Raw genomic sequence first — 105787 nt, 5'->3', positions numbered from 1 at the left:
AAAAAAAATATATTTTTTAAAAAACCACTTTTAAAATATAAAAATAAACATAACATGTGGATACCAGTGGTGGATGGTGCAATGGATCTAAAGCGTGTTTGCCAGTGTGGTAGCGGTTGCTTTTCAAATAATTTTTTCGTGCCGAAATGCATACCAATAATATTTTTTCATTTTTTAAAAATTATTTTTAACATCAACACATAAAAACGATTTAAAAAGTACAAACCACATTAAATTTTAGTAAAAAAATAAATTTTAAATTTGATGGGAACATGATTTGCACCGCGTTCCCAAACGCTTCCTTCTCAACATCACTATGCGTATTCCAAATGATTTGATGAAGACCGCCGTGTATTATTTATGTTACAGCATCTAGCCAGCGGTGGCAGCCATGGTTTGCCAAGTTTCTTTCTCCGTCTATCAGCTTAAGAACTGCTAGCATTCAACCTCCTATTTCTCAACTTAAGAATTGTTTCGCAGTGATGAATTCGATTTTTTTTTTTGGCCTGCTCTTCATGATAGGCTGCTTACAAATGCCCAAATGGTACGGTGGGTAGAGTTTTGAATTTTAATATACACTAACCAATCAAAACTGGTTCGGTTTTAATTTAGTTTTTTGTTTTTATATTTTATAAAATTTTAATTTAATTGTTTTTATAGATAAAAACCTAGCCTACTTGATCCTTCCCTCTTTCCACCATCTACTCCTCTGCAACATCTCTCAAGCCCGTTGCGGCTAATAGAGTGCACTGAGCTTCCTTATTGGCCAACATAGAGCGTCCCAGTAGACTTTGATTTCATGAAGTTTGCCTGCTAGAGATGCGGTTAAGGTTAAGGTTCCTTGAAAGCCCTTCATCGTGTTCTGTATCATCATCTCCTGTTCTATATCATGAGCCTAATGATCACAAGAAGTTTAAGTTCCAGGACCATCAATGGAGTGCAAATCCTGAGCCCTGTCAGATACCCGAGAACTGGTGGTGCTCTTGGTTTGGCTTGCTTGGTTTCTTTCACCATCTATTTTCTTAAGAACCGCTAGCATTTAACCCAGAAACTCATGATGCTTAAGAGATAAACATACAAGATTAAAGAAAATGTCTCATCCGAATCTTTGAAAAATGACAGAAACATATCTCTTTCTCAAAGAATTACTATTTTTTTAATTCCCTCCCCAATGTTTCTATCCTGTATAGTTAGTTATAACTTAAACATAGTAGGATTTCTCACATTCAACCTCCTAATTCTCAACTTGATAATCATAGAAGTATTAGGAGGGATTTCCATTATTAAAAATCAATACTCATCAGCATCATCCTCGTATAACCCAAAAACATTAACAAAAGGGAAGCTCACAATGTTAAGGAATAGCAAAGGATTCAAATTAAAAGCAAAAGCAAAGGCAATCATGTATGATTAATAAGCAAATCATAGCCCTTTATCTTTATGAGCAGCTGCCTTTTTGTTGGCATAGCTCCTACCATGAAAATCAAGAAAAAGAGCCAAGAGTGAAGCATTGAAAACAGCATTGAAGCACCAACCCCAGATTCCAGAGCAACCTGATCCTGTAAAATGGTAGTACAGCATCAAGCCCGATATGGCAAAGCTAAAAACAAACTGCACAATCTGGCAATCAGTGACCAGTCTTTTCCACTTTGGCCTCACGCCCATTGCACTCCACAGGTAGTAGTAGTACATGACCACATGTACCAAAGAATTGGTGATTAAGGCCACTGGAAACAATGACTGTGAAGTCATCAGCCACAAGTAGCACATGACCACCACCGTTGCGTGGTGGTAGACGTGGAGGAATGTGAGGCGTTGGATCGAATTGCTCAAGATGATCAGAAGGGTGTCGACAAATTCAAGAATCTTGGAGAGGTAGAATATGTAGGCCCAGAAAAAGAGAGGCCCGGATTGAGGGGTGTGGGGAGGGAAGCAAATGATGTGGTGGAAGTGTGGGCGGGCGGTGGGGGAGATGGTGGAGAGGGTGCAGCCAAGGGCCATGATGAAGGAGAGAAGGAAGAGGACGAAGCTGTGGAGGGCTGTGATTGGTTTGAGGATGTGGGGTCTTCGGAGGGAAGAAGGGAGAGGGATTCGGGAGAGAAGGAATGTGAGGAAGAGGTAGGCGGCAACTGTGAGGGCGAGGAACTGGTAGGAGGAGCCAAAGGTTTGGCCTGGGGTCCAGGAAAAGTGCAGGATTTTTGGGTGGTTCACTAGCCAGTACTGAAGGGTAGAGAGTATTGGGTTCATATTGAGGATGCTCACGCGCCGCCTGCAGTGGTGTGGGTGGGCGACTGAGATGGGAATGGGAAGAGTCTAGGTTTGTGGAAGTGGAAGGTGCGTAATGGTTGCGGACGAAGGCTTATCTTTTAGATGTTGACAGGCAGGCTAGCCTCCTGTTTTGATGGAGATATTATTATTATTAATAATAAATTAACCACCTGTATTTAAAAAAAAATTGCCATACATTATTTTTTTTTTAATTTATAGGTTTATATCAAGCTTAAATCTCGATAGAAAATCTAATTTAATTTAAAACTTGAATGAAATAGTGTTTGATTTAATTCAGTTAAAAATCTAATCTAAATTCAAAATAATATTAGATTTAATTCAATTCAATCATTAAGATATTATTTGAAAATGCAGTGTAAATTATATTTTTTTAAAAATTATATTTTATTTATTTTATTAAAATTTAAAATTTTTTTAAGTTTTGAATTGTTTTAATACGCTAATTTTAAAAATAATTTTTAAAAATAAAAAAAATTAAAAAAAAATCATTTTAATGCATTTCAGTATAAAAAAATACTTTGAAAAACAACCACAACTATACTCCAGCTTATTTAGAAATATGATTATGATTGTTTTTCAAATTATTTTTTATATCAAAATACATTACAATGATATTTTTTTACTTTTTAAAAATTATTTTTGAAACCAACAAATCAAAACAATCCAAAAATATAAAATATTATTTTTTAATAAAAAAAATTAATTTTTTAAAAACACGAGTTTACGTACATTTCCAAACCAACTCTAAAACTGTGAATGCAAGAACAGCAATGATCAAACTGAAACTATATTTTAGAGATACTATAAGACTGCTAAAAGAAAATGCTCAAAATCAAACTTAAAATTTATTGAAATCACCAGTGCAGACCTACACAGCTTGGTATGCTGTGTTACAAGTGTAAGCTGCGCCATCAAAAACAAAACAATGAGTACAGGAATCTATAACACATCCTTTCCCCCTAAAAATGAATCCTCGCAAAGGTTCTTACGCTGGTGTTATTTGGAAACACCTCTCTGTCTCTCTGCAGTAGCATATGGGAATCATGGTGAAGCTTCTATTGGCTTCTTTTTTACGGCCAAAACCATGCCAGAGTTTCTACTGCCTGAAGGGAGCAAAATTGGAAGGCAACAGTAATTCAATCAAACTGCTTTAGGTTTCACTTGCAGACACCTTCTTCCGAACAACCCTCTTTCTACGGACCTTTGGTGCTGGTGATTCCCCGTTAATGGAATCAGCATTGCCTTGTTTTATGCCAAGGAGCCCGAGCCCGGAAACTAGAGCTTTCTTCGAGATAAACCATTTAGAAGATGACTCGGTAGCATCCCCTGAAGACGACCTGTTGTAAGCCTTCAAAAGGTCATCTGACTGGACCAAAGGATCTGGCTCTAACCCTAGCCAAGCTAGCCTTGATGTCTCTCCTACTTGGGCATTTAAAATCCTGCGGTGGATGCAAAACAAAAGAAAATATCAGCAACTGAACGATTTCACATGTTTTATTTAAGGTTGGTTAGATTGGAACCGAGTGAGTTAGCATGGTGTGGTCAGATAAAAATCACAGCAAATCTCTGATTGACAGAAAAACATAATGCATATAGTTGGAGATCAAGAAATATGTTGTAATTAAAACTTGGTTCCAGACAGAAAGAAGCACGCAGCCAAGGGAATCCTGATGATTGTGAAAATGATCTTAACAAAAGATAAGAGAAACTTCAATGCTTAGAGCCTAAGGGTCAACACTTCAAAAAAAATTTTCTCATTCCACAAATTCTATCCTTTTCTTTCTTTCTTACTTTCTTTCCCCATTTAGTTTGCTGTAAGAGGTTTCTGCATAACATTGATTACCTTTATGTTAGCATTAAGATGACCAAGAGACCTGAGACAATTATGTATATTAATTTGCCAATATTTCAACCCTAAATTAAGAAATGAGTCAAAGATCGTCAGAAAACGAAGCATATGTGCTATCAATACTATTTCAAAAGCATAGAAAATATATAGCAATAAATCTCAAGAATCATGTAGAAAGGTATGAAAAAATCATGGCTTTTTTAAGCAGGAAGAAGCAAACCTCAAAGCTGTGCTGAAAACCAATGCCACTCCAATGACATCAAAATGATTTACCACTGCTCTATCAATTCCACATAATAGCTGGTATCTCAGGTTTGCATAAAGTCCAAGGAAAGCACCATAACCAAGAGCATAGGTACTCACGGGTGGGATTGTCACAGATAACCTGCCAAACAAGAAAAAAGAAAGCCCAGAGTCGTTGTAATTAAACTGATTTACAGATAAGAGTCAGTTTAGCCGCTAAGAGTCAGTTCTTTTTCTATTCTTTATATTAAAAAGGAAAGGCTAAAGTTTTGAGGCATTGTTTACCTATCCTTTTTACGGGCCAAAAGATTTGTCAAGGAACCTTGCATTGTCCCAGCAGTTAATCCAACCATACATAACTCTGCAGCCTTATAGAAGAACGAGTGGATTCTCTTTTGCAAGTCAAATTCTCTAAGAGGGTAACTCTTTTCAAATATATTGTTTGGAAGCTTCTGCAATGTATTTTGCAAATCAAACTGGAATGTGTTTCCATAAGAACGACAAGGAGCAAGCGACCAAACAACAAGGGCATTGCATGCTGTTACTGTTAGCACATTTATAAGAGCCAGATCCCATTCTTGTTTTATCCTGTAATCAGAATAAAGAAAATATTTATCAATTCAATACCAGATGACAAACATAGCTGATCTTTGAATTCCAATATTAGAGTAAGAAACAAATACCTATCCTTGCGATTTTTCAACTCCCACCAAACAGAGCAACCAATTGTAGCAGCCTGCTCCAAAAGAAGCCTGTATAAAAAGGCAGGGTCTGCAATCATCCTGTAAAACAGAAAATCAAATCTTTAAAAATCAGAAAGCATGATGGCTATCTTCCCAACCACATGTTCAAAGGGTGATCTGATATACATATGGAAGGTAATATATTGAGAGAGTCATGCTATATTCACACACACAAAGTATCAAATGGTGCGACGAATAAGAAAAGCAGAAAAAAGATTGATGCAAAATTTATTTTGGCATCAACAGTTAAGATAGAATGTTAATCCACCCATGCTTGACACTCCTATACTATGGCAAGACTGCACCAGCTTTGCAGAGCTTTAAGTTTTCAAGAAATGTTCTCTATCCAATAGAATACAAAGTTGCAGCCTCATGAAGGATGTATAGTATGACATCATTTACAAGAAAAAGTCTAAGCTTATCAACACATGGCTCTGTACCAAACTTCTAATATATTGGGTAAAGGAATAATATATCTTAAGATAGAACAGAAACGAGTGCCTAGCAAATTGAACAGCAGAATCTGCAAACTTAGATTATGAAACAAACCAACAGTATGAAGCAGCCTGATTGGGTGAGATAAATATACAGGAACGCAAAATTTATTGTTTACAACAAATTTTTAATATCAGATGTGCAGAATTTGCAGCCAGCCAAGTGACTGAAAAGTGTAGTACTACTGCCCCCATCTCCCCATTGATCAAATGAAAAGGAAGAACTTGAAGCACCAAAAAGATTTATAAACTAAGTTGTACTGTTAGCAATGGTGAAAACAAGGTCAGGTGAGCACCATATCCAAGTTACCTGCCAATAAATGCCCTAGAAATTGCTTGCGGAAGTGCTCTGGATATAAACCTAGTAGTTGTTGGTCTGGCATTTATTGCTAGGAATTTTACCATTTGAGCTGAGCTGACCAAACCCTGGAAGCAATACTACAGTAAGTACTTAGCCACAAAGCAAGTCAAAAGAAAATAATAAGACAGGGTACTACACCATTTCATAAGCTTGTCGGAACCCGGCAGGCAAATCCATCATTGTTTTGTGCCACTCATTCAACACTGCATCAACAAATTTTCGATCGTAAAGCTGCCAATAGAAAAAAATGGAAATTAAGGTCACGTCAAAGCATTTGCACAGAAAATATTTGCATCATCATGAAAGATGTGTTAATAAGTAGTCTCTTTGACAGCATTCCAACCTCTTCAAGAAATATCCTTCTCCTAAATAATCCTCCCTCATCACCCTCATCACCATCGTCGAAGTCATCAAAGTAATCATCATCATCACCATCATCATCACCTCCATCACCACCACCATGACTGATATGCTTTCCAATGTCTCCACCGCCTCCCCCAAGAGCAACCTGAAATTTTCAAAAAATTTAAGGACCTTGTCATAGACCCTTCAAAGCTTGGCTGATGAATATTCTTAGAAGGCAAATCCAAACCCAATTTGACCGGCACATGGATAATTAATGAGAGGTGAGTGATGCAATTCAAGGAAGAAAGTAAGCTTAATTTTTTTTCTACATGTTGTAGGACAAAGATTGCAAATCCAAAATGATAAGTCATTAAATAAAAAGCATGTACAAGTACAAGTTTTGCCATTGTGCTCTTGGCATAACGAATAAAACATGGTCAATCTGAATTTCTCAGCATGTGCTATTAGTTTAAAAGGAAAATCAACAAAATTTCTTATAAATTTAGAAACCATTACAGGCACTTCACTGCTAAAAGCAAAACAGTCACGCAGGTACGGAAAGCAAGTGGAAATAAATTTACTGAGGGCTGCATGATGGTTCTGTTGTACTAAGGTTTGTCAAGTCCACCAAGTGAAGGGGATTATGCGTGATTGTGCCATGGACCATATTAACAGTACATGTTCTGACGTTAGCTTTATAAAAAAAGGATCTAATGTTGTTGTGAGCCTGATCATGCATCATCTCAGTAATTAAAAATAACGTGTCTTTTGTCATTAAATCTTTTAAATTTCATAATTTCAGCAATCAGAGATTCAACGTAACAATTGTAATTAGCATTACCAGAAACTCAAACATATCTCTCTTAACTGGTTGATCTAGTTTCGTATTTCTAAAACAACAGTCAGACAACCTTTGACCCTCGTTACCTCATAAGAAAATACTGTGAATACCAAGCCCATCCCTTTGTTCATTGGTTACTCAAATAATCTTGAAACCACAAAATACAGCCCAGTCAACAGCTAGAGGCACTACTAGCAGGACAATGCTTCTTTTCTTTTCTATTTTTCATTTCATTTACCTTCACGCATTGTCTAAACTCCAAAGAACTCTCCCTTAATATACCACTGAAAATGTACCGTCTGTATGGTGAGATTCAGTGCTATACAGAATCACGTCCAGTGAAACTTCAGAGGAAGAAGCACAGAGGATCTTAAAGATTTATCACATTTATAAAGATTCAAAACAGTCCTCTGTATTTTAGAAAGAAAAAATAAAGGCATGGGATTAAATAAAGACACTAGAATAACAACACTGTAAGATGTTTTTGAACCCATCTAATACTCCTAGAATATTTTCTATAATGTACTGTCATTCACTAACACTTCCTCTCTACAAAACAATAGCCTTAGCCTTTGAATATAGCTATAACTTCCAACAAAATTTCAAATTTCTAGTATAAGATTTTCCCCCTTATTTTCCCCCTACTCTCCCATCCTCCCTCGCTCGAGTTACATCATGTATAGCACTAAATCAATAGTTCATGGCATTCTTGCTAACAGCTATTCTTGCCCCTACATTTCAAAAGGTCCAACGTGCTTAAGAAGGGCTAGTTTCCGCTAGGGAAAGAACAATATACCTCAGGAGTGGACTGGGATTGTTTCTGGGACATATCAAGTTTGCCTTTCTCCAAAGTAACAGCACCTAAGGAACCGAATTTTCCCTTCATAACCGGACCAAAGTCTCCCACGACGGGGGCAGGCGGGGCTGAAAAGCATCTCTCCAACGCAGCCACGGAATCTCCGACACCATCAATCATCGGACAAGAAGAAGAAGAAGAAGAAGAACACTTTAAGTCAAGATTACGATTACTACGAACCCTCCTCCGCAGGTGACATAACTGAGGAATCGGAAAGGTGGGTTTTAACGACAAGGTTGTTTTGGTGGTGGGAGTAGGGATTTGTGCTGTTTGTAACACAAAGTGAGGCATTGCTCTTCTTACTTTTTTTTATTCCTTGTTTGGATGATAGACAGTTCTTGTTCTTTTAGGGTTTGGTTTGGTTAGTTTAGGAGGAGGTGGTGGTGGTGGACGGGTTTGGTTTCTTTTCTCGACGGAGACGAAGGAAAGAAAGAGAGAAGGGAGGATGGGTGGGTGGATGGATTGGATTAGCCAGCCAGTCGACTATCAGACCCCTTCAAAAACATTTAGGGACCCAAATGAATTGAATGATAGTTTAGAGACTCAATCGAGAGGAGGTTCATAGTTGAAGGACTTCTTTTGAGGTTTGTCATTTTATTGTTATCATTGCACAAGAAGGGATAAGCCTGGTGAATTTATTACTCTATTACATGACATCTTTAAAAAAATATTTTTTTATTTAAAAATATATTAAAATATTTTTTTTAGAATTTATTTATTTTTTATATCAGTAAATTAAAAATCATTAAAAATTATTTTTTTCAAGATAAATATATTTTTAAAATATATCTAAGTAACAACAAAAAACTCACTCTCAAATCTATTGATAAGTTGGTTAAAATTATTTTTTTAAGATTAAATGTGAGTTTCTCATTATAAGATGTGATAAGCTAATGCTTGTTATTTATTTGCAAACATTTAGATCCAACTTAAAAATAGATTTAAGTTATTAAATTATTAATTTAAGAATTAATTATTAACTCAGAGAAATTATTATTTATTAAAACTTTATTTATATTTTTTACTTGATATTAATCTAATTAGATTTGACCAAATAAATAAAATTATACGTCAATCAACATAGTTTTATTAAATTAATGTTATTTTTTTTAAATTTAAATTAAAACCTAAACTTAATTATGATTTGACTAACAAAATTTAATAATCATGAACTACACCATTTATTCACTTTGTATGTTTGATTTATTGAAATTAAATTCTATTTATTTTTGTGTTTTAAAAACACTTTTGAAAAAAAATTAAATTTTTATTTATTTTTTTCTTTACTTCAAATTAATATTTTTTTAGTATTTTTAAATTATTTTTGATGCGCTAATATCAAAATTAATTTTTAAAAAAATAAAAAAATATCATTTTGATGCATTTCTAAATAAAAAATACTTTCAAAACCAATCACAGCATATAAAATTAAAAAAAATAAATAACAAACATAGCAAGATGCTTGAAAATATCACTCTCTACCATACATTGTTTATATAGGCGTCATGTTTGCAGATATCTCTCAAACCAAGTTTTGGGCACAAGTATTGCCACCATTGATTTACAACCCAAACAATACTTAGTACATAAATCTTTATCATAAACAAAATATTCCTTTTGTGATTTGTTATAGCTTAAAATTCATAGCCACAAAGATTATAGAATTTCATTAAGGGGCTCGAGAGATGTATAAAATTGAAGTTTTGTGTTTAAAAACTTGAGAATAAAGTTCAAGTTTTATATATCAAGAAGACATGATTTTATTCAATTTTAAATGCTTTTTAAAGTGTTTCATAGGATATGTTAGAGAAATAAATTGGAAATATTAGGTGTGAGAAAAAAAACCAAAAAATTGATTGAACCAAGAAAACAAAAAAAAAAACTAATTGAAAAAACCAAACAGTAAAAAAAACCGATTAAAATTTTAAAAAAATCATCCGGTTTGGTTTTATAAGCCCAAAATCGAACCTAACTCAAATCGAAAAAAAACCGAGTCGAACTGGTTTGAACTGGTTTTTGTCTTAAAACCAAACCGAACTGAAACCGATCAGTTTGAATCAGTTTCGATTGAGTTTCGGTTTTTTTTTTAAATATAGTTTGATTACTTTTTTTATAAAAATTGAACCGAACCGAAAATAAATAACCCTAAAAAATATTGAGTGGCTAAAAATAGTATAGATGCACAAATATATAAAGCTACCCACTTGCTTTCAACAAAGTTATCATATTTTTCCATTAGAAGAAAAAAAACACTAAAAAATGTTCAAGTTATATGCTAACATATATAAAATCTAAAGTATCATAGTTGATTAATCTTTTCCCTCTTTTTTTCTTATCAACTAGTGAAATTAATTATTAAAGTTTTCATAGTTGTCAAGGCAATTTTTTTAAAAAATTACCTGTTATTGCTCTCTTTTGTCGAAGCAATCTTGTTTTTAGGGTTTTGATAATTTACACTGATGAAATCATTAAGAATTTTTTTTATGGAGGAGGTGAAATAATGGATTCGATACAAGAATGAAAGAGAGAATGATAAATCCAGTTCATAAGATAAAAATAAATTATGTTGTTTTATGGGTTATTAGTTGTAATTTGTATGAGGATATGATGAACAACTCATCAAATTGAAAAAGTTTTATTTACCTAAAGATAGTGTAATTTTTTAAACTATAAAAGTGAAGTGTAATTAATAATAAACATAGGATATTAAATATAATTTTTTAAAAAATAAATAAAATTAAAGCTATGCACAGAGGCTTGGTTTACTATGCTCGAATGAGCTAATTGTTGAGCTTGGCTTTTTTCTCTCTTTTTTTTTTTTGCCTCTTTTTTTTTTTTTTTTTTACACTTTAAGATTATTTTTTTATTGGATTTATTTAGTCTTCAACTTTGATATAGTTCTTTAAGTATTATTATAAATTTTTATTTGAATTTTAATATTTCATTCAATTACTATGTTTTTTATCTTAAAATAATTATACTAATAATAAATTGTTTATAAAAATTGAATTGAGATTATTTATTTAAATAGATTTGAAACATGATTTTATTATATTTATGATTTTCTAGCTTTAAATCATAAAAAAATATTAACATACTATTTTGATATAATTTTTTTTTAATTTGCTTTAATAGTAATAATCTTTTTTTTAATAAGAATTAATGTTTCTAGTTAAAAGCATTGTGTTAGTAAAAATAAACAAGAGTTATATTAATAAAAAATTTTATTTTTATAATTTTTTAAAATAAATAATTTTTTAATTTAATCAAAATATCAAAAAAAAAATTTACATTTGAAAATATTTTTTATATTAAAAAAAAAAATTGATCCCGCAATGTGGAGCACACATGCAAACTAGAGATTGTTTGTTTAGAGTCAGATATTTTTTAACTAATCATCCTCCTTTGGGTGTATTTTCATCTGGTATCTTTTATCCTAAAAGGCAAACCAAACACTGCCTAAGTAACGTGATCCAGTTGGATCAACCCCAGACTAGTCCACTGGCCAGAGAACAGAACATGTGGTTTTCTCCAAGAGCAAGAAGCAGCGAAGGAGGCAATCGGGAAAGACATAGGGAATGATGGGGTCATCACTATCAGCTTCTCCGCCGCCGTTGTGGCGGGTCCCGATACAACCCTTGAATCTCATTACAACCGTCGCTTCTCTCCGCTTTGGCTTCCTTGTGCACTCCTCCTTCAAGGTACCCCCACCATGCCCCCTTCCTTCTATCTCTTTTATGCATTCTTGCATCTGTTATTTGTGGTTTAGACTTTGATTGGTGTCTAGTGAAATGTTATTCTTCCTGGCAAATTCTTGTACAACTTGTACTTAGTGAATTTGGGGTTAACTTTTTGAAGCACTTATTGTTCTGTGAATGATTGGAAAGCTGTTTTATGTTGATATAGACAGATTCTTCTTGGTAGAAAAAGATATGATCCATGCTCGTCCTACACTACTACACATAACATTCATCACCATGCCTCTCTGGGTGATTGTTGCCTTGCCTGAGAGATTGTAACTTTCGCTTTTGATTTTGGTCAATTGAATATGGTTCAAGACTACGTCTTCCATTTTGTTTTTCTTTTATTTGGTCGAAGCTATACAAGTGCTGTGAAATCACAGGTTTCCTAAGCTGCAACAAAAATATTACTGTTGAACATTTTTGGGTACTCGCTTGTTTGTGAACTGGTATGCAAAACATAGCGGTCTTGTCGTTTCCAAAAGTTATTAATGCCATTTGATTTCTCGTTTTGAACAGAATATCTCTCATCTCTATCATGTTCCTAGATTGAAGGATGTGTGGCATGAAAAAGCCTCCCAGTTGCAGGGAATTGACGTTCTTCAATTTTCAAATGATGTCTTTGCATCCACATGTTCATCTTGCTTGTGTTTCTTCAATGGAGGAGGGACTAGAAAGGGGTTTAGAAATGAGGGATCACCAAACTTGGAGACATCCGGGAGAAGTTCATTTAATGGAAGACAATGGACTAATATTCTTCTCGCTATCAATATCTTGCAAGTATTATAACAATATGGACAAATTACATATTTTAATTTTCTTTATTGATCAAGCAACAGCTATTTAGCATTTATTTTTGTGCTCCTTTTCCTCTAATTTTACTAGTTATGTCATGTGTGCAGAGTTTATTTGGCTCAAATTGCTACCCGAGGAAAGCTGTTGTTCTGGGGTGCTAAGGTTAGACAATTAGGAGTGCTAATTTGGCATTGAAACTTCTTCTACACGGGCTCTTTACCTGTGAGATAATTTATAATTCACACAGGTTAACAGTCTAATTGACAAGGGACAGTTCTGGAGGCTTGCCACTTCTTCCGTTCTGCATGCAAATATTGGGCACCTCATGGTCAATTCTACATCTTACTCCTTTGCATCTCATGTGCTGTTGCTGATTTTTCTTTATCTATCTGAAAAGAAATCTGTACTTTCCAGGTTAATTGCTATTCTTTGAATTCTGTTGGTCCTACCATTGAGAATCTTAGTGGCCCAAGGAGATTTATTGCAGTTTACCTCACCTCTGCAATTGCAAGTAACAGCTCATAAACTCACTGCAATATAAATGAAAATGCTTCCTCCCTAGTTTCCATGTTCAATTCTTTCATGAAAATCAGGTTCGGCAATGAGTTACTGGTTCTGCAGAGCACCTGCAGTCGGTGCCTCAGGAGCCATCTTTGGATTAGTAAGTCATCCTGAACTCTGTCCTATAAAAAACTACTGAATTTTTTACATGATCTACTTGAAGGAGAAGAAAATATGATTGCACATGAGATTTTCGTTTCTTTTTCTTGGTGCCTGCATTTCTATCTTGAAAATTCAGGCCAGCAATATGATATTATTATATTTCTCACTGTTAAGCCTAGTCTTTACTCTGAAGTGGGAGCATTAACTGATGGTTCTAGGCTTGTAGAATATCATGGAAGTTTGCAGCTAGAGAGAATTTTAAATCAAATCCAAAACCATCTTCATATCAATTTTGACCTGTTTTATCCATCCTTCCTCCCGATGAAGAAAGAAAAAGGAAAAGCATATAAAAAAGAAAAGAAACAGGAAAAAAAAAATCCCCAGCAGACCTTGCCTTCTTAAATAAAAGAATTTACTGCCTTGTAGCTCTCAAATCTTTAGATCCTTGAATCTATCATGTCACCATTTACAGTCCCTTCAAGCTATTTATGTCCCTCACAACTTGCTATTCTGTATCTGTATGTTCGATTTAGGTTGGATCTCTCGCAGTGTTTGTCATAAGACACAGAAGAATGATCGGAGGTGGCAAAGAAGATCTACAGAACATAGCTAAAGTGATATTCCTCAATATGGTATGTGATCCAAGGTTCCTGAGAAACCAGAGGAGTTGCATAGCAATATAGTTCGAAACACGTTCTATACATCTCAAAATACTGAATAAAGTTCTCTGGTTTCATATAAACTTTTATGTTTAAGTGAATTCAGATGTACCACCTGTTCTTGGTCCATCAATCATTTCAGTGTTGAGTCATTTTAATTCAAAACCGTGGTAACTATTATCCTTTATGCAGATGATCGGTTTGTTAACAAAAGGCATCGATAACTGGGGACATGTGAGTATAGCATTATTTCTGATTTTTTATTTCTTATTATTGCCCACCAACTATTTTCCATTTGATGTCGAAAATTTCAGCTGGGAGGCTTTCTTGGTGGAGTTGCCACATCTTGGTTTGTTGGACCTGCATGGCAGTACGGCCCCCAGTCGCATGATGGTCGAAGAGTTTTCATAGACAAGGCACCAATCAGGTATCTGACCAACAGAAAGACAGAACCGAAGAACTTTGGTTAAATTGTTGATTTTGCTGTGGAGCTCCGGCGGACTGTAAATAAGAAAGGCCTTTTTCAATTGAATTGAATGCAAATTGGCTATGCTTTGCATTATGCTTTTTGTGCAGTGGCTTTAATTTTCTCTGGTGATAGAACTAGTTTTCTGGTGGGATACCATTAAAATCTTTAAAATAGATTAAAAACCAAATATGAAGAGCTGAAAGGGAAACTGGATTTGTATTTTATTCAGAACATATATATATATGTTCTTGCTTAGCAAAATCGCCAGAATCTCATGATTACAGTGCCTTTTTTTGTATTTACAATACTCCCAACGTTATAATTAGTAATGTTGCAATTTAATTGATTATACTCTATAATTGTCAAAGATCACATTCCAAGTCACATATCTTTTTTAAATATACTAAAATAAAAAAAAAATCATAAAACAATTGAGAGTTTATTTTTTATATAGTAGTTTTATCATATTGTAAATGATGTTTTTATTATAATGCTACTGGGATTTATTAGTTTAATGTTTTTTCATGGTATTTTGTATGAAAATATATGCGATTCATGATTTATTTAACAAAAAAATGGGTAGAATATAATGAAAGTGATGTCAATAAAACCAATATTCATGTCACAACTCTTAATATAATATGAGTATGAATTTCATGGTAAAGTGATGAATGCCATTAATCACGTAAAATATTCGTGCGATTATTAATAAATCACAGGATATGCTAGATAACTTGGTGTGAAAGATTTGGAGCAAAACTTGAAAGACAAAGAACGACATTGTCCAAGCCCTTAACATACCAAATTCTTCTCCTTTTTCGAGTAAACTTAATTATAGATCTGCAATAAATCCAGTGTCCTGAATAATAATATTGTTATTGAACGGTTTAATTTGATGGATCAACTTCGTGAATCATTGATACTGTTCTTAACCGGATTAGATTTTAAGGGTATTTAAAAGTATGATAATGATTGCTTTTTAAAATATTTTTATTTAAAAATGTATGAACATCAGCATATCAAAAAGTCTAAAAACATTAAAAAAATATATTAATTTAAAGCAAAAAAAAATAAAAAAAATTATTTTTTTTAAAAATACTTTTAAAATACAAAAACAAAATGAGCCTTCAAAGTAAATCGGGTTGGAAGGCTTCATTTGTGTTTTATGGTTGGAAAATATTTTTTGTAAGAAATTGATTTGTTTTTGCCTCAAATTAATTTTTTTAAGTGTTTTTAGATCATTTTAATATATTAATATTAATAATAATTTTTTTTAAAATAAATAAATTATTATTTCAATGTTTTTTTTAACAAAAAAAATACTTTAAAAATCAATTATTATCACAACATCAAACGGGTTTAAATTGACACGGCATAACTTGATAATACAACCTATTAAAAAAAAACTAAAAGAGATCAGGAAAACACTGTGGATTCTGAGTGGATTCACTGTGGATTCAAACAGTGTTTCTCACAACGAGTTTGCTCAATTTCACGAGAAGTTTTGTTCAATTTCTTCAATTATTTTTATGTGTTATTCGCTGGCGGTTTCTTGGATTTTGGTGGTTTCTTGGATTCAATAGGTGCGGTTTGTGGGGGATGGGACAGTTATCGGGGCTGGGATGGTTAGGTGAGGTTTGCAGGGGATGAGATTGATGTTGGGATTGGGACTACAAAATGGCACAGGAATCTAGAATCAATCAAGAGCCAGCCGAGAACTTGCCTAAAAAAAGAACAAAAACGTGGGCACCAACCCAGAAAATCCGGCATGATTTTGGGAGCCATTTCTTCTAGATTGTATGGGTTCTTATTATGTGCATTAAATGCGATGTCCACTTGATCAGATTTAGTTTTGTATATTACTAAAAAAGCTGGTGGGTTTCTTTGTGTTTTGTTGGGGATTTTACTTTAATTTTTGTTGTTGAGCAATATGTGTACTGTTGTAGCTCTGGAGATTACTGGTTACCGGGCTTGCCTAAATCAAGCTGCATTTCAGTTGAGTTTCAATCTGTCAGATCAATTTGTCATCTTTTGTCTTCTTTATTTTTTTTCTATCTCTGTCACCCTACCCTCTAAAAAACAAAAGTCATAAAGGCTAAAGTTAAAGAATCGATTCTCTCTCTCTCTCTCAAAACTGATTTGCTCAATCTCACTTCCTTTTCGTTCTCACAGACATGGCTTCTTTGCCATAAAATATTCTTCTTTCCTTCCTCCCTATAAGCATCCATTCACTTTGTCTCTGCGTTTAAACAAAAAAAAACAAAACAAACACTCACACACCAGGCTTCTCTCTCTCTCTCTGCCTCTCTCTCTCTCTCCATTCACGAAAAAAAAATTTGATCTCTTTGTTATTTTTTGTTATTTATATTCAATTATTGTAAACTCCTTCCTACATGAAGAATTTTTCATGATTTTAATTGAATTCCCATATGTGCTTGCATATTTATTTATTATTATGTAGAAGTTCTAGAATGGGTTGTTTACCGCCATCGTGAAGTTTGCTCCACATGCATGGCTCGACTTTGTTTCATCTGTGATGATTGTCGTCGTTGTATGTGCAAGACCAAGTCATCTGTCGTTTTTGTCATCAAGGTTAGGCCTGCCTTTTCAAATTCCATCTTTTATTTGTTCGTGTTGAATGCTAATTCATTTGAATTTGATGATGGGCGTGATTAATTGATAATCAAATTTGTTGGTTAGGTTATGCTATTTTCTTTATCTTTGAATAAGCAAGTGCACAATTTGTTGACATCTCTATATTGCTTACCATTGATCTTGATTATTTCCATGTATATTTAACAATCCAAGCTTAAATTGGTTATTCCATCTGCGGTCCCTAACTTGGTTTTTATGAGTAACAGTTTGCCCAGTCAGACCCAGTAATCAGATTGAAGATTTTTGCAGCATAGCTATTGGGTTGGGGTGAAGAAATGAAAGTAGTGGTTGGAAAGTTATATTACATGGAGTTGTGTAAACACATGTATCGTGATCAGCAATTATTTATGATTTTGTCCATATAACTTCATGAATTCGGTTGACAACAATATTGACTTTATTTTGTGGTCTTAAAACTTGGTGTCAAAAGTAAAGAATGAACTATATGTATAGCGTGTGTGGTCTATTACATTACTATCAATCTGTTACAGCTCAAGCTCATTGCAGGAAAGTTATTGTCTTGGACTATTAATTGTGCCTTTCTTTGATGTTATATGCCTAAATGTAATGACAGAGAGGTGTGATTATTCAAGTGATCCAAATCAAAGCTAATCCATATGCATGTCAAAGAGACTTATTACTTTTTTTTCTAACTATGCATAATATATCTTTCTTGGCTTTACTTCTGCCTTCAGGAAACTGCTGCTTGAATTGGGATGTGTTAACGTGAATTCCTCTGTTAAACAGGATGGACCTATTTCTCACGGAGTTTGCAAGGAGGTTATTTTCTAGCTTTATATCCCAATGAACAAAACCCATGTTATGGCAATATTTGATAACTGAAATCGCTTGAGGGATCTATTGCTGCTACCGACTGTTAGCTGAAGAAGAGTGTGAGAGGGAAAGATTGGATTTTTATGGGTTGTTGAGGGTTTTGTGCGTGCATGCGTGTGAAAAAAAGAGAGATCTTTGTTGATTGAGAAGAGAAGGATCTAATGTTTTTTCAACATTTTCTTGCAGGGATCTTTAGACCAACAATATAGTTGTAGGGATCTGCACAAGTTGATCAGAAAGAAAACTTCGTAAGTGGTGTACATCTTTATGTGTAACTAGCAATTTATTACGTGGTTAATCAGATTTTTTCTTTCATTCAGCAATGAGAATGTGATCAATTAATTCTTGGACTTTACAAGATTTTGATGGCTTCCTACTTTTGCCTTTTTTTTTTGTTTCACCATTAAACAAATAATTTACATGATATATTATAGCTTTGGATAGGGGCTGGCAGAACTTGGTGGTTGGTTAGGTTGCAGTCCTAACACAAAATCACTGAGTGTTTACAACACCATCAACAATTAACGCTGGACCACATAGAAGATGTGGTCATTGATGGAAAATAGGTTGTAAAAAAGAGTTTGGCAAGTGCAGTGCTATGTATTATATCTTTTTGTTAAATCAAAGGTGGTGAGTGCATTGTTGCAGGGGTGGGCTTCCAAGATTCTTATAGTTGGTCTTTCTATGATCAACACTATCACAGTCATTTACGGTGGACTTCCAACATGTTACAATGGTCCCGTATGTTGAAGCCATGTAGGAAACAAGTCTGCATGCTCCCATTAACCTGTAATTTCTAACACAGCACAACTATTGAACTTTTTGGTCCAGAAATTTGAAGAGGACATGTAGGTAACATGTATGAATGCTCCTATTAGGTTGTGATTTCTAACACATAACAACCATTGAGCTTTTTGGATTAGAATTTCAATGAAGATCCTAATCATTCATAAGAATGTATATTTACCACTTTGGGCTATACTGCTTGAAAATAGAAAACAAACTAGGTGGTTTATTTTTGGTTTGCCCTTTTTAATTCAAAGATTTCTTTCATTTTTTTCATGTTCCATTACTATTGATACTGGATTAGCCTTATCCTTCACTCCATTTATTTTTGCCCATCTCATTAATGTCCATGAATAACATCACATCCTTTTTACAGGAAAACTGAAGCTCTAGAAAGGCTGCACCACCGCTTCAGAAATTTTTTTATTGATACAGTTGTGGCCTTCACCAACTTTTTCATGGCTGCTATGTATATTTATTAAGAAACATGAAACTCCATACCATGCTAGACTAACGTGCTTAATTGAACAAGACAATTCAAATATGTAATTGCTTTGAAGGGTTTGAAACAACTCATACGACTGCTTTATTGTTTTGCATTACAGCCTTGCACATGTTAAAAAAAAAAATAATGCATTACAGCCTTGACAACTCAAATATGTTTATTGTTTAAACATAGAACTAATGTCTCAACCGCGGCGAAGCACGCCCCGCGGCGAAGCGCGGGCAACAAATCTAGTATAACCTAATTAAAAACCGATTTGATTTAAAAAAATAATAATTAAACCAAATAATATTATTTTATATTAATTCAAGATAATGCTTCCGACCCATTACTCGAGACAAACCAATTTTAACATGTTCGCCTGAAACATTAACACGTGAAATCCCAAAACTTTTGATTGGTAAAGAGGGTATGTCTCCATGAAAAATTGGCAACGGAGAAATTTACAATTTTGGGTCTGTCATTTAGCATTTTATCTGTCTGGATTTCAAAAAATCATTAGCAAGGATCTATGAATAAAACTTAGAAACATAAAGGATTTGGATCATGCAATGGCGTGTAGCTATAACGGTCAAAAAAATTCAAAATTTTGAAAACAAGAAGGGCAATTGTTTTATTTTAATCTTTTTTTTTTTTTTTTATAGTTTAACGTGGGTGTCCGGGCCAGCTTGCGCGGACTTCGACTAAAATTTAAAACCTATTTTTGCATATATGACTGGTAAGCTTTTGCTTGTCAAATTTAAACCTATTTTTCCTATCTAATCCAAAATATAAGATTAAGAGATTTGTTAACATTTTATTTCATATAGTCTGACCAAGATCTTGATTATAGTAGAATAAGAGGCCTCCATTTTGATTTTTTTTTGTTTAGAATTATTTTTTTTATGTTTTTGTATTATTTTGTTATGCTGATATTCAAAATAATTTTTTAAAAGTAAATTATTTTAATATATTTCAAGCAAAATTATTTTAAAAATAAATTATTTCTACACTTTCAAACATCTCTTAAAAATAAAAATCCCATTAATCTTCTTAGTTACTTTCAAAAAATTATATCCAGTATTAGTAGAATCAATCCTAACTTGTCAAGTTGATCCAAGAAATTTAAAATTTAAATTTTAAGTAGGTTAAAAATTTTAGTAGAACCAGAAAATATATTGATTTAATAAAATTTAATTATTCTAATTATATTTTTAATTACGCAGTTAATGTGACTAAACTTGATAGCTGAACACCATGTAAGGAAAAAAAATCAAAATATTAATTTAATAGTAACAAATAATCTGATGATTCATAGATTAATTCAATAATTGAAGCATTATAACTAATAGAACCACTAAATAATAGTTAAGAAAAGAAAAGGAAAAAAAAAGGGGAAGGAGGGAGCAGCACCCCACCATCTACAGGTTTTCAAAATTTGAAAAACCCTCAAATGCCAAAAAGTTTTCATGTACAAGCGCCCTCTTCTCTCTCTCCCTCTCTTTCTCAGTCAGTCTCTCCCTGCTCACACAGATCTCTCTCTGTATCTTCCTCTCTTTCAAATTCCCTCACTCAAAGTAAGCAAGCTCCTAAATCTTCTCCTGTTCCTTTTATAATAATTATTTGAAATCTTTAATGAATGTTCAAAGTTTCACCTGGATTCATCTTGAAATGTTAATTCCTATCTGGGTTTTGAAATTCTTGAGCTCCCTTTTGTGTATTTTCATTTTCTTTTTATTTTTTTTAATTAAATTCATTTCGTTTGAGCATATGCAAATATGGCTAAATGAGAAATTTTTATGTTTAATCTGTGTTGAATTCTAGTGTTTTTCTTTTCTGAAACAGGCTGCTTTGAATGGATTAGCCAAGAATTCAAGTGAAATGAAACGGAGATGTTCTTTATTTATTTAATATCAAACGATGTCTTTGTCCGCTCAAAATTTTAGAATATTAGAATCAGTGAATAATAATACTTTAATTATTAAATTTAATAGCGAATGCGAAGTGGGTGCATGCATCAATGAATATTGTTTCTTTTTGAAATCTCAATGGCTCTGTATTAATTTTGAGTAATATCATCGGTTGCCTAACACATGTTTGATTGAAGTCCTCACAGGATGGAATCTCTCCCGGACGCAGTTGTTCAATACATCTTCTCATTCATGAACAATGCAAGGGATGTTGCCGTCTGTAATTGCGTATCGAAGCGATGGAAGGACTCTTTGCCTTACATCAAGAGCCTCTACTTCCCCAGGAACTCTTTTGACAACCAATCTGGCGTCGACCATCCTGATACCATTGTGTGGAAGATGCTATCATCAGTTGTTAAATTAGAAGAGCTTGTTGTATACAGCCCCTTCTCGAGCATAGGCCTTGCCTCATGGATGCTGCTTGTGGGGTCATCGCTCAAACATCTTGAGCTTAGAATGGACAATCTTGCTGAATACCAGAACTGTATTGAGAGCCCGTCAAAACTGGAATGCATTAGCACTGCAAAGAATTTGGAGTCTTTAAAGCTTTGGGGTGTCCTAATGATGAACTCTCCCAAGTGGGATGCCTTTCCAAAACTTCAAAGCCTTGAGATTGTCGGCGCTAAATTGGAAGATCATGCGTTAACTGCCGCCCTTCAGGCATGCCTGAATTTGAAAAACTTGTTGCTACTCGGGTGTGAAGGGGTTAGGTCAGTTTTGATCGAGTTGCCTAGCTTGGAGCAATGCAAGCTGGACTTTTATGGTGTGGGTAATTATTCACTAACCTTGACTTCACCTAAAATTGAATTCCTCGAGGTTCAAGGCTGTAGTTGGATCAGTGTTCGTGAGACTGCTTGCCTGAGGAGTCTTTCAATTTCAAATAATGCTGGTAATACTTTGATTTTTCAGTTCAGCTACTTGTTAAGAAGTTTGGAAATGCTGTTGCTATCTAATCTTATTTTGCACCTTCAAAACCTCCTGCTTGTAATCTGTTTCAGGGAGAGTTTATATGGTAGATTTTGGAAAACTCGCGGCCCTGGAGTTCCTGTCTATTAGGGGAGTCCAATGGTGTTGGAATGCAATAAGTAAAATGCTTCAGTTGGCAAGTGAGGTGAAGCATCTGTACATGAAGGTTGAATTTACCGGGGACTTTGACAACCTCCAACCCTTTCCAGAGATTGACTTCGTTGATTTTTTTAATAGCCATCCCAAGCTTCAAAAATTCGATATCCATGGAGCAATGTTCGCTGCTCTCTGTCAAAAGAACAGCTTGAAAAATGTGAGTTAGAAAATCCACGATGAATGAACAAGTCTATGCTTTTGCTTCAGTACTGCTGTAATGGAGCTTTAAGATTGCACATGTTAATGGAGCTGCGTTTTTTGGCTTTGCAGGTGCAGTCTGGTTTTGTGATTCCTTGTCTGGAGGAGGTGGTGGTAACAGTCAGATCACCGTTGAATGCCGAGCAGAAGATAAGCACCCTTGAGTCGCTCTTGAAGTACGGGAAGGTTATAAAGTCAATGGCAATAAGGATTCTTCAGATGAGGAGCAGCCATAGCAGTGCAGATGACTTCTTTGATGAGATTTGCAGGTTTCAACGCATGAATCACAAAACTGTTCGAATAGAATAAATACACCTCGTCGAGTCACTCCCTTATTTACACTGATTAGGTTCACATTGATCCTTCGGTTCACTAGTCAACAGTCTTAACTGCTGACATGTTTGAAACTCTAATCATTCTTCAACTGTTAGTTTCAAACATGCTCCAATTTTTAACTTGAATGTTGACAAATTGTTGTATTTCATAATCTTTTTGAATTAATCACGTTAATTTTGCATTTCATGGTTAAATTAGAGCTCTGATGAATGTCTCCCAACTAGAAAACTAGGCATTAGGCATGATCGCACAGAACAGCTGGGTTGTTAGGAGCTACTCAAGATATGATACAAATTTAAAGGCTTTAATAGTGTTTGATATTGTGATCACGATTATTTTTTATTTGAAAATGTATCAAAACAATATTTTTTTTATTTTTTAAAATTTATCTAACATTATCGCATCAAAAAAATCTATAAATACAAAAAATTTCATTAAAAAAAACTACTTTTAAAACACAGATAAACAGGCTGTGACACCACTAATCAAGAAGAACAGCTAGTTTTAACGATGCCACAATTTCTCAGTCGTTTGAGACATTGAATAGTAACAAACCTCAAAGCCTTCATGACCTCTAGCTTGCTACTCGCTGTTGCTTTTAGCTTTGAACCATAAAACTAGTTGTCCGGCCAATCAAGTAAAATGCGAGTCTCTTCTTACTTATCTTTGCAAATGTCAATAAAGGAACCAGGAAGTGTTAGTCTATATCACTTGAAACTACAATTAAAACAAACATTCAACTTAAATGTACAAAAAACAAACAAAAAATCAATGGTGAGACGAGACGGTAAACATTGCTATATTCATGTATTACAATTTTCTTCTACAACATGCAGGGAAAAGAAAGAGTAGCAAACTTTCTTTCACCAAGATACATAAACTTGATTACCAATACTAAATGAGCTTCTTCTTTTGGAAGTAGTGTTTCAAGTGCCACACTTGCAGTGCCGAAACAGCAACGCAGACACCCAATGACATGAGACTAAATAATGCTACTCTGGAATTTGTTGTTTCGCTCACAGACCTCATCTCTGCTTCCCTGTCAGTATTATCCAATAAAAACAATAATAATAATAAAAAGAAACTGTTTAGTTGAATAAAAGAGAAATTGCTAGATAGAAAGAAAAGAATAGATTGCAAAGTAGAGAAGAATATACCTCGTTTTGAGATAGAGTAGATTCTCATGGATGGCCTCCACCGCTCCTTCAAGTTTCCTTAGCTCAAGTTCAACACCCTATGGGTGGACAAAATAAAATATATTCATGCATACGAATATTAAGAAAATCAGAAACAAAACTACACGGCCACGGATGAATTACACGTGTATCTTTGTGGGGGGCTTTTTAATTGCCTAGGTGAAAGCACTATAAGCTTATTCCATAATCAATAATCAATGTCCATTAAATGACAATCTAACATCAGAAGCACTTCCAAGATTATATATAAGATAAGTTCTAGGCCCAGGGTCTGCAACTATGAACTTCACCAATGTCTTATGTTTTCCGGCTAGTTCAAGGAAAGGTAGAGAATCATAAAACACCTTTCTGTTCTCTCTTATTAATACCATGTGCATAATGATCTAAGTTAGAAGAACTCTAGCACAAATCAAACCCAGCACCTGATCTCCACTTTGTCAACACTGCAAAACTTCGGATATATGGTATTGAAACAAGATAAAGAAGTGCGATCCAATTCACAAGTGAATAAAAGCTGTGGAAGCTTTTGACTCACAGAGAAACTCATCACTAGACTACCAGCAGTATCATCTTTAACATGCTCTTACCTCTATCTTCTCTTTTCTAGCAACTGAATCCCAATCCTTAGCAGCAATTCCAGTTTTCCAATCAATGTTAACACTCACATCTCCTTGAACATGACCATCCACCCAAAAACATGCCAGGTAATTGCCAGCCTCATGAGTCGTGAATGCAAATTGACCATGAGTCACATTCTCTGTTTGGTGAAGGGTGTTCCCATATGGTGATGTCACCTAAAGAAGAAACAAACAATTGAGGACAATGCTTAAGCAAACTTAACAAGGGAATAATGGATATTTAGCCATACAAGTTCGAACAATTAAGACCTCCACGAAAGAGAAATTATTAGATATACCAAGAGTTAATTAATACTCTCATACATCACATAAATGCAGCACCTACTGTAAAATTATTCATGGACCTAAATTTTTTTTTTTTTAAAAAAATGTTAGCACAAGTGCAAGTTTAAGTTATAAAACAAGAATTATTAAATACTAACTCCCAAGTAATGCTAAATGTTAAGAAAAACACAGCAAGAAAATACTTCAAAAACACACATAGTCCCACTAACACAACAACCCTACAAGTGAATCCTACTTTAAAATCATAATCCAACAACTCAAGTGTATTCTTAAATTTTTTTATCATACTTTCTTAATATCCAACATCACTCCTCTCTCCCTCACGTAGAGAAAGCACGATCCATATACAGTTAAACCTCTATAAATTAATACCATTGGGGTCATGAAAATTTATTAATTAATAGAGATATTAGTTCATCAATATATTATTTAAAATTTAAATTTAAGTGGGGACGAACAAAAATATTATTTAATCAAAGTTATTATTAGCTTATCGAGGATATGCTGTATGATCATTATCAACCTCATCGAGACTAATGCATGTTTTATTACAATGGGCGAGCGAACGAGTTAGCCATTGTGATGGGCACCACTTTTATACGAGGTTCTACTCCAGTAATACCTACGAATTTCTAAGTATAATACATCTTGCACATAGGGAACAAAAACAAGGGGAAAAATTGATTCTAATAAAATAATTAATTTAAGACTCGTCGTAAGAGATTCATATCAAAGTATATCGATTAAAAAGAAAAAAGAAAAATTGGGTTACCTTAACAGAGATGGTGGGGATATGGGAATGGTTATCGGAAACGACAACGTAATCAGACAAAACGACGACGTTATTGTGGATTTCCTCGGACACGCACTTGGTACCGGTAGGAGGCAGATTCAACCACACCCCTTGGCTAACCGTGAAAAGATTGCTACTACAAATCAATACTCCTAAAATGCAACCCAGCACCATCTTCCCCCGCGCCGCCATCTCTCTCTCTCTGCCTCTCTCAGATTTTACGTTACAGTCTGTCCAAGGAAGGGGAGGGGATCTCTCTCTTTTTCTCCGGTACGGTAAACGTCGCCCAGTTTCGGTTCTCTTTGATTTTGCATTTTTATTTATATATTTATATATTGAATTTATAAATAAATTGATTAATTCTCAGTTGGACTATATTGACATTTCGGTTCATTTAAAGGAGAGCATTTTGGGCTTCGAAAACTTATTTAGCCACGTGCTTGTTATCTATCTCTTTCTAGAGATTGGAATCTGACTAGTCATTTTGTGTGTGTCGGTATCAACGGGGAGATATATATATATATATATATATATATATATATATATATAAAATTTTTGGATTAATTTTTTAAAAATATTTGTTGATCAAGTTCCTTCTGAGTTTTGGCCGATTACTCAAGTTATAGATTAACCCACTTGGATTATTCTAGATTAACCGTGTGAACATTTTAATTGATTCAAAAGCAAACTCGTTTATGATCGGTAGATTACTAGGATGATCAATTAGACCAAGTTGGATTTAATATTTATGGTTGACATTGTTTTGATTTTAAATTACAATTATTTTAAAATGTATTTTTATTTAGTTCTAGTATTTGTTAACATTTTTCCTGTTATAAGATAAAAGTACCTATCATTAAGTGTTTCCTTTATGTAAAAATTTACAAATAAAAATATCATATGAAATTTTTCTCATATAATTGTTTTTATAATATTTGATAAGTGATAATAAGAAAAACATAGTAACTGTGAAATGATAATAACATATTATATTGATAAGATAATAATTTTGATGTTTTACGGTGATAATAATGATAATTATAAGGATAAGGACGATCATTAATTATAAGGGAAAGGGTGGAGGTGAGATGATAACAACCAGGGTAATTATTTTTGGTTTGGTTTGGTTTTGTCTAAAAAAACCAAATCAAATTAAAAAATCAAAACCAAACCAAAACATGTTCAAACTGACCGGTTTCAGTTTGGTTTAGTTCGGTTTTTTAGGACAAAAACCAGTTCAAATCGGTTTGGCTTGATTTTTTTTTCGATTTGGCTTGTTTATTTTTGTTTGGGTTCGGTTCGGTTTTTTCAGTTTCAGGCTTATAAAACCGAACCGGTTAGTTTTTTTCAAAATTTTAATCAATTTAATCGGTTTTTTTCACAGTTTGGTTTTTTCAGTTATTTTTTTTCTCTAGTTTTTTTTTTTAATCAATTTTTTAGTTTTTTTGCTCACCTCTAACAACAACAATAATGGTGAAGTAATAATATGGTAGATATAATAAGAATAATATAATGATGGTGGTAAGATAATAGTGAAGAAAATGATGATGTTGAAATTTATAGTAAAATAAAGAAAGAACCAAGATTAATATTCATTATGGGAGGTTAATGTGGTTACAATATCAAATATAATGAGTTATATTTTACATAAGATATAAATAATTTTAATCCTTAATTAGAAAAAAAAATAAAGAACATGAAATAGGTGGTGATTTTACTATGTATGATCTCACAAATACTGTGAATTTAATAATGTTTTTCCTTTATTTCCTTTTTTTTTTAGCTCATCTCATCTCATCTCATTGAACTTTTTTATTTTAATTTTATCCTTTCAAATTGTATTAGTTGGAGATTAACCTTGATAATTTGTTTCAAATTGATTTTAAGAGGTAATTGTGGTGCCAAAAAATGTTTTGATATCTAATTTTTTAAAAATAAATAAATAAATTTTATTGTTTGTGAAAAAATTAAAAGGAGAGCACCAAAAGTGATATTAAGGCAAAAATTCAAGTATTTTTTTTTTTTTTTATAGTATTCATTCAACATTTTTTTAAAAAAATTTGACTTCAGATTTTTTGCAATGTAATTTTTGGTCCATTTAGTTGATAATTATATATTTTGATTCAAAACTTCATTGTTTTCACATTCCAGTATTTGAGTTTGAGAGATGAGGGAGAAAATGGTCACTTATTAAATTTTCATTAACAAAAAAAACCAAACTGGGTCAATGTATTTCTCTATATGAGAAGAGTGATGTTGAGGTATTTTTGTACTTCTATGTTGTTGAAAACATAGAATAGGGTTGATAAAGTTTTTATTTTTCTAATTTAACTTTATGTTTTTTAACTGACTTAGGAGTATTTTGGACTAATAAATAGGTTGACAAAATAGTTTTTTTGTATAAAAAACATAATTAGCTAATTTTTTGACTACATCTGTTATGGTAACATTATAGAAGAAAAAAAAACCCTGTTATGGTAACATTATAGAAAAGAAAACTATACATCATCTACTCTTTTTTAAAAAAAGAGATCAAAGTCGTGTGCGAAATAGAAGGTCATGTGTGTTTGCATTCTTTTTGTTGGGCAAGACATTTAAGCCTTATATCTTTGGCCTTTTTTCTATTTTTTAAGTTTTTATTTTATTGGAATGCAATATAAAAAAAAATGTTGGATATGATATTTAAATTATTATTCAATTTCCCTTGATTCTTAAATAATATTATAGGTTATGATAAAAAAAATTAAGAACTTCCTTTTTAATTATTATGCACCTAATATGCAAAAATAAGAAATTTCTCATGAATATTCAATGAAAATAAAAATTTTGGGATAATTAAAAAAAAAAAAAAAGAACTCATAAGGTTTGATTGTGTTTTCACTTTCCTGCTGTACATTGAGAAATTACATTTACTTCTTAAAGTTTATACATAAGATAACACTTAATATTATTGCTTTATACATGAGATAACATTTAACATTCTAAAAAAAAGTCAATAAAAAATATTTGATTAGTTAAATGATTGCTATTATTTTTCATTTATTTTATTGACTAAAGAGCCTTAAAATACTAATATTACAACTTTGCCATTAAATAAATATTATAACTTTACATTAAAAAAAAAATTAGTAATTAGTATTTAATCCTTTTTAGGCTTTTTTTTTTTTATCAAACACTTCATTTGAATAATCTAAATTAACCATATTTTACTGGTAGTAATAAGTGCAAGGGGAAAATCACCATATTCTCTAGCTACATAGTTCTTGCAAATTCTAGAATAGTAGAGAGGAGGACGCGGAGGAAAATGAATGCGTTAATCACGTATAGTACTAAAATGATTGCTAATAAAAGCATATAATACCCATGGTGTTTCTTTTTTTCAATTATTGTCTTTTCTCAATACAACCAATTAACAAGCTTGCTTGTGTAATGTATAAACAAAACAAAAGGAGAAAAAAAAAAGAGAAGGAACTACCCTTGCTGGCCAAGGTCAACTAACTAATATATAATGTCAATGGCTTTCTTTCTCTGTAATATGAATGTAATACCATGTACCATTTTCTTCTATGATTTAATACATTGCATGTTCAATTCATGCTAAAAAAAAATTTTGTATTATATTCTCCTGATAAAGTTAGCATTATTTGTTATTATTTAGTATTGCAAATAAGCTCTCCGTTACTTGAGGGAGAAGATTTTATTTTCTGTTGATTTAGTCGTGTACCACGATCCTAGGTCCTGCAATCGTGGGTTGTTATTTCTGTTATTATAAGGCTATTTAACAGCCATAAGCATCAATGAATAATAAAGCATTACTCCCAGCTTTCTAGTGCAAACCGTTACTGTTTAAAGCTCTCTATTATTTCTTGTATTTCAACATTTGGTATCAGAGCTTGTCCACAAAACAAACTCTACAATCACAATATGTTCTACTTTCAGCCGAGAAGACACATACCAGTTGAATCAGGAAATTGTTGAGTTTTTTCAACACTGTTACCAGCGAGAAGAAACAATGGCATCTGAAAGCAGTTTTGTACAACCTGCAATCCCAAGGTTTGATGGACATTATGATCACTGGAGTATGCTGATGGAGAATTTTCTACGTTCCAAAGAGTATTGGAACCTGGTGGAGACAGGGATCATTGCAGCAGCAGAAGGAGTTGATCCCAGCGAAGCTTAACAGAAACAGATTGATGAGCAAAAGTTAAAAGACCTGAAGTGCAAATATTATCTGTTTCAGGCCTTTGATCGATCAATATTAGAAACAATATTGAAGAAGGACACAACTAAGGACATTTGGGATTCCTTGAAACAGAAATATCAAGGCACTGCACGTGTAAAACGTGCTCAATTGCAGGCTCTTCGCAAAGAGTTCGAAACACTGCATATGAAGGCTGCAGAATCAGTCAACGACTATTTTGGAAGAACTCTCATTATTGCTAATAAAATGAGAATTCATGGAGAATGCATGAAGGACGTGGTGATCATTGAGAAGATATTACGATCAATGACTCCGAAATATAACTATGTTGTATGTTCTATAGAAGAATCCAATGATCTGGATATTTTATCCATTGATGAGCTACATAGTAGCTTGTTGGTTCATGAACAGAGGATTAGCCGCCATGTTGTCATCGAAGAACAAGCATTGCAGATGACTTATGGGGCACAACAAGGAGGACAAGATGCTGGTAGAAATAACTATCGTGGGCGAGGACGAGGAAGAGGAAGAGGTAAATTTGGGTTTGACAAAACAGCTATAGACTGTTATAACTGTGGTGAACTAGGACATTTTCAGTGGGAGTGTCAAAGGAAAGCAAGGGATCAAAAGGCAAACTATGCAGAAACAAGAGAAGAGATGTTGTTGATGGCTCATGTTGATTTCCAACAAACTGAAACAAAACATATATGGCTTCTTGATTTTGGATGCAACAACCATATGTGTGGGCAGAGGGACATATTTTTTCAGTTTGATAGCAGCTTCAAAGAATCAGTAAAGATGGGGAATAACTCAAGTCTTAATGTTCAAGGAAAAGGCTAGATTCGGATGAAGGTGAATGGCATTATTCATGTGATTACAGATGAAACATTTTCTTTTTGCATGAAACATAAAATTATACATCTTCAATTGTATTAGTTCGATTGTTTATATGTTACAAGAAAGAAATGAAAGCAAAATCTTGTTGTTTAATTTCTTTGCTAATTGATATTTTAATGATTTTCTTTTGTCCTTGAACCCCGTTTTAATTTAGGATTTTTTTAGCTCAAACCACAAGCTAATGTTACTTCTACTCTCCATTTCACATGTCACAAGCTAATATCTCAGGTGCTTTTTTAGGCATCAAATTATTGAGCTTAGTTCTTTTTTTGACCTAGCTATTTACTGAGAATCATGTAGACCTAAAAGTAATAAGTTTAGTAATGAAGTTTTGATGGTGGATTGCTTCTTTTTCCTCAGCTTTTGGTATACATCAATTTGACCTCAAAAAGCACTAACTATACACCACCTCCCTTTCTAAGTAGAATTGAGAACATGGAACATTGTCCCCCAATCCTTCTTAGTGTACTACTTAGCTTTGTAGAACTGGAACATGATGACTACTTTCTATAATTTTAACTGGTTAAAAATTCTCACTTTCTAAGGATCAAAATTTTTCATGTTTTCAATTAGTTGACATTGTATTAGTTGAGTATTTAAAGAATATTCTCTTTCTTATTTAGTGTTTCCATCTATTTTTTTCTTGTTTTAGGGGTGTTGTAATATCATGCAATAAAGTGGTTAGTGCACTATTTGATAAAAGTTGTCAAACTAACTTAACCATTCTATAGAAGATTGGCATTGCACGATGTTAAATACCTTTAGGGTGCAACACCATATGGAATATTAGAGGAAGCATTGATTGATTGCTAATATTGATAGAAAAATCTTGCCAGTGTGGATATTTGTAGCAGATCTAACTACCCTCCTCAAATCATGACAGCTTTTACTCCTTAATTTATGGCTTGATTTTCTCCCTCGATTCAAGGCTAAAAATAGAGAAGTTTGCCCCCTATTATTCAGCTTAAAAAGGCACTAAGGGAAATGCTATGGAAGTGTGCAAATAAGAAAGAGGAAAAGAGCATATAGAGTGCAAAAAACATGTGCAATGAGTGCAAGTGAGTTGAGAGTGAGAGAAAAAGCATATATGAGAGAAAAAAGCATATCTAACAGAAATACTAAGTGTAAGAGTGAACACTAGGTTTTTGGGTTTTATTAGTTTAAGTTAAGTTTTTGTATCATTTCTCTAATAATATACAATATGATACCTTCATAGAATACCTGATTTGGGGAAACCACGTGAATCTACTAATTTTGTATTTTTTTATGTTTGCTTTCCGTCTAATATGCATAGTAATAGGTATTGATTTTAGCAGTGGTAACGAGCTTGCTTGACTTGTATTCATGAACTACTTCAAGACAATTTTTTAATTTCTTAGGAACCGTCTCATAGTAGTTTGTTAACTTTAGTTTAATAGCTTTTACCATTGAAATCCACCTTTATATTTTGGAGTGTTAAAATTGTATTTTCACCTCTTCTCTTAACATTATTATTGTGGATCTAGTAGTTCTTCCATGCCAATACCTTTTTGTTGAGGCTTGAGGTAAAGAACTTGAGGGTTTCTTTATATTCTATAGGGTTGAGGGGAGAGACTAATGAATTTTGAAAAAGAGGAGTGTAGGTGTGCTCTCTCTCTTCTTATATATTATATATGAAGATAAAGTTATCTTTTGATTCTTTTTAAAAATTTTGTTTAACCCAAGATGTAAGTACAATGAAAAAAATGAGAACACGATCAAGAATTCGATTCTTATAAAAGCGATTATCCCAAAATATTTTGATGCTTTTTTACATGATTTTAGCACATTTGTTAATTTTTTTTCCAAGCACATTCAAAATATTTAGATATTTTTTTTCAAAAACTTCGCTTTTGATATCGCCGGTAGATAAATATTTAGTTCATTTGCATGGAGAACGGTAAATTTGTCTTGATAAAAACTTATTCTTGATGGAAACTTAAATAAACACTAAATTCAAATGAAAGTGAAGAAAAAAAATTACCTTATCATTTAGATACAACTAGCTATGTGATCCGCACTACAGAGAGCGCGGTCAAATATTTGTTTTTTTATATAAAAAAAAATTATTAAAATTTGTTCAATGCAAATTTGAAAGTTAAAAAAAAGCTATAACAAATCAAAAAAAATAAAGGTAGGATGCAAAGTATGTTAAGGGATAAGGAACACCATGCTGTGAGTATTACCAAACTGAATGTTTTCCCTTATAGAAAAGTATGGCCTTTAGTTCTTTAAAGATGCAGATGGGTTACCGTTACTGGGTCCTGGCGGCAGCAGAGCCCATCTTTAATGAATCTTACTTGCTGCTCTAGGCCCACCCGACGTTGGGGGCAAGCCTGCCAACAATAATTCCTAGCAGTCGTGGGTCCTGCTGGCAAGTGAACTCGTCGCTGCTAGGTCTTAGTTGTAGCAAAGCTCAAACTTTCATGGGGTTCTGCATGCAAGATCTAGGCCCACCATTGGCCTGTGTTGTGGACATAATATTGTAAAAATCTCATATATAATCCCCAATTGTATGTGTTATGGGCCGCCATTTGGATCAAATGATCAGAAATGAAAGGAAAATGTTGCAATTCCTCTTTTTATCAAAATGCATTGAAAAAATCTTTTTATAAAAAAATAAATATTCAACCTATATCATAGCGCGAGTCCTGACGCAGGACACATTAGCATTGAGTCCTGCCACCAGACCCAAGAAAAGTGGGTCCTGATGCATGACCCAGTAGCCTTGGATCCTGAAACAGGACCCATTGCTCTTGGATCCTCCGCAGGACCCAAAAGAAGAATAATAATAATATTTTTAATTTCAACAATAATATTGGATCCAGGTACCAAAATCAGACCCAATAGTTCTAATGTCACTTCTACCCTAGAAATTCAAGCGGCAGGTGTCCGTTGCATCTCTCTCATATGGCAAAAGTCAAATGAGTCATCCCAACTGTAATTTTTTACTAAAAATACAGGAAAGGAACGTCCTTCAAATTACCACAATATCGTCTACAGTTAATTATATCCCGGTCCGTAGTGCATGTATATACAACAAGTTTACAATAAATTGTCTCTCATTTCACAATACATTTATCTGCAGTAAAAATCTCACCAATTTTAGACTTTTGTTAATAATCTTTTAAGTAATATTTTTGGTTGGAAAAGAGGATCTCTGTCTTGCAGCTTTTTTAATCTGCTGTCTTCATTTGCATTCCATCCTTCCATAATTTAGAAAAGTTAAAACGCAAAAAATAATTTTTATTTAAAAATATATTAAAATATTTTTTTATTTTTAATGTCAATATATTAAAATAATAATAAAAATATTAATTTAATATTTTTTTCAAAAAAGAAATTCAAAATTTTTAAAAACCATAAAGACAATTTGTTACTTCCTTACATTTACGCCATATGATTACTAATATTAATTACTAATTAGTATTAGTTATAGTGTTATTAAATCCCATGCAGTGGCTTAGAAACCTAAAATGGACTGGATTCTTGGACGAATTTTCTAAGACTTAGCCCTTCTAAACCAATTAGATCTGTTTGGAATTCACGCAGCAGCAGCCACCACCGTGACAGGCCAGCACTGCAGCGTCCATGTCTCTCACCTAACCAACGCACCAGCCAAGCCACTGCCCCTCCTCTCTTTCCGACCTGCTAGCAGCTCCTCGCAAATAGCAGCTCCACCATCATCAACATTACCGCTAAAAAATACCAGAAGCCTCAGCCACCAAAACATCACCAAGCAACCTTCCTTCTCCACCAAACTCAGCCTCCAGTCATCATAGACCACTCATAGATCCACTATTAGAGAATAATACAAATCATATATTGAACCTCATTCAATAGCTTAAGTTTTTTAGGTGAGGTTGGAGGATATAATTTATATTATTCTTTAATACACCCTCCAAGTAAAAGTTTTTTGGGCTCGAAACTTGTACGTACTTATTTTACCTTGTACTTAATTTTTATCGAATAAATAAGGACAATGAGATTCAAACTCGTAATTGTTTGGTCATCAAAGCTCTGATATCATGTCAAAGAACCATATCAACCTAATAGCTTAAGATATTAGATAAGATCCCATAATATAATTTATATTATTCTATAATACACTCGCTCAAATGAAAACTTTTTGAACTTGAAACTTGTACAGACTCACATTACTTCGTGCTTAGTTTTTATCAAATAAATAAGATGGTAAGATTCGAACTTGTAACCACTTGGTCATGAAAGCTCTGATACCACATAAAAAATCATATTATTCTTTAATACCTACTAAACATATGACAAGAGTTGGAAATATTGGAAAAAATATGGATGGTCTTTACCTTGTTTCGGTGTCATAGCATAATGATTCGATGTGTTTTTAGTGTGATGGAGCAACGGGAGAATAATCTTCCACCGGATTTGTTAATGGAAATTGAAAAGCGTCTGATCTTGTACGTGGACAAAGTTTGAATTTCTTGTGTTTGCAGGTCATGGAGATACGCCCTGCCAAAGCTGCAAGACCACAAACAAATCCAACTTGCTCCTCTGCTGTTACTACTATGCAGTCAATCAGCATACGCATTGTTGAACATGTATACTAGACAGCAAGACTTGTCGCCATGAATTACACTAGACTCAAGTTGTGAATATATTCACAAAATCACGGAAATATAATATTTTTATCAAAGATGAAAATATGCCAGGAATTATAAATAAATCAAGTTTAAGAGAGTTATTGAAAAGTAAAACTAGATTTCGGTTCGAAAAGACACAGTAATTAGCTACCGATTGAGAACTAAATGACTTGCTGGAATAAGTTGAATTGATTGACCAGTTTAGTCAGCAAAATACAATTTATGTTCAAATTAAGATTTTCTTGTGTTATTTTAACTCCTTAATTATCTAAGACTTTATATTTATGAAAAAAACTTGTAATTCAACATTATAAAACAACACAAAAGAAAGAGAATGAGTCAGAAAACTTAGAGAAAAATACATAATAAAAACATATATATTTCTCTCAATCTTCTTCTTGTTTTAAAGTTTTTAACTTTACATTACTATTTTTAAGATTCTACCACACTCATCCTTCTTCCAAGAGAGAGATCAAATATAATCATTTGAGTAAAATCATATGGATTGCTGTTAGGGCGCGCCGTAGGATTCACGTGATCTATAATAAACTTACAAAAACTGAGTTTCTTCACATTGTATTGGGTGGGAAGTGAGCGGGTGATGAGTGCTGATGGGTGTCCTTTTTCATTGCTCGGTTGTGATAGTAGCTTCTTCATGTGATAAAAGATGGAGCACACCATGGTGTAAGAGGTAACTGTATATGCATGATAGTCGAATTTTGCTCACTAATCATGTTTCTGTATCATACAGAGAAGTAGCTCCACTTCTCCTCGCTGGCACACGAGTCGTTCTCTAACTCCAAGACGTCGTAAAAGTCATTCTCTTCAACTCCAAGGTGTTATAAGAGGCAGAGAATTAGGAGTTCCTCAGTGTCTCCTACTCGTAAACCTTCTAGTCCAAGTCTAGGGTTAGTGGAGTGCAGAATTCTTAGTGAAAAAATGAGAGAGGAGGAGGAGGAGAGGTGTATCGATTATCATGCATCTTGGTTCTGTCTATCATCAAGTTTCTATTACCATTCCTAAATTTCAGCACTCTAAACTTATCATTTGAACTTTTGGCATATTCATGCAAGTTTCTATTGATTGCATATACGTTGTTAGATTGATCTGGAGATAGAAAATGTTGGTCTATTAGGCATATACGTGTTGCTTAATGAATCAGAGAAGTTGTACCGTATCCACGAGGCCAAATTGTAACTTAATGCCATCTAATTGAGAGATTCCAGCTCTGTGCAGCCTGGTCCATGGAAGTCAAAGAAAATGACCGGGAGATATCTTAGCCAGTGGTCTGCATGAAACATGAAATTCTACATCTTCAATTGCATTAGTCCGATTGTCTGTGTTACAGGAAAGAAATGAAAACAAATTACCAACATGAAATTCTTTGGATTTTCCTTTATTGTGTGATAAAGAAATTGATATTAATTTTTTTTTCACAGATAAAAAATAATGATTGCACAGATGCCAAACGAACAATTTATTTGTGAAAAACATAGAAACAAATGTGCTGCCAGTGGTAGAAGCAGTGAACAAAAGGAAAAAGAAATTCTAGCTTAATTCTGTGCGCTCCTACCTGCATAACTCCACAAATAATATGATTTCTGCAATGAAGCAAGCATTCACCGAAATAAGTGCATAAAAAAGAGTGAATAAATAAAATAGGAAAGGGAAACCTTTGCCAGAAGATCTATGGTAATTAATAAACAGGAGGAACGCAAGACCAAGCTCTTGGCAATTTCATGGTTGCTGAGGGAAAACTTTGTGCAAGAAATTGATGAAACGTTTTGCGTACAATTTGGGCTCAACAACAGAAATCGACTGAGGGTCAAATTTTAATGATTTGCATGCATGCTCAACTTTCTTTTTCACTTTGTATTCCTGTAGTATATCAATTACGCCCATGTAGAGAACAACATCATAAACCTCGAAAAGTTCAATCTCTGCAGAATCAACCTCGTCCTGTATAAGCTTTTGGCTAGCCTGCGCTGGCATGTTCACTCCGAGCTGCACCCGCAACCTAATCATATGGCAGTTGATCAACAGTTACCTTAAGTAATGTTTGATATGTAAGTGAATGTAGCAACTCACAGCATCTGGAAATGTCATAACTAAGCACAGCTGAAATTTTCATGTTGAGATCGCTAGAATATAAATTTACAGGAGTTTAAATAGATCTACGAGGGCTTCCTTGGATTCTTTCCTAGGGGTTGGGGACCATATCAAAGAAAGTTGATGCCCTTGATTTGAAAGACAAGCCAAACTGGTCATGGTTTAATAAAAAAATGAAATAAGTCAAAGAGGAAGAATGTGGGTTTGAGAAAGGGAGGAAGGAGGAACGATATGCAGAGTTAAATGGTGAAACCAAATATCAGCAGTCCAACTTCAGAATCAGAGTAGTTCAAATACTGTTTGGCATGAACTGATAGAAATAAAAAGGGGGGATGCTCAACAAAAACATGTTTTATGGGCATAAATCAGCAGTCCAACCTCATTCTTTTGCTGAAAATGACTTCAAAATTCAGCTTAATTTTCAAGTTAATTACTTATATATGGTGTGATAACATCTAACACTGAGATTTCCCAGCCAAATCTGTTTGGGAAATTCTCAGAGGATTTTGCTTATGTTGGTGCTGGTTATATTAGATTCTATATGGATATTGACTTGTAGGATCCCCTTCATAATACCAGGCACGTTCAGCCAGGTGGTATTAGCAATTGTCACCCTTAGCATCAGAAAACCTCCTTCTAGTGGCATTAAAAAGTTGTAATAAGAAAAGGTACCTTCCAGTGCCAGGCAGCAAGAGATCCACCTCCTTCTCACCATGAGAATTTGCTTTCAATGTATTTCCTCTGCTGTGAGGTCCTGGTGCAGTGCTCACTGAGCTAGGTTCATGGGGTACTAGGAGAAGGCCTTTCGGAGGAATCACGAGCGGCCCTTGTGAGTTTATACCTGGTGGATGCAAAAATGAGGTGCCATATACTGAATAAACATGACCACATGCGCAGACACTGTAAGAAAGAAGATAGGTGACATTCCTCCTAACTAGAATATGCATAGTTTGTTGCCACAGTGATGTTGGTATGAAATTGTTGTTAATCGATTTCAAATCTTGAAACTACCCCTAATCTAATTTAAAATGATATAAAGGATACACACCAAGGCTACATGAATTGATTAACTGGAACTGATATATTTATCTGATAGAGCATTTTTAAAAGGCATACCCAAATTCACCATCCCTAAAGACACCGCTAAAAGTTCACTTTCCAATCCATGTAGAGGAGTCAACAAGAGGATGAAGGCCTGGCTAACCAGGGTAACCCTTGTGAAATTTCTCACTTACGGACCTATTATCCAAATCTGAACACTCATGCTTGCTCTTCCAAACTAACTGCGATCAGCTTGGTTTACTGGAAGCATTTTTGCCACCACTAATCAAAGCAGCTTAACTGCAAAATATAACCCAGCAAGTTTTGATCCATGTCACCCCTCGAAAAGTATAACCTCAAAACTTTAGCAATATCCACTCCTCTCTGAACGAGTTTCAGTGTAAGAACCAAAGCATAAACTTTAGAATTCATGTCAAGATCATTTTTCTCATCCTCACTTTCTAGTTATTGCAGATCCCTAAACCATCTTGCATAAACTTTTTTGGAGTCTCCCAATACTTTCCACAACATATGCTGGCTGCAGATGACTCTGTTTTTTTACTTTATTATGGTGAAACTGTACAGTTAAAGTTATCGTAAATTCAGAAATACATCTAGCAAAGGAGATCTGACACTCACTGCACAATTTAACTGTTAAACGAGCCATTAGAAACTACTGAAAAAATCAAGAGGTGATTAGAACCTAAAATTCAGTTGGGTACCTAACTAAAAAAAGATGTTTGTGTTGGGAGGATACCTACCATCAAAAGTAGCCAAAGTAGCATGATTCCGCATTGTAGCAGGAGGTTCTAACATCGCTCTCAACTGTTCAGGTGCTCTAAAATGTATTCCCAATAGAAGACTATAATCAATTATCTGTTGAGATTCTAAAAAACTGCAGTCCAAAGAGAGTTGCCTGCACAGGAGGAAAATATTTCTACGAACAATTAGAAGGTAGGAGACTTGATCAGACAATCAAGAACTACTAAAGAATGATATTCTTATGGATTCTTTCTGAAGGAGATACAGCCTGTAGTACAAACAAATATTTTCTGAAGAGAACTAATATTCACACAAAATCACCGAACTTCATGGTGAGAATGAACTTCATGATGAGAATGCCACAAAAAATGAATACATGAAGAAGCATACTTCTTCCATGTTTATCTCAATCTAAATATAGCAATTGACTCGGTGAAAAAGAAAGATTGTGATGGGGAATATCCTTCCACTTAGGTTGCAGTTGGGATCATGCTGTTCCCCATATTTGGTGCTTGGTCTGGGTACACTACAAAATCCTACAGTAAGCAAATCAATGTGGAGAAAGGCAAGAACAGAAAGCAGTGTTGTGGATGCTTGACTCTGGACATCTATCTTTGAAGGCAAGAAAATGCTTTTCAACGACTTCCAGTGATATTTGTAGCAATTATGTCATTAACTAGGAGACACGAGGACATCTCCGTGTCTGATAAAAAAAGTGTGCCATACTGTAATGGAGTTTAATGTCCAAATAGTGTAGATTCGACAACACTTTCTGACCTTGAATTATGCAGCTCAAATATTTCAAAATCTACACATGAAAGATGAGGAGAATAATGAAGATTTTTTAAGTTTTTTTTTCCCGCAAACATTCTTTACGTTACTCAATCTTATTTTTCCAGTAACTTGTTTTTTTCTTTTTTATGAAAATATTTTAAAGAAAAAATTAGTTCTGCAGGTGAAAGGACAAAAAAAAAAAGCAAAAGCAAATGATTGCACTGTATTGAACAATCAATGGAAAAGGAAAGCAAATTTAACAGCAAAGAGTTCACGTAGTGCAACATCTTAACCCAAAGGTAGAGATAAGAATACAAATGATGTCATGGACAGTTGTGTTCCTAAACAAAAAGCCACTGATTAATTAACAAAACAACCTCATCAATTTAGTTACTAAACCTCGGCCACTACAGGATATTATAATCTGATTCTACGCATACAACAGAGCATAAACTAGATCCTTTGAAATCTACCATCTGGGTGTGATACCATTAGACTGTTACAGGTTGCATATGGATAATAGAAAATCAAAAGGACTTACTTGAAAAGAGATTCGCGCAACAACTTATCCATATGAAACTCGTATGCTAGATCAAGATCTTTTAATGTGGTATTTTCTCCAACCTTTTCTTTATCTGTGTATCTACCTTGAGTTGACCCCTTCAGGTCATAGCGACGATGAATTCTTAATTCTGTGCAAAACATATTTCCCATGACTACAAAGCGTACCTGTAAAGAATAGGAAACCCAAAATCCTCACTAAACACAAGTGACATGAATGGAAGAAAGCAACATATGGGTGTATGAAAGCTGCAAATACCTTTTTCCCACCTCTCAATGTTATTCGGTGGACCCCAAAAATTTTTGTGATGAGAGTATTTTCATGCTTCCCTACATGAATGTAATATTTTGGAAGCATCTTAAGAACGGTCTGCACAGACGAAGAAGAACATACACTCATTTACAACGCTGTGTTGATTAAAAGAAAATTACAGTTTTCCATTTCAAAAAAACACCTAGAGAAGTTGTTACGCAGTCAATCAACTACCTATAAAGAATGCAATAGTGACTTGTACATGTATAAGAAGTGAATAGACCCTACATGATGATGTATGAATCCATCCACGTCCTATGCCTTTACAAGCCTGGTCTACAGGAAAGTTGGCAAGTCTACCTAACAATTTCTCCCTCACAAGTAATTATAGACAAACAATAGTTCTCCCCTTAAATCATAACATCTGAAAACAAAGCCATATATAACTCTCTAATGGTGAAACTATTGATAGTAAAACATAGACATACTAACAAAGCTTTCCTATCTTCTTTTCTAGCTTACATCGCTGTTATTTGCTCAAATGCATTTATTTACTAGTGGAGTCCATTTTGAACTTGTTGCTTATCCATGTGAAAAACTCTTAGCTTCAATAGGAAACTGGACTCTACTCTCTAATAGAAGAAAGCACGTGGTGAGAACCAGCAACAGTCATGTGCACCTAATCCTCTGAAAAACCTCACATCAAATTGGATCAAAGCCATATGAATTATCCAGTACTACTAATATATGAATCAAAACCATGAAAGCATCTCCAGAGACATCATTCATTTTCCTCTCTACTTCTATTATGCTGCCACAAAGAGAACATACCCTCTTCAGGCCCTCAATAACTACAAGCAACTCCATGCAATTGGGTTTCTTTGACAAATGGACTTCTAACTAAGATGGTCATAACATACTCTTCACCATCTGCACAAAGACCTCTCATTCCAATTTAAAAAGACTATAAAGGGAGAAACCTTGAGACCCAAACTTCATTAAAGTAAATATCAAACAAACATGTCAATAGCCAACCTCCACATTTCAACTTCCAGCCCCAGGAAAGAGATTAAAAAAAATTAGTTTAAGAATCATGCTGAAATGAGTGGCATCTACGCAAGAAAAATCTTTAAGCATGATTGTGAATAAAATCTCAAAATCTAAATGGATATTTCATGCTTTATTCCATATTTTAAACCCTTTTAAAGCATGATTTATGACATCTATCTAGCAGGAGGATTTTCCTTCAAAGGCATGGCAAATACCAGTGACAATTGCTTGAAAGGTGCCGCAGAATCAAATAGGATTTGTTTGGCATCTCCATTTCCTAGGTGGGTTTCAATGTGAACAATCAATTTAAAACCTCAACAATAAAGGATTTACAGATCCATTATGAAATAAAAAATTTAAAAGGAAACAAAAAGAAAAGCAAAAATAGAAGCGTGCACATATTCAATCCTACTAAAATAATAGCAATAAGATACCTAAGGCCATGTCATGAAAGGGTATAGTTTCATGGATTTTAGATTTAAATAGACAAGTTGCCAAAGAAACACTGGGAAGTTTGAGTATGCTAAGAATCAGATTATAGTCAGAATGAATGTTTATCTGGATTCAAACCTTGAGTTCGAACTTTTTTAATGTCTTAATCACAAATCTATCATCATGTGAAAGAAAGAAGATACTGCCGCTTTTTCCAGAGGAAGGAAGCTCCGTTAGACCATCATCACCACAGATGGACATCATGTACTCAGCTGCATCGAGCTTAAACATCTCCCTTAAATTCCTGAAATAACAATCCCACAAAAATTGAGATGTCTTACATTAATATATATGTGAAGATTATAATTTCATGATTGATAAAAAGTTTAAAATGGAAATCCTCTGGGTGGTTATTTTAATTTACCTTAACAGACCTACTCATACAAGTTTAAACATGCACTACAATAACCATCATAGAGAAAATATGATCAAAAAAACTGCAATTAGCAAAAAGAAGAGAAACCTTCTCTACATAAAAGCTTCAATAAGTAGTAGACAGAATCATTCTGAGAGAAGATCAAATGCTGATGTCCGCATTTGATAGTAAAGTAAGCGGGAAAGTGAAATAACAAGGAAATTATTGCATTCCATGCAACCACTCCCTTGCATAACAGTTTCTGATACATAGGAGTGTTAATTTCATGCTAGAAGTCCCAAACTCTTATAGTCTCCCTTAAAATAAATGTCACATAGGAAAAAAGTCCTTGTTTTAGGTTTTAGAATGCCTGGAGACCAGCAATCCACCATAAGCAACAAATAGTCATAAATATCTTGGCAACCCGTGGCAAAGTCAATATTTGTTTAGTTTAATAGGGTGATCAGAATAAATAAAAGAAAAGGAAAACAAAGAATCCTCAACTAGTGAATACCAACACATCCAAGCTGAAACTTGTTTAAGCCTTGTGCTTCATTGAAAAGGGCATTCACCTGCCTATGAGAATAGAACAGTGCTGAAAGTTATAAGATCTCTCCATTTACACACTTCTCATTCAAAACACAACACAACACTCATCAATATGATCAATAGCCTCAAAGGCCTAATGGCAGGTGACTCCCTGCAAAATTCAAGGAGGCCTTACAAGCAGGGGCGGAAGCAAGGGGGGGCAAGCAGGGGCCCGGGCCCCCCCTTGACACATTTTAATTTTGTTTCATTACTGGGTAATGAAATACGAGAAGAAGTTACATATTTTATTTTAAAGAGGTGGGCCTTAACTTTACTTTTGATTTTCTTTGAATTTATTCTTAACTTACGTGGAAAAAAAACAATATAAAAATACTATTTTATAAAACAAAAAAAAGAGCACTTAATTTGTCCTAATATAAATCATGCAGCAATCAAAAATATAAATAAAAACACAAATCGCGAGTAAAATTTTTCTATAAAAAAATTAAAACAGAGTCACTAATTAATTTATCTTTCATCAAACAAAACAAGGTAACTTAAATTTAAAATCTATTTTTGTTTTGTTTGAGATGTTTGTTAATAATTTGATGAGGTTTTTTTTTTATATAATTCTACCATTTTTGCTCCTTTTTTTTTCTCAGATCTGCTAGTTCTACCAATTATTTTTTGAATTCTTGTTATAGTGATTTTTTTTCTAATTAATTAGATATATTTTATTAGTTTGTTTTGATTATGCTTGGATTTTTTATGTTTTGTTTTTAGTAAAGCCACCAAAATTATCAATTTTTTCTTACTATATATGTTTTAATTTTAGATTGAACCATGAACAAAATAAGAAGAATTGATTTTTTTTTTTTAAGAAAAAATATTGATAACTCATAACCTATTGAACGAGCTTTTTCAACGATGAAGATTGTTAAAACAAGACTTCGCAATCGGATGGAGGATGATTTTCTTGCAAATTATTTGATTGTCTATATAAAAAAAAAATTGCTGAAAGATTCATAATTGATATGATAATCGATAATTTCTATTCTATGAAAGAACAACGAGCACAATTAAAATAAATATGTAAGAATCATTTTTTATTATTTTTTGCTTTATTTCAAAGTTTATCAAACATAAATAATGCTTCGCTTTAGTTAATGTTTCTTATATACTTTGTATGTTTATATTTGATAGATATAAAGACCAACAACATTAAAGTGATAGATACATTATAAAGATGAAATTAACTTCATTGCTTTGACTCAATTTGGTATTGCTCCAAACCTTTTACCTTATACAAAGGTCATTATATGTTTGTAGTAAGTTATTTGAATAAAACTAAATTATGTAGGTTTTGTTTTACAACTCATATACAATAAATTAAAATAAATATTATATCTTGTTATATTAATTTTGCCTCCCCTAACAAATAATTCTAGTTCCGCCCCTACTTACAAGACCTAGGTTTTATGTTCCTACAGGCATTGACATAATATATCTGCTTGAAAATGCAAACAGAAGACCATGAGAAAAAAATCACAGCATCCACTTCTTTCTAATAATCAGAGAAGCAACCTATTTGAACTCAGCCATAGCTTTCTGCTCTATTAAGAGCTACTTTTGTTGTTAATGACAGTTCTATGATATCATTTCAGCTGGGAAAAAACAGAACACATAATCTCCCCAGTTTACAGCTGGAAGTCAGTTGGGATAGATTAAAAATCTACAGAACTATTCTCATTTTTCAAATATTTAAGATGTGTGCTGCTAGTAATGTCTCTTTTCATGAGTTAAGCAAACATCTGACAATAAGTACCTGAAGACCATAGGGCAGTAGTCTTTCCAATAGAAATCAATAGAATAGTGTGGAGGTGTAAACTGGGAACCCTTTCTGGGGAAATACATCCTTATTCTAGCTCGATCTCCAAAATCAGAATCTCGAACTCCACGCATAGGCACTGGTGTAATCTTGCCAACAGTGTACCTGTGAACTTAAGATCAGATATTTTGCAAGTGTGCTAATGTACAAGAATATGTTGATGAAATAAAATAAACTTGCACATGCCTGAAAGAGCTATTAACCTGGTGAAAAACCGAACTATTAAAATACCAATTTGGTCCACTTAAACTAGGATGATCAACTTCCTATCAGTGCAAACTTATAGCATAAGATGGAATAAAAGAAAAAATAATAGATGCCTGATTCCTCCTTAGACATGATAACATGCATGCACACACCAAGTAACTTAGATTTTAATAGTTGAAGATGCTCTCAAAGAGATCATATCAAAAATAACTTCACATATGGTCCATCTCAAAAAAAAAAAAAAAAACATAACAAAACAAAGAGAAAGAAAAAGAAAAAGAAAACTCCACATGTTGTCAACATGTTATGATATTGGCAGCCAAATCAAAATTTTCTACAAGCTAACAAGCATAAGGATTTTTTAATTAATAATAAGAGTTTTATATGGTACAAACCCATATGGTTGTAACCTTGCTTGGGTAGTGTGATCAGTTGGGATCAAATGCTCATATATTCCAAATCCCAATAGCCCATCAGATTTTGCTAGTTTTCAGTAGCACATATGAGACTAAAGATAAGGTACAAATACAATAAGCATTATCATGCATGCAGCAGCACATTTCTGATGAAAGCGTTGATACAATCAGTTCTAGTCCAGTTTGACAAAAGGGCTTAAAGATTGGTATTGTAACCAAACAATGATGGAATTGTGAACACCAATAACACTTTCATAAGGACTACTATTTAGGAAAGAAACGATTAACAATTTGAAAGCAGAAAACATACACCAGAAACAAACAAGAATAAGGGGAAAAACAGATAACGCAGGAAAAGCAGGAAAGGTAGACTTCAATGTCAATCCATTTACCTTATACCAAGTTGCAAGCTAAGCATTAGATAATAGCTCCAATGGCCATGGAAAATGTCCACATATGACTTCTTTTTTGTTTCTTTCATGTGAAATTTGTTTCTCTGTTTAGTTTTGCGGGATGGTTCGGTATTTCTAACTTTCTCGTTTTTCAAAACTCCCTGCATGTATTCCCTCTCATAAACTACTGTACAGTTATCCTGCACACCACTTTGACCCTCATCGGAGGTTTGGGACAACATGCATGATGGTTCACGGCATATAAATTCACTGCCAAGGCTAAAATGGCTCGAATTTTCATCTAGTGAGACAGTTCCTTGTGAGAATCGGCCAGAATCTTTAAAGATTCCATTGATTGACATTCTCTCAGATAGACTGCGCATGTCATTTGGTATAAGAGCCCTGGTTTTCTCTGAATTTAAAGACGAACTATGAGACAACAAATTTCTTCCACTTTCATAACAGCCTAAGGAGCTGCACCACCTCCTTAGAGATGGATGTTTGGTTCCAGCTGGGTAAAATGTCCCTTTTCCATCCTTAAGTCCCATACTCCACATTCCAAAGTAGTATCCCCCGTCTGCAAACCTATAAACTCCAGATCCATGTCTAAGACCATTTATCCAAAAGCCATCAAAAAGATCACCGTTTTCCCATTTCATAACCCCCCTGCCACATATTTTTCCACCTTTCCAATTCCCTGTGTATGTATTTCCACTATTCCAAGAGTAACTACCACAGCCTTCACGCATCCCTTCCTTCCAAGAACCCTCATAAACATCTAAATTAGAATATTGTTTCCTTCCAAGCCCATGCCGTACATTCATTCTCCAGGCCCCTTTGTATTCGGACCCATCATGTCCTATCAAGGTGCCAATTCCATGAAGGTAGCCGCCAGAGAAATCACCTTCATATTTTGCTCCTGAAGACCAAAGTATTTGTCCTTTCCCAGTCATTTTACCTTCTTCCCAGTCACCATTGTAGACCGTTCCATCACACCATATATATTTACCCTTGCCATGAGGAAGTGTTCCCTTGAAAATACCAATATAGACTTCTCCATTTGACAAGGCCTTCTTGTCAATACTGGGATATGATAGTAAAAGTTAGGAAATTTTCATCATCGTCATAATTATTGAGGGTGACAAATTATGATTTTTTGTATGTGCAAAAGGATATTCTTAGCTGTAAGAAAAAAAAGAAGAAGAAGAAGGTTATGGTTCAACAAAAGGAAGATTTGGTAACAGGATTAGTACCTTTCACTGTCTTCAATATCTAATAAGTGACGAAGGAGCACCATTTGCTATTTTGGTTCTGAAAAGTAAGATACAGTTTATCATATTTAAATGATAGAACCACAAGATTCCTCCACTTCAAGCATTTCATATTATCTCAATATTAAAATTAATCATCTAAATTCATCCATTGGTTTACCATAATGAATTGAAACTAAACATGAAATTATCACATAGAAAAAAAACATTTTTGCTATCCCAGAAAAGGTTAATGACCCCATCATCATTAAGGTAAATGAACACAAAATGCCAGGAAAAAAAAATAAAAAGGCATGATCTTTCACATCATGCATTAGGTTTACCACAATGAATTGAAACTAAACATGAATTATTACATAGAAAAAAAAAATTGTTGCTATCCCACAAAAGGTTAATGAACCCACTCAATTCCAAAATCATCATCGAGGTAATTGAACGCAGAAGGCCAGCAAAAAGAAAAAGCCGTAATCTTTCAGAGCATCAAAAGAAAAACGAGCGAGGAAAATCAAAAGAAAATGGAAATAACCAAATTACACAAGCACACAGAGAGAGAAACATGCACTAAAAGAAATCTTAAAGTCACCTGAAACAGACAAGAAAATCAATCCAAGCATCGTCCACTACTTTCCACAAAATATGCTGGCTGCAGATGACCCTGTTTTTTACTTTATTATGGTGAAACTGTACAGTTAAAGTTATCGTAAATTCAGAAATACATCTAGCAAAGGAGATCTCTAGATTAAAGGTAACAGTAGATCACAAAACAAGTGATTGAACCTACGAATTGAAACTAAACATGAATTATTACATAGAAAAAAAAAATTGTTGCTATCCCACAAAAGGTTAATGAACCTACTCAATTCCAAAATCATCATCGAGGTAATTGAACACAGAAGGCCAGCAAAAAGAAAAGCCGTAATCTTTCGGAGCATCAAAAGAAAAAAGAGCGAGGAAAATCAAAAGAAAGTGGAAATAACCAAATTACACAAGCACACAGAGAGAGAAACAGGCACTAAAAGAAATCATAAAGTCACCTGAAACAGACAAGAAAATCAGTCCAAGCATTTAAGCAACACGATGATGAATCTCTCTCTTTCTCTCTAAAAAACAAAACCCAGAACTGGAAGCATTTTTTCCACCACTAATCAAAGCAGCTTAACTGCAAAATATAACCCAGCAAGTTTTGAGCCATGTCACCCCTCGAAAAGTATAACCTCAAAACTTTAGCAATATCCACTCCTCTCTGAACGAGTTTCAGTGTAAGAAACAAAACATAAACTTTAGAATTCATGTCAAGATCATTTTTCTCATCCTCACTTTCTAGATATTGCAGATCCCTAAACCATCTTGCATAAACATTTTTGGAGTCTCCCAATACTTTCCACAACATATGCTGGCTGCAGATGACTCTGTTTTTTTACTTTATTATGGTGAAACTGTACAGTTAAAGTTATCGGAAATTCAGAAATACATCTAGCAAAGGAGATCTGATACTCACTGCACAATTTAACTCTTAAATGAACCATTAGAAATTACTGAAAAAATCAAGAGGTGATTAGAACTTAAAATTCAGTTAGGTACCTAACTAAAAAAAGATGTTTGTGTTGGGAGGATACCTACCATCAGAAGTAGCCAAAGTAGCATGATTCAGCATTGTAGCAGGAGGTTCTAAGATGGCTCTCAACTGTTCAGGTGCCCTAAAATGTATTCCCAATAGAAGACTATAATCAATTATCTGTTGAGATTCTAAAAAACTGCAGTCCAAAGAGAGTTGCCTGCATAGGAGGAAAATATTTCTACGAACAATTAGAAGGTAGGAGACTTGATCAGACAATCAAGAACTACTAAAGAATGATATTCTTATGGATTCTTTCTGAAGGAGATACAGCCTGTAGTACAAACAAACATTTTCTGAAGAGAACTAATATTCACACAAAATCACCGAACTTCATGATGAGAATGCCACAAAAAATGAATACATGAAGAAGCATAATTCTTCCATTTTTATCTCAATCTAAATATAGCAATTGACTCGGCGAAAAAGAAAGATTGTGTTGGGGAATATCCATCCACTTAGGTTGCAGGTGGGAATATCCTTCCACTTAGGTTGCAGTTGGGATCATGTTGTTCCCCATATTTGGTGCTTGGTCTGGGTACACTACAAAATCCTACAGTAAACAAATCAATGTGGAGAAAGGCAAGAACAGAAAGCAGTGTTGTGGATGCTTGACTCTGGACATCTATCTTTGAAGGCAAGAAAAAGCTTTTCAATGACTTCCAGTGATATTTGTAGCAATTATGTCATTAACTAGGAGACACGAGGACATCTCCGTGTATGATAAAAAAAGTGTGCCATAATGTAATGGAGTTTAATGTCCAAATAGTGTAGATTCGACAACACTTTCTGACCTTGAATTATGCAGCTCAAATATTTCAAAATCTACACATGAAAGATGAGGAGAATAATGAAGATTTTTTAAGTTTTTTTTCCCGCAAACATTCTTTACGTTACTCAATCTTATTTTTCCAGTAACTTGTTTTTGTCTTTTTTATGAAAATATTTTAAAGAAAAAATTAGTTCTGCAGGTTAAAGGACAAAAAAAAAAAAAAGCAAAAGCAAATGATTGCACTGTATTGAACAATCAATGGAAAAGGAAAGCAAATTTAACAACGAAGAGTTCACATAGTGCAACATCTTAACCCAAAGGTAGAGATAAGAATACAAATGATGTCATGGACAGTTGTGTTAGTAAACAAAAAGCCACTGATTGATTAACAAAACAACCTCATCAATTGAGTAGTTACTAAACCTCGGCCACTACAGGATATTGTAATCTGATCCTTTGATATCTACCATCTGGGTGTGATACCATACTATTACAGGTTGCATATGGATAATAGAAAATCAAAAGGACTTACTTGAAAAGAGATTCGCGCAACAACTTATCCATATGAAACTCGTATGCTAGATCAAGAAATCATGAAGTCCCCTGAAACAGACAAGAAAATCAATCCAAGCATCGTCCAAGCATTTAAGCAACACGATGATGAATCTCTCTCTCTCTCTCTCTAAAAAACAAAACCCAGAACTTTTTAGCTCTAAGGAGCAAAACATGCAAAAAAAGGTTGTATCTTGTCCTGTCGAGCCTCCAGATCCTCTGTTGCTTCTACAATGGACACTTCACCTCTTTTATCTCTCTAAAAACATTAACTTCTTTCTTTGTTTGCTTCTTTCTTCAGCTATTAAAAAATGTGTCTTTCTTGCTTTCCTTTCCTTTTCAAGTGTTCCGTTGTGCTGTGGTGTCAGTTGTCTGTCAATTGCCCATGCATCAAGTTCCCTCCTTTTCCTTATGCCTACTTTCACTTTCTCTTTCATTCTTTTTTTGGACAAACCTGAAAACAAGTCCTATCTATAAAGTTAATATCATTTAAGGGCCTGTTTGTTTGTACAGCCAAACACATTCTAAATCTTCAGTTTTTTTTTTATCTTGATTAAGTCCTCAATAGTAAATAAATTTTCAGTCGAATCATTGCTAGTTTAAATTAATTGGAATAGTTAAATTTAGTCCATAATAAATTTATAAAATTACTTAAATCTTTCACGTCATGCTATATTAAAACATAAGAGCTTTGTGTTTCCTTGTATAATTAGGTATGTTGTATAAGCTCCATGTTATTCAACACGAGGATCTTAGCACCGTTTGGTAGTGAGGTTGTACCTGTGTTTTGCCCAAATTTGAATTATTTTTTTTTGTTAAAATTGAGTTCGATTTGTACTTTTTGGAATCGTTTTGAATGTGCTGATGTCAAAAATGATTTTTAAAAATAAAAAAAAACATTATTGGCATGTATTTCGGCACAAAAAACTATTTGAAAAGCAACCGCTACCACACTACCAAACACGCTAGAATTCATTGATTTTCAGAACGAGGACCTAATTGGGATAATAAGATGGATTGGAGACTTAATTGATATTGTCCTTAAGAGTTGGGGACTTTTGTTAGGTTTGCCCTTATACGTTCACCCCACCACCTCCCTTCTGAAAAGACAAAGGAGGAAGAGTGAGGTTGGGAGCATAAGCATCCATCCATCCACTCGCAAGAATATTGCCGCGTGTCGAAGACCATTAGTGGGACCTACGTGTGTTTGTGAAACAGACGTCTTAGGTCCCCCTTACAGATTTCATGGGTCCCAGTCGGCTACGGTGTTGGTGATTGGATGATGGAGCAGGTGGAAATAGGGTGTACATGAGCTGTACCTGATTTCCTTTCTTTTTTTATAAGTATTGTATTATTAATTTATTTATATAAATAATAAATAAAGTGTATTTTAAAATTGTTGAAAGAAGTGCTGAAAAAGAAAGGCATAAATCGCATGGCTCACAACTCTACATGTGAGATTCTTCTATCTTTGTGTTTAGTATTTAAATAGCTTTTATGGTTATGATTCAAAAAAAATTATTTTATAAATAATATTTATTATTGAGATTGGTTTGGTATTTATATATATTTGGTTAAAAATATGGCTTAAAATTGAAAGTTAAATAAAAAATAATTTATTGTGTTTGATTAAGAATGTTTTTCAAATTGAGGTTGTAAAATATAATCAGGAACAAAATTGAGAATTGCAATCAAATTCTGCAAATGTTACGTCGTCAAGCGAATCTCCTTCTAATTTATATAATGATATTGTATAATGTTAAACACTAATTTTTCTAATAAAACACAGTTAAAAATAAATAATTTTTTTAAATATTAGTTTTTCAAATAAAACACAATTTAAAAAAAATTATTTTACTGGTCGGATCCGATTCAATGCATTTAGCTCTAGACCAGACCGATAAACACTAGTTTTTCAAATAAAACACAGTTACAAAAATAAAAATAAAAATTTTTTTATTTATTTTACTGCATCAAACCCGATTCAATGCATTTAGCTCTGAACTGGACCGATAAACACTAGTTTTTCGAACAAAACACAATTACAAAAATAAAAAATAAAATTTATTTTTTTTATTTTACTAGGTGGAACCCGATTCAATTCATTTAGTTATGGACCGGAATCGATAAACACTAGTTTTTTGAATAAAACACAATTACAAAATAAAAAATAATTTTTTTTTTATTTTAATGGATCGGATCTAGTTCAATGCATTTAGTTTTGGACCAAATTGATAGAACACTAGTTTTTCAAATAAAACACAATTACAAAAATAAAAATTATTTTTTTATTTTGCTGCGTCAGACCCGATACAATGCATTTAGTTCCGGACCAAACTGATAAACACTAGTTTTTCGAATAAAACACAATTACAAAAATTAATAATAAAATTTATTTTTTATTTTACTGGGTCGAACCCGGTTCAATGCATTTAGCTATGGATCAGACCAATAAACACTAGTTTTTTGAATAAAACATAGTTACAAAAATAAATTTTTTTTTTTTTATTTTACTGGATCGGACCCAGTTCAATGTATTTAGCTTGGACCAAAGCGATAAACACTAGTTTTTTGAATAAAACACACTTACAAAAATAAAAAATAAAATTATTTTTTTATTTTACTAGATCGGACCTGGTTCGATGCATTTAGTTCTGGACCAAACCAATAAACACTAGTTTTTCGAATAAAACACAATTACAAAAATAAAAATTATTTTTTTATTTTACTGGGTCGAACCCGGTTCAATGCATTTAGATATGGACCGGACCGATAAACATTAGTTTTTTGAATAAAACACAGTTACAAAAATAAAAAATAAAATTTATTTTTTTATTTTATGGATTTGGACCCAGTTCAATGCATTTAACTCTTGACCAAACCGATAAACACTAGTTTTTTGAATAAAATACAATTACAAAAATAAAAATTATTTTTTTATTTTATTGTGTCAGATTCAATTCAATACATTTAGTTTTGGACCAAACCGATAAATACTGATTTTTCAAATAAAACAAAATTATAAAAATAAAATTTATTTTTTTATTTTACTGGATTAGACCCGATTTAATGCATTTAGCTCTGGATTGAACCCAACCGAGTCTGCCCGGAAACAGTGGAGAGTGTTTCCACTATTCACATGAACAGTGGAGTTACTCTCCACTCCACGGGAAGAAGATGAAAGTACCATCGAGCTGCTTTTAACGACCATGTGTTTTAAACGTAATTAATGGTGGGGTCTATGAATAGTAGATCAAGTTTCATTTATTACCAAACACAAATTTCCTGTCGTTTGCTTCAACAGCAAACACAACCATAGAAACAAACGGTCACGAATTATAGGTTAACATGCCCACATTTCAAAAAGTCATGAGAATTTTTTTAAAAAAAATTATTTTTTTATATTTTTAAATTATTTTGACGTATTGATATTAAAAATAATTAATATATATATATATTATTTTAAAATATTTTTAAATTAAAAATATTATAAAAAAACAACCACTATAACGTTTTCAAACACCTTTTAAATTAATTTTTTTTCAATTCAGATTGGTTTAAATTCTGGGTTGGTTAAGTCACAAGTTAACTTATTTTACTTGTCAAATCTACATTTGGTAAGGTATTTTTCTTTTCTTTTCTAGAAAATTTTTGTTTATAGAGCATGCTAACAACAATTTGCGTGAAAAATCAACATTTATTAAATTAAGAATAAAAATGCACTTAGGATTTATGTGCTAGAATAAAAAGTTATAGATAAAAAGTTGAAATTTTAAAATTTTATATTTTAATTGAGTTTAATATACTTCTTGGCGAATAATATTTGTCTGGAAGATAATATAATTGTTTTGATGATCATTTGAGTGGCTGGGTGGTTAAAGAGTAGTGACCAATCCTTATAGTTTGAAGTAGTGCACTCTCATTCTTATAGTTTTGATAATTGTAATTAAAATACCCATGACTTGATCAAAATAATTTTTTAGGTTACTGGATCAAAAATTTATGAACTTGAGAGCTAATTTGAAATGGGTAAATTATGTAATACACTAAAAAAACTTAATGTCTTTGTTATTGTTTATATAAATATAAAGTATTATGAATTGGAGCAGTGTAACGACAACTTAGATCCTTTGACACAAAGAATTGCAAAAACAGGTGTTTATTCTTTTTTTTTTAAAATGGGTAAAATTAAACAGTTCGGTTTGTACTTTTTGGATCGTTTTGACTGTGCTGATGTCAAAAATGATTTTTTAAAAATGAAAAAATATTTGGCAGTATTTCGGTAACATTGCTTTTCAAAAGCTTTTCGTGCCGAAAACATCAAATGATGTTTTTTCATTTTTTAAACACTATTAATCCTTGACACAGAGAATCAAAAACAGTAGGGAAACCGCATCTTTTAGCTGGGAAAAAAAAATAAATTCAGTCATAAATTTGACTTGAAACGCCATATGCTCCCTCACTTAAACAATGTTAGAATGTACAAAAACTTTATAGGCAATTAAGAGTCTGTTTATGTAGAGGGTTGGCCATATAAACAAATACAATAAGAAGGAGGTAAATTGAGTACTTCCTTTTCAAACTATTAAAATAATATAATTTGTATATGTTATAATTGGAAAACACGACATATACAACCTTGTCGTTATTAGAAATGCAACATTTTAAAGGAGTTATAAAATGAACTACACAAATTATAACAAGAAAGTAAAGAGAAGAGAGAAAAAAGAATAAAAAAACTTTGAAGGATATTAAAGCCTTGATTATAGAACCAGAAAGTACTTAATAACAAATTTAAAAACACAAAAAAATATCATAAACAATAACCAAAAGCGTGCCATGCTTATAATTCCAAGATGCTGGGGCTTACTTTCATTTGATGACAAGTATGGCTATACTCCTATTATGATTGATGATCTTTTTAATATTTTTGAATTTGTATTGTCAAGATCTTCATGGTTGTATTAATAAAGTTGTAATTAGAATTTTAATGTCTGTTGAATTATTTTTTTTTCCCTTTCATCTCTCTTCATCATAATTTATACAATCTATTTCATAATTTATTCAAAATGTCATGATTTTAAATATCAATAAAGTTAAACATTGCGTTATCTTGATCCAACTATGACATGTATAAACTATATTATTTCACTGATTTTTTTAAATTATATTATTTTATCAATCTTTAAAAAATACCGTGCTAATAGGAAAAAATAGCCAAAGAAAAAAGAAAAAGAAAAAATGAAAATGAAGTACTTGGCGCAATTGAAAAGGTGGAAGTCTGCCAAAGTTGCAATTTTCCCTTCTTTAAAGGACGAATATTTTATAATTACTTTCACAGAAGAAATAAAAATAAAAAATCTGCCTTCGCTGATGCCAACCCAGAAGAATGGAGTTATCACCTATAAGCACACAGGGTTTCACCATATCCACCCCCGCCCAACACCCTTATCTTTCCCATTAACTCCTCGTGTATCCACCACCACCACCACCACCACCACCACCACCAGCAGAAGCAGCGGCAGCGGCAGCGGCAGAGGCAGAGGCAGCCAACGCAGTTCTGCAGCAGCAGCAACACCAACACCAACACTTGTCGATATCTCTTGTAATGACCCGCAAAACGGCTGTGCAGTTGACGCTCAAAGGCGTTACTCAAAGCCATACTTGACTAGAAAAAATGCCATTCTTCAAGTTCAACAATCACCCCGTTTGGATTCTGCTCTCCAAAGGTCCTTCCTTTGTTTTTTTATTCTTGAATGATAATATGCCGTAAAAATGCAGTGCGAGTGCCAAGATTTTACTTTTCAGTGAAAATGTGAACTAGGTTTTAATCGTTTTTTACCCTTCCAAGGTAACTTTTGAATGCAATTTTTTATCTACTTGCCTGGTTTTGTGGGTTCTGGAATTTTGCTGTGATGCCTTTTCTTTCTTTCTTTCTTTTGTGTGGTATTTGATTTTACTTGTTTGATATCGCACAAAAAAGGATTCTCTGAATGATACATGGAACTTATAATTCTAAGAAATTAACCCTTTTGTGGGAATTGTTCCTTAAGGTTGAAATTAGGCAAGGGGTGGCGTGTTAATTCATTGAACAATTTATTTTTTAGTGGTAGGTATTGGGCTTGGGGTGATATTTGCCGTGGAGATCAAGATTGAGAGCTAGAACTTATGAATATGAACTGTTTTTTGTCCAATTATTTGAAACTTAGCTAAGATTCTTAGAGATGGTATGTCCTGGAGGTTGTCTCGGTGCAGACAGATTTTGATGAAACTATGATAAGGGGAATTGTTTGTTAATTTCCCATGAAATCATGATTTTAAATGATTCTAATAAAAAAAGAAAACTTCTGTAAATTGGTGTTATGCATCTGTTATATTAGTGATACATTGATCATAAAATCAATGTTACTAAATTAAGCTTCTAGTATGAATCCATTTCCCTCATTCATTTCTGTTTTTAGCTAAACTTCTTGCAACCTGTTGTGATGGTAAATCATTCCTTATCACTTCAACACACATCAGTTTTGGTCTGCTTTCCCCTTTTTCTCACTCATCTCTTCAATATGCTCATTATTGCTCTCCTAATGCTCACACTGGACATGATCAAACTATCTTGGACAGTCCTTATTTTAACTTACAACTATCGTGGACAACCCTCCTCAACGTGTTCCGTTTCCACCTTTCTGCATATACTCTTCTCACAATCGGTACTTCAACATGGTCCCTCTTCCTCTCCAAGATCCCATTGGATATGGATGAAATATTTTGCCCCTGAATGATCCTCAAAATGTGCTACTTTCACCATTCTGCAGATGCACTCATTTCTTATCCAGTCTTTTCTTGTGTCACCACAAATTCATCTTAGCATCTGCATCTCATTTGGGGTTAGCATAAAAATCCTGCTACTCTTCTTTATTATAACTATATTTCACTGATTCTATGAGTACTATCTTTGATTCTTCATCAACATTTCCTGCTATTGTATGATGGATCCTATAATGCACAAAAAATCATCACTGTTCGACTTGTTTATCCATCCTTGTGTTGATCAGAATTCATCTCGTCCCTTGCATTGCTAAAGTTCCAATGAATATCTATAAATACCATATCAATTTCCTCATTTGGCAGCTTTTGACAAGATTCACCTGAGAATTTTTCTCTCTAATTCCATCTCTTACTCTCTACAACTTCTTTTCTCCATTACTGCATAACTATACCACAACACTACCTCACCCTTGTACCATTAAAAGACCCTTTATCTACACTAGTCACAGTCAGTGAGCTTGTACTTCCATAATATACCATGGTTCACAGTGGGGACACTAATCTCATTGTTATTGATAAACTGATCTTCTCTCGTTTTTGCTTGGGTTGGGGGTGGGGGGTTGGAAGAAGGGCCTCCATTACATTAATGGGGGATTTGGGCTGCCAAAACATCAAAACGAGGACTCAAAGAAATCTGGTTGTTTTTCACTTGAATTTATTTCTGATTAGTTCCATCTTAAATTATTCCTTTTATTTCTTTGATTTGTTACTAGAGTTGTTTGATGTAAATGAAACAGTCTGTATATTACTCATTGTACAGATTTGGAGGGGTGTTGAAGGTCCAAGACTTGAATGTCATTTTGCGGAATTTTGGGCAGCAAAGCAGATGGCAGGATCTTTCTCAGGTATTGCTACCTGAACACTGCAACACTTGGTTTTAATAAGCTAACTATTGCTGCTCTGCATGGGTTTATACTTTGAAATTTCTTCTGTTTCAATGATTCTGATTCTCATGTTTCTTGCATGTATACATGCTTCGACATGACTAACTTCATTATGCTGTTAACGTGTCATCTATTTGTTTCTTGGTTTTGTCTTTTCTCATGTACTTTAAATCATAACTTTTCACTGGTGCAGCTCCTCTCAAGGTGAAACGCATTTTTATCATTTTTGTCATATTCTTATATTTGATTCTTCCATGATATGCTTTCAATAATAAGTTGAGTCCCCTTGGACTACCAGTCCTGGATTAGAAGAAAATTTTCTGTAGATTTATTGTCCTAACCCTAGAACTCTTTTGGTACATTTTTTCCCTTCCAATGGTGTCAGCACCTATTATAGACTTGTTAAATATTCTAGAAACACAGAAAAAGTGATGAAATTATGGTGTCCAATAACAAGAACAATAATTGACACCATACATTATCTTTATTATTTCGCTTCCTATTGTACCTTCTTTTTTTAAAAATAAATGGGTAATTTTCATTCAACATGATGTGTTGAGAGCTGCATGTAAGGGCAGAGTTAAGGCTTACATGGAATCAGACTAATTGGGGCATAATAATCATCAACAACTCAATTTGCTCTCAGTTTTTATTGCAGTTTCCCATTATTTGGAATCATAGCCAGTTGGCATAGGAGGATGACTGCCACCAGTGGTCAAACTTTCTAAAAGTCTGTCAATTAAAAATAACTTTAAGAAAGTGGAAATGAGATGAGTTGTGCCATAGTGGGGAATTATAGTGTATCCAACTTCATATCTTTCAATTGCATATAATTTAATTGAATATCAAAATTTTGCACTATTGATTCTACCTATTTTTATTTATTTATTTTTTGATACTTTTGGGTGTGGGTAGAATCAGTAACCCAAGAAGAGACATGCTTAGGTACTTGATAAGAGTAGATCATTAATAAGTTCATGTAACTACATCAACCAATTTTATGGTTTTGTATAAAATAAGCTAAAGTTATCTATTAAGAATGCATGGAATCATATGGGTCCCTCTTGTAATTGAATGCAGCAGAATGCTTTAGTTCTCAGGTGTCAAACCGTTTTTCTTCAATGTCATGATACCAGTATTCACTAATAGCATTGTACTTTAACCATAATTAGAAACATGTCCCCCCCCCCCCTATTTTGATCAGTCATTTTTGTCTTCACCACAAAAGGATTTTAGCTAGAATTATTGGTTGATTGTTTTTACAGCTCTTCAATCTAATTTCTACTAATTCTGTGCTGAGAATTTTCCATTTAGAATTTATTTCATTTGCCTAAAGGACTTGTGTGTTACTGTAACTCTCTCTCTCTCTCTCTCCCTCTATGTGCGTGCACATGCATGCCAATTGAGTTTTTATATTGTTTTTTAACACAATCAATAACTTCAGTCATTTCTCTTTCCCTCTAGTTGAAATTATTCTTGTTTGTTTTACTTTTGTGACAATTGCAGCTCTTTGACTGGATGCAACAGCACAGCAAAATCAGTGCTTCATCTTATAGCAGTTATATAAAGTTCACAGGGACAAGTCTAAACCCTGCAAAGGCGTTAGAAATATACAACAGCATTCCTGATGAATCAACAAAAAATAATGTCTTCATATGTAATTCAGTTCTTAGATGCCTGGTCAGGAATGGCAAGTTTGATAGCAGTATGAAATTGTTTCGTAAGATGAAGCACAATGGTCTAATACCAGATGCTATTACATATAGTACGGTATGTAAAATTTAAAAACACCATTTGTCATTTAAGTTTGCAACTACAGCCAAATAAATGAATATAGAATTCCTTGTTATGGTGGACGCTATCACTCTAATTATATAAGTATGGGTCTCAAAACATTCCTCCTGTTTTAGAGCTAGAGTTAAACACATAATCTTCATATCTTTAAGAAAAACATTATTTAATGGTTTATCTGGTACCACGTAACAAACCCATGCATAATAATGTGCCTGTATGTCTACATGGGAATGTGATCAGTTATATGCAACTTTATATATGCATGTGCGGATGTATGATTTAGACTAAAACTGCATCTGTCAAAATTTCGTTTTCATTTTTTTTAAGTTGGTTGAGCCATGATCCAATCCCACTGCAGAAAGAGATAACGTGCTGACTGATAATTGATATGGTTAAATATTTACTCTATATAGGTTCAGCTAGATGGCAGCTTTTAATCTATTGGGCAATTTAAGATTTTCTTGCATACTAATTTTTCTGATATCTTTCTTTCACCACCACCACTTTTTTTTTTTTATCTTAGCTGCTAGCAGGGTGCATGAAAGTCAAAGATGGGTATTCTAAAGCATTGGATCTGGTTCAGGAACTGAATTACAATGGACTGCAGATGGACAGTGTAATGTATGGGACACTTTTGGCGGTTTGTGCTTCAAATAATCGGTGCGAAGAAGCGCAAAGCTATTTTAACCAGATGAAGGATGAGGGTCACTCACCTAATATATATCATTATAGCTCGTTACTCAATGCTTACGCTTCTGGTGGAGACTACAAGAAGGCTGAGGAGTTGGTGCTGGACATGAAATGTTCAGGGTTAGTACCAAATAAGGTTTGTTTCATTTTTTTCTTGCCATGAGTTTTTAGTTGTGGCATATCCGTGCTTGTTTCCATTGCAATAAATATAATAGAATCATATACTCATTGCTTCCAGTTGTTCTGAAATGATGTTGTTTCAAATAATAACAATAATTATAGAAAATCAGAAAAAAGTAATATATAGCCTTTCCTAAATAGATCATAAAAAAAAATTACATTTATCAAACACTATTTTCTAGATTTAATTCTAATGCTAGATTTCAATGGTTATACTTGTGGAAGCAGTAATGAACAAACACTTTTTTCCTTATCATGATGCCTTTGTTGTAGTTAAGAGGAAATTTGACCATAAAATATCTAATTGAGGTCAATGGTATTCTTGTTGTTGAACAATACTTCATAGCTTCTTTCATTTTCTTCTTGTTGCAGATCCATTTTTTTTTTTAATATTTATTTGGTATATTGTGTTGCTTATAACTTTTGATTTGATATATTTTCTTTATTTTTCAAATAAAAGATGAACATCAAGGACCTTATCTTGATCTTGTTTTCTGCCCTTTTTTTCCTTGGACTATTTTTCTTATATGGTTTTCTTTTTTGTCAACAAATAAATCACTCACTAAACCTTTGGCATCCATGTTTATCATTCTGAAAATGCTTGCAGGTAATGTTGACAACTCAGCTAAAGGTATATGTAAGAGGACGCTTGTTTGAAAAATCTAGAGACCTTCTGGTAGAACTGGACACTTTGGGCTTTGCGAAAGATGAGGTAAATAAAGCTCAAACTGACATGTTTATGTCTCATCAAAGCTGTATTTTCTATCTCTTATTTTTTAGATGGAAATTTAGAGTGAAGAAATTGTATCAACAAGTTGTGTTCAGGTTCAATAATTTCCAGATTCTATGCTTTTCATTAGTTTTTTCTTCTGCACATCTCTTATATAATTTTTTAATGCTTGCTTGATGAAATTGTTAATATTTTTTTTTCATTTTAAATCCCAAGCATTCATCACAAAAATCATTAATTATCTATGGAAAAAAGTTTTTCTTTAGGTTTATTTCCAAGAGAAAGATACATATGTTGCATTTCAAAGAATGCCTGTGTCGTTGGTGCCACTATTTAATGTTCTTAAGAGGATATTGAATTCAAGATTTATTATCAGAAATTTGTTCTGTATGATTTTTATATGCTCTATACTTGTTAAAACTGCCTCCATTACAAGCTGCAGTAAAATATGCTTCTTTAGCTACAGCCATCCTTTTTTTTTATTTCTTTTTACTATGCTTCTTTATCTCAATACATGAAAATATATTTGCAGATGCCCTACTGTTTATTGATGGATGGCCTTGCCAAGACTGGGTGTATAGATGAAGCAAGATCAGTTTTCAATGAAATGAAGGAAAAATGTGTTAAACCTGGTATATAATCTATGTGATATTGTTGGGCATTTTACAATTCTTATCAGTTACATACCCAAAACATCTGTGATTATGAATTCGGTATACTGGTTATGTTAGTTTGAATAAAAAGCTTAAATGCCATTTATTTACCCATAGGGTTAATCTGTAAGTGTTTTGGCTTAAACTAAGTGGAAGCATATTTAGCTTAATATATATGGTCTTCGTTGAGTGTGTTGTTTTCATCTTGACAATCCTGGTTAATTCTGTTTCATCATTTTGGGATTGAGATGATTTGGCAATGGATTCATGAAAGACTTTACTTTTTTTTTTTTGGTTTATTCTTTTAGGATTTGATTTTATGTTTTACCCTAGCGTCTAAAGTTCTGAGCTGTTCAGAGATTGGTAGCCAAGGTTGCTACAAGCAGTTCACTAAAATATGATGCTTGGTGCATGGTTTATTTTAACCTGCACCACTGTTAAAGTGTGACTTTGTTTGACCATTTGGTTTGTTTTATAAGCTGTCTGAACTGTTTGTTCATGACTACATTTTGTTACATTGTAAGATTGCTAGAACATTTTGTGCATGCTTCTACAAGCTATACATTCTGCTGTTTTATTACACTTTGTGAACATTAATCCTTTTCCCTACCTTCAGGTGGCTATTCCTACAGTATAATGATTTCATCATTTTGCCGAGGTGGGCTTTTTGAAGAGGCAAAGGAGTTGGCAGAGGAGTTTGAAGCCAAGTATGATAAATATGATGTAGCTATATCGAATGCAATTCTATGTGCCTACTGTAGAGCAGGTGAAATGGAGAGCGTGATGCGAACAATGAGGAAAATGGATGAATTGGCAATCAGTCCTGACTATAATACTTTTCATATTCTGATCAAATATTTCTGCAAGGAGAAGTTATATATGCTTGCTTACCAGACCATGGAAGACATGCATAGGAAAGGCCATCAACCTGCAGAGGTATGTTTGTTTTTTATTTTAACCAACTTTCATCTATTTATCCATTTGTTCTCTTTCTAATACAATTGGAAGGCTTTAATGTTAGTGATATCAAATTGGACATAATCATGCAAAAGCATAAGTGTACTTCATTAATTACCCTTTCTTGTCTTGCAAGATAGAAATGATAAAGATGCAGCACCGAAAAAAGTCTCTGATATTATTGACTATTGAATCAGTGATCATGCTTCCACTCTCTCGATTAAAACATTGTTGTTGCAAAGAATTATAAGGCTAAAAGTTATCTCTTTGGACAGCAATATGAAAATCAACCTGCAGCTGCTGTGGACGAGGTAAAACGATGTTATTTGCATATGTGAGGGAGAACTAGCTGTTGAACAGTGTCAGTTTCCACGGGTTTCTTTTACCAAAAATTGGACCGGATAGATTATCCAATGTTTTTGTATTATCTGTCATTGCCAATTTTGTTTTTATCCCATCCATCTTTGATTCCATTGATGCAACCTTGCTTTTAGGATTCCATTTTTTTTTTTTGAAATTTCTTAAATTTTGAGAAAATCTAAGCATTGGGAACCATGATGATAACTTGGAAAAATAGTGCATGCTAGAAAGAAAATTACATGAGTGGGGTGGGGAGGGAAGGGGTTGCTTTAGTTCTTAGGAATTGGATGTAGGATAGCTTTGGCATTGTGTCCCGCAAAAGATTCATGGTGAGTTGGGGTTTGTTATATGTAGAATTCGGTCGAATTTGACTTGTTTTGGAAGAAATTGGTTTGGAATAAGGCTGTTAACATACTAACTAGGGGTATTGTATCTGGTGATTTTTAAGCAAGAAGGAAGAAGAGTAAAATATAAGAGTGAGAGAGGAAGAACAACTCTAGGCATTGAGCCTTCAAAATATCTTTAAAATCTCAATTTTATTCCGTAACTCATCGATATGAAAAGTAGGACATTGCATCTCTATTTAACTCCTAATTATATAATAAGAGAAGGAAGAAAAACTCTAGGCACTAAGTGATGCAAGATAGCTTTTGGGGGCTGTTCTAGATCTAACTTTCAGAGGTTGGTTAGGACTAATATTGATGGGTGTTTTTAAGGTTAGATTGATGGGGTTTGTTACTTTGTTTTCTGAAAATTTTATAAACTAATAGAGCCACACTAGTAGTGTTTCTAGAAGTCACACCTAGAGGGTGGAAAACCTAAGCTTCACACCTAGGGTTCTTACGAGTCACCCTAAGGGAAAGATCGAGTCACACAATCTCAACAAATTGTTGGAATTTACTCATATATCGATTCTCTGTTGAACATTGCATAACCTTAATATAAAGTTACTAATAGCTCAAGTCCAACAAGGATTCGTATTCCTATATAAGAAAATACTAATCATCTATTAAACTTGATAAAGCGAATTGCTTCAGCACTAATAAAATGCTATATAGAAAATAGAAGCTAGAACTAGAAAACTTTCCAGATTTTCCAGAAAATCTAGTAATCACAGAAACACCCTTGTTTATGGAAATCACAATAGAAAACACAAATTCAGCTTCTTTTTTTCATCTGCATCATTAAGCCTTAGCTATAAAAACTCAATTTTATTTTATGAATAATGAAAAATAAGACATTGCATTTCTATTTATAGAGAATGTAACTCTATGACTTCTGAAGAAGAATGTATCTACATTTCCTTGATCAGAAAAACAGTTAAATGGGAACAATAAGGCATTGATGACTAAGACGTGAATTTCCAAAACAAAACCTTGGCCTTCTGCAAAATCATAAAATTTCCAAAGTACTGCTGTTTGCAGCAGCATGCCAGAAGTTACTGTCCTGCCCATGCTTACCAAAAACCATCCATCTAAGACTATCATAGACACATGTTCCTTGATCAAACAACAATTAAACACACATTGAGTTTCCAGAGAGGTGAGTTTTTCTTTTGGTATGATACAGCCACTTCAATCTTAATTGATCTGAACTTAATGTATATGTATCTTGTTATGCTTATTCTTCTTTCATATACATACATACATATACATAAGAGATTGCTATAATGAGCTTGAAATTGATTCCATACTTCCTAGTGACCTCCGAAAATGGGCTGCAAATTGTAATTTAGAATCAATAAATTTAAGTGAAGGATTGCGACTCTAAAACTTTTAACGTCTATTCTTGTCCAGGAGCTTTGTTCTTCGTTGGTTTTCCATCTTGGTAAGATTAAAGCTCATTCAGAAGCCTTTTCAGTTTATAGTATGTTGAAGTATAGCAAAAGAACAATGTGTAAAGCCTTTCATGAGAAAATTTTACACATTCTTATTGCTGGAAAGCTTCTCAAAGACGCTTATGTAGTAGTTAAGGTATGCTATACTTTCTTGGAAATAAATTGGATACATGCATGATCTGTCCTTGTGTTGATTGTTTTCTTAAAACCTTCTTCTCAGGATAATGCAAAATTTATATCTTCAGCTGCAATTAAGAAGTTTGCAAAATCATTTGTGAAGCTTGGTAACATCAATTTGATAAATGATGTTCTGAAGGTTATTCATGGTTCTGGATACAAGATAGATCAGGTAACTATGATGGACTTGTATGAAATTATATCAGTAAATATTTTGTTTGTTTTTGTTTGAGGGGAAGCTTGCAGTTTTGTTCATTACTTCTAATTCATATTACTATGCTGAACTCATGATGCATGTTAGGCTGTGGGGAATCTATGATACAGATGAATGCATCTTGCGAATTGTAAATGCTAGTTGGCTTTTCAACATGATCAAAATTCCAATTCATCTGTTTTTTCCTTCCCTCCCTGAATTTTGTTTTTCCAACGGAACATAAGACATCTAGTATAACCAGATTGTTTTTTTAACAACTCGCACACAAAAGTCCGATCATGTGCGTAACAAAATCCATGCCATGAATAAATATGTAAATCCATGCATGCTTCAATTACAGTCCGAGTAGTTCTGTAAGCTAAAGGCAGGCATTAATTTGGGTAATTGAGTAGGTCGAAACTTTTATCAATTCCACTAGATGATGTAGAAAGTGGTAAAGAAGGCTTTCCGATAGCAGCATAGAAATTGGGTTTTCTCAAATTTTATAGCAATGAAATTAAAGGCTCTTATACCAAGTGCTGTAGAGCAAGATGGAGAGAATTCAAGGAGGTTTTCAATGCATTAGGAAACCCTTAATTCCTCGAGTGGGTGTTTTCTGAATCCACAAGAAACAAGTTTCTAAGATCCACAAAAAAAACAAAGAAAAACATGATGAGGTCCTCACAAAGTGACAATCAAAGCCTAAAACTGCCCTTCCTAATAGAATGTATAAATTTGCTAAATAGGAAATATATCCAAATAAATAACAATAATATCCTAAGTATCCCACATATTACAAGAAAAAGACTTGTAAAGGAATGAATCACTACAAAAGTTGGGCATGCACACATTAGAGCTTGCAATTTCCCGAAGTCAGCAATTGCATTAACTCTTCAGGAATATAACTAGACTAGCTGATATGTGCATGCTAATTCAGAATCCAATTTCCCTTTCTCCTTTTCCATCTCTTATCCTATAATATAAGTCACTTTTCAGCATAATCAGTTGTCTTCTGTTTCTCAGCGACTATTTCAGATGGCCGTGTCACGTTACATTGCTCAACCTGAAAAGAAGGACTTGCTTCTACAATTGCTACAATGGATGCGAGGCCAAGGTTATGTTGTTGATTCATCAACAAGAAACCTGATCCTTAAGAATGCACACTTATTTGGTCAGCAACGCATTGCTGAGATCTTGTCCAAGAAGCACATGATGTCAAAAGCCTTAAAATCTCATTGGATGACAAAAGGCTAGTCTAGAACTGAAGGAGATGAAGGTAATACAACTTTTGGAGTTTATCCTTTTCTAGTAGTTTAACCCATTGGATTTTATTTGTCTCTCCAAATTTTGTTTAGAACTGTTCTTACTTCATGAATATCTTTTAGATTGAACACTTGGTTCTGACTATACATGGATGGGACCAGATTAAATTCTTTTCTGTAGTAATGTGACAAGTAATCATCACCATCAAATAAAAAAAAGAGTTAATTAGTGTTCACAATAATTTTTTATGACAACACTTTATGATAAAATCATCAAAAAAGAATTGAAGATGTTTCCAGCTAATGCCACTAGGCGAAAGGGTTTGTAATCTATCAAAAGCCAAAGAAAATGATTTGCTTCAGCTGGTACAGATACACCTTCAATAAAATGGCAGGACCGTCCTAGGTATGTTGCTACTAGGTATTTTGCTGTACTGGGCCCCCATAAAATCAAGAGTATTGTTACATGCATTTGCTATTCCTTTTGTTTTCAAGGATATAATGTTGTTCTGTATTTTCTTAGTTTAGAGTAATTTGGTGAGATGCACATACTTTAGAGTCTGTTTGGCCGTGATGTGCCCTATAAATCAAGCACCGCAGCCTTTTTAGCTAATTACAAGAGCATCTGGAAAAGATGTGCTTCTCTTATAATCGTTTTTTACCCCTTTTTCTGTGATAGAGCATCTGCTTTTCTCCAAGTGTAGGGCCTACCAAACGAAGCTTTAGTCATAGATTGCTGATGAGATGAAGGAAATTAGGATCCACCGAAGAGAAGAAATGGAAGGCCTTCATAAAAACTCTCGTTCGTGACTAAATGACATTATTTTCTCCAGTCATAAATAAGAAAGAACAATGGATAAATGGAGGCTAGTTTCTCATGGGGTGCCCTTGCTTCAGCATATGTTTCAATCGAGTTCAGAGCTAGCGTGAGTCTACCCTCATGGAAAATATATCTAGATTCGTACTATAGAGTATAAATAGGAATATTTCAAGGTTGTTTTTGATTAGTGCTTCCAAATCTTCTTCTTTTTTTTTCCCCTTTGAGTATGGTAATTGTTGTATTATTTTAGTGTTTTTAACTTAAAAATGTATTAAAATAATATTTTTTTATTTTTAAAAAATTATTTTTGATATTAATATATTAAAATGATTTGAAAATATAAAAAAAATATTAATTTAAAATAAAATATAATAATTTTTTTTTAAAAAACAAATTAAAATTCTTTTAACATGTTCGAAATCTTTCCCCATTAGCTTCCAATGGCCATGTTTGTACCACGGCGGCAATGGAGGGTCGTTGCCGATTCTAGCCCAAAAAGACGATGAATATCAATATCTAGATACTTGACCCGTGCGCGATGCCGCGAGTTATTTTTTTTGCATAAAAAATATTAAAACAAATAAAAATTTAAAAATCTTAGGTTTTTCTGTAAAGCTATATCCAAGAATCTTGGATTTGGCTGCAACGTCTGACCTAAAAGTAATATTTATAATATTAATAATAAAATTAAACTTGCATGATCCAAATTTAAGTGAGCATGACTGCAACACCGAACCCAAGAATATTGGATGTGGGTCTAGCTATAAAGTCGTGTAATAAAAGTGTGATAATTAAATAGATTAATTCAAAAAGAAACAAAGAAAAAAAAATCAATATAAAGGGAAAAACTAATGAAGAAAAAGAAAAAAAATTAAATTAATTGGGTTAACTCTTTAAACCAAGTTATCCTGTAAAACCTGGGATTCACATCATGAAAGTTTGATAACTAAATAGAAAAAAAATGATGGATTTACTCAGAATTAACTGGGTTAACCCATCAAACCAAGTTAACCCGTCAAGCCCAGGACACGTGTCATGAAAGTATGAAAGTCTGATAATTAAATAGAAAAAAATTAACTTTAACAAACTAAACTAAATGAAAAAAATAACTTGTCAAATCAGGCCAACCCATCAAACCCGAGATCCGTATCATGAAAATCTGATAACTAAATAAAAAAAAAATTAACATTAACAAACTAAATCAAACAAAAAAAATTCATTAAAAAAAAATTAAAAAGAGAAAAAAAAGGAAAAAATAGTTATATAATACAATATAATATAACACAATATAATAATATAATATATTAATAAGTAAATATATTAGTAAAAGGCGTGCCATGCTCATGCAATGCCGCGGGCTTGTAGCATGCTTGTGTATTATTGTGGATTTGTGTAAAAAGTCATATAAAAAAAAACTGTTACCATCCACAATATTTTAAAGGAAAAAAACTACAAAGCTATATTCTCAACCAGCTCAATATTAAAAAAAAAAATCGACAAAAAAAATTATGAAAAAAAACAAAAAAAAAAACAATGAAAAAAAGAAGATGACAATTTTGGAAGAACAAAAAGCAAAAAATAAAAAAAAAAACATGTAGGGAAAGTTAAAGCTAAATTTTCAACCAGCTAAATACTAAAATCATTTAAAAAAACACTGTAGCAATCTGTAGTGTTTTGTGAGGAAATATACAACTATAATTATCAACCAGCTCAATATTAAAAAAAAAAATCAATAAAGATAATTTTGACAAATATAAAAAAAAAACGAAAGGAAAAAAAACATCCAGGGAAACACTATAACAATCTATAGTGTTCAATGAGAAAATCTACAGTTGTAATTTTTAACCAGCTCAATATCAAAAACAATAAAAATGACAAAGACAATTTAAAAAAAAAAACATAAGAAAAAAAAGCATATGGGAAAACACTGTAACAATCAACGATGTTTTAAGGAAAAAAAAGCCAAATTATTAACCGGTTCAGTATGAAAAAAATAAATTTGACAAAAACATATTTGAAAAAAAAAACATCAATAAAAAAAATATGTAGGGAAACACTGTAGTAAGGCAAAAATTATGTGGGAAAACACTGTAGCAATCTACAGTGTTTTAAATAACTATAAAGCTAAATTCTCAATTAGCTTAATATGAAAAAAATAAAATCGACAAAGATAATTCTGAAAAAAAAATTATTTAATAAAAAATCCATGTAGAGAAATACTACAGCAATCTAGTGTTTTAAAGAAAAAAAAATTAAAAAAACTAAATTATAAATCAGCCCAATAGTAAAAAAAAAAAAATCAACAAAAATAATTATGAAAAAAAAAAATATATATATATATATATATATATATAAAGAAGAAAGACAATTTTGGGAAAAAAAAAAAACGTGAGGAAAGCTAAAGCTAAATTCTCAACCAATTCAATATTGAAAAAATAAATTTGACAAAGATAATTTTTTAAAAAAAACATGTGTGGGAAACACTGCAGCCAGACAAAAACCATGTAAGGGAAACATTGTAGCAATTCATAGTGTTTTTTTTTTTAAAAAAAAAAAAAAAACTAAAAAGCTAAGTTCTCAACCAACTCAATATATAAAAGAACCTGACAAAGACTATTTAAAAAAAAAAAAAAAGAGTCAATTTTGGGTAAAAGAAATGAAAAAAGAAACATGTAAAAAAAAGGAAACAAAAGCTAGAAAAAAACACGCGGGGAAAGCTACAGTGTTTTAAAGAAAAAACCAAAAAAACTAAAAGGTTCAACCTGCTCAATAGCAAAAAAAGTAAAATCAACAAAAATAATTCTGAAAAAAATAAAAAAAAATATGTAAAAAATGACAATTGTGGAAAAAAGAAAAAAGAAATAAAAAAAAAACATGTGGGGAAAGCTAAAGCTAGATTATCAGCCAACTCAATATTGAAAAAATAAATTCGATAAAGATATTTTTCTAAACAAATATGTGGAGAACACTGCAGCAAAACAAAAACTATGTAGGGAAACACTGTAGTAATCCATATTTAAAAAAAAAAAAAACTACAAAGCTAAATTCTTAACCAATGCAATATAAAAAAAATAAAATCTACAAAGACCATTTAAAAAAAAAATAAACAAATGAAAAAAAAAAAAATGTATGAGTACATTATAGCAATCCACAATGTTTTAAAGAAAAAAGATACATAGTTAAATTTTCAACCAGCTCAATATTTAAAAAAATTAGCAAAGATAATTTTGAAAAAAAATTAAAAAAAAGAAAAAAGAGAGTCAATTTTGGGTAAAAAAAAATGAAAAAAAACATGTAAAAAAAATGAAGAAGAAACAAAAGTAGGAAAAAAAAATGCTTCAGAAAAAAAAAGCAAAAAAAAAAAAAAAAAAAAAAAAAAGCAGAAAAAAAAAACTGCTACAGTGAAAACACCACGCGTTTTAGAGTTCTTTAATATGTATTGTAAAGTTTGTTAACATATTATAATCTTGTAAGGCCATGATTGTTTTCCGGAAAGTAGTTTTTAGGAAATTATTTTTTAAATTTTCCTGTGTTTATTTGTCATTGAAAAAGTTAGTCAACAAAAAACACTTTCCAGTCAAAGAAAAAGTTGGCTTGATTTTCAGGAAAGTGTTTTCCTTTTAGCTATGTTTGTTTTCCGGAAAGTGGTTTCCGGGAAATCACTTTCCAAACTTTCTTGTGTTTGTTTGCTATTATAAAAGTTGTTCAATGGAAAATACTTTCCAGTAAAAGAAAAAGTTGGCTTGGTTTTCAGGAAAGTGTTTTCCTTTTAGCTATGTTTGTTTTCCGAAAAGTGGTTTCCGGGAAATCACTTTCCAAACTCTCTTGTGTTTGTTTGCTATTATAAAAGTTGTTCAATGGAAAACATTTTCCAGTAAAAGAAAAATTTGGCTTAGTTTTCAGGAAAGTGTTTTCCTGAAAAATTTGAGGGGAAAACACTTTCCGAAAATTATAAAAAATTTTAAAAATATTATTATTTACTGATTATATTAAATTTAATTCTCAAACTTTTGATTGCTATGTATATTTTGTTTTGAATATTAATTTTTTAATTTCACCTCTTAAAATTTATTTTTTATATTAACTTTGGTCCTTATTTTTATAATTGCTATTTGTTTTTTCCTTATCATTTTTTATTGAAATTTTTTATCTATCAAATTTGGTCCTCATTCTTTTGATTGTTATTTATTTTATTTGAAATAATTTATGAAATGTTGATTATTATTATTTTAATTTCTTCATCTTTCATTTTTTTTTAATTTTTTAGATTTGATCTCTATTATTTTGATTATTATTTATTTTATTTGAGATAATTTATGAAATTATATTTTTTTTTCAATTTCATTTCATTCAACTTTTTAATTTGTAAGATTTGTTTTTCATTATTTTAGTAAACTTGAGAAAAATAAAATATTAATAAGTTATTTTTCAACTTATTTTCCATGACATAACTAAATACTGAGAAGTATTTTTCAGCTCATTTTTCATTACACTACCAATTATTGAAAAATATTTTCTTGAAATTCACTTTCCCGGAATTTACTTTCTAAAAGGAAACTACTTTCCAGCAAATAAAACGGGGTTTAAATATAATTTGAGTTTATATCATTTTAGTTTGGATATCTTTTATAAAAGAATTTGAGCTAATTTGATATAATTTATCAAGTGACACCTTTTAATCATACCAAAATTTTTATTCAGAATAAAATATCATCATAAAATACTTGGATAAAAGAGTTAAAATTAATTAATTTTTGAAATAAAAAGGTTGAATAAAATGATTTTTATATAAAAACATTAATTTAAATAAATAGATATTGTGTGTAATGATTAATTGAAATAATTTGATGATGTATATATATATATAATTTATTGTTATTTATAAAATATTTTATGGAATTGAAAAAAATTATCTAAAACACTGTTATAATATACCAAAAAAATACCCATTAAGAAACTAAAACTCTAGTACAAGGCAGAAAAAATGAGCCAATAGCAAATCACCATGTCATAGATTGACGTGTATAACAAAGAACAATAAAAATAAAAATATTAGAACCTAGTCCTTGTAGTCTAGTAATACTAGTTCAATAGGTTAAATATTCTTATTTTTCATGAAAAATTATATATATAGATTTTTTCAATGTATTTTTGTAGTTAAAATTTTTTATGCACATATGTAGTTAAATAAACTAATAATTATGTGTACTAATAAATAAATAAATAATTATTAATAACATCTAAAAACAAAAATTAAAAACACAAAGAAAAATAAAATATGTAAGATTTATTTTTCATTATTTTAATAAACTTGAGAAAAATAAAATATTAATAAGTTATTTTTCAGCTTATTTTTCATGACATAACCAAATACTGAAAAGTATTTTCCAGCTCATTTTTCATTACACTACCAAATATTGAAAATATTTTATTGGAATTCACTTTCCAAAAGGAAACTACTTTTCAGCAAATAAACGAGGCTTAAATATAATTTGAGTTTATATCATTTTAGTTTGGATATCTTTTATAAAAGAATTTGAGCTAATTTGATATAATTTATCAAGTGACACCTTTTAATCATACCAAAATTTTTATTCAGAATAAAATATCATCATAAAATACTTGGATAAAAGAGTTAAAATTAATTAATATTTGAAATAAAAAGGCTGAATAAAATGATTTTTATATAGAAACATTAATTTAAATAAATAGATATTGTGTGTAATGATTAATTGAAATAATTTGATGATATATATATATATATATATATTTATTGTTATTTATAAAATATTTTATGGAACTGAAAAAAATTATCTAAAAAAAATGTTATAATATACCAAAAGAATACCCATTAAGAAACTAAAACTCTTGTACAAGGCAGAAAAAATGAGCCAATAGCAAATCACCATGTCATATGACATGTATAACAAAGAACAATCAAAATAAAAATATTAGAAACTAGTCCTTGTAGTCTAGTAATACTAGTTCAATAGGTTAAATATTCTTATTTTTCATGAAAAATTATATATATAGATTTTTTCAATGTATTTTTATAGTTAAAATTTTTTATGCACATATGTAGTTAAATAAACTAATAATTATGTGTACTAATAAATAAATAAATAATTATTAATAACATCTAAAAAAAAAATTAAAAACACAAAGAGACAAATATAAATTAAAATATTAAATTTTAAAAAATAGAATATTTACCTGATCATGTTTGTTAATTAATCAAATGATAATAGCAATAGACAAACATATTAAATTGATAAAATAAAATAAAAATAAAGATAGAAAATAAATAACATGCAAAGCTACATATATTAAAAATATCATTTGAAAATAAATATTTGTTATTTTAAAAAGCATAGCTTATCTATACAAAAAAATAAAATAAAATAATAGATGAATTAAAAAAACTACTCCTAAAATTAAACGCATAACCAAAAAATCAATATCATTTAAAAAATCCTCTCTACACAAATGACGTATCACATGTTTGACCTAAATTTAAAAATCAAGACCTATGTTCTTCTAACCAATTTTTTTTTTACCCATAATACCTATAAAAACACATTAGAAAACCATGACAAATCTATCTATGATCTAAAAAAAAAACTTAAAAAATCAATCTGAGCTCAAATCTAATTTTTCTTGAACTTTTAAGATACAAAGACACTTAATATAAACTTTCCTCGTCAAATGAAATAATTTAACATAAAAATCCATAATTTTAATGGTATAAATCGATGCCAACAATAAGTTTTTATCTCTATAGCTGGAATTCAACAACCCATTTCTCTGTCTCGGTCTTTCCTCTTTTAATTAGGGATCAAACAATAACAAAAATAAACATATGTATCAAAATAGAATTGAAATAATTTTGAGGAACTCAAATTGTATATTTTTAGTGATTATTTAAGTTGGAGGTCCAAAGTGATTTTTTTAAAAATTTATGGTACGTCACCATATTTTTTGTGTTTTTCATTTCGGTCCTCCTTTTTCCAATCCCATCATTTTATTAGAATTTGAAATCAATTACTTATTAAATAAGATTAAATAGCTCAACAATAAAGTTTAATGATCGGATTGAAAAAAATAAAATTTTACAAAGTGAAAAAATCATAGTGAAAATCCGGCGCTTTTTAATTTATAGCATAATATATTAATTAGTCCTAAGTTCAGCAATTGTATATTACTTAACTAGTACTCATGATTTCAGAAACTATATATGCAATCCTATAATTTTAAATCACTTATAACTTAATCCTTTACTTCCCAATTTAGTATATTTTAACAAGAAAAAATAGAAATCTATGATGAAAATATTGGCTATAAAACAAATAAAATTTTTAAATTAAAAATATTACTAATTATCATGATTGACACTCGTCAATAAATTGTTTAATTTCTTTTTTCACACTATAATCCTTAATTAATATGATTGATAAACTAGAGGGACTAAAGTATAATTAACTCAAAGACCAAAAGAGCCATAAGTAAGTCCAGTCCACTGTGTCCTGCCGAAGTCATCTGTCTCCTCCTCCGCTGCTTGATTCTTTCGGTCTCACTCTCCCTCTTTCTTTGCCTCGCCTGCCTTGAAAACCCAACAATTATAACTATCATCTATATATCAGTATAACACGGAGACACGGAGAGAGCTCTGTACTAGTAATGTTGGATCTTGTTGAACCCGTATATGTTTAGAAGATCTATCAATGGAGGCCCGTTTTAGATCCGGTTCTTGTGTTCTTGTCATTCTATTTTGTGTTGTAGGATTTTGTGGGTTTGGTTCGGTTTCTTGTGGGGAGAATCGAAGGCCCAAAAACGTTCAGGTTGCTGTTCGGGCAAAATGGGAGGGCACTCCAATTTTATTGGAAGCTGGGTATATTTGCTCTTTCTTTCTTGAACTATTATTTTGTCTTGGGAATTTGGAGTTAATGTTTTTTTGAGGTTTTTTGAACTGGGTTTTTGTCTGTTGATCTAGTGTTTCTTTTATTTGTACAACAGTTCTTTTCTTTGTTTTTTTCATGTTTAAAGGAACAAGGCAGAAGTTGGTCATATGTTTCTTTGAGTTTTTTTGAAGTTTGTTTTTGTATTTTGATCACGTGTTTCCTTTGTTGGTATAAAACTTCCTTTCTTTTCTTTGTTTTTTTTCATGTTTTTTTGATTAGTTTCTTGAATTTTCTTGTTTGTATGGAAGTGCATAATTGAGGTTTTGTAGGCAGAAGTTTGTCGTACATGCATAATGATGCAAGGATGCCGTTGTTTGTATTCAAGGATTTTTTTTTTTTTTAATGTGGGTTTTTATCTGTTGATCTCGTGTTTCTTTTATTAGTAACAAAATTTCTTTTCTTTTCTTTGTTGTTTTCTTGAATTTTCTTGATTGGTTTCTTGAATTTTCTTGATTGGAAGTGCATAACTGAGGCTGTACGCTAAGGAACCGCTTCTGTAGGCAGAAGTCGGTCCTAGATACGTAGCAGGTTAATGATGCGAGAACATATGGGCGAATGGTGTGATCAGGGATGGCTGAAAGAGGATGCCTCTTCATAGGGGGTCTTTCTTGGAAGAAAATGGGAATAAAAGAACCAATAATCGGTTAATTATGTTGGAGTGTCTTGTGGAGAATATAAACAGCGTCTTAAGTTTGTGTGGGAAGTTCATTACTTGATGATGAATTTATATTGACTTTCTATGGTCTCTAGGTTAAATACCATTTCTTGTTGTTTTCTTTTAGTGAGAATTTTGAAATGACATCAAGGCCTCTTCTAAGAAAGGAAGTGGATGGTGGTCCCGAAACACCAATAACTTGTTGGAAGTCAGGATGTTGTTGCGAGGTCCTTTCCAAATGTTAATTTGTAGCCTCTCGTAGGCTGGAGGATTTCTCATTGATATATTGTTGAGTGGGTTTCAAGAAGCGATAGAATTGTAAGATAATGTGTAGGTGCCTATTATCAAACTCTGTTTGGTCGTTTGTGTGCTTGAATGAAGCTAAATTCAAGAATCTGTGTGAAAATTCTGTGTTGAGTCAATTTCTTGTGGAAACTCATGTTCTTTTCAGCTATTTCCCCGACAATCTAGATTCTTTAACTTTAACTAGTAAGTACCGGTGTTGAATGCCCCTGGACAAATTGGACTGCCCATTCACGAGTCATTGGCCTTACTCATTTAGCAGTTCCATATAAATTAGCATCCCTTCCTGCAAAATGAAAGTTTTTCTCCTTAATATAAGAATAAGTTTTTATGGTATTCTTTTTTTTTTTTCCTGTCAAGTTCTTGTACATTAAGTCATTATTCTTGAATCTGTGAAACTTTTCCCCCCCTTTTGTTTCACTTCTGGGCGCAGGGAATTGCTATCTAAGGAAAGGAAAGACATTTATTGGGAGTTCATTGATAGCTGGCTTCATTCACAGAAGGAAGACGATGATTCTTCTACCGCTAAAGATTGCCTCAAAAAAATTATGAAACATGGACATGCTCTTTTAAGTGACACATTGGCCTCACTATTTGATTTTTCTCTTATTCTAAGATCTGCATCACCAAGATTGGTGCTTTACAGACAGCTAGCAGAGGAGTCTCTTTCTTCTTTTCCACTTTTGGATGATAGTTTCTCAAACAATGCTAGTGGGGGCCTTGCCAAAACCAATGATACCAATGAAATGAAAAGGTCAGATCCCTTGCTTGTGCGAAGAAATCCTGAAATTCCTGGTGGGAAATGCTGTTGGGTGGATACTGGTGCGGCATTGTTCTATGATGTCGCGGATTTGCTATTGTGGCTTCATAGCCCTACTGGAATGTGAGTGTTTCCTTGTTTCATGGTTGATAAATCGGTACGTCCATCTAAATCTGGTATCACCAATACACTGCATGGCTTACCTTGGTTATATTTTTTCATGGTTGCCAGGGCAGGGGACTCGTTTCAGCAACCTGAACTATTTGATTTTGATCATGTTCATTTTGAATCACTTTCTGGAAGTCCAGTTACTATTCTGTATGGAGCTCTTGGAACTGATTGCTTTAAGGAGTTTCATTCTGCCTTGGTGGAAGCTGCTAAGCAGGCATGTTACTTGGTGTTATAGAGGATCTTATTATGCTGTGGAATCCAGGGGTGTTTGCCGTTCACTTCAAACAGTTAAATCTAATAAAATCAAACCCCTCCAAAACAAATCATATATTTTCCTTTTTCTTAGACTGGCCAGAAGATACGGATTCTTTATTTCATATATTAACTACTATAAAATATATGAAACACACTTACAGACATAAATACTCTGTTTGCCAGAACTACAATAGTATAAATGTCTTCTTTTATTAAAAGCTGAATGAAAAATATTTTAGTTTAGTTGGAGAAAAAAACAAACCATAGTTTTTCTGTTCAAGAGATTACTGTTTCACTCGTGTACATTTATGGTACTATTTTCTCTCATACTATGAGTATGATATGTATATTCAATATTTATTTTCACTTTTTGTTGCTGATGAGTTGGCTAAAATTTTCAGGGGAAGGTAAAATATGTAGTTAGACCTGTTATACCTTCTGGCTGTGAATCAAAAGTTGGGCGGTGTGTTGCTGTTGGGGCGAGTGACTCCTTAAATTTAGGTGGTTATGGTGTGGAGCTTGCTATGAAGAATATGGAATATAAGGCTATGGATGATAGTGCAATAAAGAAAGGTTAGAATGATAATCATTTTATGTACATAATTTAAAGCCAAGATGAAATTCTATAAGAGCAGTGTTTTTCTGAATGAGCCAAACTACCTTTTTTGTCGCACTCTTTTTGACTGACAATGTAAGTTTCAGGTGTCACTTTGGAGGATCCTCGGACTGAAGATCTTAGCCAAGAAGTTAGAGGGTTCATTTTTTCCAAAATACTGGTTTGTTATACTTGGAACTTGCCCCTGTACTTCTATTTCTTTTCACTTATTTGTCTTATTTTAGACAAGTCTTTGACTATTTCTCTTTTTGTGCGTGTTCACGTGTGTACCTGCACTTTGTCTTATTATAATAATGAAATCTGGTGGGGTTGTACGTTGCATGTTGTCTTCATTTTGGCTTGACAAGAAACCGCCTTGGGTGCTGCCAACCATTCATCTCTCTCTCTCCCTCACACATGCAGTGTGCTCGCGCGTCCACACGCACTCCTGCACGCACGCATGCAGAGACTTTTAATATTTCTAGTGCTAGCTGTTTGGGTCTGTCTTCCATTGATTAGGAACTGCTTAATGCAAATAGAGTCCTGACACAATTCCAGCTGGTTGATTAAAATGGAAGTGAGTAATTGGAAGGTGTATAGAAACTCCCATTCAATTGAAAAACTCTGCTCATCAAGATCAGGATAAGGGTGCTGAGATCTTTGTAATAATATCCCCAAGCTTAATAAATTAATTAAGAAAGCCCCACATATATGTTTCTGTACTGTAATCCCTCATTGGGAAACAATGATTAGCACTAATGTTTACAGACCAAATACAACTTCTGAACTTTTAAGTGTAGCTAAAATGTCATACTGTTCTTGATTTGTAAATATTGTTTGAAGTATAAACAAGAATGTACAAGAAAAGAAGGAAGTAGAAGATCAGGTGCAACGTAGGGAGGGACAGGCTTAAGTTAAAATCTTACTGACCAGAAAGTAAAGCGGTAAAAACTTTGGAAGAGGCCAGAAGGAAGAGTTAATTAGATAAATTCTTTCCCTGGCTTCTGTTCTTCAATAGTTTGGTGTGGCCTATTGCTCACAATTACCACATGATCTGTTGCTTACTATTTTGGTGTCTGTTTAGTTTCTGTCTCCTCCCATAATGCTCATCTTCTGTTTTTTCTTTTGGAAATTTCTAAATTCATTATCTTTTTCTTATTTTAAAATATGAATTGTTGAGTGTTTTATCATCTTTAAATCTGAACATGAGCTGTAAAAGGCTATAACATGAATCATTTTTCCTGTATGATGGAAGATGTAAACATGAGCTGTAGAGGCTAATTGTTGAAGCCAAAGATGTTTAAAATTGGGATGATCTTCATGGAACTTTGGTGTTTTAGACTATACTTTGAAGTACTAGACACCTATCCGCTCACTGTAGGGATCATGATTGCTATGTTTTTCACGTGCAGGAACGTAAACCTGAGCTTACATCAGAGATTATGGCTTTCCGAGACTATTTATTGTCGTCAACAATATCTGATACACTTGATGTTTGGGAACTAAAGGGTATCTATAATTTAGGCCTTTCTTCATGATTGCTTGGATAAACTGCAGTTTTCTGATCTCTTTTCCTTTTAACAGATCTAGGACATCAAACAGCACAAAGAATAGTTCATGCCTCTGACCCTCTACAATCAATGCAGGAAATCAACCAAAATTTTCCTAGTGTAGTTTCTTCTTTGTCTCGCATGAAGGTAACTTGTCATATGATGTTTGGACTTGACAAATATTTGAAATAAATATTCATAATTAATATCTTTACAAAGGAAATTTGTGATATTGGTTGTTCTTATGTAATTGCACGAATGTTGCCTCGTACAGCTCAAGGATTCTGTTAAAGATGAGATAACTGCAAACCAGCGAATGATCCCTCCCGGCAAGTCCTTAATGGCTCTGAATGGTGCTTTAATCAATATTGAGGATATTGACCTTTATCTGTAATGCTTCTGCTCTCAGTGAACTTTTTCCCTCTCTTGCTGATGATTTTGTCTACCTGTTTTGAGTTCTTGAATCTCATATTTAGCTCAACTCAATCAAGCTTTAATACACAAACTAGTTAGGGTGATGGTTCATGAAGTTATTTTCTGAAAGCTTTCCTGACACAATCATTTGAATTCAATATCTTTATTCCATCCAAAGCAAAATTTTGGCAGTTGCATGCTTTATTGTTAGCTTCGATGCTTGTAAACTTCTGCAACTTGCAAACTTAAAGGACTGGGCTTCTCCATGTTAATTTTTGAGGATTGGCTTCTCCATATTAAAATTCATATGTAGTTTGTCTGTTTCCGACGAGCATATTAATATTGATTTATGGTGAATATTACATATTTTACTTTGGCTTCATTAATTGTTGAAAAAAATGGAGGGTTGTGCTTCAGGCATCTGCTTGTCTTCATTAACAATTGGGCTGGGGTGCATGTTTACTTATCTGAAGATTGTTGTCAAATTGAGATTTGAACTGGGAATCAGAAAGCCCTTTTTGGGTTCAAAAATTGTAACATCCCTTTTTGAGTTTGAGAATTGCAACATTCAGTCACAAATGAAAGCAACATTATAAAATATAAATAACATACTACATATTTCTAAATAAAGGATAAATGATCATTCACTAAACAAATGCGCTGCAAATCATTTTAATTTTCTAGTTCTAAGTCAGTAATTGAACCCAAAGTCTCAAAATTCAACATATTATTTTGGTACTTTGATCATTCTAATGACTTAAACTTATGATATATCTAAAAGCCATCTTCTAGCTAGTTAAATTACTGAATGTCCTAGTTTTAATAAGGAAAATGATTTACAAACAAACCCTTCATACTAAATTTCCTTACAAACATATGTGACAACTGATAATTGGTAACGTGCATGTCTTATAAATTTTAAATGATTAGCCTTCCATTAAAAATGTCACCGGCACTTATTTATATGAGAAATTTGTTTGTATATAATTACTCTTTTAACAAACAGTAATAATTTTCTCAATATTGATGTCAGTATCACCTTTGTCATTCTTGTTGTCTTTGGCACTCTTGCTTTTTTGCACTTGTCTCTTTTTTTGTGAAACTTGAATTAATAATAACCTGTTTAAGTTTCAAATAGAAAGATTTACCACAGAAAATTGTTTATGGGCTGTTTCCATCCATGACCTTTAAGACATCGCATTTGTATTCTTATCTCTTTTAAAATTATGCATTTTACTTCTATTTTCTATTCGAGTTGACTTGTATGATTCAATGAATGGAATTGAATTGTGACTGAATTGCATGATTTATTTAAGTCAGCTATTCACTCCATGATTTGCATTGTTTCGTATGTGATCAAGACAGATTATAAGATGCGTGTTGAATAGTAAGATTGTAACAATCATTTTGGAATTGTTACTTGGACATACATGTGCTATTTTTGATGTGGTGCAATGTTTTTTTTTTCTTTTCATGTGATTATTTATTCCTATATTTTTTGGAAATGGAGAATCTGAAATTAGATGTATAATTGCTCCAAACTAATGCTAGTTACTAGTGCATTCCAGTGTTTATTTAGTTGGGGAACTTCTAGGTTAACACAGCTTTGGGTTAAGAATTTTCATTTGCTGATAGGCTCTGCCAGTAAATTAAATATGTCAGATAACTGGACAAACTGTGCTGTCTGGTTCTTAGAATTAAACCAAATTTCATATGTACTTTTAGAGTGTAATATCCTAAATGTCCCCTTGAGGAAGGAGGGCGAGGTTGGTCGCTGCTCTGCAACCTATTGTAAAAAAAGAAGAGATGTTTGTGATTTAAAACAGCTTTAGTGAGTTGACTTTGTCATCTTAAGAGTACCCAATCTTTGTACTTTGCGGGCCAAGCAGTCTGCCGATGTAAACAAGAGACTTATTGTTACAGCCAAATATACACATGTAATTCAAAGGGATATTTCTTTTTAGACTTTATAACAACCAGACAGTCTTCATTTCACTTTTTTCATTTCTAAATACCACTATATATATATATATATATATATATATATATATATATACTGTCACCTGACATTAATATAATTTGGATCTCCAGTGAAGCATTTCAGTTCTTTGTAACTGAGTTTATTGTACTTTTAATATTTCTTTCCTCTTATTCTTTTATAGGTTGGTAGACATGGTCCAGCGGGAATTATCATTGGCCGATCAATTTTCTAAATTGAAGGTGAATGTTGCTAAATTCTCTCTTGCTTTATTCTGTTTGCATAACAAGGACTACAGGTGATGAGCACCCTTAAACCCCCCCCCCCCCCCCCCCCAAAATTTCCCTTCTGGACTAGCAAAATTACTAGCATGACTTGATAAGCATGGTTAAATAATCGGTTTACTTTTTGAGCATTTTGTCGAAGGAAGAGAAGGAAATATTTGATTTTCTTTTTGAGCATTTTTTGTTGGAGAAGAAAGAAGAAAAAAAAGGCGAAGTTACATGGCTGGATGAGAAGTACACCGGCATAGAGGTGACAAAATTGTAAGAAGTACACCTGGTTTCTGACATTACCTATGTGAAACTGGGCTCAATCTGTTGAACAAACTTCTCACAACCATAGTGTTTTGGAAACATCATTTGTAATTGCTCCCAAATAGCTAGGAAATAACACAATCCAAGGGTGTATATGTTGCTGGAGAACAAGGGAGGATTATTCGCCAACTTAGCTTTTAGGTGCTTATTGCAAAAGCATAAGTAAAGTGAATTTCAGAGTCCTAAGGAAAGGGTTTTGTATTAGCCATTTAAGTTGAAAATTAAATGGATTGGCATTTACTAACAGTTGAATTCTACGGGACCCTTTATTGCAAAGTTGTAGAAACTAGAAATACTCCAGATAATTAAGGAACTTTTCTCCACATCTTAATCAATTTGCTGTAGTTTCTTTTTGAAAGCTACCCTTCAACTTTTGAGAGAACAGACAACCTCTTCTTAGGCCCTACAACTCCTTTTTGTTTCAGTAATGAGAGAACATGGCTTTGAGGGAGAGGAGTTGCTTCTTTCTATAACTGTAGATGAATTAGAAGTTGACAATATGGTATAGGAAACAATATATTGTTTCTGCTTTATTGTTTTAGATTTGCATCTGTTAATGAAGCTCTTTTTCTCTATTTTACTTCCACCATTTTGTGCTCTTATTAGCAATAACATTGATAATAATTTTGTCTTTGCTTTAATAACATGTTCTATCTAATTTGCTTCACACTTGCACGCATGCACATTCATATATGTAGATGCAAATATATGTCATTCCATGCAATTCAGGTTAATATGTCAAATTGGACTGTGATTTCATGAAGTGAATTTCACAAATAGCACGAATTGCATTAAAAAGTTAATAGTGCTAATTTTTGCAGGTTCCTCACAGCACAATAAGGAAACTTCTTTCGACAGCGTCTCCTCCTGAATCCAGTATGATCCGTGTTGATTTTCGTTCAAGTCATGTTCATTATCTTAATAACTTAGAGGAGGATGCCATGTATAAGCGGTGGAGGAACAATATAAATGAGGTGGATATATTATTTTCAACATTTTTCTTTTAAGAGTGATGGTTTTGTAAACTCAAATCTCCTTGAATTTTTTGTTTTTTGTGCAGATTTTGATGCCTGTCTTCCCTGGACAGCAACGTTATATCCGCAAGAACCTGTTTCATGCTGTTTATGTTCTTGATCCAGCCACTAGTTGCGGTCTTGAGGCAAGTTTTAATTCTGATGTCTATGATTAACAGTGCCCATCGCTGTCCTGCCCTGTTGAATTGTTCATATGTTGAGTTTTGTATACTTGCAGTCTGTCGACATGATTTTGTCTTTGTATGAGAACAACTTCCCAATGAGATTTGGATTGATTCTATATTCTTCAAAGTTTATCAAAAAAACAACTATTCGTGGCCTGCATTTATCTGCTGAGGAGAATGATGGTGAAACTGAGGAGGATATATCCAGTTTGGTATTTTCTTTCTTTAGTTTCCATTTCTTCTTCTCCTTTGTTTTCCCATTAACTCTTATTGCTAGCCTTACAAATGGTGTGCTGTCTGCTTGCCAGGCTGATTTCACTCTAACTTTTGGATTGGTGATTCATGTAATAAGCATATGAATTTTGTTGACATGTTTTGCAGATCATACGTCTTTTCATATATATTAAGGAAAGCTACGGGACACCAACAGCTTTCCAGTTTCTGAGCAATGTAAGACTTGCTCTGTACTTTGGCATATTATCAATATTTTTAGCACTTCTCTGGACCGTAACTTCCTGCAATAGAAACATGCCTTCTGCTCATATGGTTACTAAGTACCAGGTTTTTATTTTTCCTTGTTTTTTGAAGTATGCACTTAGTTTGTTTTAGTTGGAAAGGTTTGCAATTTTGCCTAACAAGGAGCAGTTTGATAAAATATCAATCAAAGGAGAAAGAATTTGAGGGATAATTTTGTCCAACTGAAGAAGTGATGGGAGGGTCTATTAGTTAATGTAATGAGTAAACTCTTGAGCCAAATGCACGTGGGTTAGTTTGAGAATTGAGTGCACATGCATCCGTAAAAAATGATAGGGTTTTGGACAGGGTCCAGCCCCCTCTCTAAGTTATCCTTGACACTGGTGATGTCCATATGCAAGTGTGATAGTTCAACCTTCTTCCTCTTCCTTTTCCTCTTCTTCTTCAACATAACATTATCTTCCTGATGCAGAACAGTCCTGAATATGTTGAAGTTTTAGTGTTTTTGATCAGTGTTAAGGTTAGGGTTTGACATATGCGGAATTGAGATTAATGACTGGTGTGTTTTAGAAGATTTTTAGGGTTAAATCATGGCTAAGTACCCGAAGTACTGCAGGAATAATAAGGAAGAATCAAAACGGAAAACCCAAGGCACCAAGCCTTCAAAATAACATAACTCAATTTATTTTCTAACTCTGCTCTAGTAAAAATAAGACATTGCATCTCTATTTATAGTGATTAGTGTCGGGTGCAACAGAATGGCCCGACAATTAGGACAGCTTATTACAATGATACTTCTAAAAAGAATTGGCATAGCTAATCCTAACATGACTAGGAAGACAACTGAATTGGAATAAATTATTGAAGGCTAAGAAACCACATTCTGATAACATCAAATCTTATACTAAACCTGAAAATGACCAAAACTTTCTGCTTTCCAGGAACTTGTAGAAGTTGCAATTCTGCCCCTTCTCACAAAATTACTCTTTAAGTTAATGCATTAAGCTATAAACGAAGAAATCTACTGTGGATGCTTATGCTTGACCCAAAAGACACTTTGATTGATGAAGACAAATAATCAAGCCACCTTATTACTTAATTTCTTTTAGGTTTCAATAGACCCTCCTTTTTTGCTAGCTTAAATTGGAACAGTTTCCTCCCTCACTGCCATTCTTTTAAGTGTAGCAGCATACGGTCTTTGTTGGATGGTAAACATATTTCATGTTGTTGTATGTGCGTTGCCTTTATTCAGTACATTTTGATTTTTGTTAACAAGTAATTTCATATATGTGTGGCAGGTAAACAGATTACGCATGGAGTCAGATTCTTCAGATGATGTTCCTGAAACACACCATGTGGACGGAGCATTTGTGGAAACCATATTGTGAGTTTTAATGGGGTTTTCTGGTTAACGGAGCAATTTCAACTTTTTTGCACTATCATGCTGTCTCTCCATGTGCATTACAAATTCTTTTATAAGATCTGGGCTTCCTTTTCCTTCAATCAATGACCTCCTTACTACATGTTATTATTCCATGTGTGTAGACCAAAGGTAAAAACCCCTCCTCAAGATATATTGCTAAAACTGGCAAAGGAGCAAACCTACAAGGAATTGTCACAAGAAAGCTCCATGTTCGTGTTTAAGCTGGGTTTGAACAAGTTGCAGTGTTGCCTCTTGATGAACGGTCTTGTCTTTGATTCTAGTGAGGTAATTCTAATATTTTCCGTTGCATACTTGCACTTGGGCAGCTTTTAATACATTATTTGAGATGCTGCTTTACAGTTTTCATGGCCAAATCTTATTGTGAAATGTGCTTGAATGAAAAAAATTTATTTGAGAAGAAGCAAATCTGTAATACTAAAGCCAATTTTTCTTTGACCTCCATTTGTTTAGTTAAAAATAGTTGTTGTGGTAATGTTGACCTCTGGTAATGGAAATTATTTTCCCTGCTAAGAAACTCTGGTTTTATTTTCATTAGGAGGTTCTTATGAACGCCATGAATGATGAGCTTCCCAGAATACAAGAGCAAGTTTATTATGGGCAAATAAATTCTCACACTGATGTGCTGGACAAATTCCTGTCAGAAAGTGGTATTAGCCGCTACAATCCACAGGTAAATCATTCAAATACTGCTATTGCATATTCATCTGTTTTGCTTTGGTTGTTGATGATGTTATGTCTACATCATATTTCTATACTTTGTTACTGATGTTTCTGCGTAGATCATTGCTGAAGGCAAGGCCAAACCAAGGTTTATTTCTCTGACTTCAGGAGTTCTTGGAGGGAAATCTGTGGTGAATGATATTAACTTCTTGCATTCCCCTGGAAGTAAGCAGAATCTATGCTGAGAACAGTGATTTTACTGAATCACTAATGGTTATTGTAATCTGACTTCTTTCTAACCCTAATGTTCTAGCTGTAGATGATGTGAAACCTGTAACTCATCTCCTTGCTGTTGACATCACATCAAAGAAGGGGATAAACTTGCTTCATGAAGGAATACGCTATCTGGTTGCGCTTTTTATTACAATCGTATTTCTATTTGTTCATTTTCATTATTGTCATTTATCTTTATCTTTGTTGGAAATCTCCATCACAACCATTGGTTATCTTTTAATGTTCACATTATGATGCAGATAGAAGGGTCTAAGGGTGCTCGCTTGGGTGTCCTCTTTAGTTCCAGTCAAGATTCTGATTTACCTGGTCTTCTTCTTGTGAAGGTTTTTGAAATCACCACTGCCTCTTACAGGTTTGTTAAGTCAAAATTATTTTGACAGCATGAATAAAACTTTGTTTGATATTAGCCCTAATTGTTTTCTTCATGGTGTCATGCAGTCATAAGAAAAATGTGTTGAGCTTTTTGGAGCATTTATGTTCATTTTATGAGCAAAAGTACATTCTGGCATCATCTGTAGCAGCTGAAAGCACACAAACATTTATGGACAAGGTGTATGATCTGGCTGATGCAAATGAGCTACCACAGAAGGCCTACAAGTCCATCCTTTCTGAATTTTCTGCTGACAAAGTGAAAAAACAATTGAATAAGGTATATATATCTCTGTTATTTGTTGCATGCATGAAATTGTCTTAATTTTCATCTTCTGTTTGTCTAAAATGGATAGATCTTTTAGAGGAAGATTTTGGTCTTGCTAGATATGATCTTTTATAAATTTAGTCCTAGCTTCTACTAATTCTTGCTATCTTTTTTTCCCTAACATTTCTTAGTTTTTTGTGTTTGAGTTTGCCCGATGTTGGTATTTTGCATTTGTTGCCATGAGCAAGAGAAGATATCATCAATTTTTCCAATGATAAGCAGGTGTCACAATTTTTTTACCTTCTTCTTGGGCTTGAATCTGGAGTGAATGCGGTCATTACCAATGGAAGGGTGAGTTAATTAGACTCTCAAACATAACCAGAAAGTTGTTTAATGGGTTTATTTTCTCATCCTGTTCTTTTTTTTTTTTTCTTTCTGTTTTTTTATTTTTTTGCGCACAAATTTTTTCAAAATTTGTTTAATTTCAGTCAAAGCTGTGCAGTTTCATGTTTTTAACTTTTCTTCAACATTTGATAGGTGATGTTTCCTGGTGATGAAGGCACCTTTTTGAGTCATGATTTACATCTTCTAGAGACGATGGAGTTCAAGCAAAGAGTAAAGCACATTGGGGAAATTATTGAAGAAGTGCAGTGGCAGGATGTAGACCCTGACATGCTAACAAGGTTTGTTTGGTTGTTATATGCTCCTGAATCTTCACCCACTTCCATACCCAACTACCACAGTCTCTGAATTTTTCCCTTTAGAGAATTCTAATTGTAGCTGAGATTCTTATATATATTTTCTAATGATACCTTGCTCATCACAAAGCAAGAGGGGAACAAACTTTTTTTAATGGCTAGGGCGTGGAGGTGTCGGGCATGTGGTGGGGAACTTGTTAAAATGAAGTTAGTGAATGGTTAGATGGAATATTGAAGTTATTGCCATGGCCCATGGCTATTTTAGAAAGTTGCTATAATTGTTTACATACCCTTGTTCTATATCCTAGAACACTTTTGAAATTATTTTCCTTGCTCACTTCATTTTCTTTTCATTTGTGTTCGTTCTTGGCACAATGTTTTGTTGAGCTGAATTCACATCTTTGATTTGAAATTCCACACCTTTTTTTTTCCTTTTTATCTTATTTATCCAATTGATCCAGCACACCGGGTTAAAGCATTTCCAAGAACATATCATTCTAGTTTCTTCAGATAGTGTTTCTGCTGCCTTGACATTTGCAGAAGGTTGGTGTGACTAGGCTCTCAGCTTGACTAGCCAACTGGTTTAATTTCATACGCTTTACCCCCTTGTTTATGGATCTTAAAATAGGTGATAATGTAGGGTTCTTTTAATGGAATTAATCAATGTATTTGGAGATGTATTATCGATAATTGTATATAGAGTGTTGAGGGAGGAAATGCAGACAACACTTAAGGAGCTCCAACATCATTGTAGGTGAGAATATCAGATAGTGTATAGGGAGTATGCACAAGTGAATGAGGGTAGAATGTGATGCAGCTGTTGTTTGAGGGTTAGGGATGTAGTGGTTTAGCTAGTGATTTATTAGGTAGTAATAGATTTGGAATAAAGTTTCATTGAAAAGTGAAAGGAGGTCGCTTCCACCAGTAGAAAGCTTTATGGTTGACCAATTGACTACAAGTTGATCATCCCTTAATAAGGTCCAGATAAGTGTGACCCTACTCAATGTGATGTAAATTTAGGTGAAAATTGAAGAAAATAGTAAATATCTGAGGCTGAAGCTCTTTGGCAATTTTGGTATGCATTCACTGTTGGTGACTGATGTTTTGAATCTTTTTATCTGCAAGTTTTTTGCTCTCTCCTGTACTTCCAATTATGCCATTGCTGGTAGTTTCTGTTCAACAAAGATTAGTTTTTAATTTTTGAAGCTTAATAGATGATATTCCTTCTCAAAACATTTCATATCCTATCCATTCCCATTGGGGATTTTATGTTAATTTTACTCATGCCACTTGCAGCAAATTTGTCAGCGATATTATAATGTATGTGTCATCTGCAATGGCAATGCGGGAAAGAAGTTCAGAAAGTGCACGCTTTGAGATTTTGAATGCTGAACATAGGTAAGAATTATTTGCCATCCCATAGATTGTTTTTTTCCCCACCTGTTTTTGGGAGAAGACTTCCGCTGTAATCTGTTTGAGCTGTGTAGCAATGACAATGACTGTTATGGTGAATATATGGTGACCCATGTATATATAATTGGGTGATATTCAACATTAATTACAAAGTTTGTCAAATATCTGATGAATCTGACAAATATGAAAGAGAAATTGCTCTGCTTAGTACATTGCCACCATCCCACTTAATGCTAGATCACAAATTTCATCTCATCTCTTTTCTCAGACTGTAGTATTTCACACTTTTTTTTTGTCATGTTTTTTTTTCTTCTGCTTCTGATAAATAATTCAGTCAACATTGTTCTCATATTTGGTAATTGTATGTTTGCAAAATGTTTGTTTAATTCTGACATTTCATCACTGTGAACCTACCTTTGATAATCCTATTTGGTAGAGTTGCCTCATCAACATTGCAATGATTATCACCTGCTTCTTGTATCCCCAAGTTTATGGACAAAATTAGTATTTACTGAGATTTCTTATTCAAATGCAAAATGCATGTTCAAGATAAAATAAAAAAGAAAGTAATGGATTCATGGAAAACCACCATGATGGTAATAGTTTATTCTCATATATCATTCTGTAATTTCCTAAAGATTGTCATCTTTTGATTTCTCGACAATTGATTGCTTTTGAAATCTAATACAATCATTTCTTGTTTGCAGTGCTGTTATTATAGATAATGAAAATTCCAGTGTTCATATTGATGCTGTTGTTGATCCTTTAAGCGCAGCTGGTCAGAAGGTTTCTTCACTTCTTAGAGTTCTAAGGAAATATGTTCAACCAAGCATGAGAATCGTGCTAAACCCTATGGTGAGCTGAAATTTACCAAATTGGACATTTTTCTTTTCTTATTTCTTTTTTTGTTACACTGGTTTGGCAACCTACAGTTTTGAAAACCTTGGGCCACTACAACCTTATAACTTGAATACCTTTTTGTAACATATCTTCTGGTCTCTGAAAGCCATTAAACCAAGATGATACAATTTGGAGGCCAATGGATCCATATGGTGGTTTGCTGCTTTAAGCACAGATCAACCTGACATGGCCTTTTCCCTTCCTTCGAATTAGCAATTTTGATCTCATTTAAGTGAAATGAAGAATTTTCACTGCCACTTTAGAGCTTGACTTTATGTACCCCTTGTCTGACCAGTCCTCTGCACCAATGCATATGGATCTGTTTTGGTGTTGTGAATGAAAACTGATGAATGTGCTTTGTTTTTAGAAAAACTTGTTTCATCAACTTCTGGAGGTGTTGATTAGTTCTATTGTATATGTAGGAAGGGCCAAAGGTGAAACAATGCCTTGGATGTTGAAAACATGGGCTTTGATTTCTGTACCTACAAAGTATAGTTGAATAGTTTAGATTCTGTTTTTATCCTATTAAAGCCAAAAGTTTTATGATTTTGACAAAAATTAAACTCCCGTCACAATAGCTCAACTAAGAAATTGAAGGAAACCTGTAGAAGCTTGAGAATTAAGAATATCATATATCTCTTTAAACCTCTATTGCACTCGTAAAAGCAGACTGATTTTTTCTAGGCAATCGACTTGGAAAAGTAATTGAAAGAGCAAGTTTGCATCAGTATCTATGTAAACCCGGTAATAGTTCATAATAAAAAAAATTTCAAAAAAAATCCTTGTGGTTTATTTATTTAGCAGTAACAATTAGAGACTGCTATTACTGGGATTGGGGCATTTAGGTTTTGCTATTTTGCTAGTTTTCTGACATGTAGATTCAAATCCATGCATATAATGGTTCAGTTGGCCTGATTGGCGACCTGTTGGACGATATGTGATTTACTGCAATTGCATGAAGTGAACGAATTTACAGGATAAAAAAGCACTGTATTTTTTTTTTAATTATATGCATGATGGATTTCATGTATCAAAATAAAATTATGTATCGAACTCTATTCCACACAACATGCATTGCATTCTGCAAAATTGAAGCTATTTTTGTTGAATGTATTATTTATAAGGTGGCTGTAGAATTCAAATATAGTTCTCTTTTATAGTCATGCTTTGATTATAACTGTTTATAATCCTCTCTAGCACATTATGGAAGTCCACATGAATGATCTTGCATGCAGTTTGTGAGTAGACAACGAGATATAATTTCTGAAAGAACCATGAAAAGAAAAGGAATAGTATGGCATGCCATAAATGTTGGTATGTTAACATCTGAAGCATGACATGCTCTAAATGGTGGTATGTTAACATCTGAAGGTAGATGAAGATTATTGTGGCTGATTAGAGATTTGTGGAAAAGTATTTGAATATTTTGGGATATTAGCTTAATCTATCCTTATAGTTTAAGTCTAGTCTCCTTATGTTTTAAGTCTAGTCTCCAATCTGTTCTCAAAGTCAAATTGCTCCTAATTTGTCCTTATATTCTAGGTCATTTTTCAACCTATCGTTACGGTGGATGCCCTCATCCAAATTGATGGAAATACCCTTATATGAGAAACCCAAACCTAACCTGGTATATTTATAAAATTAATTTGAAAAATAATGAATTGTTGCGTGGTGTTAAAATTCCTCCTTTTTTTTCTCTGTTCAATTTCTTTTAGTAAATCAGGTTGGACTTTTGAGTTTTTCATGTATGTGCATTAGATAGAATTTCTAATATATTGATGAAGCATAGATTGATGTACCCTATATTTAGGGACAAATTGGAGATTGAGTCTAAAATAAAAAGGACAAGTTGAATTAATTCCCGGAATATTTTTAATCTTTTGAAATTAGTAGCTGCTAACTTGGAAGCTAGGATTTGATTACAATCCATCGGTGTCTGCTTTATAGATGCTATGACAACCTGATCTAAGTAGGCCAAATAGGTTTTATTTTCTCAAGCAATATAATAAGGTTTTTGCGTCTCTGACACTCTTTTATTAGAAAGATGCTGCCATATAAACAGTCACCTTGAGAAGTTTGTTTGGATTGCCATCTGGCTGGGAGCCGCCACTTCTTTACAGGCATTGACCTCTGTGTCTTTATTTTCTGGTGAAAGATTAGGACTTGTTTTCCATATCATTCTTAGCTGGGCCTTGTTCTGGCAGAAACAATGCCTGCAAATGACCTCTCTTTCTCTCTCTCGTTTTCTTTTTGGATTCATGTTCCTAGATTGCTTCTAATTATTTTTTTGTCACATTTTTTTTTTATTCTGTATCATGAATTGCAAAATTGCCTAAACATATGATGGATTTGTAAGGCATGTATACTGTTTTCTTCTATGTACTTTACATTTTTCTTAGGTGCTTAGTGCCTTAGCATGTATCTGCACTGCTAGCTGAGACATTGCCTCACATGGGATATCTTTTTAGCTGAACTTCTTCATAATGACCTTTTTATCAACATTTTGTTGTCTCTTTCTACATGTCGAGGAACTAACATTTTTGGTTTCTTGCAGAGTTCTCTTGTTGATCTTCCGCTGAAGAATTACTATAGATATGTGGTCCCAACCATGGTATATATGTTTGATTATGAATGGTAATTTCAGGTTCCATTGCGTTGTATCTTAGTTGTGCTATGACTTTCCAGGATGATTTCAGCAGCACTGATTTAACAGTAAATGGTCCTAAAGCATTTTTTGCAAATATGCCATTATCGAAGACTCTTACCATGAACCTTGATGTTCCTGAGCCCTGGCTTGTTGAGCCTGTTATTGCTGTGTATGTTCCTTTCCTAGTCAAATACATTTTAAATCATCTTTATACTGTCGCCATCTTTATTGTATATATGCTACTAAAGCTTTGGAGATTAATTTTAGTTTTGCAGAACATAATCTTACTGTCTCAGTGGCTTATTATTATTATTATTATTCTTATTCTTGTCGCTGCCGAATGTTTTAAATGTTTCAGCCATGATTTGGATAATATTTTGCTTGAGAACCTGGGTGACACTAGAACATTGCAAGCAGTTTTTGAACTTGAAGCACTTGTTCTTACTGGTTAGATTCTGTTTCTTTTGAGTAATTTCTTATTATAATTTGGTGTTTCTCCTGTAAGTTTCATCGTATGACTACCAATTCTTTCATACTTATTTGTTCACTGTTTTATTTAGGTCATTGTTCAGAGAAAGATCATGAACCCCCCCGAGGACTTCAGCTAATTCTTGGAACTAAGAGTAATCCTCACTTGGTTGATACACTTGTGATGGCCAATTTGGGTTATTGGCAAATGAAAGTCTCTCCTGGGGTGTGGTATCTTCAACTTGCTCCAGGTCGAAGCTCTGAGCTTTATGCTTTTAGGGAAGGTGGTGATGGAAGTCAGGAAAAGCATCTGTCGAAACTTATCACTATTAATGATTTGCGAGGCAAGGTAGTTCATCTAGAAGTGGTGAAGAAAAAGGGCATGGAGCATGAGAAACTGCTCATTTCAAGTGATGATGATAACAATTCACAAAGGAAGGTCAGTTCTTGTTATATTGGCTTATAATTATTACTAATTTCAAGGACAACCACAGCTGGATAATTTGGTTAAGTCTTGCAACCTTAGAATGGTTTTGGGGAAATTTTTACAGGGAACTCATGATAGCTGGAACTCCAATTTGTTTAAATGGGCTTCTGGCTTTATTGGCGCTGGCGGGCTTTCCAAGAAGAATGAGAGTGGTTTAATGGTGAGTTAATTTTTGTTCACTTATTTGTTTCTGCTGTTATACTTAAATTATTAAGATTTTCACAGTGCTTTGGTGCATTGCACTGGCTCTCTGATTTTATACTTAAAGTCCTCTCTATAGCGTTTGTGGATTCATAGTGCGCTGATTTTAGAAATATGATCTTTCATCATCTTTTTCTGGTTGTTTAATGTACTCGGTGGACAATTGTTTGTTTCCCTGCTATTCTTTGCTACTTTCTGTTTGGTTCTTAATGAATTGTTTTTCCAACCAAGTAGGGGCATCTTTATGGTTCCCTGTCATTTCTTTCTGGATTTTATACTACCTCTGGTCATAATAATAGTTTATTTTGAGTTTTGCACATTGCGTTAAGCAATTATTCAAAATGTAGTCAAGTGTTGCACAATGTCAAATTTGCCCCTAATATTAAAGTTGCACCTTTTGATTTGATGATATATTTAGATTGTTGATGCATCATAAAATGGGGCCGTAAACAACCATTCATCAATTTTATAGTACGGACTGACATTTAGGGATGGGAAAAAATCAAATAGTGGACTGTTTTTACAGTCCAGATGGAATATTAGCTAATTTTGTTTGAAGACTGGATACTTTTGTTTTTACAGTCCAGAGGGTATCAGAATGGTTGCTGTCATGAAAATCCAAGTTCTCTTCTTTGTCAATCATTTTCTCAAGCCATTTTCTGATGTTTTAGTGTGCTGATAAAATTTTATCTTTGGCTATGAGAACTAGCTCTTGAGTTGTTTTGTTTAACTGAAAACTGACCATCTACCAGCACTGGAAAACAAATTCAGTGGTGCACATATGCTTTCATTATTCTTTTAGATGGTGATTGGTTAAAAATTATTCCTTTAGGAGCATGAGAAGCGTGGACGGCATGGAAAAACTATTAATATCTTCTCTATTGCTTCTGGGCATCTGTAAGTCTTTTCTTATTCTCTCCGTATTAGTGATTGTTTTCTATTCTATTTGCTGTCTGATGTGATGTTAGTGCTTTTTGGTTACCAACATCAAAATGCAGGAATGAGATTATAAATATTGGAATGGGAATAAATCATTCATCACCTTTTTTGTGTTTTGGGATATGGAGGAATGGGGAATGAGCTCTAATGATTTTATCGCCCTTAGAAAATCCTTCTTGATGATTCTAAGTACAAATTCAGAAATTTCAAAGAAAAAAAAAAAGACAGAGAGAGAGAGAGAGAATGGGAAGAAAGAGTGATAGATCAAATTTGAACAAGAATACAGATTTGAACAAGACCAAATCAAGACTAAAGCTCAAAGTTTATACCCATGAACGAAGAGAATAATTTGAAAATCAAATATTCAGTTTCTTTTTCCTTTTCCTTTTCTATTTTTAGAAAACCCATTTGGTCTTATTTGGTCCTCCTTGTTTATTAAACCCTCTGGATGAAGGAACAGACTGGCTCAGACCCCCCCAGAAGGGGGCCTGAGGAAGGAACTAAGAAGAAGGTATCAGCAACCACAAAGAGCTAGAAATTTTTTAATGGGATTTGCACAACAAATGATAAGAACCAGAAGTTTGTTGTGCATACAGGATTCTTGGGAAAGTCATCAAAAGAATGGGATTTGTGACCATGAAAACATTAAGCAAGAGAAGTCATAAAAGTAGAAAAATGGGAGAAGAATTAAAGGCCAAAGCTGCAACTTAGAAAGAAGGAAGAAATTGCTTAAGCCACAAGAACAAAATGGTTTCTTAGGGTTAGTGATTTTTTAAGGAAAACTCCCCCGATTGTGATGGAATGACCTACCCAGTATTTAAAGGGGTATTTCTGTGATACGGAAAAGCTGATTGTAGTGTTATGTGAAAAAAAAAAAATAGTCCTACTTCCTTTTCCAATAAAGCATTCATGAGTAGAAATGCATAATGCCTGGATATAGAATTATATTGAAAGTTCATTCGGGTTCCCATTTAGCCATTTCAATTCCAATTTCCCTTCTAATTTTGCTAAATGAACAGATTATGAATCCTTGATTCTCAATCCTGCCTGGTATCCAAACAGAACCTTAATGTATTCTGCATTATGTACTTTTATCCTTTTTATTTCTAGAAATTTGAAAAACCAAAGTGAGCTAAGCGAAATTTTAGAGGATTAACTGTTCTGGATTTAATAAAATTAACCCCTATGAATCTTTTCTGAGATTGTTTTCTGTTCTGTGATCACAATGTAAGCAACAAGCTCAAACAGCTGAAAGTTTTGAATGAGAAGTTTTATGTGGAACTGAGGAACTTTTATTTGTGCGCTTCATAAACAAACCCACCCACCCACACACACACACTTTGCTGTTTGTTCAATGCAAACAGCAAAGCTCAAACAGCCATGTGCTGAAAGTTTTGAATGAGAACGTGTGTGTGTGTGTGGGACTGAGGAACTTTAATTTGTGCGCTTCATAGATAAACCTGTGTAGCTGTCAGTTTTCTTCCTAGCAACACACACACACACACACACACTTGCTGTTTGTTCAATGCAATTGTTGTATGAGCTGCAGCAGCCCATTTATTGGACCTATTCACTCATCTGCTTGTACACCTCATCATGCATGGTTAATGTAATATCATAATGATTTCATTATGTGTTTTGGGTGTGGCAGATATGAACGTTTCCTTAAAATCATGATTCTAAGTGTCTGGAAGAACACCCAGCGTCCTGTGAAATTTTGGTTTATAAAGAACTATCTCTCTCCACAATTTAAGGTTGTATTTATTTCATCTATAGTTGTCACTCACATATTGTTTTCTAACTTTATTGTCTGACTTGTGTGCATTCTCTGGTTGTTAATGAATGGCGCAGGATGTGATTCCACATATGGCACAAGAATATGGTTTTGAGTACGAACTGGTCACTTATAAATGGCCATCATGGTTGCATAAGCAGACAGAAAAGCAGCGAATTATTTGGGCATATAAGATTTTGTTCCTTGATGTTATCTTTCCACTTTCTTTGGAGAGGGTATAGCAGTTTTTTCTTTCTTTTTTATCAAAACTTGGTTGTATTTTTCTTGCTATTGACTCCATATTTACTAATTATTTGCTTAAAAACGCATCAATGTTTCCATATGCAGGTTATATTTGTTGATGCTGATCAGGTTGTGCGAGCAGACATGGGAGAACTGTATGACATGGATATAAAAGGAAGACCTCTTGCATATACACCATTCTGTGATAACAACAGGGATATGGATGGATATCGATTTTGGAGACAAGTATACTTCACTGATTAGTCTCCCCACCTTTTAAAGATAGTTTGCCATAAATTCATTTTGTGCCATGGAAGGCCTAGGCAACTTGCCATCTAATCACTGTTTCCTTATCTTTTCCCATTCTTTTGTGTGGTACAGGGATTCTGGAAAGAACATTTGCGGGGAAGACCATATCATATCAGGTAAGCAATCTTTTTTGTTAATTTATTCTTCAGAGTTGGTTCAGTTCTTAAACCCAGCCATGAGCTTGACATGTGCTCTACCTTATCCAGTGCTTTGTACGTTGTTGATCTGGTTAAATTTCGAGAGACAGCTGCAGGAGATAATCTAAGGGTTTTCTATGAAACACTGAGCAAGGATCCAAATAGTCTTGCAAATTTGGATCAGGTAACTAGTCAACCTGATTTTTCTTATAATCACTGTGTTTGATGTGCTCACTTCTTAGTTCGTATACCATACTATTTCAGTGATCTGTCAAAATTGTTGTCGTGTATAGAATTTCCAGTGTCAATGTTCTCTCTGAATTTGAATGATTTCATTTGGCTTAGTTGTTTGGATATGAAGAGAAAATGTTAAGAGTAAACAAATTCGGACTTCACACACACAAAATATCTTTATTTTGCTTTGAGCGGGAGAGTGATAAGAGATCACCTGGAGCAAGAGAGGACAAGAATGGAGAGAAGATTTTCTGGCAAATTCATCATTTTAAAGTTATTCACCATAATATTTCTGCAATTCATGACATCATCTTCATTTTCCTTTGTACGAGTTACACGCATCTAAGAAAAATAGACCAAAACGAAGTAGGAAATAGAATAAACTCCTAAAATAGTAAACTTTCTAATTAATTAATGTCACAGTAAATCCAAGTACCTAACTTGTAAATAAGATAAAATCATATCTCTAGTAAAATTAATGTAATTTTTCTGAAACAATTGTTTTTTTGAAGTTCTTTCATTGCTCCTGCATTACATTTGCATGAGCCTGCTCTACATAAAACTAGAAAAAAAAAAAAAAAGGAAAAAGAGAATTCGTGAATACACAAACAATGTACTCATGGTGTCCTAAACTATGGTACATGAATATGTCATATGAAGGTTTTTAGCCGTGAGATTTGTGGGTCTAATGGCTATAGAACTTCATGCAATTGGTTCATGCCGCATCTTCAGGTGATGGGGTGCAGCTCAATTTTATATATTCTAATCAAGTTTAGAAAATTGACTGCTTGCTGGCGTGGACAGTTTTTGCTATAATTCATTAGTAGGCTGTTATTTCTGGACATGGGTCCATTTACTGGGTTTCACTTTCCAAGGAGGAAACTTTATCTTGCCATTTAGTGGAGGAATCATCATCAAATTTGCTTTATAAATTTTGCCTGTATGTATTGTCACTTGGTACATTATCTATAATCTTCATTAAATACTTGGAACTCTAATGATTGTTGTTGACTGCTTGAAAAAGTTTTTGTATTATCACCAAGAGCATTCAATTATCCACCGTTGACTACCAGAGACAGTCTTCCAGGTTTATGTGTTGCTTATTGCTTATTGCCTGTGTAGTACAACAGGCAGTATATGTGTTATAATAAGGTTTGGCTCAGCTGTATACATAATTATATGAGAGTTTGCAATTGGTACTGTTTTATTTGTGTCTGTGATATTCTTTCACGTACTAGATTGTGTTAAAAAGTTGCTTCCTTTTCCTTGTTCAGGATCTTCCGAACTATGCTCAGCATACGGTACCCATCTTTTCACTGCCTCAAGAATGGTTGTGGTGCGAATCATGGTGTGGTAATGCTACGAAATCCAGAGCAAAAACTATTGATCTTTGCAACAATCCCATGACAAAGGAACCCAAGCTTCAGGTGATTCTACAAATATGACACCACGTTTCATCATTCATTTGCTCACAACACTTTCTATGTTTTCAAGAATCTATTCATTTCTCGTTTTTTTTCAGGGTGCAAAAAGAATAGTTTCGGAATGGGTTAATCTTGACTCTGAGGCGAGACAATTCACTGCGAAAATCTTAGGGGATGAAGTAAATCCTCAAGAACTTGTGTCCCCCAACCAATCACAGGCAAAAATCTTAGGTGATGAAGTAAATCCTCAAGAACTTGAGTCCCCCAACCAATCACAGGACTATCAAACTGATAATTCACTGGAGGAAGATGCCGAATCTAAGTCTGAATTATGAACATTATTCTTGCAATTTGAATCCAGTTCATGTGATCACTTTTTGGAGGACTTAGCTATAGCTGGGGCAGTTGCTTTATACATGGAAGTCTTGACAAAAACTGTGGCAGCGTGTTTTGTCTGCTTGATGCCCTAATGAGACCCAAGCTCTAGTAAACAACTACAGGCACCATGTTAGGGATGTACTACTTATTCTTCTCCCAAACTGAATAAGCACATTACCATCTGCACCTGGTTCTATAATCTCAACGCAAAGTAAGAGTAAGTGCCGGGGTTGTTTTCTTTTCTTTAGGTTTTACCCGTTTTGATGTGGGAAATGGTTTCATAGCTAATCAAGAATTTTGATGGCGGCAAGCACTGGATTTTCTTCGCCATGAATTAGCGCTTTACTTTGATATTTCAGCTTGTAGTCAAAACCCCAACTCACCTTCAGTTCTTGCCTGGAAAAGTAAACATGCAGTCTTGAGGGTATCATGCTTTAAAGGCTCCTCTTTTAATAGTTCAATAATCAATTTAACATCAAAACAAAATAGACCTCATTCGAATGTTGGCATGAAAAACTTCAATTTGGTCTTGGGAGTTTCAATTATCTATTGTGTAGTCCCTGCTTGTTTTAAATTTTACATTTTGATTCAAAATTTTAGTTTTTTACATTTGAGTCCCTAGATATTAAGAGACAGAGAAAGTGACTGGAGAATGTTTTTGTCTAAATTATCTAGCGGACTACGAGACGATATGTCATCTATTATTGGAGGCGATATGTCACCTTCAAAAAATAAACAAACTAGGTGCACGGATCTGGCCTACGAGACCTAGACTTGCCTCTTTTTGTTTTTATTTTTTATTATTTTAATTAATTCCCTCTCTTTCTCTCTCTTTGTTTTTTCACTTTTCATTAATTATTTTATTTAAATTTCAACTAATATCCACTCTCTTATTTTTAAAATTATTTAGTTTAGTATTTTTTTTTAAAATAGCAATTAAGCTTCTTGATTATTTTCATAGATTATAGCTATTTATATTTAAATTATTTCTTTTCATATTTTATATAAAATATAAAATTATCCAAATTTTAATTAATACCCTCTTTCTTGTTTTTTCTTTAAATTGTTAAATAGTAATTAAAACTGTTATTTTTTTAATTTCATGTTGCTTCAAGAATTATTATAATTTGTATTTAGATTTTCTCTTTTATATTTTTTATAATTAAATTATATTTTCATGATTCCTTTATAAAAAAATAAAAATAGCTTGCCTCTAAAATAAAATAAAAGAAAAACATAAAAAAAAATTGAGATTAAATATTTGCACGTGCATATTTGTTTTTATTTTTACTAGAAAAATTAGATTTTTGCCTTATTATTTAATTAACTTCAACTTGTTTTCAATTAATTAGTTTATGTGTTTTTTGATTTATTTTATTATGTAAACAATAGCCCTCAGTCTCTCAATTGAAAAAGATTATGATATCTAAAAGTATACCTATAATATCAACATCTTTTTATATGTTAAAAATCAACTTAAAATTCTGTTATAAAGCTAAAGCACACAGTGAAAACAATGGTTCCCAGGACAGAAATTTCTGGGTGGCCGACAGAGATATTCCATCAAATAACATACGGGAATAGTCCCAAAAAAGCAAAAAAAAGAAAAACAATGTGCCTCAGGCTGATGAAGCATACCAATCCATACATGCATTTTATAATATTTGATTTGTTTTTGTTTTTTAAAAGTAATTTTTATTTTATTTTAAATTGTTTTTTTATATATATTTTTATATCATTTTGATGTGTGAATATTAAATTAAAAAAAAATAAAAAAAAATTATTTTAATATTTAAATTAAAAATATTTTAAAAAGTAACTGTTAAAATAATATCACGCATAAAAAAAATCAATTGAGATAAAAAAAAGAAGGTGAGTTATCTTCCGGTAGTTTTATATATATATATATATATATAAATGCAATATTCAATAATGGGAATTTGGCGAGTTTGAAATATAGTTATGACCTTGCAAAAAAATATATTCTAAATAAATAAAACGCCAAGAAATCTGGAAAAAAATATTTGATTTATCAAAGTCAGAACTGAGATGCCAATAATAATTAGAGTGTCCTCAAAATAATGCAAATTCTGTAGTATTCATGACTAAGAGATTGTCGGTGGGTGCTTTTTATTGAAGAGAAAGGGGAAAGGAGAAAACCGCATTAATTTCAAAGAATAATCATGATTATAGTAACAATTTAATGTTTGCTGATGATCAATTTTAATTATTTTGGATGCAGAATTGGGTTTTTTTTCTTTAAATAAATTATAGCTTTCGTGTCTTATCTTTCTAATAAAACTAATATTTTTTTGAAATGAAAGTTCTATAACTTTAGATATTGTTAAAAATCTAAAGAGAGATTGTACAATAATAGTTTAATATCAGGACAGTAATAGTTGAACAGTAACATTTTAATATTTATCGATAAATAATTTTGACTGTTTTAGAGGTAGAACTAGGTTCTTCTTTCTTCAAAAAACTTATAACCTGATATTTTAGCTCTCTAACGAGAACAATCTCGCTTGAAATGGAGTTTTATAACTCTAGATAGAATTAAAAATATGAGTAGAGATCGGACAATAACAATTCAATATCAAGACAGTAATAGTTGGACAGTAATAACAATTTAAAGTTTATTAATGAATAATTTTGACTGTTTTAAATATAGAATTGAGTTTTCTTTCCTTTAATGAACTTGTAGAAATTTCCCCAACTGAAATTTCCATCTGTTTTTCAATTTGTGCTCAATTTCCCATTTAGAATCTTAGATTCAAATGTAAGCATCGTTTCTTTTGCAAAAAACGTTTGGAGAAAAATTGTTATATTTTCTTATGAGAAAATTACTAACTTTGCTTGGTCGGTCGTATAAATTATGAGAGTGCTTGGAAATATAGTAGTGGTTATTTTTTAAAGTGTTATTCATTTAAAATTATATTAAAATAATATTTTTTTTTCAACATCAATAAATCAAAACGACCCAATAATATAAAAATAAATTAATTCTAAGAAAATAAAAAAAAATTTAAATAATCATTTCAAACGAGTTTCAAAACCACTATTTATGTGTTCATTTCTAGGAAGCTCCTCCAATGCCTTTGTTGGCGTGGATATCATGTTGTTCTCATACATTCTTTTTTGTATTTTTTTTTATTAATTTGGATGCTCAAATTAATTTAAGCACAATTCGACTAAATCTTACGGGCCTTAAAGTTAACGACCAGTAAGTCTCTAGTGGTCATCATATTAGCAACCACAGGACTCGAACTTAAGACCACAAAGAAAACAAACCCCTTGATCCAAGCTGTTATCATTATTTCCCATACGTTCTTGTTTTCACTTGTTGAATTAATTGTACATGCACTCGTGATATTATAGTTTATTTTTTAATGAAAAAAACATGGATTTCATTTTTTGATAGTATTATATTATTGTTTGTATCATAATTTCCTAAAACAAGACAACCAAGTCTTAAATTAACTAAACTATATGATATTATATAAGATATCATGAATAATTTTTGTTTTATTTTTATACAGTGGTTGATTTGAAATTTGATACAAACTATAATCTCTCAAAACTTGATGGCGTGTACAAGTTTAGCCTGAATATAGCTGTAATTTTCACATGAATTTATTACTGTGACAAATAGGTCATAAGATTTAATTTTACTCCCTGAAATTTCAAATTACAATTTTCTTGGTTTTATTTTGATTATGTGACGTGGGAAATGTTTTTTAAATTTTTTTGAAAGGGACTGAAATGAAATTAGTGAAACTAAAACTACGGAGTTAAGCTATATTGAAACTATAAGGACGGAAACATAACTTTTGGCTCCCCTCAATGGCTAGCAAATCATCAAACAATTATTCAAGCCTTCGAACATCTAAAATCCATCCATGTTTCGGTCTAAATTTAACATTAATGAAATCTCGACAGAAAAATCTTTCATTAAATAATAATTTTCTCAACATTGCTGATCAGAAATTAAAGAAATGGGAGTTTCTCTCTTCTTTTTCCTTTTCATTTTAATTTCTATTTTATATAAAGAAGGGGAAAAAAAAAAAAAAACTGAAGCCCACAAATCAAATCCTCCAAAAATTTTTATTAAAGCAGTGTGGTTAAAATTATATTTTATTCTAGTTATAATTTTAAAAATATTCAATTAATCAACATAAATTATAGTTTCATAAAAATATATAATTTATAATTTATTTTAAAAAACAAAATCATGACCGCAAGAATAATTGGGAAATGGAGTCCGGTATTTGTATTGATGAAGAAGAAGAATCCAGATGAAGAGGACGATGAGGTGGGCCATTCCTGTGGGCCATTGGAGCAGACAGCACAATAATAGCCTATGTGTCCTTGCTGGGTTGGTGAAAGGAGTTTGTTACTTTACTGGTTTCCACACGTCATTCACACGGCTTTATATAATAATTAACAAATTAATTAGTGTTTTTATTTTATTTTAAAAAACACATTAAGAGAATAATTCTAGAATTAAATCATATATTCGATAAAGCAAGATAAATACTTCCAAAAGTAAGGGTTTGGATGCGTACGGATGATAACCACAAACTTAAAAAAATTATTTTTTGATAAATATAATTTAATTGATTAAATTTTTTAATTATTTTTTAAAAATTATCAATTCAAATCCTATAAAATCACTAAAAATTTATATAATTATTAATTTCAGGATCCATGAAATTAATTGATATACGTGTAATTTAGCGCGAACACCCACATTAATATAAAAAATAAAGTTATCTTCATGTAATAAAAAGTATTAATTATAGAAAATGTATAAATCATTTAGGGTTTTTTTATAGTTTGGAATAAATAAATTTATTTAAATAGTGTTGTTTTTTTATGTTTGTTTTTGTTTTTAATTTTGTCCCCTCAATAAAATAAAAAGATTAAATCACAAAATATACAGAAACAAATGCAAAAAGATTAGATAACAAAATAGTGACTTATTAATTTTCCTGTATATTATACCTAGGAATTAAAATAACCACAAGAAATTCCGATTCGAATAATTAAAATAAATATTAATGCTGGACGGACGTCAAGGGAAAGTCTTTGTGGCCACAGATGGGCAGCAGAAGACGGGCCACATCTTTTTTGGACACACATACTTGCATTAATTCCACGTCACTTGCAAATTACCAGACAAATTGATGTTGGCGTGCATGATCGAGTTATTTTATTAGTGGAATTAAATTGCAGGGAAAGGCCATAATCATCCTTCCCCACACACGAGGCCAAGTATTTGCACACCCCCACAATATCTACACATGATCTTATCTCAAAATGCAATCCATCAATCAATCGATGCAGGTGATTCCATTAGGCCTCATTGCCATCCTACACACCTCACGTTTTTTAGTTGATTAGTGTTTGAAAGTGTGGTAGTGGTTGTTTTTTAAATAGTTTTTCGTGTTGAAAAACATGTCAATAATTTTTTTTATTTTTTAAAAATTATTTTTGATATCAGCACATCAAAACGATCCAGAAAGTACAAACCGCACTCAATTTTAGCAAAAACAAAAAAAAATTAAAATTTTGTAAAAAGCAGGTTGCACCGCAATGCCAAACAGCCTCTTATATGTTGTAGGATTTATAATTAAAATAAATGTATTTTTTAAAAAGTATATTAAAAATATTGTTTTTTTTATTTTTTAAAAAAATATTTTAAATTTTTGTATATTAAAACAATCTGAAAATATAAAAAAATTAAGTTTCCGCCGAGTATTTCCGGAGGCAATACCATGCATATGATAACCACATACCTCACGTTTTTTGAGT

At 32.9% G+C, this 105787-nt stretch overlaps 9 protein-coding genes across 16 annotated transcripts; 5 read left to right on the top strand and 4 right to left on the bottom strand.

Annotated features, from left to right (window-relative positions):
* Positions 1 to 1356: 1356 nt before the first annotated feature.
* Positions 1357 to 2390, bottom strand: LOC118046107 (fatty acid elongase 3-like). Its single transcript, XM_035054875.2, has one exon. It carries the CDS (start codon positions 2245 to 2247, stop codon positions 1423 to 1425), a length of 825 nt encoding a protein of 274 aa, XP_034910766.1. The 5' UTR covers positions 2248 to 2390; the 3' UTR covers positions 1357 to 1422.
* Positions 2391 to 3112: 722 nt separating this feature from the next.
* On the bottom strand, positions 3113 to 8502 carry LOC118046078 (protein RETICULATA-RELATED 1, chloroplastic). Its single transcript, XM_035054840.2, has 8 exons — positions 7962 to 8502; positions 6323 to 6487; positions 6118 to 6210; positions 5929 to 6044; positions 5065 to 5163; positions 4667 to 4969; positions 4359 to 4523; positions 3113 to 3728 (listed from the first exon to the last, which is right to left on the bottom strand). Exons 1-8 carry the CDS (start codon positions 8310 to 8312, stop codon positions 3440 to 3442), a joined length of 1581 nt encoding a protein of 526 aa, XP_034910731.1. The 5' UTR covers positions 8313 to 8502; the 3' UTR covers positions 3113 to 3439.
* Positions 8503 to 11481: 2979 nt separating this feature from the next.
* Positions 11482 to 14440, top strand: LOC118046084 (RHOMBOID-like protein 10, chloroplastic). Its single transcript, XM_035054845.2, has 9 exons — positions 11482 to 11722; positions 12281 to 12537; positions 12664 to 12718; positions 12804 to 12884; positions 12971 to 13067; positions 13150 to 13217; positions 13753 to 13851; positions 14071 to 14112; positions 14193 to 14440. The coding sequence occupies exons 1-9, from the start codon at positions 11600 to 11602 to the stop codon at positions 14346 to 14348; spliced, it is 978 nt and encodes a 325-aa protein (XP_034910736.1). The 5' UTR covers positions 11482 to 11599; the 3' UTR covers positions 14349 to 14440.
* Positions 14441 to 20483: 6043 nt separating this feature from the next.
* LOC118046087 (F-box protein At1g10780) lies at positions 20484 to 22931 on the top strand. 2 transcript variants are annotated; one of them, XM_035054850.2, is made up of 4 exons: positions 20484 to 20683; positions 21214 to 21965; positions 22075 to 22355; positions 22469 to 22931. In XM_035054850.2, exons 2-4 carry the CDS (start codon positions 21224 to 21226, stop codon positions 22703 to 22705), a joined length of 1260 nt encoding a protein of 419 aa, XP_034910741.1. In that variant the 5' UTR covers positions 20484 to 20683; positions 21214 to 21223; the 3' UTR covers positions 22706 to 22931. The 2 variants fall into 2 exon arrangements, with proteins under 2 accessions (XP_034910741.1, XP_034910740.1); XM_035054849.2 differs by having other exon boundaries at positions 20952 to 21965.
* A 480-nt stretch (positions 22932 to 23411) lies between these two features.
* LOC118046089 (transmembrane emp24 domain-containing protein p24delta3) lies at positions 23412 to 25961 on the bottom strand. The gene is made up of 4 exons (XM_035054851.2): positions 25624 to 25961; positions 24516 to 24722; positions 23890 to 23966; positions 23412 to 23771 (listed from the first exon to the last, which is right to left on the bottom strand). Exons 1-4 carry the CDS (start codon positions 25834 to 25836, stop codon positions 23627 to 23629), a joined length of 642 nt encoding a protein of 213 aa, XP_034910742.1. The 5' UTR covers positions 25837 to 25961; the 3' UTR covers positions 23412 to 23626.
* Positions 25962 to 29656: 3695 nt separating this feature from the next.
* LOC140955405 (uncharacterized) lies at positions 29657 to 36576 on the top strand. Its single transcript, XM_073408142.1, has 5 exons — positions 29657 to 29803; positions 29885 to 30637; positions 35233 to 35337; positions 36131 to 36262; positions 36481 to 36576. Exons 1-5 carry the CDS (start codon positions 29657 to 29659, stop codon positions 36574 to 36576), a joined length of 1233 nt encoding a protein of 410 aa, XP_073264243.1.
* A 431-nt stretch (positions 36577 to 37007) lies between these two features.
* On the bottom strand, positions 37008 to 49233 carry LOC118046090 (phosphatidylinositol 4-phosphate 5-kinase 7). 4 transcript variants are annotated; one of them, XM_073408197.1, is made up of 12 exons: positions 49099 to 49231; positions 48513 to 48914; positions 48062 to 48159; positions 47461 to 47518; positions 46208 to 47290; positions 45130 to 45297; positions 42500 to 42665; positions 40886 to 40996; positions 40607 to 40794; positions 39291 to 39445; positions 38161 to 38329; positions 37008 to 37396 (listed from the first exon to the last, which is right to left on the bottom strand). In XM_073408197.1, the coding sequence occupies exons 4-12, from the start codon at positions 47502 to 47504 to the stop codon at positions 37117 to 37119; spliced, it is 2364 nt and encodes a 787-aa protein (XP_073264298.1). In that variant the 5' UTR covers positions 47505 to 47518; positions 48062 to 48159; positions 48513 to 48914; positions 49099 to 49231; the 3' UTR covers positions 37008 to 37116. The 4 variants fall into 4 exon arrangements, with proteins under 4 accessions (XP_073264298.1, XP_034910743.1, XP_034910746.1 ...); XM_035054852.2 differs by lacking the exon at positions 48513 to 48914 and having other exon boundaries at positions 49099 to 49233; XM_035054855.2 differs by lacking the exon at positions 48513 to 48914 and having other exon boundaries at positions 48062 to 48133; positions 49099 to 49219.
* A 6491-nt stretch (positions 49234 to 55724) lies between these two features.
* LOC118046091 (pentatricopeptide repeat-containing protein At1g10910, chloroplastic) lies at positions 55725 to 68160 on the top strand. Of its 4 annotated transcripts, none has more exons than XM_073408258.1 (11): positions 55726 to 56146; positions 58003 to 58087; positions 59633 to 59896; positions 60444 to 60746; positions 61398 to 61502; positions 62053 to 62152; positions 62790 to 63109; positions 65287 to 65463; positions 65548 to 65676; positions 66721 to 66973; positions 67664 to 68160. In XM_073408258.1, the coding sequence occupies exons 1-10, from the start codon at positions 55791 to 55793 to the stop codon at positions 66949 to 66951; spliced, it is 2070 nt and encodes a 689-aa protein (XP_073264359.1). In that variant the 5' UTR covers positions 55726 to 55790; the 3' UTR covers positions 66952 to 66973; positions 67664 to 68160. The 4 variants fall into 4 exon arrangements, with proteins under 4 accessions (XP_073264360.1, XP_073264359.1, XP_073264358.1 ...); XM_073408257.1 differs by having other exon boundaries at positions 67639 to 68160; XM_035054859.2 differs by lacking the exon at positions 67664 to 68160 and having other exon boundaries at positions 66721 to 67572.
* A 7139-nt stretch (positions 68161 to 75299) lies between these two features.
* LOC118046092 (UDP-glucose:glycoprotein glucosyltransferase) lies at positions 75300 to 100437 on the top strand. Its single transcript, XM_035054862.2, has 37 exons — positions 75300 to 75667; positions 77129 to 77578; positions 77687 to 77840; positions 78283 to 78454; positions 78584 to 78657; positions 79889 to 79985; positions 80061 to 80173; positions 80301 to 80416; positions 82603 to 82660; positions 83836 to 83988; positions 84075 to 84173; positions 84266 to 84424; positions 84594 to 84662; positions 85985 to 86070; positions 86232 to 86394; positions 86666 to 86800; positions 86910 to 87015; positions 87104 to 87198; positions 87324 to 87436; positions 87523 to 87733; positions 88004 to 88072; positions 88259 to 88404; positions 89716 to 89817; positions 90540 to 90687; positions 93287 to 93343; positions 93418 to 93548; positions 93738 to 93826; positions 93940 to 94286; positions 94399 to 94494; positions 95368 to 95432; positions 97126 to 97228; positions 97326 to 97484; positions 97597 to 97737; positions 97873 to 97916; positions 98007 to 98121; positions 99446 to 99598; positions 99694 to 100437. Exons 1-37 carry the CDS (start codon positions 75501 to 75503, stop codon positions 99928 to 99930), a joined length of 4992 nt encoding a protein of 1663 aa, XP_034910753.1. The 5' UTR covers positions 75300 to 75500; the 3' UTR covers positions 99931 to 100437.
* The last annotated feature ends 5350 nt before the right edge of the window (positions 100438 to 105787 follow it).

Source organism: Populus alba, chromosome 3 (assembly GCF_005239225.2).
Source record: "Populus alba chromosome 3, ASM523922v2, whole genome shotgun sequence".
Taxonomy (NCBI): Eukaryota; Viridiplantae; Streptophyta; class Magnoliopsida; order Malpighiales; family Salicaceae; genus Populus; species Populus alba.
The sequence above is the reverse complement of the archived record's forward strand: the minus strand, read 5'-3'. Positions and strand labels throughout refer to the sequence as shown.

Excerpts from the sequence above, each read along its gene's own strand:
- LOC118046107 (XM_035054875.2), bottom strand. The coding sequence starts at position 2,247 with ATGAACCCAATACTCTCTACCCTTCAGTACTGGCTAGTGAACCACCCA.
- LOC118046078 (XM_035054840.2), bottom strand. The coding sequence starts at position 8,312 with ATGCCTCACTTTGTGTTACAAACAGCACAAATCCCTACTCCCACCACC. Across the intron at positions 4,524-4,666 it reads TTGGCCCGTAAAAAGGATAG|GTTATCTGTGACAATCCCAC; the intron begins GTAAACAATGCC and ends CTTGTTTGGCAG. Across the intron at positions 3,729-4,358 it reads GTTTTCAGCACAGCTTTGAG|GATTTTAAATGCCCAAGTAG; the intron begins GTTTGCTTCTTC and ends CATCCACCGCAG.
- LOC118046084 (XM_035054845.2), top strand. The coding sequence starts at position 11,600 with ATGATGGGGTCATCACTATCAGCTTCTCCGCCGCCGTTGTGGCGGGTC. Across the intron at positions 12,538-12,663 it reads CTTCTCGCTATCAATATCTT|AGTTTATTTGGCTCAAATTG; the intron begins GCAAGTATTATA and ends TCATGTGTGCAG. Across the intron at positions 14,113-14,192 it reads GCATCGATAACTGGGGACAT|CTGGGAGGCTTTCTTGGTGG; the intron begins GTGAGTATAGCA and ends CGAAAATTTCAG.
- LOC118046087 (XM_035054850.2), top strand. The coding sequence starts at position 21,224 with ATGGAATCTCTCCCGGACGCAGTTGTTCAATACATCTTCTCATTCATG. Across the intron at positions 21,966-22,074 it reads TTCAATTTCAAATAATGCTG|GGAGAGTTTATATGGTAGAT; the intron begins GTAATACTTTGA and ends AATCTGTTTCAG. Across the intron at positions 22,356-22,468 it reads AAAAGAACAGCTTGAAAAAT|GTGCAGTCTGGTTTTGTGAT; the intron begins GTGAGTTAGAAA and ends TTGGCTTTGCAG.
- LOC118046089 (XM_035054851.2), bottom strand. The coding sequence starts at position 25,836 with ATGGCGGCGCGGGGGAAGATGGTGCTGGGTTGCATTTTAGGAGTATTG. Across the intron at positions 23,967-24,515 it reads CTAGAAAAGAGAAGATAGAG|GGTGTTGAACTTGAGCTAAG; the intron begins GTAAGAGCATGT and ends GTCCACCCATAG. Across the intron at positions 23,772-23,889 it reads CTACTCTATCTCAAAACGAG|GGAAGCAGAGATGAGGTCTG; the intron begins GTATATTCTTCT and ends TAATACTGACAG.
- LOC140955405 (XM_073408142.1), top strand. The coding sequence starts at position 29,657 with ATGGCATCTGAAAGCAGTTTTGTACAACCTGCAATCCCAAGGTTTGAT. Across the intron at positions 30,638-35,232 it reads ATAGCAGCTTCAAAGAATCA|GTCATGGAGATACGCCCTGC; the intron begins GTAAAGATGGGG and ends TTGTGTTTGCAG. Across the intron at positions 36,263-36,480 it reads TTCCTCAGTGTCTCCTACTC|ATTGATCTGGAGATAGAAAA; the intron begins GTAAACCTTCTA and ends ATACGTTGTTAG.
- LOC118046090 (XM_035054852.2), bottom strand. The coding sequence starts at position 47,504 with ATGGTGCTCCTTCGTCACTTATTAGATATTGAAGACAGTGAAAG. Across the intron at positions 40,795-40,885 it reads CATTGAGAGGTGGGAAAAAG|GTACGCTTTGTAGTCATGGG; the intron begins GTATTTGCAGCT and ends TATTCTTTACAG. Across the intron at positions 37,397-38,160 it reads TTGCTGCCTGGCACTGGAAG|GTTGCGGGTGCAGCTCGGAG; the intron begins GTACCTTTTCTT and ends CCATATGATTAG.
- LOC118046091 (XM_073408258.1), top strand. The coding sequence starts at position 55,791 with ATGCCAACCCAGAAGAATGGAGTTATCACCTATAAGCACACAGGGTTT. Across the intron at positions 56,147-58,002 it reads TTGGATTCTGCTCTCCAAAG|ATTTGGAGGGGTGTTGAAGG; the intron begins GTCCTTCCTTTG and ends CTCATTGTACAG. Across the intron at positions 61,503-62,052 it reads TGGGCTTTGCGAAAGATGAG|ATGCCCTACTGTTTATTGAT; the intron begins GTAAATAAAGCT and ends ATATATTTGCAG.
- LOC118046092 (XM_035054862.2), top strand. The coding sequence starts at position 75,501 with ATGGAGGCCCGTTTTAGATCCGGTTCTTGTGTTCTTGTCATTCTATTT. Across the intron at positions 84,663-85,984 it reads CTTTCCAGTTTCTGAGCAAT|GTAAACAGATTACGCATGGA; the intron begins GTAAGACTTGCT and ends TATGTGTGGCAG. Across the intron at positions 89,818-90,539 it reads ATTTTGAATGCTGAACATAG|TGCTGTTATTATAGATAATG; the intron begins GTAAGAATTATT and ends TCTTGTTTGCAG.